This window comes from Malus domestica, chromosome 12 (assembly GCF_042453785.1).
Source record: "Malus domestica chromosome 12, GDT2T_hap1".
Taxonomy (NCBI): domain Eukaryota; kingdom Viridiplantae; phylum Streptophyta; class Magnoliopsida; order Rosales; family Rosaceae; genus Malus; species Malus domestica.
The window spans coordinates 11920452-12064630 of NC_091672.1; the positions used below are offsets into that span (position 1 = coordinate 11920452).

General features: G+C 38.6%; 5 protein-coding genes, 2 long non-coding RNA genes and 1 pseudogene across 7 annotated transcripts; 3 read left to right on the forward strand and 5 right to left on the reverse strand.

Moving 5' to 3' along the window:
- Positions 1-19244: 19244 nt before the first annotated feature.
- On the forward strand, positions 19245-20715 carry LOC139189814 (UPF0481 protein At3g47200-like). The gene is made up of 2 exons (XM_070809045.1): positions 19245-19604; positions 19690-20715. The coding sequence occupies exons 1-2, from the start codon at positions 19245-19247 to the stop codon at positions 20713-20715; spliced, it is 1386 nt and encodes a 461-aa protein (XP_070665146.1).
- An 8358-nt stretch (positions 20716-29073) lies between these two features.
- LOC103423298 (lycopene beta cyclase, chloroplastic-like) lies at positions 29074-38115 on the reverse strand (annotated as a pseudogene).
- Positions 38116-62489: 24374 nt separating this feature from the next.
- On the reverse strand, positions 62490-63015 carry LOC114823704 (uncharacterized). Its single transcript, XM_070809046.1, has 2 exons — positions 62964-63015; positions 62490-62857 (listed from the first exon to the last, which is right to left on the reverse strand). Exons 1-2 carry the CDS (start codon positions 63013-63015, stop codon positions 62490-62492), a joined length of 420 nt encoding a protein of 139 aa, XP_070665147.1.
- A 154-nt stretch (positions 63016-63169) lies between these two features.
- Positions 63170-66177, forward strand: LOC103449869 (uncharacterized). Its single transcript, XM_008389191.4, has 3 exons — positions 63170-63626; positions 65000-65264; positions 65789-66177. The coding sequence occupies exons 1-3, from the start codon at positions 63185-63187 to the stop codon at positions 66021-66023; spliced, it is 942 nt and encodes a 313-aa protein (XP_008387413.3). The 5' UTR covers positions 63170-63184; the 3' UTR covers positions 66024-66177.
- Positions 66178-67060: 883 nt separating this feature from the next.
- On the reverse strand, positions 67061-68574 carry LOC114823703 (uncharacterized). Its single transcript, XR_003771695.2, has 3 exons — positions 68282-68574; positions 67620-67679; positions 67061-67350 (listed from the first exon to the last, which is right to left on the reverse strand). It is a non-coding gene; the product is annotated as an uncharacterized lncRNA (long non-coding RNA).
- A 21604-nt stretch (positions 68575-90178) lies between these two features.
- LOC103423291 (L-galactono-1,4-lactone dehydrogenase, mitochondrial-like) lies at positions 90179-96225 on the forward strand. Its single transcript, NM_001328856.1, is given in 6 exon segments — positions 90179-90842; positions 91248-91498; positions 91978-92163; positions 94020-94422; positions 95607-95747; positions 96063-96225. Coding segments are annotated over 6 exon segments (1800 nt in total). The 5' UTR covers positions 90179-90182; the 3' UTR covers positions 96222-96225.
- Positions 96226-96625: 400 nt separating this feature from the next.
- LOC139189943 (uncharacterized) lies at positions 96626-97559 on the reverse strand. The gene is made up of 3 exons (XR_011573720.1): positions 97200-97559; positions 97012-97102; positions 96626-96817 (listed from the first exon to the last, which is right to left on the reverse strand). It is a non-coding gene; the product is annotated as an uncharacterized lncRNA (long non-coding RNA).
- Positions 97560-119341: 21782 nt separating this feature from the next.
- On the reverse strand, positions 119342-119554 carry LOC103419331 (mitochondrial import receptor subunit TOM6 homolog). Its single transcript, XM_008357451.4, has one exon. The coding sequence runs from the start codon at positions 119501-119503 to the stop codon at positions 119342-119344; it is 162 nt and encodes a 53-aa protein (XP_008355673.1). The 5' UTR covers positions 119504-119554.
- Between the last annotated feature and the right edge of the window lie 24625 nt (positions 119555-144179).

A 144179-nucleotide genomic window follows, 5' to 3' on the forward strand; every position in this document is an offset into this window, starting at 1 on the left:
TTGAATCTTGAAGGAGAAAACTCACAAGTTTTCCCGCTCTTGTTCCAGACACCGAGATAAAAACAAATCAGCGTTTATGCTTAGTTTTGTTGAATGAATTCAACTATCTCCCATGGTCTAGAGTAGTGTCTCTTGCTCTCAGTGGAAGAGGAAAGCTAGGGTTTATCAATGGAGGAGTTGAAGCACCTGAGCCTTTCACTTAAGCACATGAAGCATGGTTATGCAAGGACCAACTAGTCATGTCTTTGTTACTTAACAACATGGAGAAGCATGTGGCTGAGATCTTTAGCTACGCTGAATCCTTACAAGATCTATGAAAGTCTATGAATGATATGTATGAGAACCAAAATAATTATGGTCGTGTGTTCCAGTTGAGAAAGATATTGCATGTATTCAACAAGAAGAAAGACTTTTGTTCAACATCTTGGTGTCATTAAAACCATGTGGAATGAGCTGGATGTGTATCTTCCTTATATCACTAATCCATCTATTCTTCTCAAACGTGCTAAGGAAGATAAGATATATCAGTCGCTAGGAAGCTTAAGCTCCGAGTATGAAGATCTCAGAAGTCACATTTTAATAAGCATGAAGCTGCCATGTTTTCAAAATGTTTGTGCTACTGTGCAATGTGAAGAAGCAAGAAGAAAGGTGATGAACCAAGAGTCAAGCCACAAACTACCTGAGGCTTGAGGGCATGCTGTAAACTACAGGTAAACTAACAACAAAGTGTACAAATAGAGGAATCCACACTTAAAGTGCAAATACTGCAATGATATAGGACATGTAGAAGAAAGGTGCTAGGAATTACATCCAGAGTTGAAACCTAAGTTCAATAAGAATATTAGGTCAATCACTCCCAGAGCATCACAGATAACCTCCTACAAAGCACAACATGTTGCAAATCATGCCTCGAGCTTGCTCAACCATGGCTCAGTTGACTTCATTGCCAACCCCTTATCTCTTATCAACAAGTTCGCATCATATCTTCAAAGCAAAGGGCATGGAGAGGTTGTACCAACTCCTAAGGTAGACCGTGACAACCACATTGCACTTCTTGGCCAGTTTGCTGGGTTCCTTGCTGACCATGACCATGTTCATCTTGATAAAGCTTCAGGTATCTTCAATGCTTTCTCCACTGCACTTCAAACTAGTGTTGAACTTGATTGTTTGATAATCGACTCAAGTGCCACTGATCACATGACAAATAAAGTTTCAAACTTGCATGACTTTCATCCTTTTTCAAAACCTTCTCAAGTGTCCATTGCAAATGGAAAAGAATGTTTGGGTTATGGGTAGAGGAAAATTAAATTTGATGTAAAAAAACATCGAGTCTAGTGCTCTATATGTTGCATCGTTTCCCTTTAAATTACTCTCCATTGGGCAACTCACCTCTACTTTAAAATGCACTGTCGCTTTCTCACCAACTAGTGCGATATTTCAAGATTGTATCACCAAGAAAATGATTGGCGAAGGTTTCTTTCTAAATGGCCTGTATTATTTTTGCAAGAAGTCCCATCTTCCTAAAGCTCTTCAAGCAAACTTAAGTAAACGCCAAGATCAACAACTTTGGCATTAAAGACTAGGTCATCCATCCGAAGTTGTTTTGTCAAAACTATTTCCCATGTTTTGTCACCCATGTTTTAGGTGTGATACATGCCAATTTTCCAAATCTGCTAGGCTACCTTTTGGTTCTTCAATGTCCAAGTCTAGTACACCATTTGAAATGGTACACACTGATGCATGAGGTCCTACTTTTGAATCAATAGAGGGTTACAAGTATTTTATTATATTTGTGGATGATTACACTGGAATCACTTTCCTTATCTCATGAAATCTAAAAGTGAAGTTCCAACTATTTTTAAAAATTTTCATAAGTTGGTTGTAACACAATTTCACTTAACTGTTAAAATCAGACAATGACACTGAGTTCTTATTCAATATCATGACTCAATACTTAAGTTCACAAAGAATTATTCACTAGACAAGCTGTGTGGGAACCCCACAACAAAATGGGATAACCGAGAGGAAGAATAGAGATCTATTTGAGAAGACTCAAGCACTCATGTTGCATATGAATGTACCTAAAAGTTTTGGTTATATGCAATCCTTACAGCCACCTATTTGATCAATAGGCTTCCTAGTCATGTTCTAGGTTTTAGATCACCATATGTGTTGATGCACAAAATCAGCGAGGACTTTGGTACAACAGAAAGTGTCAGGTTTGTGACCTTCGCTTGGTTGCTTCGATCACTAGTGAAGATAAGTACGTAAATGAATAGGGACAGGGAAGCAAACACAAGATGTACGTGGTTCACCCAGATCGGCTACGTCCACGGAGTAGAGGAGTTCTCATTAATTGTGAAGGGTTTACACAAATACATAGGTTCAAGCTCTCATTTTGTGAGTTCTAGTGAATAGTTTAGTACAAAATGACATTAGAGATTATTGTGGGAGAATGATCCCTATTTATAGAGGAGAGTTTCTAGTTTTGTTCTAACATCTTGTGATTGGCTTCTGATGTTGACACGTGTCGAGCTGTGATTGGCTTCTGATGTCGACACGTGTCGCATTGTGATTGGCCTCCTGGTTGAAGGGAAGCTCTTCTAGGTCCTTGACGGTATAACGTTGACCGGTGCTCAGTAGTTTCGGGATTGGTCAAGTATGGTACAAACAGTGCTCCCCTAAGTTCCCGAGTGAGGGAAGCTCCTCGGTTGGGAACTTGCAAGATCCAAGCCATTGAGTAATCACGAAACTTCTAAGTACTGAAGTGTGGTATTATTTTCACGTGCCTTATCTGTCTCATATGTAGATGTGGCATCTTCTCTGGAAGTACTTTTCCTCCATCCATGGGTGGTATCTTTAACCGATGAAGATGCACAAGGTAATGTATCAATTTCACTTGAAGCTTACTTGTAGTTTCAGGCTTGGTCAAGTGCGATACAAACCCTATAGTAGGAGTCCCCCAAGTCGCTGAGCTAGGAGATCTGCCGAAAGAGGTGACAGACAAGGTAAGCAGTCAAACTTCCAAGCAAGCAACCCAGGATCGGAGGTTCGACTTCGGCTTCCGGTTGATTGTTCTCCTTCTCCTTGTCTCTCATTCAGCTGCCAGGATAAGGAGAAGCAAATGGAGAAGAGATGATATGAGATACTTTTGCTTTTGAAGAAGTAACTTTCCACAGGCTTATTCTTGAACTGTGCTGGAGGGTTTTCTGGTTCCCTTCAGAGTATAAGGCCGACTCAAGAATTTGAGGGTCAAAACAAGTCCATCAAATCTAGAGTACGTTCGACCTTGATGATATGGGATACTTTTGCTGTTGACGAAATAATGAATGTTGTATGGAAAGGTGTCGTGCTGTAGTGATCTGTTTCAGCTCACCTTTGAACCTTCTGCTTCAATCTTTTGCATGGCAGAAGTGGTGTGCAACCTTTGCATTTAAATGGTCCTTCAGAACATTCCTTCATAGTGACTCATCCACGCTTGGTAGCTTCAGTGTAAAGAGCCAATATCTGATCAACTGTCATGAGGTATTTGCCGGTGGAATTCGTGACCTTGACAGCAGTTGAGGATGAGTACTCGAGAGCAATGCTAAGTAAGTAACCAGGCAAAGGTTCCAGGCAGTCAGTTCCAGATTGGAGGTTTGATTTCAGGTTCCGACTGACTGCTCTCTTTCTCCTTGTCCTGCAGGTGTGGACAAGGACAAAGACAAAGACAGGGAGAAAGCATGATATGGGATACTCTTGCTTTCGACCCTGATGATATGAGATACTCTTGTTCTTGGTGTGGCTTATTTGCTGAGGTATTATCGGGGGGAAATAAAGCTGAGTATTTCGAGAGGTTATGTTGAGGGTGCCTTCTCGAATGCGAGAAAGGGTTGAGCATTTTTGCAGGTTTGCCTGTCCGTTGAGGAGGGAGGTCGATGTATATAGGGATTTCCCAATAACAAGTAGTAATGCTATTCCTTTACCCTTCTTGGTCACAGCAATGTAGTGGGAGCTGCCAGCTTCACGTGTTTTAACTTTGTCAGAGCACTTTGAAAAAGTGGTATGTGGTATCTGGAAAGCTGATGTTACGTGTGAAGATTACAGACAAGCTTTATCTAAGGAAATCTGGCTCTCGAAGTTCTGAGAGTTGTGCCTCTTCGGTTTTCGAACAAGCAATCCCGTCGAGGATCTGACTCTCGAGATTCGGAAAGCGGTGCTACTTCGGTTTTTGAGAAAGTAATTATGTTGGGAGTCTTTTCTTGAATGTGAGTAAAGGTTGGACGTTCTTGCCAACCTGTCTTGCCGTAAAACACGGAGGTCGACACACATAGGGACTTTCCAGTTGTCAAGCAGTGGTGCTGTTGCTTTACCCTTGTGGGTAATAGTAGGGTAGTTGGAACTTCGAAATTCTCGTGCCTAAACTTTGTTAGAGATCTTTGACAAAGTTATATGTGGTACCCGAGGAGTTGATAGTGCATGTGGAGAGCGGTGATTGAACAGTAAGATTCATGTGCTTTCTACTTCACCAGAAATCTTCTACAGATTGCCCGTAATTTCCGCAAAGCTGAGTGTGCATGTGACAGGTGCTGACGAGGCTGAAAAAGCAGGTGCTTCTTCGATTTCTGAGATCGGCCCTCGTGGTCTCTGAGAAGCCCAGCTTTTGAGAAAGCAAACGCCTCTTCGATTTCTGAAGCTCCGTCGAGTGCAGATTTTTATAGAGGCTGGCATTAAGTTCCTCAGCACACTTAAATCTCTACCAGTAGAAGCTCCCTTCTTGCACTTCTAAGATCTTGATTTGTCTGACCTCTTCCCTCTTCAACACATTTGAAAATGTCTGGACCCTCCGACCGTCGTTTTGACTTGAACCTTGGAGAAGAGACAACCACGCCTTCTCCAGACAACATATGGCGCCCATCCTTCATATCCCCTACTGGTCCTCTTACCGTTGGGGATTCTGTGATGAAGAATGATATGACCGCTGCAGTGGTGGCCAGGAACCTTCTCACTCCCAAAGATAACAGACTACTTTCCAAACGGTCTGATGAGTTGGCTGTTAAGGACTCTCTGGCTCTTAGTGTTCAGTGTGCAGGTTCTGTGTCTAATATGGCCCAACGCCTATTTGCTAGAACCCGCCAAGTTGAATCATTGGCTGCTGAAGTGATGAGTCTCAAACAGGAGATTAGAGGGCTCAAGCATGAGAATAAACAGTTGCACCGGCTCGCCCATGACTATGCTACAAACATGAAGAGGAAGCTTGACCAGATGAAGGAATCTGATGGTAAGGTTTTACTTGATCATCAGCGGTTTGTGGGTTTGTTCCAAAGGCATTTATTGCCTTCGTCCTCTGGGGCTGTACCTGGTAATGAAGCTTCAAATGATGAACCTCCAATGCCTCCTCCTTCTGGGGTTTTGTCAAGTACTGAGGCTCCGGATAACCACCCTCCGGTGCTTTCTCTTTCTGGGGCTCTACCGACTGCTGAGACTTCCCCTAAGAAACCTTTGTGAAGGCTCCCTTTTGTTTGTTTATTTTGACTCATGTATATGTACATATTTGTGGCTTATCGAAAATATTAATAAATAAGCTTTGCTTCATTTCAACATATTGTGTTAAATACACCAATGCCTTCTTCAGAAAGTTCTTTGAATTTTTTCTTTTGTTGAAACCTGTATTGTTGAAGCTTTGTGAGTGAAGCGTGTAGTTTGAGGTAGTGTTCCCTTAATTTCCCGAGTGAGGAAAACTTCTCGGTTGGAGACTTGAAAAATCCAAGTCACTGAGTGGTTGTGAGACTGTCGAGTATCAAGGTGCAGTAGCATATGGTGGGAGTCCCCCAAGTCTTCAGGCGAAGAGAGTTGCCGAATGAGGTGTCTCGCTTGTTACTAATTTGTCAAAGTAACGAATCCTTGTTTCGATGTCACACATTCGTATATGCTTTATCTAAAAATATTTCCAACTTTTGTGTGTTTGATGCTGCATGCTATTGACTAGACAAGATCAAGTGCAATTAGTAGCTTTTCTCTCTTTTTCATCTTTTCTTTGGTGGAATTGCTTTTCGTTTCCACTAATCAGCCTGAGTGGATGCAAGATAATACCATTCTCTATAGCTCAGATTGCAAAGTCGTCTTCATGAAAGTTGTTCCTTATCTTGTGAACTACAACATATCCAAATTTGAGATCCATCGGAGTAGTACAACTTCAGAAATTCAAGTATGATGAGTAACTGTTCATCAATTTTCTGTTAACCCGTCAGACTTGTTGTGAGCTTCGAAACTCCATTTTCTCTTGTTCAGATCAACATACTTTCTTCATCGAAGTTGTTCCTCATCATCTCTTCCATAACATATCAAACATTCAGAACAAACTAACGGTTGAATATTTCCAGATCTTTGAAACACCGCAGCAGCTTTGAAGCTTGCAGAAATCTGACCGTCATGTTTGGAGCTTCAACACTCTAACTTCCGTCGCTCAAATAGAAAAATTTCCTTCGTGAAAGTTGTTCATCTGCTCAAGAACTATAAGATGTCCAAAATTCAGCTCCACTGGAATTAGCTTCGCACTATCTTGATCAAGAGTGTGTGAAGCTTTTATGTGTTTTGGTGTTGAAATTTGGTATTGTAGGTGAAGCTTTGGGGTTGAAGCTTGATAGGTGAAGCTTTATAGGTGAAGCTTTGGTGTTGAAGCTTTATAGGTGAAGCTTTGTGTTTGAAGCTTTATAGGTGAAGCTTTGGGGTTGAAGCTTGATAGGTGAAGCTTTGTGTTTGAAGCTTTATAGGTGAAGCTTTGGTGTTGAAGCTTTATAGGTGAAGCTTTGTGTTGAAGCTTTATAGGTGAAGCTTTGGGGTTGAAACTTTATAGGTGAAGCTTTGTGTTGAAGCTTTATAGGTGAAGCTTTGGGGTTGAAGCTTTGGGGTTGAAGCTTTATAGGTGAAGCTTTAGGGTTGAAGCTTTATAGGTGAAGCTTTTGTTGGCACCATAAATTGATTGTGCTTCGCACTATCTTGATGAACATAGTGCGAAGCTTTGGAGATTGATACTTGTCCTCCATTGATGAAGATTTTGTTGGCACCATAAATTGATTGTGCTTCGCACTATCTTGATGAACATAGTGCGAAGCTTTGGAGATTGATACTTGTCCTCCATTGATGAAGCTTTTGTTGGCACCATAAATTGATTGTGCTTCGCACTATCTTGATGAACATAGTGCGAAGCTTTGGAGATTGATACTTGTCCTCCATTGATGAAGCTTTTGTTGGCACCATAAATTGATTGTGCTTCGCACTATCTTGATGAACATAGTGCAAAGCTTTTGAGATTGATATTTGTCCTCTATTGATGAAGTTTTTGTTGGCACCATAAATTGATTTTGCTTCACACTATCTTGATGAAGATAGTGCAAAGCTTTTGAGATTGATATTTGTCCTCCATTGATGAAGCTTTTGTTGGCACCATAAATTGATTTTGCTTCACACTATCTTGATGAAGATAGTGCAAAGCTTTTGAGGATTGTAGTTGTGTTCCATTGATGAAGCTTTGTTGAATTTCCCAATGTCCAATTTCCTCTTTTTTTTTTTTTTTTTTTTTTTTTTTTTTTTTTTTTTTTGGGAAAACTAGAAATTTGAAAATGTGGGAGAGACAACGTATACAAATTTTGCTTCCATACTGTTAAGCGAGAGATTGTGATGCAAGCCACATCTTGTAGTAGTCGAAGGTTTGGATGAACCATATAAATTGAATTTGCTTCGAACAGTCTTGATCAAAAGTGTTTGAAGCTTTCTATGAGTTGTAGTGTTTGCATTGTTACAGAGGAGAAATGTCTGAAGCAGATGCAAGAGGGCTGAAGAGCTTGATCTTCGTATACCATGCATTGAAGCCATTGTTGGCTTGCAATAAGACTTTGTTGGTGACTATAGCTCTTGTTAGGCATAAGTGCTCCCCTAGTTGAGTTGTAAAGCTTGATGGTTTTTGATTATTTGTGAATGCTAGGAGTTCACATGTACAAGTTGTACCACTCGTCTTCTGGTTAATGGAATGAATGGTAGGTTGCTTTCATCACTTGGTTGGTGGTACGAATGTGAATTCCTTAATCACCTTTCATCACATTTCATCACCTGGTTGGTGACATGAAGGAGAGTACGCGTTGTACATTTCATCACCTGGTTGGTGGCATGAAGGAAAGTACGCGTTGTACATTTCATCACCTGGTTGGTGGCATGAAGATGAGTTCCTTCTTCACCTGATTGGTGATAAGGGTGGCAAGTTTCCAAATAATATTAGAGTACGGGTTGTACATTTCATCACCTAGTTGGTGGTACGAAGGTGAGTTCCTTCATCACCTAGTTGGTGAGAATAAGGGCAAGGTGTCGAGGCACATTGTGGCAAATGTCGAATGACACAAAGTGTGTTGAACCCTTTCGAAGCACAGTTGGCTTATGTATGGATGTGTTGGAATGTATGATGTTTATGCATGAATGTGTTGGAATGTATGATGTTTATGTATGAATGTATTGGAATGTATGATGTTTATGTATGAATGTGTTGGAATGTATGATGTTTATGTATGAATGTGTTGGAATGTATGATGTAGATCCTTTGTATAGTCTTGTTGACACATACTTAGATTTTGTTTTGTATTGGAAACATTTGCGTTGAAGCTTCAACACTTGAGTGTTTCATTGCTCAGAATGGAAAAGAGTTTATGGCCGAGTTGGCTAAATCACCTCTTTATTGAATTCATACCAAATGGTCTTTGTTACATAGGATGCCGAACGGCTGTAGCTTAACACTTGTACAATGTGAGTCTATTTGTAATAGTACTTCAAGTGGTCAGCATTCCATGGATGGCCAAGGGTCTTGCCGTCAGAGTTTCTGAGCTTGTAGGAGCCAGGGCGGCTGATGCCGACGACCTCGAACGGTCCGTCCCAGTTAGGACTGAGTGTTCCTTCACTCGGGACTCTATCACAGAGTAATCTTTTCTTCAGTACCCAGTCTCCCACTTTGAAAGAGCGAGGTTTGACCCTTGAGTCGTAGTAGTTGGAGATGCGCTGCTTGTAGGCGACATTCCTCAGGTGAGCCTGATTTCTGTGTTCCTCGACTAGATCCAGGTTGAGGGTGAGTTGCTTGTCGTTCTCACTCTGTATGTAGTTCTGGATTCGGTATGTTGCTTGCTCAAGCTCAACTGGGACAACTGCTTCTGTACCAAAAGCAAGTGAGAATGGAGTTTCTCCTGTGGAAGTCCGATATGAAGTGCGGTATGACCAAAGGACTTGGGGTACGAATTCTGGCCAACAACCTTTAGCTTTGTCCAAGCTAGTTTTCAGAGTGCGCTTGATTATTTTGTTAACGGCCTCGACTTGTCCGTTAGACTGGGGATGGGCTGGAGAGGCAAAACATAAGTTGATGTTGAACTTAGAGCAGAACATCTTGAACTTCTTGTTGTCGAACTGCCGCCCATTGTCCGTGACTATCGCATTGGGAATGCCGAATCTGCAGAGGATGTTCTTCCATACGAAGTCTTCTATTTTTCCCTCAGTAATGGTTGCCAAGGGTTCTACTTCAGCCCACTTTGTGAAGTAGTCAACTGCAACGATTGCATAGCAGACCTTGCCTTTCCCTGCAGGCATTGGGCCGATCAAATCAAGTCCCCATTGGGCGAAGGGCCAAGGGCTGATCATAGGAATGAGCGGCTCGGGAGGGGAGTGAGGGATAGTTGCGTAGCGTTGACACTTATCACATGAGCGAGATATTCTGATGGCATCTTGGTGGAGTGTTGGCCAATAGTATCCTTGGCGAAAAGTCTTGTGTGCTAGGGATCGAGACCCAGCATGATCTCCGCAGACTCCTTCATGTATTTCCCGAAGGACAATTTCCGCCTCCGCAGGTGTAAGGCATCTTAGGTATGGCAGGGTGAAACCGCGCTTGTAGAGTTGGTCATTAATGATCAGGTAGCGGGCAGACTTGTATCGAATCTGCTTAGCTTGGACTTTGTCAATTGGGAGGGTGCCATGAGCAAGGAATTTATAAATTGGGGTGATCCAACTATCTTCTTGTTGTAAATTGCACACCTCCGCGACCATGGTGCTTGGTTCTGCCAACAATTCGACATGAATTTTTCTCCCAATCTTGTCTTCCACTGCCGAGGCGAGGCGAGCCAAAGCGTCTGCATGACTGTTTGCCGCTCGAGGAACTTGGGTGATCTGGTAGTGGAAGTGCTTGAGCAAAAGTCGCGTTTGCGCAAGATATGCTGCCATGGAGCTATCCTTAGCATCAAAGTTGTTTGTGACTTGGTTGACCACTAATTGGGAGTCACTGAAGATATCAATTCGTTTAACCCCAAGGTGTTTGGCCAAACGTAAGCCTGCTAGAAGGGCTTCGTATTCGGCCTCGTTGTTCGATGCCTTGAATTTGAAACGAATAGCGTATTCCATTGCCACTTTGTCGGGGGTAGTGAGGACTAATCCTGCTCCGCAGCCCTGTTGGTTGGATGAGCCATCAACATATAGACTCCATGTTGGGGTCGTTGATTCTACTTTCTGAGCTTCCGATGGTAATGAAGCTACTGCTTCAGGTGTAGAAGCAATGTCAACAGGATATGTGAAGTCGGCGATGAAATCTGCTACTGCTTGACCTTTTTCGGCTGGTTTTGGTTGGTAGGAGATGTCAAACTCACCCAATGCTATCGCCCATTTGATCATTCGTCCAGACGTGTCAGGACTCTGGAGTATCTGTCGAAGAGGGTGATTGGTAAGCACGATGATGGTGTGTGCTTGGAAATAAGGGCGAAGTTTCCGAGCAGACATGACCAATGCTAGAGCTAATTTCTCAATGTTGGAGTATCGTGTCTCCGCATCTTGTAGGGCCTTGCTAGCGTAGTAGACGGGCCGTTCGACACCACTGTCCATTCGAATAAGAACAGAACTGACTGCTGAAGCCGAAACCGATAGATAGATGATGAGAGTGTTACCAACTTCTGGTTTGGAGAGCAGAGGGGCTTTACTCATGTACTCTTTGAGGTTCCTGAATGCCTTGGCACATTCCTCCGTCCATGTAATGTACTTCTTATTTCCCTTGAGTGCTTTGAAGAAAGGAGCACATCTGTCTGTGGCCTTAGAGATGAATCTGGTTAAGGCTGCCACCTTGCCAGTAAGGCTTTGGATGTCTTTTGAAGTTATTGGCTCTTTCATGTCGAGGATTGCTTTGATCTTTTCAGGGTTAGCTTCAATGCCTCGTTGGCTAATCATGAAGCCTAAGAATTTGCCAGAGCCCACGCCGAAGGCACATTTGTTGGGGTTCAACCTCATTCGATACCTCTTTAGAATGGTGAAAGTTTCAGATAGGTTGGTGATGTGTTGGTCAGCATGTTTGCTTTTGACTAGCATATCATCAACGTAAACTTCCATGCTCTTCCCAATTTGTTCGGCGAACATTGAATTGACCAGTCTCTGATAAGTTGCTCCTGCATTCTTTAGGCCGAAAGGCATGACTTTATAGCAATATAGTCCCCTGTCAGTAGTGAAGGCCGTGTGTTCTTGGTCTGAGGGGTTCATGAGGATTTGGTTGTATCCTAAATAAGCGTCCATGAAGCTCAAGAGCTCACACCCTGCCGTAGAGTCTATAAGTCTATCAATGAGAGGAAGGGGGAAACTATCCTTCGGGCATCCTTTGTTTAGGTCGGTGTAGTCGACACACATTCTCCACAAGACCTTTTGAAGCAGGAGACTTTCCTTGGTCGGATTTTTCTTAACAAGGACAACATTTGCTACCCATGTTGGGTAATTGACTTCACGGACGAAGCCTATGTCCTTGAGTTTTTCAACTTCTTCTTTCATCGCCTCGTATCGTTCAACATCATAAGATCTTCGCTTTTGTTTTACTGGTTTGGTCTTGGGATCAATACTCAAGTGGTGACAGATGATATCGGGAGAGATGCCCGGCATATCTTTATATGACCAAGCGAAGACCTCGGCGTTCTCTTGCAAAAAGGAGATCAGCGACAACCGAAGGGGTGGTGACAAAGTGGTGCCAATATTCACCATGCGGTCTGGATGGTCTTTGGAGATAGAGATCTTCTCTAACTCTTCAGCGGGTTGTGCTTGCTGGGTGAATGAGTCATCTCGAGGGTTGTCGGGTTGACTGTTGCCATCCTAAAGACCCGAGTTGGATTCATCTGGACTGGTCTTTACGACTTGGTTATGTATAAAGAGAGTCTTCTTGGGGACAGGCAGGTGTTGTTGTTTGACTGAAGTGTTGTAACATGATCGAGCACTAAGTTGATCTCCCCTGATGTACCTATTGCCGAAAGGGGTTGGAAACTTCATCAACAACATATGTGTGGATACCATGGCCTTGAGATCATTGATGCCTGTGCGCCCAAAGATGACATTGTATGCCGTCGGGCAGTTGACCACTAGGAAGTTAGTGGTAATAGTAGCTGTGTAGGGGCCTGTACCAATGGTGAAGGGTAAGTGTATACTCCCTAAAGGTTGCACGATATCGCCAGAGAAGCTTATCAGAGGAGAAATCGAGCGATCGAGCAAGTGTTCAGCTACATTAAGTGCCTTGAAAGCTTCAGCAAACATGATATTGACTGAAGCACCTGTGTCTATCAGGATTCGTTTCACATCAAAATTTGCTATGTGAGCTTCCACGATCAGCGGGCCATTGTGAGTGTAGATGATACCTCTTTCTTCCTCAGGGTAGAAACATATTGGATCCCAGTTAGGCTTTTGATACTTGCCTCCTCTGATGTCTTCCACGTGAAACACTTGATGGCCAGGTCTCAAAGTTCGTTCACTGCTTTTCATGGCCCTATTGGAAGATTCAGACATGGGTGTGCCGCCACTTATGGAATATATCACATTCACCTGGCGTTGGTTACGGTTATCCCTTGGAGGGTGAAGGAGGAACTGATCAATTTTTCCTTCACGTGCCAAAGCTTCAATATGGTCACGGAGGATAATGCACTTCTCACTATCATGGCCATTATACTCGTGGTAGCAGCAAAACATGCCCGTGTTCTTCGTGGACTTGTAATCTGGCTGTCTTGGCTTTGGCTTTGGTATCAGGTGAGCTATACTGGGGTAGATGGCAGCATATGTAGCATTCAAAGAGGTGTATGTCTCATACCTCGGGGTAGGGCCTGTCTTGACACGTGATTGGCCCACTGCATTGACTGCCTGGGGGCGGGCATTATTGTGACGATATCCTGAGTTATCGCGATAGTGCCCCTTATTCTTTTTATTAAAATGAGATTGGTGAGGATGGAAGTCCTTCCTTTTGCCCTGAGATTGATATGTCTGCTGACTTGGCGAAGCATTAAATGAGGCAGGGGGTGTGCTGCTACCATTTGAAAGGTTGAGGTCTTTTCATTCGGTTAGATCTGGCCTTCACTCCCTACTTGCTGATAAGGGGTGACTGTAGGGGGTTTCCCTTGATATGTCCTCGCCTCGGCGGAGGCATGGTTGTAAGCTTGTGTCATCACCTCAGAGTAAGTCTTCCAAGTGTTGGCATTGATCATGTACTTGAAGAAACAGTCACGTAAGCCTGCAGTGAAAGCCTTGAGGGCGGTCTTGTCATCTGCCTCAGCGCAGCGAGAATACTCATGGCTGAAGCGGCCAGCGTACTTTCGTAATGACTCGTCCGGCTTCTGGTGAATAGTGTACAAGTCATCTGCGGAATGCAAGCGATCGGTCTGGAAGATGTGTTGAGAGACAAACAGCTTTCTCAACTCTTCAAATGAGTCTACTGTCTCAGGTGGAAGACGGCAATACCAGTTTAAAGCTCCGCCAGAGAGGGTGGAGGGGAAGAGAAGGCACCGTTCTTCGTCGGTGTGTCCCCAGTATACCATGGTGGACTCAAAGAGGTTAAGGTGTTCAATCGGGTCTTCCCTTCCAGTATAGAGCTGTAAGTCAAGCTTCTGCTTTGTCTTCGCTTAGAGGGGAGTGTTGAGGATCCTTCTTGTGAGAGGGCCAGGCCTGGGTTGGTTCCAGTCAGGTATCTCGGCTTGACGTTCAGCCTTCAGCTTGTTTACTTCCTCAAGGAGCTGCAGGATAAGGGGGTCTTGAGCGGAGTTGTGCACCACCGAAGTTTTCTTCTTTAAGTCCCCATCGCCTCTTGGAAGTAGGAAAGTTTGATCAAGATAGCGTGATCTTTCTCTGGACTCGCCACACTGACTTCTAGAGTGAGTATGTCGGAATGTTTCCGAGTCCCCAGTACCTTCATATTCTTCTGGGACTTGTTGCCCTTTTTCTAGATTGGCGGCTGGCCTGGTTCGTGGAAGAGGACCGAGTCTTTCAGAAACCCTTGGGTCATTGATCTTCGAGCTTATGTGGATGGGATTCTCTCGACGTTGCTTTAGGAAGTCTCGACAATCGCGATAGACAGCTTTTGATCCTTCCACACCCTCTGTGAGGAGGTGTTTTCCTCTACTTCTCCTGCTTCGGGTTGAAGCAGCTGGGTTGAGAGAAGTCTCATGTTGATTATCACATTGATGTGTAGCTCGATCCCTATCAGGGATGTCCGTGTCGGATATCGGCGACCCTCCGTGTTGGGGGGCATTCAGTTGATTGTTGACCTCGACAGGGGCGACGAGCTTGTGTGTTTGAGCCTGCCTAGCCTCGTGAAGCATCTCGAAAAGTTTTTCATATTGTTCCTGAAGGACTTCATTCTTCATCGCTATCTTGTTGTTCTGAACCTCTAGCTCATCGACTTTAGCTTGAAGAGTAACTCTATTTCCTTCCTGCTTTCGTTGCTTCATACTAGGTCCAGCAGGGGTGTCATTCTGTGTGCTGTGGCTTCTTTCGCTCCCCATATCGGAGAGAGATGCTTGGCCAAAAGAGAGTGTACGAGCGGTGGAAACCAGCTTGACAAAGCTGAAGAGAGTGGGAATAAGTGTCGTTTCCCACAGACGGCGCCAAATGTTGATGCACAAAATCAGCGAGGACTTTGGTAAAACAGAAAGTGTCAGGTTTGTGACCTTCGCTTGGTTGCTTCGATCACTAGTGAAGATAAGTACGTAAATGAATAGGGACAGGGAAGCAAACACAAGATGTACGTGGTTCACCCAGATCGGCTACGTCCACGGAGTAGAGGAGTTCTCATTAATTGTGAAGGGTTTACACAAATACATAGGTTCAAGCTCTCATTTTGTGAGTTCTAGTGAATAGTTTAGTACAAAATGACATTAGAGATTATTGTGGGAGAATGATCCCTATTTATAGAGAAGAGTTTCTAGTTTTGTTCTAACATCGACACGTGTCGTGTTATGATTGGCTTCTGATGTTGACACGTGTCGAGCTGTGATTGGCTTCTGATGTCGACACGTGTCGCATTGTGATTGGCCTCCTGGTTGAAGGGAAGCTCTTCTAGGTCCTTGACGGTATAACGTTGACCGGTGCTCAGTAGTTTCGGGATTGGTCAAGTATGGTACAAACAATATGAAACCCTTAAAGACAGACCAATAAACCTGTCACACTTGAAAGTTTTCGGTTGCACTTGTTTTGTACATGTGCAAACTCAGCATTGTGACAAATTGGATGCTAGGGCAGTCAAATGTGTGTTTATAGGGTACTTCTCCACCAAAAAAGGATATAAATGTTTTAATCTTGTCACTAACAAGTGTGTTGTATCCAGAGATGTTCGCTTTGAGGAAGAGACTCCATTCTTTAAAAAGGGTTCTACTTCATGTAAGGGGGAGCTTTTGTGTGACTTGTTTCCATTGCCTATATACACTAAGTTTTTGTGTCATGATGATTCTTTAAAAGGCAATTGTAGTCAAGAGCAAGAAGTCATGTTGGAAATGACAACTTCAACAGTTTCTCAACCCAACTCACAAGGAAATGGTGATCTTGAGGCTACACCTCAACCCTTCACTCACGAACCTTCTCAAGATGTTAAGAGGAATCCACCTTGGGAAAGGAATGCTCCTGCTAAGTTTGTAGACTACGTTAATTATGCTTCTAGACATCCCATCTCCGAAGCAATAAGTAATCACAGTTTTTTTCAAAATCTCATATGGCATTTCTTACTGCAGTCTCAAATCTTGTAGAGCCTAACACTTTTCAAGAGGCCAATCTCATCCCTTACTGGAGGAAAGCCATGTTTGAAGAACTTCAAGCATTGGAGGAAAATTGTACTTGGAATATCGTTCAATTACCTCCAGGAAAGAAGGCAGTTGGGAATCGTTGGGTTTACAAAACTAAACTCAAGGCTGATGGCTCAATAGAACGACACAAAGCTTGGCTTGTTGCTCGTGGTTTCACCCAAACCTTTGGGATTGATTACAAAGAAACCTTCATTCCAGTGGCAAAAATGAACATAGTGCGTGTGCTACTTTCAGTTGCAATCAATTGTGGTTGGTCATTATACCAGATGGATGTTAAAAATGATTTCCTTCATGGAGAGCTTCAGGAGAAAGTTTACATGCAAGTTCCCCCAGGTTACTCTCCAGCAAAGGATGGCATGGTGTGGAAATTGCACAAGGCTATCTATGGTTTGAAGCAATCACCAAGAGCTTGGTATGCCAAGCTTAGTTTAATGCTGGAAAGGGAAGATTTTCTTAGAAGTAATGTTGATTCTTCCTTGTTTGTACGGAATGGAACCCGTGGGAAGTTGGTGGCCTTTATTTATGTAGATGATCTTATTATCACAGGTGACAATGCATCTGAAATTGGAGCCTTGAAAGCCTCCTTACATCAAACCTTTGCCATCAAGGATCTTGGAAAGTTGAAGTATTTTCTTGGCATTGAGATGGCAACCTCTTAACAAGGTTTGTTTCTCAACCAATGCAAGTATGTCATGGATCTACTCGAGGAAGCTAAGTTCAACGATTGTAAGCCAGTTGTCACCCCAATTGACAGTAAACTTAAGCTTACCACTGATGGTGAGGCACTTAAGAATGTCACCTATTATCAAAGATTGGTTGGAAAGCTTATCTATCAACCGTCTAGACATTACCTTTGTTGTGAGCTTAGTCAGTCAATTCATGCATGCACCCACAGTAGAACATCTAAATATTGTTAAAAGGATTCTATGCTATCTCAAAGGGTCCATCGATAGGGGTATCCGCATGCGTAATAACCATTCCACTGAGATTCATGCATACACTGAAGCTGACTAGGCATGCAATGCAATCGACAGAAAATCCACCATTGGTTATTCCACATTTTTTGGAGGCAACATTGTTACTTAGAAGAGTAAGAAACAACAAGTCATTGCCTGCTCTAATGTTGAAGCTGAGTATCGAGAAATGGCTGCCACTGCATGTGAATTGATTTGGCTTAAAAGTTTCTTGTTTGACCTAGGGTTCTTGAGTACAACTCCTATGTCTCTCATGTGTGATAATCAAGCAGCCATGCACATTGCTGCAAACCCAGTTTTTTCATGAAAGAACCAAGCATATTGAAGTTGACTGTCACCTCATATGGGCTCAAGTTCAATCACAACTCATCCAAACGGTCTTCACTCGCAGTTATGATCAATTGGCAGATTTGTTCACTAAGGCTCTCTCGTCTGCACATTTTCAACGTCTTCTCGGCAAGCTTGGATTGACTATACTCCTCGATCCACCTTGATGGGGAGTATTGATTGATGCTGCATAGGACTGATGCTACAATTCCATAAATCATGGGTGCAGCATGGGCTACACGACACCTTCTATGTTTCCTGACAGTGTAAATCTCTTCTTAGTCTTGTAGTTGGTTTTCTTCAATTAAGGAGTATGGTTGATATCTAGTGTTTGGTGTAATCTCCTTCAATTAAGGAGTATACCTGGTCTCCTAGGGTTTACCCTAAGGACCGTTAGATGTAACTGGTTCTTCTCTTCTTCTCTTTTCTTTTTTATATGTGTATCCTTGTACATTCACATTATAAGAAATACAAGAAAACTTAACCCAAAACTTCAACAGGGGTCACAGCTCACATTGTTAACGGCACCGGAATTGGAGATCGATTTGAGGTTCAACAACTCCTAGAGGAATATAGATCCTTCAGATGCAAGCTTGGATTTAGATGGAACAATCTCTCTTCCAAAACAAAGTTTACATGTGCATAACTCTTTCACCGGCTTTCATGATCGTACACTTTGTAATGACATCTAATACTGACTAGTAGCATCATATCCAATGGTGTAGGCAAACATAATCGACAATATTATACTATAATGGCATAACAAGTTGTTCCATTTGACAGTGGTTTCAAAACCTAGTGGAATTCATACGAACCCAAGTCGGCAAACTAGACCAAGGCTTCAATGAGAAACAGAAATGATGCTTTTTTATTTATTTTTTATTTATTTTTACAAGCAATAGCTTTAGTGGATTAAGTAGTTAGTTATTAAAGGAAAAAAGAACCGGTGGAGATCGAGCTTGCACCATCATGACACGTGATTAGTTTTATGTTTTATATAAAAGTAAAATAGTAAAATTTAATTGTTAAACTTAAAACCTGTCACGTACGATGGTACGAGTGCAAGAAAATATCACCAAATTGTAATACTATGTATCAGCATGTTGGACAGGCTCTTCATGAAACTATACATATGATATTCTTGTCGTTAGGACAATGGTTTTCAGATCATTCTTTTCATTCTTGTCCCGAGACTCCCAACTATCAGCAAGTCAGGAATAATATTTTAGGTCAGTACGGCAATCACGACCAGTAGTACTTTCTTACTTTAACTAGAATGTGTTCCAAACATATGTAAATGCTAAGATATAGTTTCCTAGAAAAGGGTGATATACTGATGCTAGAAAGATTATCTATTTAAATTATATTTTGTACATCACATGATGTGTTGGTTTATGATTGAATTTTTTTAATAATTTAAATGAAAAATCCAACCATTAACTGCTACATAATGTAATTGCAAAATATGGACTGAAAACATATAATCTTAGCATTTTTCCATAAATAAAGTACGTTACACTTCATTTTCCTTGATAGAGACAACAGCTTCTACCACATAAATCGTGTACCACATATATACCAACCTTCCCATGCAGATAAAGTCATGCATATGTACTACTTTTTTTTTTCTTTTTTGAAAGAAAACATCTGCACTGCTGTCCTTTGACAAATTAACATCTCTTCTTCATCATCAAGCTTCAATTTTCTTGGAGCTCAAGTGATGCACTGCTGTGCCATATTATACATATATAATGCATGCAAACTAGAATTATTGTATAGCTTGACACAGATCACTCGGGCCAAAACACTTAAAAAAAACCACATCGAATTCCCTTGTTAATTAGTTTCGACAAGCACTTTAATAATGTCCGAAAAAGATGAAAATGTAGTTTGCATGAAGAAGGAGCTGTCCGTGACGAAAGTTACGAAAAGCGGAGGTGGACAAGCAAGCGGAGGAGACCAAGGCCAACCTGCAGAAATCACCACCACGGAGCAAACTTCAGAGGTGGTGATTACAATCCATGAGGAGGCAATAAGAACGAGGAGGGGGGAGAAACTAAAAAAAATTTGGGAAGTGGCAGAAGCAGCTCAAAAGCAAAATGCCGAACCAAAGATCCAAAGGGTTCCCATCATGCTCCGCGATCACAAAATTTTCGACAAGTGCTTCGAGCCAAGGGTAGTAGCACTCGGTCCTTACCACCATGGTAAAGAAAAGTACGAGCAGGCAGAGAAAGTCAAGCTTCTATTGACAGCAAACTTTCTCAAAGATAGTGAACAGACTACTAAACGCTGAAACTTTGCTCAAGAAGGTTGGGGACAAGATTAATGATCTAAGGGAGTGCTATGATGAAAAAGCAACAAAGGACTACGATGATGAGGCCCTCGCGTGGATGCTGTTCGTTGATGGGTGTTCGACGTTGGAATTCATGTACAAATATGAGAAGTTGGAAGAGTTTAAGATCAAAAGAGACCAAGTGGCATTTGCAGAACAGGACATGCTCTTGCTAGAGAATCAACTCCCCCATCGACTCCTCAAGTGGCTGATCAAGAAGAGCAAAATACATCAGGAACTGAATACCTCAATCGAGGGATTTATCCGGATGCATGGTGGGGCACCACGAGACCCTGCCACCAAAAGAGAGCCAACTCATCTTCTTGACCTTCTTCGGACAAGAATGGTAGGATGTCCACCTAGCCCGAGTACAAAATCAGGACGTCGGAGTACAGAAGGAGGCCATTCATTTCGAAACGTACAAGAGCTTCAGGCAGCCGGGATCCATTTTAGGTATAGTAAGACAAACTCATTGAGGGCCATATCTTTTAAGCTTCGGTTTCAATGCTGTGGATTCCTTTATCTTCCTATAATAAAAGTTGACGACTCGATGAGGCCTAAGTTCATGAACATGATAGCCTACGAAATGTGTTCTGATTTCCAGAACGATTTCGAGGTCACCTCTTACATAGGCTTCCTCGATTCGCTCATTGATCATCCAGACGATGTGAAGCACTTAAGGAAAAAGGGCATAGTTCGAAACTTGCTTGGGAGTGATGAGGAGGTGGCTCAACTCTTCAACGAGATAGCCACTGACTTGGTCCCAAACGATGCGATTTACCGCAATGTTAAAACACAGATAGAGGATCACTACAAAACCAAGTGGAAGACATGGATGGCTCAATTCTTTCATGATCATTTCAATAGTCCCTGGACTTTCCTGGCTTTCATTGGTGTTCTATTAGGACTCGGCTTGAGCGGTATCCAGACGTGGTATGCAGTCTTTTCCGATCCCTCTCCATGTGATGCCGTATGCAAGTACCTGAAAACACACCCCGGCTGAGAGATTCAGGTACATATCAACTCTTCTGCATCTTTCATGTGGTTATATAGTATTCCCGAATTACCGCTACCTCTGCAGTTTTTCACAAGTCACAGTTTCTCAACGGTCCTTTCTACCGTACGCAAGTGTGACGACTAAAATAAGTGAATTATACTATTTTGTTGTTGTTGGAAATAAATGGATTAAAATGTAATTGTGCGCTTTGTTCTTACCGTATTGGCGGAAACTTTTTTCAGATTGTATTTGTAGGTTGTCTTTTATTAAACATTTTTTATTTTTTATTTTTTGTTATGCGCATTAAAACTCTATTTTAATCTCACTTTGTCATCTGAAACTTAAATTTCACCACTCTATCCCCTGGAATTCAATTTTGTATTCCTTTGCCATTTTCTGTCAATTTTGTCAACAATTCTGTTAGTACTCTGACATGACATGCACTACTACAATATAGGCTATCACCAACGGACCAAAAAGAGACAAGAAATCCGATTTCTATCGGAAATTTGACAAAAATCCGACATAAAACAATGTAATGTCGGATTGGAATAGCGACACCATTGCTAGCGTCACTAAAGGGCTTCAGTGTCGATTTGTTTGCTTAATCCACCACTAAGCAACGTCGGTTAAAAGCGACACTGATGTTGACGTCGGTTTAAAACGACGTCAGATAACAATTAAATAAATAAAATATGCAAACTAGTGATGGTCTTAACCGACACCACCTTTGTTAATAATAATAAAAATATTTCAAAATCCGTCTCTGCATTCATTTTCAATGAATTGCCAGGGATTGGATCCTCTTCGAATTCCTTTTGTCCGAATGCTCCAGATCCTCCGCCAACACCTTTCTTCTTCTTTTTCCTATGTGGTTCTGGTGCTACTTCTTCCTCTTCAATTCTTCTTCTTCCTTCTCTGCAATTCTGCTGCTTTTTCAAATTTTTTTTTCTAGCCGATTCTACTGCACCTTTTCTAGGCCGTTGATACGATCTTGGGTCGTCGTCTTCTCCAACATCCGTCCCCATCTCAACCAACCCACTGTCTTGAGGCGAAGGATCCAAGGCCACTGCTGCCAACGCAGCTTCTGTTGCTGTCAGCACACGGGTGATCGTCTTTTGACCGTCTAATTTGCAATTGAAAGGATGAGATTGATGCATCCGGGTGATCGTCTTTTGATCGTTTCCGTCTCTTCCACGACTCCCCTAGTGCTCCCAATGACAGTCCTCTGCTTCAACTCGACGGCCCCTCGCAAATTCTGAAACTCAGGATCGACGACCTCCGTCGTGACGGGCAAGAGCATGGTCTGGGCTCTGTTGAATTTAAAATGGCGATTGCTGCTGCTGCTATTTGTGGCTGCGAAGAATGAACAAAGAAGGAACTGCTTTGTTGAAGGGGTTGTGTTCTCTTCCTTTATATTTAGAATTTTGTGCGGGAGTCTACTGGAGTGGTGTGAAAATTTCAAATTTCAAAATGTTTGAAATTTTGCAAAAGTTTAGTGACCCGCCTTTAAAATTTTTTTTAACTTAAGTATATATGAATTTGGTAGATAACAAAACGACACTGGGTTTTAAAATATTTTAAAATATTATTAGTGTTGACTACAACTGACACTGGGTTTCAAAATATTTAAAAAAACTAAAATCTATGTCACTCAGAATCGACACAGGCTTTAAAATATTTAAAAACAATACTTTGTGATGCTTAAAAGCAACACCCATACTTTATGTCGCTTAAAAACGACACTGTTTTGCTTAAAGCAATGCCAATATTTAAAAATTATTAAAATATATGTCGGTTATGTTTACGTCGGTTTAAAAACATCTGCAAGTTGCTCTTCTGAATTCACAAACGGAATTGATACAATCTTCTTTTCAAGCTTCTCTTTAATGAAATGTTGATCAACCTCCCCATGCTTCGTCCTATCATGCTGCACTGGATTCTCAGCTATCTCTCTTGTTGACTTATTATCACTATACAAATTCATCACCTCCTCCTATTTAAAAGCAAGACCCAAAGCAACTTTTGTAGCCAAAGGATTTCACACACACCATGTGCCATACCCCTATACTCGGCCTCGGTAGAAGATCATGACACCACTTTTTGTTTCTTGCTTCGCTAAGTAACTAAATTACCTCCAACGAATGTAAAATACCCGGACGTTGACCGTCTATCAGTCACATCACCTGCCCAATCAGCATCAGTAAATCCCTCAATCCTCATATGCCTATGGTTCTTATACAAAATCCCCTTTCTCGGGGTAGACTTTAAATATGCCAAAATTCTCATCACTGCCACCATATGATCCACACTCGGTGAGTGCATAAACTGACTAACCACACTTACTGCATAAGCAATATCTGGACAAGTGTGAGACAAATAAAGTAGTCTCCCTACTAGTCTCTGATATCTACCTTTGTCAATCGGTTTTTGATCGGGATAAATTCCCAAATAATGCTTCTCTATAATAGGAGTATCCACAGGTTTACATCTAAGCATGCATGTCTCCTTTAATAAATCTAGAACATATTTCCGTTGAGACAAGAAGATACCTCTCGATGAACTAGCTACTTCTACTCCAAGGAAATACTTTAAATCTCCCAAATTCTTCATTTAAAATTCGGCGGCAAGGCTCTGTTCTAGTTTCATCATCTTTTCTTAATCATCACCTGTTATTATCATGTCATCCACATAAGTAATTACGGCTGTCACTTTACCACTCCTTCATTTTACAAACAACATATGGTCGGAGTGATTTTGGTAATATCCAATCCTCCTCATAACTCGAGTAAATCTACCAAACCATGCACGTGATGATTGTTTCAACCCATAAAGTGACTTTCGCAACCTACATACTCCAGTTTTCACTGCGGCATTATACCCCGGAGGAAAATCCATATATACTTCTTCTTCTAAATGCCCATGAAGAAAAGCATTTTTTACATCAAACTGTTTCAGTGGCCAATTCAAATTTGCAGCTAAAGAAATAAGAACACGTACCATATTCATCTTGGCTACTGGTGAAAAAGTTTCTTGGTAATTAATATCATACGTTTAAGTATAACCTTTTGCTACTAACCTTGCTTTATACATGTCTACTGATCCATCGACCTTGTACTTAATTGTAAAGACCCATCTACACCCAACCGGTTTTTTTCCCTTTGGCAGTTCCATTATCTCCTATGTATCATTTTTATGTAATGCCATCATTTCTTCATCCATTGCAGCAACCCATTTAGGATCCTTCAAGGCCTCCTCAACTCAGGTTGGTACTTGGATTTGCTTCCACATTATTCACCCATGCTTGACGTTCCGACGCAAGATTCTTGCATGACACATAATTTGCTATTGGATACCTCACTTTTCCTTTGGCAGAAAACTTGTCAGGAGGAACACCACAATTTTGCCTTGGCGGCAACTTATATGTACCTATAGCATTATTGAGATTAGTTACATGAGCATCAGTGGTACTTACCTCAGGGATATTCAGAGAAGACACATTGGGTGGCACTATCGAGCTCTAGAGAAAGGGGGTTGCAGGTTTGGCAACAACTAGTGGCTGGACTGTTCCAGATTCATATGCAGATCCTTGCCGATCTGTTGTGCTTGTCTAGACATGTAGAGGCTGAAGCTCTATCACATACTCGGCAATTTCCTGTCGAGACCCATTTATCTCATTTTTAGCAGTTTCTTGCTGGGACCTATTTATCTCATTCTCGGCAGTTTCTTGCCGAGACCCATTGTCTAATATTTCCAACCATCTAAGATCACCCTGATCCCTACTAGTATTCTCCCTCTCCCCTTGGGGATCTGAAGGTGAAGGGAACGAAGAATAAAAATACTCGGATTCGAAAAAGGTAACATCCATAGTCACATACATATGGCGAGTGTCAAGGTGATAACACTTATACCCTTTCTGTTGAGATGCAAATCCAACAAAGACACACTGAAGAGCACATGGATCCAATTTGCTACAATGAATCTTGTGAATATGAACATACGCTACACACCCAAACACATGAGGAGTGAGGGTGTTCGTGGGTACTACAGAAACATGCTCTGTCAATACTTGAAGAGGTGTACGGAAGTCCACAACCTGAGATGGCATGCGGTTAATCACATACACGACATAGGTAACAGCTTCAGGCCAAAAATGTTTAGGCACAGACGCACCAATAAGCAAGGCACAAGCAGTTTCCAAGATATGACGATTCTTTCTCTCAGCAACCTCATTTTGTTGTGGAGTATGCAGACATGTAGTTTGATGAATAATTCCATGATCTTGCAGAAATCGGGATAACTCAGAATTTATGTACTCTCCACCATTGTCAGAACACAAAACTTTAATATCAGAGGAATACTGAATTTTAATCATCTGTTGCAACAAACGAACCACATCACAAACTTCACTTTTATTTTTCAACATATACAACCATGTCATATGAGTGCAATCATCCACAAAAGTAACAAACCACCTAATTCCTGAAGTAGTACTAACGAGGGAAGGTCCCCACACATCATAGTGCATTAGTGCAAATGGAGACGATCTTCTATTCATACTTGGAGGGAATGAAGCACGATGACTTTTAACTAAAATACATACTTCACATTTCAATTCTGAGTCTTCAATACCATTGAACAAATCAGGTATTATATGTTTCAAATAACCAAACAATGCATGCCCCAAACGACGATGTAATAACAATACCTTCTGTAGATTACTATTATGTGACGCACGAACCAAATTAGCTCTTCCAGGTGCCACTTCATCCACATAATATAGCCCCTCTCTCTTAGTGCCACGACCAATGATCTCCTTTGTTTGAATATCCTAAAGCAAGCAAAAAGAAGGATACATTAATACAACACAATCCAATTGTTTAGTGACTTGAGGTACAGTCGTAGTACGATTGGTAGTTGCCACACTTTCTATGAGAATATTTTACGGACTGAAACAAAGTACTATCATACGTCACATGATCTATTGCACCGGAATCCAAAATCCAACCTATATTCGCCATTGTAATAACTCACGAGACAATAATACACATCAATCACGACACCACACTAATTATAGAGCCACACGCTACAAGAAAAACAAACAGCAACAACCCAATACGCGGCCAGAATCTAGCTTGTACTCCCATGGAAAAAATGTAATACACGACACTAACGCGCTGCACCTACATGGTATGCAGACGGCACTAACACAATTACACCTACACGGGACCTACTTTTCAATATAATATTCCTCCAATTACTTAAGCACAGTAACAATTGCCTAAGCAAATCATATTCTACAAGGCCCTGCAATTGCACTCCACAAAGCAGCACGATTCTTGATGCAGCAGTCCACACGGCACAACAAGATCATACACATGGTGCAGCCTGACTTATTATTGCAGAAGTCGCATAAATATGTTAGTCGACAAGCACAACAGCGGAAACAATGGTGTACAGGTTCTAGGGTTACGGCAAACCTGGCTCGGATGCCAAATAGAATTTTAAGGGGTAATTTCCATGTAATCCATAATTCTCAATATAAGCACATACAATCCTTGTTACATAAGGAAAAACAATAAAGGACACAAATAACCTTCCTTAAACATGACTCTCATAATTACACATATTTACATTCCCTTTCTACATACTAACTCACACAATATCTATGTCTATACACATGAACGAAGAAGGCAAAACGTGTGAGCTTTTATAATTCCCAAATTGTCATTTGTTGAGGCTCTTGGCCAGATTGTCATAAAAGCCCCAACTCAAGCCTAAATACATGCAAAACTGTGGAATTGAAAGAGAAAAACATTTTCACAATCATGACACGCTATGATAATTAAATCGGACATTTGTATAATCATGCCATGACTATGCAATTCCATGCATATTCATCACACCAACCTCTATCACGCTAACTACTATTCAAGTCAAAATAAGCCCAAGTCACATGCCAGAGTTTGCCAAGTGAATTGTAGTGTTGATGGTTACGAAAGTTTATTAGCCCTACGCAGACCAAAGATTCAAACCCATAATCGTTGAAGTCCACGTAAGTGGGCTTTGAGAGAGAATAAACCTAGTTTTTCCCTTCTCCGATCAAGAATGCTGGGTCCACCCAAAAAGGTTCCCGGTAATCGAGTTAAAGACTACTCCATACAATCCTTTTGCAACGTACAAGAGCCTAATGCAGCCAGGATCCATTTTACGCCTTGTAACTATAGCTTTTGGGGGACATATCTTTTGTTTCTCATTGCTTTGCAGGATTCCTTAGTCTTCCTCCAATATCTGTAAACGACTCAACAGAGCCTAAGTTGGTGAATTTGATAGCATATAAAATGTGTCCTGATTTCCAGAATGTCTTTGGGGACACCTCTTGCATCGGCTTCCTTGATGCACTCATTGATCATGCAAATGATGTTAAGAAGCCAAGGTCAGCCGGTGTACTTTACAACTTCCTGGGGAGTGATAGGGAGGTGGCTCATCTCTTCAATGAGATTTGGAACTGACTTGGTTCCTAACACTGACATATATTGTGACGTCAAAGCTGATATAGAAAAACACTACAGAAGCAAGTGGAAGACCTGGATGTCTCAATTCTTATCATGATTATTTCAGTAGCCCCTGGACTTTCCTGGCTTTCATAGGTGTTCTTGCAGAACTTTGGTTATGCGGCATCTAAACTTGGTACACGGTCAATTATCCACCTTCTCCCTGTGATGTCGTATGCCACAACTTGAAAATGTGGTTACATCTAAAGTGAGATAGAGGTAATAGAAATACATGTGGTTTCTTTCACGTGTTTTTCGCAAAGCTCTGTTGTATTTTCAGGGTCCGTACAACCCTGGCTTTTCATTTCTCATTTGTTGAAGACTTTGTCACTGTGTAGTTGAACTTTGTGTGTGACAAGCGTATTTGTATGCTCATGTAATGAACAATACGATTTCCCTACTGTTTCCTATTTATCTGTTGCTGCAAAATAACCAGCAGGTTACACATTGGAAGCAACTTTTCATAAGCATTTCCAGAAACATTTTACAAAACTGAGTTACGTGTGCACCATTCTGGGCTGAACTAGAACCAGAACCAGCTCAGCTGGAATCGAACACATTTCTTAAAAACTAATAGCAATAACCATAACAATAATAACATCAATCATAAACTTTAAAAATAAATAAATACAACCCAAATTTCTCCACCCAAACTCGACTCAAATCAAAATTTGGAGTTGCATTTTAAGTTACAGAAGATATCGATTATCCCAATCTCAAGAAAAAGAATGGTTCACGATCCTAACATTTTAAGATTAGTGTGGGAGGATAAAATCCAGTTTCGACTCATGGGTCCATATCAATCATCCAAAGAGATGGTGTTATGTAAGACAAGCCTACGTAGGAAATTTCGCTCCAACAATTACCTATTAGGAAAATGAAGATCTTATATACTTTATGATCGTGCTAAAAACCTCCCAATTGTTCTAGTTTAACTTCTCTGTGTTAACTAATTTCTGCAGCGCTTTGAAATCACAACAAATTTCAGTTAAAATCTCTCTTCAAAACTTGATTAGTAAATGCTAACCGGCCATTCATAGGAGATGTCATTTAATAGATAGTTTACAATTTAACTTCTTTTATCTTAACAGTAAGAGTATTATCTCCCCCTTTGTAACCCCTAAATCCTAAACGAAGAAATCTAACCTTATTAAATTGAACAGTATGAAATCTAACCTTATTACGGAGGAGTATTCTCTTCCCTCCTAATCTCTCTCTCATTCCTTCCTCTCTTACTTGAATGGTTACGATTACGCCACATCAACATCTTTATATTGAATATTTTTATAGAGACAAAAAAAAAATGTGAGAGGAGGGGAGGGAAGGCGATGAGAATAAAAGGGGAGAGAATCCTACTCCCAAGATTATAGTGTCATATATTTAAAAACTAATATACTTAAAGCCATTTATATCTCCAAGAGTTTCTATAAGTGCTAAGGCCTTCCACAATGGTTTAGTCAAGTGTGATACTTATATGTACCAATTTTCTCTATCTAGTTATTTACTGTACATGTATCACACTCATAAGTTCAATATATTGAACTAAAAAAAATAAGAATCACTTGCATAGCACTCAGACTTTTCAGCCTATTATAGGAGTTTGATTCCTATGTTAGCGGTATCACACTTAATTTTACGGTCTACTGTGGAAGAACTAAGGATTACATGTAAGAATAACAGCATTACAGATGGTTTATTTTTTCTGAAGAGTAGCTAATCCTTAATAATTTGTTAACAACTATTAGTAACATTATCTTTATTATGCAAATTCACCAACATAATTTTCATATCACAAATAGTATCAGTCATCCTAACCTCTATCCTGTATCAAGTTGTTGATCATCTTTACCATAGGAGGAGTCCCCTTAGCCATACTTTCTATTCTACTTGCATTATAAGCATGATAAAACAGTGAAAGCCAAAACAATAGAAGATCGGGAATAAGCAGTCGAGATGACCAGAATACATGCCGATAGTGGGGTTCTCGATCAAAAAAAGCATTGAAAAACCTCCGAGTACCTTTCAAATCAAGTTTAAGCAGAAAAGCCATACCGAAACAGAAGAACTCCCTTTGTCTCCTACTTTGTATAGGCCATAAATCTTTCCAAACTTCTGCAGACACTTCATTTCCGAAAAGAGTTCTATCAGAACCAAGGTACTGAACTATTGCATTTGCAACAATAGGAGCTGCTCCCAGAGTCCGCGCAACAGATGCGAAAATTACTTAACACACAAATTAAACCCTCTTGTATCAATTGTAGTAAAGAATGTAAGTAGGGATCGTTCTGGACCGGGGATTAGGAGGGTTTGCTAATAACCTCTAAACTGACTTAAAAACATATAAACAAAGTTAAAAACACTAAACTAGACTCAAAGAATTCAAAACAAACTCAAAGAACTCAAAAAAAGCTAAAAACGCTCAAATCTGCCTAAAAACACAAACTGGGTAGATTTTGACTCTAACACACTTTTGGACGAATTTTGGTTTTAACTTGGTTCGAAATACTTAAAAACACAAACTAAATCAGTTTCTAACTAATATGACTCAACAAGGTAAAGGGGTTTTGGTTTTGATGAATTTGAAAACAAAACAAGTAAATTAAAGAACCAATGAAATCTGCACGAATTTGAGTAAATTGAATGGATGGAAGGCTAGCTAGGAGGTTCTTCTCCACACATGACACTCTTGCAAACAAAACGATTTCCAATTGCTTTTCAATAAACTACGAATTCTCAACGCCCTAGATTAACTGTGAATTACACTAATTAACCCTCAGATTTTCCTAATTTCATTGAATTGGATGATTACATACAACAACCCAAAGCATTCCCCACAAGTTCCCTACATGAATTGCATAATAGAGATATAAGCAAGAATCATTAAGTTCTAAGAAAATCATAAGCATTGACGAAACACTTGTAACTATGAATTGCATGAAACTTATGCCAAGAATTTACTTAACACGGTTGTGACGAGCAACCTTCACTACTTGTAAATATAAGTTCATAACGATTAGGTGAAACTCCTTTATATCCTAGCATCAGATTTATGCATGAAAATTAAGCGTGCACTCTTAAACAACACACATAAATCAGTTTTAATTCAAATGGATAAGTAGATTGAATTCACAACTTATGAATCACAACTGAAAGTAATCAAATTATATTGCAAGCATGAACATGGTTTCGAATTCCCCCTAGCTAAGGGGGGTTTAGTTACTCATAATTGCAACAAAATCAGAAAATAACAAAGTAGACATTGAAAGCAAGAACGAAGTACACCTAAAACGCTCCAAAGTTTCAAGCATTGAAACGCCAAGGACCTTCGTTTTCACCACCTTGAGTTGTTTGAAGGATGCCGTGCACTCCTTATTGAAGTCAAACGCCACATCTTTTTGAAGGAGACGGCAAAGAGGTTGGGAAACCTTTGAGAAATCTTTGATAGAAACCTGCATGTCCAAGAAAAGAACGAACCTCTCTAACCGAAGTAGGAGAGGGTAAGTGACGTACAAGATCGATCTTTGATTTATCAACCTCCATTCCTTTTTCAGAGATGATATGTCCTAAAACTATGCCTTGTTTAACCATGAAATGACATTTTTCCCAATTGAGAACAAGGTTAGTTTCAACAAATCGTTTTAAGATCAAACTGAGATTATGCAAACAACCATCAAATGAATCACCAAAAACGCTGAAATCATCCGTAAAAACTTCAATAATTTTCTCAACATAATCAGAAAATATGCTCATCATGCATCTTTGAAATGTGGCAGGTGCATTACATAAACCAAATGACATGCGACGATAAGCAAATGTACCAAAGGGGCATGTGAAAGTGGTTTTTTCTTGGTCCTCGGGTGTTATGACAATTTGATTATAACCAGAATAACCATCAAGAAAACAATAGAAAGCATAACCCGCTAACCTCTCAAGCATTTGATCAATGAATGGCAAAAGGAAGTGGTCATTCCTAGTGGTGGCGTTGAGCTTCCTATAATTGATACACATCCTCCAACCTGTTTGGATTTGAGTAGGCATAAGCTCATTTTCAGCATTTGTCACCACAGTTACTCCGCATTTCTTTGGAACACATTGAACGGGCAAAACCCAACGACTATCGGAAATAGGATAGATCACTCCACAATCTAAAATCTTGATTATTTCCTTCTTCATAACTTCCATCATCGGAAGGTTGAGTCGGCGTTGAGCCTCTCGAGATGTTTTAGACCCCTCCTCCAAAAGTATGCGATGCATGCAAGTGGTGGGACTGATTCCTTTTATGTCGGTCAATGTCCACCCAATTGCTGTTTTGTACTCCCTTAGCACCCTTACCAACTTGTCTTCCTCTTGTGCTGTGAGTGTGCTTGAGATGATAACGGTCAATGTCTCATCATCGCCCAAGAAAACGTACTTTAAATGGTTTGGCAATGGCTTAAGTTCAAGTGTAGGTGGCTGCACAATTGAGGGAAGTAACTTATTAGCCGAAACTGAAATGGAAATTGGGTCACCAGATTGTAGTGGCAATGATTCGAGGGCAGCCACCATCTCAATCACGTCTTCATTAGGGGGCACGGCAAGGGAAAACTTATTCATGCCGTGGGGATGCATGGTTACTGCTTCATTGTTTTGAATGTCCATTCCTCGTGCAATGACCAATTCAAGTGCATCGTCATTCAATTGTTCAAAATGGTCCTGCACCAAAGAAGCAAATACATCAATAGAAAAACATGAGTGATCCGCATTAGGATACTTGATAGAATTAGAAAGATTGAAATTGATAACTTCCCCATCAAATTCCATCGTCAAAGTTCCATTAAACACATCAATTTTAGTACGAGCAGTTTTCATGAATGGTCGTCCAAGGAGGATGGGTAATGTAGGGGAGTGGTCCGACTCGTCCATTTCAAGCACATAGAAATCCGTCGAAAAGATTAAGTGATTGACCTGCACTAAAACATCTTCCAAAACTCCCTTTGGATAGGCATTAGATCTATCGACCAATTGTATAATCACACCATCATTTTTCAATTCGCCTAAGTGCATAGATGCATAGATTGAATAAGGCATGACATTTATAGATGCACCTAAGTCTAACATGGCAGATTCAAAACGAGTATTCCTAATTACACAAGGAATGGTAAAACTACCCGGATCCTTGCATTTAGTGGGCAGTTTACGTTGTAAAACAGCTGAGACATTTTCACTTACCTTGACAACCTCCTTGCTCGAAATTCTCTTCCTAGTTGTGCAAAGTTCTTTTAAAAACTTGGCATACGTTGGAACTTGCTTAATTGCATCCAAAAGTGGTATATTGACTTGAACTTTTCTAAACGTTTCCAAAATATCCTTTTCAGCCTCCTCTTTCTTTGATTGCATAAACCTACGAGGAAAGGGTACATTTGGAGGAACAACGTTATAATTAATCAAAATTCGAACTTTCTTACCTTTGTTGGCCGAATTGGATGGTTTAGGAGCTTTTGGGGCCTGTGGCAAAGATGTTTCCACCCTTTCCGTGTGGGTGCTTTGCTCTTTCTCTTCAATTATCAACTCTTCAACCTCATTGGAACGTGAATTGGACGGTTGGGGATCAGATCCAACTTGTTTTCCACTTTGCAAACTCATGGCTTTTGCAGATTCGAATCCTCCCTTCGGGTTGACAACGGTTGAACTAGGCAACTTACCTTGCTCTCTGAATTGTCCTACAAACTCTGCAATCTGCCCAATTTGCTTTTCCATTTGGTCCACCCTTTTGTCTTGGTTTTGCAATACTTTGGCTTGATTTTCTTGCCCCTGAGACAAATTGGTGAGTAACTTAAGAAGTGTGTCATTATCTAAAGATGTACCTGAGGTGTTTTGGCAGGTTGTTGTGGGGCTTGTGTTGGTGCGTATTGCTTGGTATAGAAGCCCGGAGGTTGCTACCTAAAGCCTCCTTGTTGTTGGGGTTGTTGGGGCTCCCTTCACTTGAAATTTGGATGGTTTCTCCAACCTGGATTGTACGTATTAGAATATGGATCATTCATTGGCTGGCTGTGGCGTTGAAATTCAATTGCATTGGCGCTTTCCCATCCACCATTTTCAATCAATTAAGTGCACTTTTCAGAGGCATGTCCTTGGATAGAACACATACCACATACACTTGGTTCTTTCATCCTCATTCCTTCGGCCATCTGAGACACAATGGAAGTAAGATTAGCTAATTGCGATTGAATGTCGGATGTGGAACTTACCTCATTCACTTGCTGCCGTGGGGTGTCCCTTTGACCAACGCCTTCATATTGTTAAGCATTCAATTCTCGGTTAGCAATTAAGGTCTTGGCAGCCATGGGTGTTTTATCCACCAAAGTTCCTCCCGCTGAGGCGTCTAGCATTTGGCGTTCAATTGGTAGAAGCCCTTCGTAGAAATATTGAAGAAGAAGCTTCTCCTTTATATCGTGTTGTGGACATGAAGCAACAAGGGTTTTAAAACGCTCATAGTAAGTGGGAAAGGATCCACCTTGGTTTTGCTAAATGCCACTAATCCTTTTGCGTAGTAGAATAAATCGAGAAGTTGGAAAAAACTTCTCCAAAAATGCCTGTTTCATACTCTCCCATGATGTGACAGTTCCGGGGGCTAGCTCATACAACCAATCTTTAGCATTTTCTAAGAGAGAAAAGGGAAAAGCCTTCATTTTCAGAATGCTCCCATCAACATTCACAGGGGTCATGCTCGAACAAACAACCTCAAACTCCTTCAAGTGTTTATTAGGATCTTCCATGGACATCCCGTGGAACTTAGGAATGTGATGCAACAAACTTGATTTCAATTTGAACTCGTCCGTCTTCCCTAGGGCAGCCATGGGGTATTGGATGCATAGGGGGGCGGCATTGTCCAATCCCGAAGCGGAAAGCTCCTTGATTGTTCGATTGTTCGCTGCCATGTTGGGATCTTCCTCTTTTTCTTCAAGTGGATGTTCTTCAAACTCAGGTTCAAGAATAGGTGGGTTACGATCTTGCTGATTCCTATTCCTTCTCAAAGTCCTCTCAAAATCGTTGTCAAAGTCCAAGATATGCTCACGAATCGGATGAGAACTCCGAGTCATAAACTAGTACCTAAAACAAGAAAACAAACAAGGTCAGGAACTAACATAAAAACACACGAAAATAAACAAAAAAGAAATGCTAATCCCTGGCAACGGCGCCAAAAATTTGATGCGAAAATTACTTAACACACAAATTAAACCCTCTTGTATCAATTGTAGTAAAGAATGTAAGTAGGGATCGTTCTGGACCGGGGATTAGGAGGGCTTGCTAATAACCTCTAAACTGACTTAAAAACATATAAACAAAGTTAAAAACACTAAACTAGACTCAAAGAATTCAAAACAAACTCAAAGAACTCAAGAAAAGCTAAAAACGCTCATATATGTCTAAAAACACAAACTGGGCAGATTTGGACTCTAACACACTTTTGGACGAATTTTGGTTTTAACTTGGTTCGAAATACTTAAAAACACAAACTAAATCAGTTTCTAACTAATATGACTCAACAAGGTAAAGGGGGTTTTCGTTTTGACGAATTTGAAAACAAAACAAGTAAATTAAAGAACTAATGAAATCTGCACGAATTTGAGTAAATTGAATGGATGGAAGGCTAGCTAGGAGGTTCTTCTCCACACATGACACTCTTGCAAACAAAACGATTTCCAGTTGCTTTTCAATAAACTACGAATTCTCAACGCCCCAGATTAACTGTGAATTGCACTAATTAACCCTCAGATTTTCCTAATTTCATTGAATTGGATGATTGCATACAACAACCCAAAGCATTCCCCACAAGTTCCCTACATGAATTTCATAATAGAGATATAAGCAAGAATCATTAAGTTATATGAAAATCATAAGTATTGAAGAAACACTTGTAATTAAGAATTGCATGAAACTTATGCCAAGAATTTACTTAACACGGTTGTGACGAGCAACCTTCACTACTTGTGAATATAAGTTCATAACGATTAGGTGAAACTCCTTTATATCCTAGCATCAAATTTATGCATGAAAATTAAGCGTGCACTCTCAACCAACACACATAAATCAGTTTTAATTCAAATGGATAAGTAGATTGAATTCACAACTTATGAATCATAACTGAAAGTAATCAAATGATATTGCAAGAATGAACATGGTTTCGAATTTCCCCCTAGCTAAAGGGGGTTTAGTTACTCATAATTGCAACAAAATCAGAAAATAACAAAGTAGACATTGAAAGCAAGAACGAAGTACACCTACCTAAAACGCTCCAAAGTTTCAAGCATTGAAACACCAAGGACCTTCGTTTTCACCACCTTGTTGCAGCACAAGTGTCTAAGGATGTGTATGGATATATGGAAAGGTTATGAATGTATTTAGGATTGGTGAATGTCTCGGCCAAGGGAAGGGAGTGTATGGAGTTGTGTTTTAAGATATATGGGAAATGAATGGATGAATGGATGAATGGATGATGCTCACGGCCAAGGAATGAAAGTGTAAGTGTATGGAGTTATGAAATGTGAATGTAGTGTCTTTGGATGAATTTTTTTTTTTTGATTTTTTCATCCTTTGTTATGGTGAAGGGTGGATGTATTTATAGGCTAGGGAAAGGACCACCATCTAATTAAGGTGGTAGTGATGAGTGTTGTGGTAATGAGTGGATGTAATGGGTGTGGTGGATGGATGTTTGGTAATGAGTGGATGTAATGGATGTAGTGGATGGATGTTTGGTAATGAGTGGATGTAATGGGTGTAGTGGATGGATGTTTGGTAATGAGTGGATGTAATGGGTGTAGTGGATGGAGCTCACGGTAAGGAATGGAAAGGAATGGATTTGTGAGATGTCATGTTTTGTTGTGGTGTGGTTTATGTATGTTTAAGGAGAAGGGATGGCTGAATGTTAAAGGAGAAAAGACCCCCATTTCCTAGCATGTAGAATTGTCCCCCTTGCATGTGTGTGTATGAATGATGTCTCCACATTTTGCACGTGTCTCTCTGCCCTTCAAGCTGTCCATGCACTTTGCATGTATGTGTATGCCCTCTTTTCTTCCATGTGTCGTGCTTTATGTTGTATATCCACATGTACTAGCTGTTACATTCACACACACACGCTCTTCATCATTTCAGCCACAAATCAGCCCATTCTCTGCCCATGCCGTGCCTTTCTTTCCCATGTGTGTGCTGTCCATGTACTCATCATTTCCACTTCTTCATTCTTTATTTTCTGCTGCCCATGCCATGCCTTTCTTGCTGTTTTCTCTCTTTATTTCCACATGTACCAACTGTTACTCTTGCACACACATGCTTTTCATCATTTCAGCTACCAATTAACACATTTTCTGCCCATGCCGTGTTCCTCTTTGCATGTGTGTGTGTTGTCCATGTTTCTTCCATGTGCCGTGTTCATCTTCATCATTTCAGCTAGCAATCAACACATTTTCTGTCATCACATGGCAGCTATGATGTTTGTAGTTGTAGGTCAACACACTTGCACACACACATGCTGATTTCTAGCCTTCTAATCTTCAAAAATGTCCATCCTCATGTCTCCATGCTTGCACTATCCAATCTTGGCCCAAAAATGCTCCAAATAGCACTTTGTTGCCAACTTTGTTATTTGAACCTACTAACACATGAAAATAGCTTAAAGTACTAAAATAACTAGAATTAAACTAAGTAAATGCCAAGAGACAAGCTAACTAAGTTGCATAAATATGCTCCTATTAGCAACCATATACCCAGTTGAAGGGTGCACCATCCCAGCTGTGCCACAATTCTAACAATCCTCTGAGGGAGCATTGGGAGCTATCCACCCATTGGGATGACACAATGCTCATCCTCTTCAATGCTCTTAACTTTTATGCCTAGATGCTTTAACCTAGCAGCCATCATTTCTTGGATATCTTTCATGGGTAAGCCAGGCTGAGCCACCAGGGAAGTTTCTTCAAGAAATATCATGTTGGATGAAAAAGGTTTTGCATAGAGAAAAGTAGGGATCCTACCATTTCTCTCTTTCAATTCAAAATTATTTTTCAATGCAAATCTCTCGAATCCATAAAAACCATCTTATCACCATTAGATGGATGTTTTTCAACCTCTGCCAATATCCAATAAGCCACTTAGTAACCTAGATTGTAAGGCTTATCACAGTGTACAAGACATTTTGAAAAACCAGTTGCATCGAGAACCATAGAAGCTTGAATTGTGACACCATCATTGCAAGTCAACAGTGATTTTTCGTCCTCATGAATAACCTTAGTAAATTTACCTTGGTGAAACATGAAACTTAGAACTGTTTAATATGCATTTTTGCCGTATTTTTTACTTAAGCTGTTTCCGATTAACCCTTCCATAAGGTCTGTTAAGATCCTTATTCAATTCCTCACCTATGTACACAACCGCACCAGACCAGGTAGTGTCCAGGCAATCAAGCAAATCCATGGTCTCAAATTCATCCACCCAAACACCATAACTATTCGGCCAAATCAACTTGGGAGAAGGGTCAATCGAATAAATAGAAAACCCTGCCTCCGAAACTTGTTGTGCCACGATGAGCCCAACAGGGCCACCATCCACAACTGTAAGGTCCACGACAAGACCCTTTCATGGGTCATACAATGGAGGCTCAAATTCAAGATCTCTTTCTTTCCGGCACAAGCTCAAGAAGAACATTGCTACTAGCCTTAATAACACCACTTCTACTCGACTCACATGAGACATTCTAAGACCATACCTAACCTTCTCATTTGGAAGCTTCAACAAGCTCGAATTACTCGATTTCTCCGAAAACCCATGAATTGGGTGCAAAAAATTCAAGCTTGTTATGCATCTTAAGTAATGTATCCATGAAATTCCAACACCTTTCCCAGATCTCTCTCTAAAATACAAATTGGGTCGCTACAAATTCATTGAAAATACAATCTGGGTGTGAAGAATTCTCGACTGAGAACTCGATTTCTGATATGGGTTTTCTCTAAGAAACTGAATTTTTACATACATATACATGAACAACAACTAGAACAGTAGTATTAACGCAAGAACAATCCTTACAATTTGAAAATACTTTCTACAAATTTAGAAGAACAAATGTATGAAAATCTACATAGAAGGAAGGTCATAAGTGATAAGCACAATCCTCAGGCCCTTCACTCAAGACCTGTAAGTAGCCAAGTAATGGAGCAATGTATGAAAGATGAAGATAGAGAGAGAGATGCAATTGTTTTTCATAAAATGACCGTACTCAAGACCTGCAAGTAACCAAGTCCCTTCGGCTTAGGCTGGCAGCACCTTCTCCTCTCCTCCTCCTAGCCTCCTCTCCACCCTCCTACACATTCGTCAACCATCTTTCTTGTTGTCTTCTTCTTTTTTCTTCCTTTCCTCCAACCTCTTTTGGCTCTTACTGGTCTAAATCGGCTATGTCAGTTTGAGGGTCCTTGGCATGCCTTCTCGGCGGTCATCACCATTCAGATCTTTGAGCCTTTGTCTCAGATCTCCACCTATTTCTCACCCAGAAGCTGCTCTATGCCTCCCCCTTTTCCCCTTACCGTCGCACCTATTTTTTTCGTCCTTCATCTTCCTCCCACTATTTTTTTCCAATCCATAATCACAATTTAGATCTTGGAGTTTTGAGCTCTATTTTTACACAAGACCAAAACCTCATAACCCACTGTTGAACCGGCTTGCTAGAAAATTTAGGGGAAGTGTGGAACGATTCTCTTCGGAACAAGGGTGTTGCACACCCCATTTGCCCTCCCCCTCCTCCTATTACATTTTGTGACCTTCCTTCCAGGTGTGGATGTGGGGGCTTTGCTTTTTTGTGGACGGATTCTGCATAATCCTCTCAGATCTAGTTTATGGTTCAGGCTTTCTTTTTCTTTTGGGGCGATAGATTTTATCGCGGTGGAAGCTGCGGCGGTCTTTTGGATGCTGAAGATTAGGTTTTTTGTTGGTTTTCTGCTTTTGCTGCCTACGAGTCTAATGATGTATGGGCCTCCCTTTGTGTTTTGGGTTAGTGCTCTACTTGGCTTGGGTCTGTTTTACCTTTCATGTTCTGCTTTGTTTTATGTAAGGCTTTGTGTTTTGTTTGAACTTAGGCTTATCTTTCACAAATTGTACTTTCCCTTACATTAATGGAATGTTTCTTGTCCCAAAAAAAAAAAAAAACAAGGCCGTACTCTTCCTAAAGCCATAATTGCCCCTTATATTCTTTTTCCCATACTAGCAGCCAGCTGGCTTTTACACATAAGCTAATAACTAATTATAATAAACTCAATACATATTAGAATTACTTAACACCCCTTAATTTTGATCAAGCTAATCACGATCTTATTCGTACCCTCTCCTTGCAAAACAACCTTGTCCTCAAGGTTACATTTCACAACTTGAACTTTGGAAATCGAGCAGCGAAATTGTCATAGTCTTCCCATATGGCTTCTTCCTCTAAACAGAACTTCCATTTGATAGGTAGTTGAACCCTAGCTACACTGCCTTTCTGGTAGATTCTTCATTTGAGTACCGCTTCTGGTTCTTAAGTGAGTAGGCCATTATATGTCAATAGAGGTAGTATAGGAAAAGGTTCGACTCGAGCACCCAAGTGTTTCTTTAAGTAACTCACATGGAATACAGGGTGTATTTTAGATCATGGAGGAAGTTTAATTTTGTAAGCCATAACCCCTTCTTTCTTCAACACTCAAAGGGTCCATAATACTTGGGATGCAGTTTATGATAAGTGTGCATAGCCAAAGACTGCAACTGATAGGGAATTAACTTCAAGTACACGAAATCCCCAACTTCAAATTCCCTTTCACTCCTATGTTTGTTCGCTTGAACCCTTATTCAGTTCTGTGCAACCAAGAGATTTGTTTTCAACATGGACAGCATTTGATCTCAAGCTATCAAGCATTGTTCAACTGTTTTAGGTTTGGCAGTACCCCTTTTGTATGTCGCAATGTGGGGAGGACGGTACCCATAAGCTATCTCAAAAGAAGTGAATTGTGAAGAAGAGTGAAAATAGGTGTTATAGTTCCATTCAGCCCATGGGAGCCAATGAAGCCATTTCTTGGGCTAGAAGCTTGTGAAACACCTCAAGTAAGTTTCCAGGCAATAGTTAACCACTTCACTTTGCCCGTCCCTCTGTGGATGATACTCTGAGCTCATGCACAATCGAGACCCTTGTAGTTTGAAGAACTCATTCCAGAACATACTCAGAAAGACATAATCTCTGTCACTTACAATGGTGGTGGCATCCTATACTATTAAAAGACATTGTCCACAATGCTTGAGCCACGATGCTAGCTATGCAAAGGTGCCCTAGTGCAATGAAATGGGCATAGTTGGACAGTCGATCAAGCACAACCATGATTACTGATTTACCTTTACAAGCAGGTGGGCCAGTGATAAAGTCCACACTTATGTCACTCCACACCTTTTCAGGAATAAGGGGGTTGTAAAAGTCCCGGAGGCAAGATGGTCTCATATTTATTTTGTTGGCAGATTCAACACTTAGAAACCCAATGCTTTATGTCCTTCTTCATACCAACCCAGTAGAAACTCATTTTCAACCTTTAATAGGTTTTAAGCACCCCTTCATGGCCTGTAATAGGAGTGAAATGGTGCTTCTCAAATAACCTCTTCCTCCAACTCAAATCAGGAGGGATTACCATTCTGGAATTATACTTCAAAAAGCCATTGTCTAGGTGGTATTTAGAGAGAGATTTGTCAATAACACCTGAGGTAGGGCCTTCCATGACTTCCTTGCTTTTCTGTAATATCCACGGATCGTGCTCCAAATGTCTCATGAGATCATCTAACCACCCAAAATAGGGATAAGTTATTGATGTGCATTTAGGTCCTTGCATAGTGTCTTCAAGTAAGAAGTTAGAACCAGGAGCTCTAGACAAGGCATTTGCAACAATATTATTTGTCCCATGCTTTACTGGATTTCATAGTCAAAGCCTAAGACCTTAAAGACCCACGTTTGCTGGAAATGAATGGTTTTTCTATGGTTGAGGAAGTATTTCAAACTTTGGTGGTCCGTTTTAATGATAAAATGATGCCTTTAAAGATACTGCTGCCACTTTTGAGTAGCATGGACGATAGCTATCAGTTCTCTTTCATACGTAAACAAAACTTGGTTTTTAGGCCCCAATGCTTTGCTAGTAAAGGTAATTGGCCTCCCCTTTTGTTGGAGGACAACCCCTATTCGTACACCCGACACATCACATTCTAACATGAAGGGGGCTGAAAAATCAGGCTGTGTGAGCAATTGAGGTGATGTCATGGTTGTTTTAAGCTGCTGGAAGGACAATTCAACATTTTGTGTCCAATGGAACCCATCATTCTTGGTCAACTGATACAAAGGATGGCAAATCTGTCCATAAGCTGGAATAAATTTTTGGTAATACTCTGTCAAGCCTAAGAAACCCCGAAGTTCCTTGACATTGCGAGGAGATGGCCAATCAATAATGGACTGAATCTTTGCTAGATCTGCGGATACCCCTTCACTAGTGACTATATGGCCTAAGTACTCCACTTGGCACTGACTAAAAGAACATTTTTGCCTCTTAAAAAATAGCCGATGTTGTTGCAAAATTTCCAAAGCTTTGGAAAAGTGTAACAGCTGTTCCTCCCATGTTTTACTATATACGAAGATGTCATCGAAGAAGACAAGGATAAACTGCCTCAAATGGGGTCTAAATATTGCATTCACAAGACTCTGAAAAGTTGTCGGAGCATTGGTTAAGCTGAAAGGCATAACCAAAAACTCATAATGGCCTTCATGGGTTTGGAATGCTGTATTTTCAATATCTGCAGTGCTCATTCGAATTTGGTGGTACCCCGAGCACAAATCAAGTTTAGAAAAATATTGGGCACCATACACCTCATCCAATAAGTTGTCAATCAAGGGAATGAGATATTTATCCTTAATGGTGATGTGGTTTAGTTCCTTGTAGTTAATACATAGCCTCCAAGATCCATCATTCTTCTTGACTAACAACAACGGAAAAGAAAAAGGACTATGGTTAGGCCTGATAAAACCACAATCCAAGAGTTCTCACACCGCTTTCTCTATTTCACTTTTCTAGAGGGGCCTATAATGGTAAGGCCCAATGCTAGGAGGTTTTGAACTCAAGATCAAGGGAATTTTATGGTCATGCGCCCTTGAAGATGGAAATGTGGGGGGGGTTATGAAAACTTCTTCAAAAGTACTCAAAACCCCTTACAACTCCTACAACTGTTGTGTGCTCAAATCAGAAGCTTCAAGCTTGCTGCCTTCCAAATAATACAGTTGGACTCCCAAAGTAGAGTTGTATAACTCTTTGTCAAGATTGCACAAACTGATGTCATGCAATTGGGAATAAGGAAATGGGGTTGAAGACTGCGTGAGTTTGAAAGTGGCTTGACCCACCGAAAACTCCGTAGTGAGTTTATGAAAATCCCAGAGCATGGGGCTGATTGACAAGAACCAATGTACCCCTAAGACAACATCGTAACCACCTAATGGTATGGCGAACAAATCTGTGGTACACTTGTACCCACCAATCTTTAGGTGCACATGTGGACAACATCCTTGACTTCGCACTTTCCCCCTATTTGCGATCATCACCTCAAATGGTTTGGTGGGTTGAAGCTGCCAACCAGATTTTTTTCCAGAGCCTGTAATTAACAAAATTATGGGTGCTGCCAAAGTCCAAAAGGATGGTGACCGGCAAGTTGTTGATGATCCCATCCACTTTCATGGTCTTGACTGAGTGGGTAGCTTTGGTGCCATAGAAAGCACAAGCACTTAGAGACATATTGTGTAACTCAAATTCTAGCGATTCCAATTAGTCCTCCTTGATGACCAAATCATCACACACATCTAGCAGCAAGAGCTATTTATGAAAACATTTATGCCCCGTAACCCATTTGTCCTTGTAGAACCAACATTCCCCCTTAGCTTTCTTCTATTGGACATCCTCGGGAATGAGTTTCTTATAGGGTAGGTTGTGAGGGCGAGGGCGAGCCATGGGTGGTAGAGGTAGGGCTAGAGTAGTTTTGGCTAATGGATAAGGTTTGAGAGGATAGGGTTTCAAATCATTCAGTTTAGCATCTAATTGGGCATCAATGGATATGGCGTTATGAACCGAATTAGGGCAAAGTAACTTCACATCATAACGTAATTCTGTTTAAGACCCCCCAGAAAGCAATGTTTCAACAATATAGGGCCTAAATAAAAAAATACAATTGGCAAGGCGACGAAATTCAACAATATAATCTTGGGGATTACCTGTTTATCGGAGTTTGAACAAGGATTTGGTGCAGTCCTCAAAATCCGTAGGGCCAAATTCCTACACAGGGTAGTGGTGAATTCTCCCCAAGTCGGAGTGGAATAGATGCAATCTCGCCATCAAAACCATTGTAAAGGTTCATTCTCGAAGTGGAAGGAAGCTGTCATCACCTTCTGGTGATCAGGAATGTGGTAGTAAGCAAAGTACTACTTTTCCTTATAGATCTAAGTAGGGAAAATCCACGCAATGCTGCCACTGAGGGCGCAGAGTGAAACCACCGTCTTTAAAAGAGTCTCAATGCTGGAAACGTGAAGTGTCAAGATAACAAAAATCGCCACCATCAGTCATGATTTGGGGGAGGAATCGGTGGATCTGGCCCAGGATTAGGGTGAGCGGCTGAAGACCCCAAACCGCCATGAGCTCCAGGGTCATGATGAATATGCTCCAGGAGAAGGGCGAACTTAGTCTCCAAGGATGTGAACCTGGCTCTGATACCAAATGATAAGCACAATCTTCAGGCCCTTCACTTAAGACCTGTAAGTAGCCAAGTAATGGAGCAGTGTATGGAAGATGAAGATAAAGATAGAGCTGCAATTGTTTTTTGTATATATTATTTTTCATAAAATGACCATACTTTTCCTAAAGCCACAACTGGCCCTTATATTCTTTTTCCCACATTAGCAGCCAACTGGCTTTTACACATAAGCTAATAACTAATTAAAAACAACTCAATACATATTAGAATTACTTAATACCCCTTAATTGTGATCAAGCTAATCACGATCCTATCAATCAGTAAATTTAAAGTGCAAAGTAGTGATTGATTACCGAAGACCGAATAGATATCAAAAACTTTCGAGGAGATTTGTAAAGGTGAAGCTTTTGTGGGTCTGGCCGGTCCTTAAGGACGACAAACTCAAGTGGTCTGTGGAGGACGTCCACTGTCCTCCGTGTCATCAAGTGGCCCACTATTTTTCGACCACGTTGAGTCACGCGTCTCTTGATATTCATTTCTCTCTTCGTTTTGAGAACCAATAGTTTTTATAAGCCCAAAAATTGTCACCAATTTTGTTTGGTTGTTCGTTTAGTTGAAACGGATTATTTATATTATTTTAAAAGAAAAGAGAGAGGTAGAAGTTTTTGAAGGAAATTTTGTGAAAAACATGTTCATTTAAGCAACATCTATAGCATGCAATTAACAATTAAAAGGCGGAATCATGCTTGTATGCACTTAAAAACAAAACATTAACCATGAAATTCAAAGCCTAGTAGATTGGTGAACCAAGACACACCTCAAATCAAAGTGAGTTGAGAAATTTATACCTTTGTAGATTCCTCTTTGCATAAGCAAAGGCTAATCACCCAAAGAGAGGGCCTTCATTCCTTGCATCTTAGATCTATGGATTTGGATGGATGAAATGGTTCTCCAAGTTCCCAAAATTGAGAACCTCTAAGTCTCTTCACCAAGGTTAGATTGGAGAAGAAATGAGTGACCTTGGAGTAGTAGGATTGCTAGCTAATCCCTCCAAGGGGGCCGGCCTCTTTAGAGAGAAAGGAGAGTTTTGTGTTCTCTCCAATTTCCTAAAAAAAACCCTAAATGAATTTTGGCTATAAAGTCATAGTTATACCTTAATTCATTGGAGTGGCAAACTTGTAAATAAGTCCAAAACCCACTCCTTTAACTAAATGGCCGGCCATAGGGTTTCATTGGGCTTTTAAGGCCTTTGTGAATTATTTGTCATTAAGTTGTCACACAACTTAAGTCAATGGGCTTGACGTTCGAAGCCCATTGGGCCTTGAGGCCCAAAACTAACCCGTGGTCTTTTAACGAACTTATTCGTTTGATTAATTAACATATTAATTAATCCTTGCCATAAATAATTAAACCATTTAATTATTCTTACTCATCTCCGTTGTTTCTTCAATCTCTACCTTACACGGTGTACGATCCATTAGGTTCCTTTTAGCGAGGCAGTGGGCGATTAAAACCATTTCAAATCGATTGTGAATTGAAACTTACTTTCAATTCTCCCTTTAGTGATTATACACGTTTAGGGCTTCCATAAACCATGAGTGACACCTAGCAGCATATCATGGTTACCCAAGCTAATCAGAAGAGGTGGAGAACCTATTCAGTTTAGGATTACAAATGCAATACGGTCTTTCTCTAATACAATACTCTTGACCACATTGTTTGGTTTGATAGTTTATTCATGTCTACTATCCAATGTGATTCGTGTGCTTATATGATTACCTTGAATGTGATTTGAAACGACTTCCTAAATCTCATTCCTACTCTGGCCAGAGATTCTTAATCATATAATAGAGTATTCTCCTCCAAACGGTTTGAAGGTTAGAGATCCCTTGTTGCACATTCACTTGCCTCCATGGCTAAGTGGCTTAACCCCGACGATGTCGTGGACACCCGCGGATGGGGTGACTTTGACATAATCAAAGATCAAGTACCTAACCACAAGACAACTATGATGCCTCAGGTCAAATGACTACTTTGCATTATCCCAACCATGAGTTCTCATGTGACGTGAATATGAGAACTCTTCGTTGACCGTGTTCAGTGAACTCATTCTCTATTGAGCACCTACGTACTTCTCTTGATGTCACACACACCAATGACTCGAGACTAGTCACTCTCCCTGAGAGAAGACACAGCACGTACTGATCTTAACAGACTGTCAATGCCCAATTGGCAATCCTATAATCAGGAACGTTTAGGATATGTATACGAAAGAATGGTCTCATGAATCTAACTTCTTTAGATTGCATTCTCCCAATCACATATTCCTTGGACTTATCGTTTAAGCATATAACATTTATATGAGACGACTCAAACAATAACCTTTTGCCCTTTATATTCAAACTACATTAGTTTAACTTGTGAAATGTCCGTAAAATATCATCATATGATTGGTTTTAGGGCACATTTCCAACAATCTCCCACTTGCACTAGAGCCAATCAGCTTGGTCATCAGTGATGATACCTCTTCTGTAGTCATTTCATAAATGGCTGAGTAGTAGGCCTAGACAATGGATATCTATATGTTATCCATAGAAGCAACCTTGAGAATAACGACGTCACCATTATACATGATTCTTAATCATGTGGTTCAGTCTCTCATTTGAGTTCGGATCTTGATGAGACCTTGATTCCCTGGCTTGAGCTATCGCCCCATTAGTGTCATAGTGTCGGTACACTAGAGACACTTTCTGGTTGGAACCGAATAGAGAGTTCATAAATGAACTTTCCCATCCAAACAACAATGTTGTAAGCTTCTATATGGCAATATATTTTGCATTCATAATGGAACATACTAAAGTCATTACTTTTAATGTTTCCATCCAAATATCTCTTTAGTCATAATAAAGAGATATCTGATTTTCTCTTCATTCATAATGAAGAAACATCCAATGATGGATTAGATTCATAATCTAATACATTTACGCATCCTTTACGTTACTCTAATTCTTCCTCATTCTTTGAGGAATCTATCCTTTAGTATTTCTTAAATACTTAAGGATTCACTTGACAGTTGTTATGGTTCTGATCCTGGGCTTGCACTGATATCGTCTTGTACCTATCTAGGTACAACTCATATCAATGTTTTCATACAATATGAAATTCATAAATCACCTTTCTGCATATGCATAAAGGATTCTATTTACGCATTATTTCTTTGAGAGTCAAGGGGCACGTTCCCTTTGAGAAGGGCAACTTGCTAGTCTCACTAGAGTCGTCCTTCTAATTGAAGTTTATCATCATATGAGAAACTTCCTAGCATCTATTGTCTATTATTAGGGATTGATATAATCAAATTATATTTTGAAATCTATCATTATAGATTTACTTCCCATGTTTATAGACTATGTCTCCCATATACATTCTATCATTATAGAATGTTTAAAGTCATAACTTTAACGAAGAAGTATTCTTTTCATTTCCAAAATTAATATATCATATATATATATATACAAATTTAGGAATATGATTAACTCCCACTAATCTTTTGTAAACCTAGTAAACAAAAGATTCATTTACATCTTAATGAGAAATCAAACGATTTGATCTTTCTCTCATAAGACGCTTATAGCTCCCACTAGCTTGCTAAGATTCATGATGGATGGATCTCTACAACTTACATGTCTTGTGATTCATAGTTTTAGACATATATTATCAAGACTATCTTAATAATGGTTTTGGAAACCCATATTATGTCCAAACATTGAATCACCATTTAGTTGTAGCTAGCAATCTTCGAATTAATTGAAACTAAGACTACGTCAAAGATGGTTTCTTCAAAGTCAACCATTCTCTTTGATTGTAGTCACCTTAAGCTACCAATTAGCTATGAAGGTTTCATTATTTCGGGTCAAATGGTACTTTACCATTTCCTTGAGTATATGTCGCAAATACACTCAATGTAGTCATAAGGATTTTCATTCTTATTTCTTTCGAATTAAGAGGTGTAACTCTATGACATAGTCATAAAGTTCAAACCATTCAACTGAGACAGTTTATAAATTCTTCTCGACTACCTTGGAGCTTGTGGTATAGGAACTAGGTTGTTATATTTGTTGGTTATCATCTTGTCTCTCAAAGAACCCATTCTTTGAGTTCTATCTCTCGTTCATTTGCTCTATCTTAGGCAAATCCTATGGTAAGATTATAATGAACTATCCAACAAACAACATTTGTTAGTTGGTTTATAGAAGTGATATCCAAATGTTAACTTAAGAATACCCACAAGATAATTTTTCAAACAAATATTGCTTATTAGCACCCAACCCCAAATCTTAATACAATTAAGACTTGTCTTTCTTTCCAACTACATCTTATGGAGTCATGAAAATTTTGGAAGATCTTCTAATTAACAATCATATTGTCTTATAAGCATATATCCTATATATGGGTAATTGATAACATCCAATGAACTAAATCTTATTCAAGTTCGTTCTTCTCTTAATGGAGAAATCCATTATCTCTTGATGCTTCTTTCCTTGATATTATTCAAGGAAACTGTTCTAAAGTGTTATCTTTCCTTGGATCAAATCTAAGGAGGCAAATACTTTAGACGTCTTACTCATCAACTTACATTTCTTGAATTCTTTGAAACCTTTTGCAAAGTATTCAGACTTGTGTTTATTCAAAATAAACTATAGTCCAACCGAGAGTGATCTTCAGTGAATGTCATACAACATGAGTAGTATTATGTTTGTGGACAAGTGCCACTAACATCTAAGTGAATTAACCTCAACAACTTTGTGATTCTTTCTTCTTTCCAAAAGAATAAAGATTCGAACATTTCGCCTCTATGCAATTTTAATAAGAAGGTGTTGGATCCGGATCTAACGATCCAAAGCATCCATCTATGACCAACTCGTATTTTATGTTTTTGAGGTATCACAACTCAGTTGGGATTAGGCACTACCTTGGAACCTTTTGGGTTTTAAGCATCGTTATATTCTAAACAGTTAACACTACCATATCATCTCTACTATAGAGATAATCAATTAGATTACAATAATCTAATCATTCATTAATAAAGAACAATGTTTTGTCAAACAAAACATTCATCCATCTCTTATAGTGACGGAATTAAGTTCCTTAAAATTGGAATGTAAAGACAATCTTTAGTTTTTCCAATTTCTTTGGTAGTTCATATGAGGAAGTAAGTACCATCTGCTTTCGCAGAGATCTACATTTGATTCACTTTCCAAATGTGAAGTACTTTCTCTTCTCTCATTAATCTTCTACTTCTTATTAGCCACACTTTTACAACGATTGTAAAACATAGTTACTAATACGGAATCAAGCATTCAAGTAGAAGAACCAACTGTTTTGAACTACTCAATAACAATTTACAACACCTTCGAAAGGTGTGTTCTTGACACTTGCAAGACATTTCTTGCAAATACCCCTTCCAATGTCCATTCTTTCATAAAGAAAGTTTGTTCCCTTGGAGTTAATTTTATCTTCTTCATTTGACTTCTCCTTTGACTACAATAGTCATGGTCCCTAAACTCCCACTATCTCTCTTGAAACTTATTTCAATTGTGTTATACACATCAAACATTTTGGAGAGCATGTGTTTATTGTTCACTACATAGTTTACAATAAACTTAGTGAACCATTAGGATAGGGACATAAAGGTGAAGTCCTTGCCTAGTTTCCGTTTCTAGAAGTGGTTTAACACTTCAACACTCAATGATTCAAAATCATCATAAGTCCATGTTGATGGACTATTTTTGTCAACCAACCATTATGTTCTAAACATAATTACAAACTTTCAAGAGTTGTTCAAGGCAACTCTCATTTCTTCATACAACAATTTGTAAGTGAAGAATCATGGCACATAAAGTGTCCATGCCCTTGTGCTTTCTTCTCAAGTTCTTTGTTCATTTAACAAAGAAACAAGCACTAGTGTTTGCATTAGCTAAGGGTTGTTCAAAGCAACTCTTATTTCTTCATACAATGATTTGTAAGTGAAGAACTATGACATTAAAAGTGTTGTCCTCTTTATGATAGACTTATCTAACATGTTCTTCCAATGATACATTATCAATAGGAAGATTGTGAGGATTAGACTACTTAGGTACATATACAATCCATTTAAGACAATCTTTGGGATTGTGGTACCAAGTCCGGAAACTAAAGTATTCGGCTTTTCTTAGTCAAGTTTTGGATAGCGTTTGCAAATATATTGGTAAACAAATATATAACGAATATAAATTGATTGATTTTAAGCCATTTGATTTGGGTCTTTAAATCAAATAACACCACCCACTATTTTTGGCAAATTCCATATCCCTCATTGGAATTCGAGAGTTTTGGATGTAACTCTTAGTAGGGTATGGGAGACTCACTATTACCAAGCCCACCTCACAATGATATGATGTTGGCTAGCATTAATAATAATGAGAGAGTACGCTAACTCATTTGCATCTCTTACAAGTACCCATCTTATTTGGCCTCTAGAGAATGTAGCCTCACAATGATATGATGTTGGCTCCATTGCACTTAGTTAAGTCATTCCCACCATGCAAGTTCGGGTAGGGGTTCAAGAACAACCTCACAATGATATGATGTTGGCTATTCTCGTTGCCTACCTTTCACAACATCAAGTATGCATATAGACTCCTCCTGAGTGTAAGCACACACTTTGTACTCCCCCATGATAGGGTGAAGTCGGTGTACGAGTCACAAACAATCGGAGCCTACCATGGTGGAAGGCCAGGAAAGAGTGTTCAAAGCACTCTCACGCTTCTCAACTTAATAATGGTTTGGTTGAGGGTTTTTAGGTCTCATCACATATAAATATTCATTTTAATCTTTATTAAAACAATTTTGGTCCTATTACAACTATTGGTCCATTTGATTGAATTTAGTTGTATATAATACTCCCACTATGCTTATAAAACGGTTTTTAAAGCAAGAGTATATGATACTACTAACATAAACTTTGCATTCATTTGATGGACTATATAGTTGCCTTAGGGCCTTAGGATGACTATGAACCTTTGTTTAGATTCAACACGAGCCTAGTGTTGAATCTCGGTCTAGGGATGGTGATTGATTTTAGTTACGCGTTTAATCATATTAAGGCGTGTTGTCTTATTGGGCGTTGGACCCGCTACTCCAATTTCATGCATATCAAATAAAACAAGAAAATGAGTACTTCAAAGTAAAGAAGAGCTTATGCTCTTTTACAACATTTGAATAATACAAATTACTTTAAAGTAAAGAAGAGCTTGTGCTCTTTTACAACATTTGATCAAATCAAATTACAACCAAAATCTAATCTACACATTCCCATGGTTCAAACAAATTTGAAACGGCCTTTCACATAGCTCAATTATCGTAGGCTTAGGTTCATAATCACCCTTTAATTAATTAACACTTTAACTAATTAAATTGAATGCAACATTTTCATTTGGTTTTTGTATCCATAAAATTGATTTAAATGGAGCTAAATGAAATGAAAATCCAATTCTCATTTAAAGAGACAAAACCATTTTGTTCTCAACCTAATTTGGGCCAAAATGCAATAACCTCAACCTTTGGGCTATGTTGCAAAACTTAAACTTTTGAGCTCATTTTGTAAAAACACAAAAGTCCACTACTTCATGTAATTACAACTAGAACCCAAAAATTTCAACAAATTCAAAAACTTCATTAAAGGAACAAAACAATTTGTCCTTTAATGATTTTGGGCCTTTACGTAAATACGTAAATTTTTGAGCTCATTTTGTAAAAACACAAAAGTCCACTACTTCATGTAATTACAACTAGAACCCAAAAATTTCAACAAATTCAAAAACTTCATTAAAGGAACAAAACAATTTGTCCTTTAATGATTTTGGGCCTTTACGTAAATACGTAAATTTTTGGGTCAAAGTGCAAAAACACAAAAGTATCAAAACTTTATGTAATTGCATAAAAGCCCCAAAATTACCCTATTTTAATAGGGTGGCCGGTTTTAGGAGAAAGGGAGGGAAAAAATTGAAGCCACAAAATTTGGAAATTTTTTTAACTAAGTCATAAAGCCTTGCAAGTGGTTTGTGACATAAAGTCATGCAAGTGATGTGTGTGTAAGAGAAGAACTTCTTACACACCCATCACCATTTCTATCACCTTACACAATTTCAATCACATTAAAACATTTGATAAAGCACAAAACAAAGACTTTATGAAATAAATCAAAACTTTGAATCAAAACACCAAACTTTTTGTTCTTGGCTAAAATGTCAAGAACAATGAAGAACATTCATGAAAAACCCATAAGAGCTCCATGAACATTTTTCATCCAAAGAAATCCCAAAACCACTCAAACTTAAGGGAAATAACATATAACCATACTAGGGTACATAGGGGTTCCAAAAGTCACCTTAAAACACTTTTATCAAGTCAAACAATAACCCAAAAATCCACCCTTTGGATTTGGCCGAATTTCCCCAAAGTCATGGCACCAAATTTTAGCTCCAATATTCATGCTCAAGAGAACTACATCTACAACATTTGAGATGGCAAATTTTCTAGCAAAATTTACATTCAAAGAAGCAAGAATAAAGCTTGTAACAATTACAACATTCAAATCATAAACTATGAAAATACAAAACCCAAAAAGATTCACCAACTACTAGACCTAGGCTCTGATACCACTTGAAGGAAATTTTGTGAAAAACATGTTCATTTAAGCAACATCTATAGCATGCAATTAACAATTAAAAGGCGGAATCATGCTTGTATGCACTTAAAAACAAAACATTAACCATGAAATTCAAAGCCTAGTAGATTGGTGAACCAAGACTCAACTCAAATCAAAGTGAGTTGAGAAATTTATACCTTTGTAGATTCCTCTTTGCATAAGCAAAGGCTAATCACCCAAAGAGAGAGCCTTCATTCCTTGCATCTTAGATCTATGGATTTGGATGGATGAAATGGTTCTCCAAGTTCCCAAAATTGAGAACCTCTAAGTCTCTTCACCAAGGTTAGATTGGAGAAGAAATGAGTGACCTTGGAGTAGTAGGATTGCTAGCTAATCCCTCCAAGGGGGCCGGCCTCTTTAGAGAGAAAGGAGAGCTTTGTGTTCTCTCCAATTTCCTAAAAAAAACCCTAAATGAATTTTGGCTATAAAGTCATATTTATACCTTAATTCATTGGAGTGGCAAACTTGTAAATAAGTCCAAAACCCACTCCTTTAACTAAATGGCCGGCCATAGGGTTTCATTGGGCTTTTAAGGCCTTTGTGAATTATTTGTCATTAAGTTGTCATACAACTTAAGTCAATGGGCTTGACGTTCAAAGCCCATTGGGCCTTGAGGCCCAAAACTAACCCGTGGTCTTTTAACGAACTTATTCGTTTGATTAATTAACATATTAATTAATCTTTGCCATAAATAATTAAACCATTTAATTATTCTTACTCATCTCCGTTGTTTCTTCAATCTCTACCTTACACGGTGTACGATCCATTAGGTTCCTTTTAGCGAGGCAGTGGGCGATTAAAACCATTTCAAATCGATTGTGAGTTGAAACTTACTTTCAATTCTCCCTTTAGTGATTATACACGTTTAGGGCTTCCACAAACCATGAGTGACACCTAGCAGCATATCATGGTTACCCAAGCTAATCAGAAGAGGTGGAGAACCTATTCAGTTTAGGATTACAAATGCAATACGGTCTTTCTCTAATACAATACTCTTGACCACATTGTTTGGTTTGATAGTTTATTCATGTCTACTATCCAATGTGATTTGTGTGCTTATATGATTACCTTGAATGTGATTTGGAACGACTTCCTAAATCTCATTCATACTCTGGCCAGAGATTCTTAATTATATCATAGAGTACTCTCCCTGAGAGAAGACACATCACGTACTGATTTTAACGGACTGTCAATGCCCTAAAAATATAAGTTCATAACGATTAGGTGAAATTCCCTTATATTCTAGCATCAAATCCTTGCATGCAAACTAAGTGTGCACCCTTAATAAACATACAAGAATAAGTTCTCTATAAAGCATATAAGTAAACTGTATTCATGTTTTATGAAACAATAACTAGATGTAATCAATTTATATAAACATATGATCATGGCTTCGAATTCACCTCTAGCTAAAATGAAACTTAGTTACACATGTTCATCATAACTGAAAAGAAATCTAAAGTAAACATTGAAACTTAAAACAAAGAAAGAAAGAACTTTGAAAATTTCAACAACTTCAATGGATGAATGGTAGGCACGGCACCCCCTAAATCATTGCAGAAATATCATATATATAAGGGAACGGCTGAATCCAATGAGGAAAGGGTTTTGGCATTTTAAATTATTTTAGAACTCTAATTATCAAGTTGGAATGTGATTAGGATTCCTCCTTGCAACTGGAGAAAAAATAAGATAATGCTGGATAAGATAGGATAAGATAATGTTCCTCTCCAACTAGGATTCCTCTTTCTTGTGTAATTCCTTGTCTTCCAAGCCTCAACTTTAATTTCTCCAAAGTTTAGCACATGTTTAACACTATTTAAACACCAAAAATGTCCAGCCCAGATGCTATCCACACATGCTATCCAATCCTAGTCCAAAACTGCTCCAAATTGCTCCATTTGACTATTTATTGTCATCTTTACCAATTAGACCTACAATAATACGAAAATAACTTGAATTACCAAAATAAATGGAAATTAACTAAGTAAATGCAAAGAAATAAGATAACAAAGTTGCATAAATATGCTCCTATCATATGGGTTCAAGGACAACCCATAAAGATAGACGGAGAATGGGAAAATCTCAACATTCAAAACTCTAGAAATTTCCGATCCAATTTTTGAAGAAATCTAATGAATTCTTATCAAATGACCTGTCGGCAACAGCTGCAGGCTGTTGGAGGTTGTAGCCTTGGCGGCTGGGCATGGCTGCAGGCCATGTTTCGCAAGGGTCAATGATTACGATGCCATTTAGATAGTGGGTTCTGGGTTCAGGCCATTAGCCGTGGCTCCATGGTTGGGTTTCTCAGCTCGAAGGGCATTGGCGACGTGGCCAGAAGCTGTTGCACATTGGGTTTCCAACGAAACCCTAGATTTTAATAATTTTTTCAATTTCCAGATTCCTGGCCAAAAGTGTGCCGACGAGGACGTCGAGCCCCTAGGGGGTGGATTGTAACATCCCACATCGCCCAGGGGAGTGGATCCTGTAAGCCTTATATGTATATTCTCATCTCTACCTAGCACGAGGCTTTTTTGGAGCTCACTGGCTTCAGGTTCCGTAGGAACTCCGAAGTTAAGCGAGTTCGCGCGAGAGCAATCCCATGATGGGTGACCCACTGGGAAGTTCTCGTGTGAGTTCCCAGAAAGCTTCGTGCTCGGTAGAGATGGGAATATACATATAAGGCTCACAAGATCCACTCCACTAGGCGATATGGGATCTTACAATCCACCCTATTAAGGGGCCCGACGACCTCATCGGCACACCACGACCAAGGTTAGGCTCTGATATACCAATCTATCACATCCCGACCTGGGGTCCTCCACATCCCAGGCCCACTCCACCACCGTAGCACGATATTGTCCGCTTTGGGCTTTGACTACGTCATCATGGCTTTGTTTCTAGGAACTCACACGAGAACTTCCAGTGGGTCACCCATCATGGGATTGCTCTCGCGCGCTACTTGCTTAACTTCGGAGTTCCGATGGAACTCGAAGCTAGTGAGCTCCCAAAAGGCCTCATGCTAGGTAGGGATGGGAATATACATATAAGGATCACTCCCCTAGGCGATGTGGGATCTTACACCTTAACGCAGCGAAAGAGCGTGCTGATAACGTGTTGTGGCCAATTTATCTGACAATGAGAGAGAAGGGGCGCAACTGAGAAAGAGTGGAGAAATATGTGATATTCTGAGGGTGCGTTATTCCCCCTATAAAGTGCCTTTATTTATAGTAATAAGGAGGAGAGGAATCATTGTCCTCCAAGGAAATATACTTGTAATAGGGAGAAAATAACTAATCAAATCTATCTAGGATTTATACAATCACACTCTAATATAATATCTATAACATTTGTAATATAAACTAAAATTTAACTGATTTGTCATATCAACTTTCCGAAATCATTAATTTGGCATCTCATTCTAACAAGCTAACACTAGTAAGTTTTCTAGTTAAAAATAAGTGATATGCCTAGCACATGACTTGTGTTCAGGATTATTTTGGACTTTTGACCTCATTTTCGTATGTTCATTACTTCTGTTTAGTACAAATATGTCACATCCCGGCCCGCGCCCCCACCACATCCCGGGCTCGACTCCGCCATAGCACGATATTGTCCACTTTGGGCCTTGACCACGCCTTCACGGTTTTGTTTCTGGGAACTCACACTAGAACTTCCTAGTGGGTCACCCATCATTGGATTGCTTTCGCGCAAACTCACTTAACTTCGGAGTTCTGATGTAACCCGAAGCCAGTAAGCCCCCAAAAGGCCTCATGCTAGGTAAAGATGAGAATATGCATATAAGGCTTACAGGATCCATTCCCCTGGGCGATGTGGGATGTTACAATCCACCCACTTAGGGGCCCGACGTCCTCGTCGGCACACATCTGGCCAAGGATTGGCTTTGAAACCAAATTATCACATCCCGGCCCGAGCCCTACCACATCCCAAGCTCAACTTCTCCGTAGCACGATATTGTCCACTTTGGGCCCCCACCACGCCCTCACGGTTTTGTTTCTGGGAACTCACACGAGAACTTCCCAGTGGGTCACCCACCATGGGATTGCTCTCACGCGAACTCGCTTAACTTCGAAGTTCCGATGAAACCCGAAGCCAGTGAGCTCCCAAAAGGTCTCGTGCTAGGTAGAGATGAGAATATACATATAAGGCTTACAGGATCCACTCCCCTGGGCAATGTGGGATGTTACAAAATATTTAAATATTTTTTAGTTAAAAAACTTTACGTGCTCATTTGAAAAACTTATGGTGAATTACTAAAAAGTACATTAGACTCACTAATATGGAGTTCTAGCTTATTGCAAACTTTGAGAATTTAATAAGGTCAACCATGTCCATTAAAAAAACGTAGTCCATTTCTTTCATTTTATTGCTACCATAAAAAAATATGGAACTTTAATGAAAAACTTATGGTAGTGTTCACTTTAACGAAAAACCACATTTTTTACACTAAAAAGTCAATCCTGGTACTATTCACTTTACCCTTTATTTTGTCATTATCGTTAAAACTCAAAGTTTTCAAGTCATTTTCATTAGTTTTCCTAAAAAAAATATTAGTTCATTGCCTAATCATGTTCCAAATCAAGGCACTAGGTAAGGAAAAAGTAGGAAAAAGATCCTCGCTGGATCCTTTTCCTGAGGATCTCGTGATCGCAACCGTTCATCGTACATCATGCGGTTAGAAATCATTTGAAATTTAAAATTAAAAATTAAATGTAAATAGTAACTAACGAAAACTGACTGCATGATGTACGATGAATGGCCACGATCATAGGATTTCGGGATCCCCAGGCGCAGGATCCTTTTCCAAAAAAAGTATTATTTCCTCTTCCAAACATTTTTAACTAACTTCCTTCAAATTCTACCGTTTACCAAGAGAACTTAATGACGTTAGGGGATATGACAAATTAATCATAACCTTAACCGAGTAATAAGGTGTTGAAATGCACATTTATCTTCATCAAGGTCTAAAATATCGATCATATCGGAAATATCGGTAGTCCAAAAACATGGAAATTTCGATGGAAATATCGGGATATTATCGATATCGATAAAAATTGAATAAAAACCACGGAAATTGTAAGAAAAACTTGGAAATTTGTATTGAAACTTTGCAGGATGTTTATTTAATCAATTATCTATTAGTTTATCATAAAAAATTGGAAGGAAATGCATTGCATGATGGATTTAACTGATTTAAGTTGATTATATAGAAAGCTGGCAAACATTGTGAGTGTAGAAAATATGTAGTAATTAATGAAAGAAGTTTAAACACACCATAATCATTTATATATAATGAATTAGTACAATATTTTACACTTTATACATTGCATGGTAAGATACATGAGTTACTTAGTACCATATAAAGTTCCTATGAGGTTCAAAATTTTCACTATCTTTATCATCCCTATGTGTAGAGTAAGTGTATTGTGAAGAGTAGTCATCAAATGATAAATCCCCAAAATAGTTTTGCATGTAATTGTTAACATGTCACCCATATGGATCCAAGATTGGTTGACGTTGTCCATAAGCAAAATCATTTAAAGATTGAGTCTCGGATTCTTTCCATGAGTCACTCGATTCCATCCCAACAGGAATGGGATATGAAGGGTAGGGAAATGTTGGTTATGAGTATAACCATGGTTACTACTTCCCACTCCAATATAGCTCAAAGTTATAGATAACGAGTCATCTTCTTGACTTGACAAATTCCCCTTGCCTCTTTCTCTACGAGTATAGTCCTTCCCTATGACACCAATTCCTGGTCCTGCCCTCCTCCTGCCATGGTCCTCATCCTGTGTTGCATGCGTGAAGTTTGCCTCACCAGTGAAGGGGCTCATAAATCCGAGAAGTGGTCCAACATAGTTTCCATATCCACCACTACCTCCAACTCCATTATGTCCTTCATCATTCCCATCTCCGGTGGTAGGTGAGTCTCCTGATCTTGTACTAGAGTTATCATTAGTATCAGCAGGATCTTGTGGTTGTGTAGGATTGGAAGAAAGTGGAATTCCAGTGTTTCTTGGTCTTGGGCGCAAAAGTTTTTCCAAAGAGTCAACGCTGCTAGATCCCACCTCCTCCTCCAATACTTTTTCTACATTTATCCCTTCATTACGTGCTTCTTCAGCAACTCTTAGAGCTGGGTTGCCTTCATCATCATCATCTAAATGAAGAGGTCTAATCCATTGATAAAGTTGGTTACCCTCTGTATCATCATCTTCAGCAACAATATCAAACACATCTAGTGGGTCACCACGGTCGACATGATCTATTTCTGCTTCCTTATCTTGAATTTGAAGCTTCATGTTGTAGTAGCAATAAACTAATTTTTCCAACCTACTATGAGCCAACCTATTTCTTTGCTTTGTGTGTATGAGTGTAAATGTACTCCAATTTCTTTCACAAGCAGATGAGGAAGTTGTTTGTGATAATACTTTGATTGCTAACTTTTTCACAGTTGGTGCATCAGTCCCATACATGATCCACCATTAAGCTATAATGAAAAACAATGTTAATAAGCCTAATAACTCCAACAAATTCTATTATAAACTGATAGTGAAATATGTTTACACTCACTAGGAGACATTTTTGTTCGATCAGCAACTGATGTTGGTTCTCCAAAAGTTCTTCTTGCATCTTTAAACCATGTTGGCTGAATTCAATAAATCGTGTTAGTTTAATCCAACAATGTAATTATTATAATTTAAGTAATTGTGTACCTCATTTCCAAATTGGCCAAGTGATGGTGATGTAGGGTCTAATTTAAAGTATACATTATGTACAACACGTATAAGGGTACCATCATCTCCAACACCGGGTCTGTATTGGTATTGAGGATTCAAATAATATGATATTCAAAGAAACACATACTCTAATAAGAGAAATAATATTTATGCAACTAAAGAAATGAATTGCAAATTATGACATAATTTATACACGCTGCATGTAAATCATGGTATAATGTTTTATACCATCGGTCATCAATTATCTTTATGACCCACCTTGCACCATGTTTTCTTTCCAAGTCATCCTTCACTACACGCATCAACTCATATATTGCCCCCATAGTAGGATACACTTCTGTGTCAACAATCCGTAAAACTTTGTAAAGAGGTTCAAACACTTGACACACATGTTCTGATTGAGTCCAAAAAGCATGATCAAGCAATATACTTTTCACCATACGACTTGCATTTGAGCAGCTGAAATTGTGGTTGGCCCAATCGTCACTAGTGAATAGTTGCTTCAACCCTGCTTTCTTCTTAAGTAGGTTGTCTAATGCAATATAGTTGGTAGCGAATCGAGTGGTAGCTGGACGAATAATTTTTCCTTTGCAAAATTCACGCATCTTTGCCAACAACCAACCGTGATTGTAAATATAATTTGTGATCGTTCTAGCTCTTTTTACGACAGTAGCAATATTCTCTCTCTCTTCCCCATTGCCTCAAACATGAGATCAATACAATGTGCTGCATATGATGTCCAAAACACATTATGATGCTTCATTAACTTTTTCCAGCTTTGACAAATGCAGAACCGTTGTCGGTCACGACTTGGACAACATTATGTTTTCCCATTTCCATGATTACATCCCTTAATAATTTGTAAATATACTTGTAATTCTTTATATGATCTGAAGCATCAACAGACTTCAAAAAAATTGTCTTTCCCTTGAAGTATACCATGAAGTTTATGATAGACAATTTGGTCGGGCCAGTCCATCCGTCACACATGATTGTGCAACCATTAGTTTCCCACTTGACCTCAACTTGTTAACATACTCGCCAATGTCTTTATACTCCATTTCCAAATATTTGTTTCTTACCTCATAGGAGTGGGAGGTTGTACTCCAACACCGGCCTGTTGACATCCCAATACCATATTTTTGAAATGATGTGATGATGCCTTCTCAGCAGGGACATTTTCATAGATAAAGAACTTGCTAATTAGACGCCCCATTCCCTCCTTCACATTACCTCCAGTGAAATAACTCCAAACACTCTTTTGACGTGCTTTGGATGACTTATATAAACTTAGGGCTATTGGTGGTGTTGGTTGTGATTCTCTAACACATGCTGCCTGTCTCATTTGTGAACCACCACTTGTCCCGGAACCTTGTGCTCTATTAGGAATTTTATGAAGGTGTTCTCTTTCCCATGCTGACTGTTGAGAGGCACATAATGCTTGTTTGAAACTGCATTGTTCTTTAGGTCCCATGTCATCATCACGTTCGTCCTCATCGTCATCATCATCACTGTTAACCGCTTGGCCAATGACTTCTCCTCGTAGCCCAGCTCGAATATTTTCCATTCCATGTGTTTTCTTTTCCTTCTGGTGTTTTTTATTTTTTAATAATGTGCTGATGAATGCCTTCACTTCTGGAGGGACATTATCGCATTGTTGGACATTATTTCCTGGATCTAATCCACTAAGATGGTACTTAAGTCGTGTCACTCCGCCACTCTTCATTACCCGACCACAATATTTGCAAATTGTGCCATGTTTGTTTCCGTCTACTAGGTCTCCATTTTCCCAAGCTGGATCACGTTTAGTAACTCCACTGGACATCTTAAACGTACCTATATTTATTTTTCATGGAAATTAGGCAATTATTTTTTGGCCAAAAAATATAGTAGTGACGGAAACATATTAAATAGGAAGTAAAGAAAATAGGAAATAAAATTATTCTACAGAAGAATTAAATAGGAAGTAAAGAAAATGTTTGTAAGAATTTAAGTAATTATAAAAATAATATGGAATAATAAAACCTAATATTAATGAATAATAATCCAATTTGATAATAAAATAATAAATAACATTAAACATATTAAAATTATTCTAGGGAATAATTATACAACATTACTTAATTACTTCAAAAAATTAACATGCAAGTATTATTTGGTTCTTAGATCACATGCACGGGTCCACACAAATTTTGTTGTTGTTGTATAAATTACAATAATATAAATATAAGTTTGTAAACTTACCTTAAATATGGAACCCTTTGTGTAAAGGCCAAATAGAATCTGCGTGGAGCAACAATAAAATAATAATTACACAAATGTAACAAATATGGAACTTTCGATGTCGTACATAGCAGCAAAGCCTCGACGATCCTCTGCAGCTTGCCGTCTATGAATAAATGAGAGAGAAAGAAGGTATTTAACATTTAATTTGGAGTGGCGCGAGCTGCAGATCCATTTATTCAGTTTGAAGCTCTGAAATGGCTCTGAAATGGCTCTGGAATGGCTCTGAAAGGGCTAAGGGAAGAATAAGAAACGAAAAGGTGTAATAGAGGTTTTTCAATTTTCGAAGGGTAAAAAAATGTGTGATGATCTAATACTCCACCTCTAAGAATGTGAAAAAATATCACGCGTGACACACAGTTTTGAATCTTGATGAAACCACAATTACTTTTTAATTTTTATCTTGTCAAAAGTTGTAAAAGTTGTCAAGAGTCAAAGACACGGTTTTGAATTATTTGGATGTTTTGTTTTTCTCACACGCCATCACACACACACACACACAGTCAGAGACTCACACGCCACCACACACACACACACAGATCGAGATTCGAGAGCCCACACACGCACACAGAGACCTCAGTCTCTCGATCCTTCTCTCTTCTCCCTTCTCCCTTCTCCCACACACACACACACAGATCTCTTGATCCTTCTCTCTTCTCCCTTCTCCTACACACACGCACAGAGACCTCAGTCTCTCGATCTTTCTCCCACATGTCCTTCTGCTCCTCCCTTGCCTTCCTCCTTGTCCGCGTCTTCCGCCTCGTCGGCGCCATCTCCATCTCCTGTGACCTCTACCTCAAGTTTGTCATCCCCATCAGCGCCCTCTACGCCATTTCCCTCTGCTCCTCCCTCGCCTTCCTCCTCGTCCGCATCTTTCGCCTCGTCGGCACCGTCTGTATCTCCCGTGACCTCTATCTCAAGTCGGTCATCTCCACCGGCGCCCTCTACGTCCTTTCCTTCTGATTCTCCAATTCCGCCTACATCTTCCTCTCCGTCTCCTTCATCCAGATGCTCAAGGCCCTCATGCCTATTGTCGTTTACTCCATCGGCATCGCCTTCAAGAAGGACGCGATAATATCGATATTATCGCGATATTATGGATATTATCTTGATATATTGACGAAAATCAATTGGATAGGTGTAGAAATATCAGACTCTCACAAAAACGATAATATCGACGATATTTCGCCAATATTATCGATATTTTAGACATTGATCTTCATGACTTATTTTAAATGAAAATTAAAATGATAAATTAATAATTTCGAAAAAATTAATATTGACAAATCGTTGAATTTGACGTGCATAAAGGAAATAAAGTTGGTTGGTCGTTATCCTGTGCGCCCAAATCCACATGATCCCGGTTACAGCTTCAACACCGAATGCCACTCCTTCCAGCCAGTATTCACGATCATCCATCTGCTGTAAAAAAATTCTCGAATCACTTTATCACATCACGCCACGTGTCCAATCTCACCGAGGAGGTTCCACACAGAAGCGCAAACAGAAAGAGAAATAAAATGCGAGAAAAGAGAGAGTGCGGGAAAGAGAGAGAGAACCAAGAAGAATCAGATATGGGTAGTTCAGCCGACGGAGAGGATTTCTCAGTGGTCGTTCTGGCGTCCGATCTGGGCGTAGACGCGCGGCCGTTCTTGGCGAACCAAGACAGAGAGATTGAAGAGCAAGAGAATTGGTACGACTGCCCTCAGAACCTTATCTCCGACGAGGACTTCTCTGATCTCGAGCTTTTGCAGTTCTTTAGTGTCGAGGGCCAGGACAAGTCTGGAAATCGTATTTTCCGCATCGTCGGAAAATATTTTCCCGGTAAACAAACAGATCCTTACACTCCTTAATTGCTATTAATAGTATGTGAATTGTTAATGTTTGGTTAAATTTGTTGATTAAATGAGAACTGATTCCTTAGCTGAAATGCAAAATTTTAGCTCTCCGTATCTGATTAAACTGCTAATTGGCATATCCTAGTTTATTTGGCATCTGGGTTTCGTTTTCGAAAATTTTCTGGGTTTGTTTGGGTAAATTGTAATTGGTAATTTTGGTTTGTTCTTTCAAGTTCAACCTTTGGCCTTTAGGATTGGATCGGAATGGATAATCTGCCTTATTAAAGATACGTTGAAGGAATAAATGAAAAATAGTGCCCAACTTGGAGGTTGGGGGTGGATTAATTCTTAAGGGAACTTATCCTTCCAATCCACCCAAAATGGTGGGATTAGAAGGGATAAGCTTCCTTTATGTGCAATCCCCTTCTAATCGCCCTCCAAATAAAAAGTCATTTACCGCTTCCATCCTTCAATATACCATAATATAGTGGGTTTTGATTCCAATCCAATCCTAGAGACCAAATGAGACCTTTACTTTTATATATCTTGTTCAGTCTACTAGTTTAGTTTCATTGTTGTCCTTTTTTTCTCTTTGTATTTCTTCTGTTTGTTTGTAAGGGGCATCCTGTAAGAAATGGTTTAGTATTGAATTGTTTTGTGTATGCCAAGAGGAAGGTAACTATGAACATTAAGCTTGGGTAAAGAATAATGCGGGTTAAAATGACTGTATGTTCTTGAATATGTAAAATCTAAACACGAAATGGTTATCAAATGGGGCCTTCAGCTTACTAAAATTGTGCGGTGTTGAATAGTGAAATTCTTATGTTTCTAATAGCATGTATAGCATAAACCACCATTCCCCATAATCCAAGCAGAACAAAGTGGGTTTGAGTTTTTACGTTAGTGGGAAATTGAAAAGAGACGACTAGATTGATTTCTGAAGACCATGTCTCCCATCTTGTACTCTTCCTATAAGTGCTTACTTTTGGGATTTTTGCAAACAGTTAATTCAAGGTGTGGGGTAAGCTAAGCTAAGCTAAGTGGCTGGTATCGGACACGTACACTGTTGTTAGTTGAGTAACTCAAGCTTTAGATTCTGAGAGTATTTCAAGATCAGGTCTGGGAGGAGCAAATTGAGTTAAATTATCCTACATCCTGCACATATATTGCAATTGCATCCCTTTGTTGACGTTGTAGCACCTTGTGTTTTCTTCCGACGTGGCTTTTTTCAGATCAATTGCTTTTGAATTTTGTATTGGCAGGAAAATAATTAATTCACGATCCTTTGTTTTATTTGCCTTATTCTAGTTTTGGTGCCGCACATGACAATTGTTTAATTATCCAATTATCTTTCTGTAGCTCCAGTTGTTAGTGCAGACCGGCTGAAGAGGTATATATTCCACAAATTATGCAGTGAGGTCCCAGAAGGGCCATACTCCGTTGTTTACATGCATAGTACTGTGCAAAAGGAAGATAACTCCCCTGGCATAACTATCTTGCGGTGGCTTTATGAAGACCTTCCATCATACTTGAAGGACAGGCTTCAAGTTGTGTACTTCGTTCACCCTGGGCTCCGATCAAGACTTGTCTTTGCCACTCTTGGCCGATTTTTCTTAACTGGAGGGTGAGTATTTCATATATTTTGGATATAATTTAACAATAATAATGTCTTACTAATATATGAATAGATTAACTAAATGAATGAAAATGAGAGTTAGTGGATTAGACTGATTAGTATTTTCTGAGGATTGACAGGTCTCCTGACTTTGCTAATTAGTAAATACTGTCTTGAAACCTGGTGACTATTTAGTTCAGTGAACCGAAAATTTAGACATTTCTGCCTTTGATACGAGTAAGAATCATTTTGGCGTCTGATGTTAAACTTATTTGAATGACTGCTGTTATTTTGGTTTTCTTAGTGGGAAAAGGCTTTGTTGTTGGTGTCGGTTCACAAGACCTTGAGGCTTAAAGCAACACTCTAGTTTGTAGTCATGTAGATTAAGCCCAAGTATTCCTCAAAGGTTTTACTTCCTAAGTTTATAATTTCTCAAGTGAATTTATGTCAATAAGTGAGTTTATCTTTGGAAATTGAGAGGCATGATGCTGAACTTGATACACTGTTCTTCTAAAAAATTTATTTATGTGCAGCCTATATTGGAAAATCAAGTATGTAAGCCGGCTGCAGTACCTATGGGATGATATAAAGAAAGGAGAGGTTGAGATTCCTGAATTTGTCAAAAATCATGACGATGTTCTTGAGCATAGACCACTAACAGATTATGGCATTGAACCGGACCCTCTTCACATGCTTGAGGCTCCATCAACAGCCTACTCATTTGGAAGGTATGAGGAGAGATGGACGTCAAGAGAGTATACATCGTAATTTGGTACTTTGTAAACTGCCCTTGCCTAGTAATTTGGGTTTAGGCATCAATAAGCTTGGTTTGGGAAGTAGCTATCATATATATGCATATGCTTTGTACAGAAGAATAGTCTGATGTTGTGTTGAGTTAACTTATATTTGCTTGTTGCTTCTAGGCCTTGTTTCGTGTTTTCCTTTCTCTCTCCTAGATAGCTTATCCTTGTTTTGTTTTGTTTTATTATGTGTTCGGTAGGTTCTTTTATATTGTGTTCTTTTTCTTGATATCAAGTACGATATTCATTCATAAGAGATTTGAATGCGTACAGACATGGAGGATAGAGTACACACTAATGGGTTTCGGTAAAAACCTTGCTGAGGATTTCAACCTCGTCGAAGGAAAAAAGAGTGTTCCATACCAAAATTACAAAGATAAACTTTCCAACATAATGAAGTTAGGATAACTTATTTCTTAAAGTGACTTTAAAAAAAAAAAAAAGTTATGTAGACTTATAATTTAATTTTATGAACATTTTAACTTAAAAATATTTAGATTTCAAAAATATTGAAAAATCATTAATCGACACCATGAAACTCATGGACCAGTATGAAAGAATATTGACACACTCCGACCTGGAATGTCTACCTGGACTCCGAATCGAAATGTGTTGGTCGACACAAAGAAAGTGACGAAGCCATAAAATGTAGTAATGTTGAAATGTGAGTAATTTTGAACCAAAAAGTGCATAATTGTAAGAGTGCGCTTGTAAGCGGGAATGAAACCATTTCACTCGTGATGTTAGAGTATAGGTAAAGTAAAGTAGAATGAGAATTGTACCATCGAAGAGAATCTCCAATACCAAGATTTGTCAAGAATTCTCGTTGACACAAAAGCTCAACAACTAAAACCTAGAGTGGCGAAAAACAAAGGTGAGTGGGCTTAAAAATAAAGCTTTGTAAAAACCTTTTCAAAAACATAATAACTTCTCGTCGTAAAATGAGTATAGTTTTCAAAATATACATACTATGTATAGTATGAAAATAGTTACTATAACCTGCAATATCTCAAGAATTCAATATGTCACAATATTTCTTAGATAAACATCTAATGTTTGGTAATGTTCAACACATGCTAACACACGAGTTCATGTAGAGGTATAGGATTGGGTGTAATAATAATTTATGCTCTAATACTACAATCACATGAAGACTAGTGCTATGTGCGTCACATACAAATCCTAATGGCCTATAGCAATCTAGGACAACACTGGCACCTACAATGGATCCAAAGTGAGCATACGATGCGATGTGAACATATACGTGAAAGACTGGCCCTGGTCCCGGGTGAGACCTAACACCAATGTAGCACACGATGAGCAGATAACGTAAGTATAATCATGTAACGGTAAATCGATAATTCTAATTAATGCAATACTATTCATGGTTGTAAATCTAATTAAAGCATCATGTAGGATTTATAATGATTTCCTAATTCTCATCGTTACGTCATTTCTTATAAACGTTAATTTAATTATGGCATCACATATAAAATTCATTATTAGGTGTATATATGGAAACTAAACAAATATATATACTATATAAAATAAAAGACCCACTCACAAATCATGTCGTCGAGTCGAACCCGCCTTGTGGGCATAAAATCCTTGCGATGCGTTTCACCTAGAAACAAAACCATTTACGTAAATATATAACGTACTAACGTATATACGTGTTTTCGTACAAAGTACAGCTAATAAAGAAACTATTTTAAAACAGTTGAATTTCGAAAAATGGAGGGCGGATTTGGGTTCAACTAATCGAGAAACCTAAGGAGGGACTTCGGGTTCCTCCACGTGCCACCATAAGGTGGTTGCACAGGCAGCCATGCACCGCATACGCCAACCACCTTCTTGCATTCACGCGCTTATGAGTACGATTGTACTCGACTTCCTCGTGAGTTCCTGTAGTTTTGCAGGTTTTTGGTCTGATTTCCAGAGCTCCGTTCGAGCTCATTTCTCAGTCAAACTCAGTGATTCAAAAGCCAAATCAAAGTTAGAAATGTGGAGAACAAAATCGTACCAAAATGAGATCGAGTTGTGGTTGGTTCAGGTCGGAAAAATGGTTTGAAAATAGCCTAATAGTCACGGTCCAACTTTTCCAGAATTTTGGAAAATGCTTCCTCGAGTACTATCTATCCCAAAAGCCTAGCAAAACATGCCTAAAACCTTAAGGTTCTTCATAGAAAATGAAAAAGTAAAAGAGAAGGAGTTCTAGAGGTTTACCTTGGTTGCGTTGTGGAGTTTTTCCAAGAAAAATGGATGTGGCAAGGATGTGTTTTCTCTACACTTGCAGAGATAGGGAGCGATGAGAGAGGGAGGTAAAGAAAGGAGAGAGTTGGGTAGTTAGTGATGGTGTGGACTTCGCCTGAGTGGCGGTGGTGATGATCATACATGGTTGGTGATGTCTCGGTTGGCGTAGAGGAAGAAAGAGTGGGATGTGAGGGAGAAGAGAAGAAAAAAAGAGTGGGATGTGAGGGAGAAGAGAAGAAAAAGAAAAAAAAAAAAAGTGATCCCAGAGATTTCGAAGGTACGTGAGAGGAGGAAAGATTAGGGTGTGGGCCCCACTAGCTCACATTCCAATGCCATAAAAGACACAAAATTAAAAAACAAATCCCCACGACGGGTAATTACCGAAATGCCCTTTACATTCATAGTTTCGTAAGTTTTTAACCGTAACTTTGAATTTGATTCCGCTTGCGTCTACACGTTCGTGATTTCGGTACTACCAGAATACGCTAAAAGAATGAATCGTACATGTCGTTATACAATGACCAACGAAAGCCAACCCACTCGCCACAAGGGACGGGTTGTTACAATATGAAACACAAAAGAATTTTTTGTTTAATTACTTTAGTCATTTGATTTAAATTTGGACCGTTAGATCTTTTTTTTACCATTGAATTTGATCATATTAAATCTTAGCTGTTGGATCAATGAATTTATAATATAAAGCTTAAAAAATACACATATCAGGTGGGCCAGCCCCACTAACCCAGGGGGAAATTGACATACCCTAACCCGAAATGTTCACCTAAATTCCAAATTGAGTTGTGTTGTCTGACACCCAGAAGGTGACAAAGCCATAAAGTGTGGTGATGTGGAAAATATGAATTATTTAAACCTAAAAGTGACTAAATGCAAGAGTGCGCATGTGAGCAGGATTGAACCCATTGCACATGTGATGTCAGAGCATAAGTAAAGTACAATAAAAGTAGGATAAGAATTATACCATCGAAGGTACTCTTTTATACCAACATTTGCCAAGAATTCTCATCATCACAAAGGCTCTGCTATTAAAAACTGGAGGGGCGAAAATCAAGGGTGAGTAGGCCTGAAAATAAAATTTTGTAAAACCCTTTCGAAAATGTAATAACCCCTTGCCGTAAAACAAGTACAGTTTCCAAAAATAGCATACTACGTATAGTATGAAAATAGTTACCATAAACAGTAATATCTCAAGAGTGCAATACTTCACAATATTCGATAAATAAACACATAATATCTCGTAATCACAGCATAAAAGAGCATATCATATCGAGTGCTCATCGACATATGCTGACACACGAGTTAACACAGAGATATTCTAACATGAACATGACTGGGTGTAATAACGATTTACGCTCTAGTACTAGAATCACGTGAAGAGTGGTGCTATGTGCATCAGAAACGAGTCCTAATTGCCTATAGCAATCTAGGACAGTACTAGCACCTACAATGGATCCAAAGTGAGCGTATGATGCAATGTGAACATACACGTAAAGACTGGTCCTGACCCAAGCAAATACTAACACCAGTGTAGCACACGATGAGCAAATAACGTAAATATGATCATGTAACGGTAAATCGATAATATACGTTGACATAATACTATTCATGACCATAACTATCATTGAGGCATCTCATAGGATTTATAATGATCTCCTAATTCTTATTATTACAACATTTCTTAAAAACGTTAATTTAGTTATGGCATCACATAGAAAATTTATTATTTGAGATATATATATATATATATATATATATATATATATATATAGATATATATATATATCTATATATATATATATATATATATATAAACTAAACATATATATATATATTGTATAAAAGAAAAGACCCACTCACAAATACTTGTGAGGTTGCAACCGTTCGAACTAGGAAAGCCGAAGTTTCCAATAGTAATTGCACCTAGACATAATGTTAGGACCCGTTAGTATAACTCAACTAAAAAGTCACCCGGGCAAATTTTGTAAAAAGTCACCAGGAAAGTCAACGGTCAACCAAAAAGTCAACCGAGCAGCCTAGGCAGTCAACTATGTTAAAACTTTGATATTTCACTAAATGGATGCCAAAACGGACTCAGGGCATCAAAATTAACCTAGGAGGGTTTTCGAGAAAAATTCAAAAAAGTCAACTAACGGTCAACAGTTAAAGTTAACAGAATATTCCATCGTCAAACGAAATATTCTGTTAAAACTAATGGCAAGTTAATCGAATATACTTGGGGGAATATTCCCTACAAATTCTGAAATGAACCCGGGTTGGATTTGGTAAACTCGAGTTGGATCTAGGTTTGAGTCAGTTTGCAGATCCAGGTTTGGATCTGAATTTTGGTTATCAGGTCAGGTCGACCTGGTCCAAGTTGCGGGTCCAATCATTGGTTCTTGGGGATTTTGGCTGGGAAATTTCTCGAGCTCCGATTTGGGTTCAAATCTTAACCATTTTCTACATACTATATATGGATTTGAAGATATGGAAGTGTAAATTAGGAATATAGCAATATGGGGTCGAGTTGTGGCCGGAAACTAGACCTGGCATTCGTGTCGTGTTTTCTGTGTTCGTGTCATTTTCGGGTCATACCCGATATCTTAACGGGTTGTGTCGTGTAACACCTGTTAAAATAAATGGGTAAAATGACCCGACCCGATAATATTAATAGGTAATATGACCCGACCCGTTACCCGTTAAGGAAAATATATTTTAAACCAATAAGTAATCAAATGAAAAACATAATACTAAATAAGTATATACATACCATATTGTCACATCCAAAACATAAACACACATTTTTCTTTTAAGTATATTTTCACTTATCTAAAGTCTTTAATAGTTTTTTAATTAATGTAGAAGTGTAAAAAAATATAGAAAAAATATATAAACGCTCGTAATGACAAACTTTACAACTTTCATGAAGAGCTTAACTTCGAAATTCGCCACTGTAATCATATAAATCATAGATCAAAATTTAACCGTTGATTGTTATTTACATTTACGCTTCATTGTTATCATCAAATTTTGTTTTTTTTTTCAGATTTTCTTTTTTGAAAACTTGATTTATTAGAGGATGCAGGAAGATGAACTGTTTGGATCGTTGATATTATATTCAGAGTTTTACGGTTAGTGAAAATATTGCTTGATGTTTATAAAGTTTGTACAAACTATATGACATCGACTCATATTTCAGTTAACCGTAAATATCAAAACGTAATATCAAAGATTTGAATCGTTCATCTTCTTACATCCGCCATATGATCATGTTTCGAAAAAGAAATTTTAAAAAATGAAATTTAGTAAAACGAATAAAGCGTAAATGGCAATCGACGGTTAAATATAAATTTAAGGTTTATGAATTATAGTGTTGGATTTCGAAGTTGACCCCTTCATGAAAGTTGTAAAGTTTGTTACTATGAGTGATTGTATATTTTTTTTTTACATTTTTTACACTTCTACAATAATTTTTATTAATTTAATTAATTTTTCCCTCAAATAAAAAACATTATTCATGAAGGTTTGGAGGATTTTAAAAATCTAAACGATAATGTAAGTGTAACCATTATCTACTCATGGAGGAATAATGATGAATCACGAGTGTTTATATATTCTTTCACATTTTTCATACTTGTATGTATGTCTTCTTAGTTCTTGCCTATACAAATACTATATTAGTTTATTTTAATTTTGGACAACAACATGTTAAGTAAAATTTATCCTAGTAATGATAATAAGGAACTCTCATAATTAAAATAAATAATGACTAAAACTTTTTTTTTTAAACTTATATAGAATAATAATACAAAATATATATTTAATATAGAATATATTGTATATATTAATATGGCTATTGTATTTTATAATAAATATTTTAGTAATTAAACTTTAAAATTATCAAAATAAATTTTTTCTTAACGGGTCGAAACGGGTTACCCACGTGTTACCCGCGTGTATATAATGACCCAATAAGTTATCGTGCTGACCCAAAACCCGTTATTTTCGTGTCGTTTTCATGTTGTATCAGAGATTACCGAGTCTACCGGAAACTGCTGAAAAATGGCATGCAACCCTACAAACTTTCGCCGAAATCTGGGAAATAGTTTCCCCAAGTTAATTTCATACTAATCCTTCACCAAAACAAGTATTTATCATCTGAAATCTAGACCACAAGGAATGAAAACTAAGGAAGTCTAGTGGCTTACCTTCACCGGAGTTGTCAGGAATTCACTGTGAGTCGTCGGAAGAAACGTGAACAGTGGCCTCTGCCACTGTTGGGTTCTAAAGTCTTGGCTTGGTTCGACATGGGTAAGAAAATGACGATGATGGTGTTGGCCTTAGTTGGGGTGGTGCAGCTCACCGAAGTTGGCAAGGCAAGGTGGTGGTGTCGGTATTGTTGTAGATAAGAAGGACGCAAGAGAGTTAGAGTGAGAGAAAGAAAGAGTCCTGAGAGATGGGAGTAAAGAGACACGCGACAAAATAAGAGATGAGAGTTTGAGTGTGGGTCACAAGGGCCACAAAAAATCCCATGAGAAATTATTAAATTAATTAAGGACCAAAACTCTAAAATGCAAAAATACTAAAGTAGCCTCACGTTTGTAATTCCGTAAAATTTTAATTGTAACTTCAATTTTGATTCTGCTTGAGCCCACACATTCATAGCAACGAGTACTACGGAAATACAGTAAAATAGTAACTCATACGCGTCATGAAATGACGGTCAACAAAAGTCAACAATCTTGCCTCTCGAGGCATTTTGTTCAATTCACTCTTTTAGAAATAAAATATTGTAAAATCAGGGATAGGTCCTAACATATATCCTAACATATATCCTTGCCTAAGTTTGCCCTAGAAACGAGTTTTGAGTTAAAACTCATATTTACCCCAAGGGTTGGAGCAAGTTGGGGTAAGTTTAGAACCTAAACTTTGAGTTTTACTCTAAGGGTTTAAGTAGATCTTAAGCTTATTGTATTTTGTCAGAACTTGGGGGGGGGGGAGGGAGGGAATCAAGTATGCCACCAACACCTTATTATGGTGGTCATTAGAACTGACACTCAATCATTGTTGCCACCTTAACCATTATTGTCATACCATTATTGCCACAACCACTACTTCCCACCACTATCACCATCACCACGACCATGAATATAATATTATAAAGTAATATAAAAATGAAGACTATGACAATATTTTATGTTAAACAAGATCAAATCTGACTTATCTAAATTATGAACTATCAAATTAAATATCTCAATTCATATTTTATTAATTACATTGAATTGGAATTGAAATAAATGAAAATGAAATAGGCAAGAATTAAAAGTTAGGAAAACTAATGAAAAAAGCTTGAAAACTTTGAGTTTTAACGAAAATGACAAAAAGATGTTGTAAATGAATAGTACCAGGATTGATTTTTTAGAGTAAAAATGTGGTTTTTCGTTAAAGTAAACAATACTGGAAGTATTTCGTTAAAGTTCCCTTAAAAGTTATGGACATGGGTGTATAACTAGAAATTTTGGTCTAATAAAAGATCCAAATCCAAAAGCAAAAACCCAGATCTCATTGGCCTACCGCATTCACTCGTAAGAGGAAATTGTAGCAATAGTCTCTTGATTTTAATTCAATTCGAGTAATGGTCTTGTTGATGCACAAAATCAGTGAGGACTTTGGTACAACAGAAAGTGTTAAGTTTGTAACCTTCGCTAGATTGCTCCGGTTACTAGTGTGGATAAGTATGCAAATGGATAAATACATGGAAGCAGACACAAGATGTACGTGGTTCACCCAGATTGGCTACATCCATGGAGTAGAGGAGTTCTCATTAATTGTGAAGGGCTTACACGAGTACATAGGTTCAAGCTCTCCTTTAGTGAGTACTAGTGAATGATTTAGTACAAGTGACATTAGGAAATATTGTGGGAGAATGATCTCCTTTTATAGAAGAGTTTCTAGCTTTGTTCTGACATTGACATATGTCGTGTTGTAATTGGCTTCTGATGTTGACACGTGTCACGCTGTGATTGGCTTCTGATGACGACACGTGTCGCACTGTGATTGGCCTCCTGGTTGGAGGGAAACTCTTCTGGGTCCTTAACGGTATAACGTTAACTAGTGCTTAGTAGTTTCGGGATTGGTCAAGTATGGTACAAACAGTGCTCCCTTAAGTTCCCGAGTGGGGGAAGCTCTTCGATTGGGGACTTGCAAGATCCAAGCCACTGAGTAATCATGAAACTTCTAAGTACTGAAGTGTGGTATCATTTTCACTTGCCTTATCTGTCTTATAGGTAGATGTGGCATCTTCTCTGAAAGTACTTTTCCTCCATTCAGGGGTGGTATCCTTAACCGGTAGAGATGCACAAGGTAATGTATCAATTTCACTTGAAGCTTACTTGCAGTTTCAGGCTTGGTCAAGCGTGATACAAACCATGTAGTAGGGGTCCCCTAAGTCGCCGAGCTAGGAGACCTGCCGAAAAAGGTGACAGACAAGGTAAGCAATCAGAGCTCCCAGCAATCAGTCCCAGATCAAAAGTTTGATTTCGAGTTCCGGCTGATTGTTCCCATTCTCCCTATCTTACAAGCAGCAGGAAGGATAAAGAGAAGAAAAAGGAGAATAGATGATATGGGTACTTTTGCTTTTGAAGAAGTAACTTTCCACAGGCTTATTCTTAAACTGGGCTGGAAGGTTTTTTGGTTTCCTCCAAAGTATAAGGTCGACTCAAGAATTTGAGGGTCAAAACAAGTCCATCAAATCAAGAGTGCGTTCGACCTTGATGATATGGGATACTTTTGCTGTAGACAAAGTAATAGATGAATCGGCATGTGTTCTATTGCGCTTGTCTCCACATGCTTCCTTGTATCCTTCTCACTTGCCCTATATCTTCCTCAGGCAGATATGGTATCTTTTTTGGAAGCATAAGATGTTGAAGATGAGTACTCGAGAGCAATGCCAGGTAAGTAATCAGGCAAGGAGTTCCAGGTAGTCAGTTCCTGATTGGAAGCTTGATTCCAAGTGCTGACTAATTGCTCTCTTTCTCCTTGTCTTGCAGGTAAGAACAAGGTCAAAGGAAAAGATAGGGAAAAAGCATGACATGAGATACTATTGCTTTTAACGCTGATGATATGAGATATTCTGGCTCTGGTGTGGCTTGTTTGCAAAGGTATTATCGGGGGCAAAATAAGCTGAGTATTTCAAGAGACTTTGCTGAGAGTGCCCTCTCGGATGTGAAGAAAAGTTGAGCATTTTTTTTATTTGCAGGTTTGCCTGGCTGTGGAGAATGAAGGTCGACATATATAGGAATTGTCCCAACAATGAGTAGTAACGTTGTTCCTTTACCCTTCTTGGTCATAGCAATGTAGTAGGAACTGCAAGATTCACATGTTTTAACTTTGTCAGAGCACTTTGAAAAAGTGGTCTGTGGTATCTGGAAAGCTAATGTTGCGTGTGAAGATTGCAGATAAGCTTTATCCAAGGAAATTTGGCTCTTGAAGTTCAGAGAGAGATGCCTCTTCGATTTTCGAACAAGCAATCCTGTCGAGGACCTGGCTCGAGATTCGGAGAACGGTACCTCTTCGATTTTTGAGAAAGCAATCTTATTGGGAGTCTGGCTTTTGAGATTCGGAGAGCGGCGCCTCTTCAATTTTTGAGAAACCAATCTTGTTTGAGTCTAGCTCTCGAGAGTCGGATAGCGGTGCCTCTTCAATTTTTAACAAAGCAATCCTGGTGGAAGTTTGGCTCTTGAGATTCGGGGAGTGGTGCCTCTTCGATTTTTAAGCAAGTAATCATGTTGGGAGTGTTTTCTCGATGTGAGTAAAGGTTGGGCATTTTGCCAGTCTGCCTTGCCACGGAGCACGTAGGTTGACACACATAGGGACTTTCTAGTTATCAAGCAGTGGTGCTGTTCCTTTACCCTTATGGGTAATGGTAGGGTAGTTGGACCTTCAAAATTTATGTGTCTAAACTTTGTGAGAGATCTTTGGCAAAGTTATTTGTGGTACCCGAGGAGCTAATGTTGCGTGTGAGGATTGTCGACATATTTTACTCAGGAAAATCTACTTCTCGATATCCGGAGAGTGGTGCCTCTTCGATTTTTGACCCAATGGCCCTGTTGCCCTTTCTTTTATAGGGGCACCAATTGTGTGCAAGAAGTACGTGCAGAGAGTTATTGCTTGTAGGAATTTTCCCTTTATTTTTGTACTTCAGAGATTTATTGCACCTTATTTCTCCTTCATCATTTTTGAGAATGTCTGGTCCATCCGACTGTCGTTTTGACTTGAACTTTGGTGAAGAGGCATCCATGCCTTCTCAAGACAACATATGGCGCTCATCCTTCTTATCCCCTACTGGTCTTCTTACCGTTATGGACTCTGTGATGAAGAATAATATGACCGCTGCGGTGGTGGCCAGGAACCTTCTCACTCCTAAAGATAACAAACTACTTTCCAAATGGTCTGATGAGTTAGCTGTTAAGGATTCTCTGACTCTCAGTGTTCAGTGTGCAGGTTCTATGTCTAATATGGCCTAATGCCTATTTGCTCGAACCCGCCAAGTTGAATCATTAGCGGCCGAAGTGATAAGTCTCAAACAGGAGATCAGAGGGCTCAAGTATGAGAATAAACAGTTGCACAGGCTCGCACATGACTATGCTACTGATGCGAAATAGATAAGCACACAAATTAAACCCTCTTTTTGTCAAATTGTAGTAAAGATGTAAGTAGGGATCGTTCTAGACCGGGGATTAGGAGGGATTGCTAAACACTTGAAAACTGACTTAAAAACAGAAAACAAAGTTTAAAACACTAAACTAGACTCAAAGAATGCAAAACTAAAGGTTAAAACACTTAAACAAACCTAAAACTCAAAACAGCAACTAGAAGGCTCAAAACTGCCTAAAAACCACTTTCTGGGCAGTTTTGAGCACCTACACTAATTTGGACGAAATTTGATGAAAACTTGAATCAAAATACTTAGCAACACAAATCAAAACACTTTCTAACTAATCTAAGACTTCAAATTAAAGGGGGATTTGTTTTGGACGAAAATTTAACACAAAACAGAAACTTTAACTAGCACAGATTGTAAAAACGATTTTGGTGAACTAGATGGATAAAAGGCTAGTTAGGAGGTTCTTCTCCACACATGTCACACTTGCAAACAAAACGATTTTCAGTTGTTATTCCAATAAATTATAAAGACTCAATGCCCCGAATTAACCGTGAATTGCACTAATTAACCCTCAGTTTTTCCAGAATTTATCAAGTTGGATGATTGCATACGACAACCCAAAACATTTCCTACAAGTTCCCTACATGAATTGCATAATAGAGATACAAGCACGAATCATTAAGTTCTATGAAAAACATAAGCATTGACGAAGCATTCGTTACTATGAATTGCATGAAACTTATGCTAAGAATTCATTCAACGCGATCGTTTTCAAGCGATCTTCACTACTTGTGATTATAAGATTGTAACTATTAGGTGAAACTCCCTCATAATCTAGCATCATATTCATGCATGAAAACTAAGCGTGCACTCTCAATCAACATACACAAATAAGTTATCAATCAAATAGATGAACGAATTGAATCCACAACTTATGAAATAACAACTGAATGTAATCGAATCAAATTGCAAGCATGTACATGGTTTCGAATTACCCCCCAACCAAGGGGGTTTAGTTCCTCATACTCACAACATAAAGTTTATTGAATTGAAACATCGAAGACATAAGAAAGATTACACCTAAAACGCCCAAGAATTCCACTTTGAATTTCTGCACGTCAAGCTCCTCTTCTCTTCTCCTTGCTGCGGCAGAGATGGTTTTGGGGGTTATTGGATGTGGTTTTGGTTTAAGAATGGAGTTAGGATGATATGGTGGTGCGGCAAGGTGTGTGGATGGTGTAGGGAAGTGTAGAATGGTGTATGGAGGTGGATGGTGGATGCGGCAAGGTTGGGAAGTGGCTGGAGTGGATGAAGGCTGCGGCAAGGAGGTGTATGGGTGATGGTGGCTGTGGCAAGGTGGGGGAATAGGGTTTAGATGATTTCTGATTTGTGGAGAGGGATGTCATGTGCGGCAAAGGGGGTAAAACACCTATATATAGGCACCTAAAACCCTAATTAAATCAGATTGAAACAATGGGCTAGGGTTTAGGTGCGGCACTTAAGTGGACTAGGGTTAAGGTTTGTGAAATAGGGCTTCTAGGATGGACATGTGCGGCATGGGCTTAGGAGAAATGGATTAGGGTTTAACATGGCAGAAATTGAATGATTAGGCCCTAGGATGCGGCATGGACTTAGGGTTCACAAGGAATTAGGGTTTAAGTCATCTAAAAGCCCAAAGCCGAGAATAGAAACTCACGAAAATGGAAACCTCCAAGAATAGAAACTTCCAACTTTAGAAACTTTGGTTGCCAATTCCGATTTAGGAAAGATCAACCCAAAATGGAAACTTTTAGGCTTAGCTTTCCTACTTCAAGTAGGAAACCTCAAATCTCAAACTCTTCAATTTCATCCCAACCTTGTGTTCCAAGCATGTCCTTTTCATTCCAAGCTCACTTTTTGCTCCAAAAGCTCCAAATTGCATCATTTCATGTAATATGTCCTTTAAACCTGAAAACACATGAAAAGTAGCTTAAAAGACTACTTTAACGAAGAAAACATAACAAAGATGCATAAGAACTAGCTAACTAAGGCGCATAAATATGCTCCTATCAGCTACAAACATGAAGAGGAAGCTCGACCAGTTACAGGAATCTGATGGTCAGATTTTACTTGATTATCAGAGGTTTGTGGGTTTGTTCTAAAGGCATTTATTGCCTTCGTTTTCTGGGGCTATACCGCGTAATGAAGCTCTAAATGATCAACCTTCAATGTCTCCTCCTTCTGGGGTTCTGCCTAGTACCGAGGCTCTGAATAATCACCCTCCGGTGCCTTCTTTTTCTAGGGCTCTGCCGACTGCTGAGACTTCTCCTGAGCATCCTTTGTGAATGCTCCCTCTTGTTTGTTTATTTTGATTCATGTATATGTGCATATTTGTAACTTATCGAAGATATCAATAAACAAGTTTTGCTTCATTTCAACGTATTGTGTTAAATACACCAATGCCTTCTTCACTAAGTTCTTTGAATTTTTTCTTTTGTTGAAGCTTATATGTTGAAGCTTTGTGAGTGAAGCATTTATGTTGAGGTAGTGCTCCCTTAATTTCCCGAGTGAGGAAAACTTCTCGATTGGAGACTTGAAAAATCCAAGTCACTGAGTGGTCGTGAGACTTCCGAGTATCAAGGTGCAGTAGCATATGGTAGGAGTCCCCCAAGTCTCCGGTCAAGGGAGTTGACGAATAAGGCATTTCCTTTCTAAGTGGTAGCCCAAAACTCCTCCTTCATATATATTTGTTATGAAAGTTGTTATGCCCAAAGAAGATGAGGCCTAGGCAATTTTTTTTTTCTTCGAATTTTCAAATTTTCAAATTTTTGAATTTTCGAATTTCTGAAAATATATATATATATATATATATATATTTAAGCTTTGTAGGTGAAACTTTGATGTTGAAGCTTTGTAGGTGAAGCTTTGAGGTTAAAGCTTTGTTAGGTACCATCAATTGATTATGCTTCACACTATCTTGATCAAGATAGTGTGAAGCTTTTGTAGGTGAAGCTTTTGTGTTGAAGCTTTGCAGGTGAAGCTTTTGTAGGTGAAGTTTTTGTGGTGGGTGAAGCTTTTGTTGGGTGAAGCTTTTTGTTGGTGAAGCTTTTGTGGGTGAAGCTTTTGTAGAAGCTTTTGTGGTGGGTGAAGCTTTTGTAGGTGAAGCTTTTGTGGTGGGTGAAGCTTTTGTAGGTGAAGCTTTTGTGGTGGGTGAAGCTTTTATGGGTGAAGCTTTTGTTGGTGAAGTTTTTATGGGTGAAGCTTTTGTGGGTGAAGCTTTTGTGGTGGGTGAAGCTTTTGTGGTGGGTGAAGCTTTTGTAGGTGAAGTTATTGTGGGTGAAGCTTTTGTGGGTGAAGCTTTGTAGGTGAAGCTTTGGAGTTGAAGCTTTGTAGGTGAAGCTTTTGTTGTGAAGCTTTTGTAGGTGAAGCTTTGGAGTTGAAGCTTTGTAGGTGAAGCTTTGGAGTTGAAGCTTTTGTTGGGTAACATGAATTGATTTTGCTTCACACTATCTTGATCAACATAGTTTGAAGCTTTTGAGAATTTATAGTTGTCCTCCATTGATGAAGTTTTGTTGAATTTCCCAATTTTTTTTTTTTGTTTGGGAAACTAGAAATTTGAAAATGTGGGAGAGACAACATATACAAATTTTGCTTCCACACTATTGAGCAAGAAATTGTGATGCAAGCCCCACCATGTAGTAGTCGAAGATTTGAATGAACCATATAAATTGAATTTGCTTCGAACAGTCTTGATCAAGAGTGTGTGAAGCTTTCTATGAGTTGCAGTTGCCCTTAATTGATAAAGCTTTTGTTGGCACCATAAATTAGTTTTGCTTTACACTGTCTTGATCAAGAGTGTGTGAAGCTTTTTAAGAATTGTGGTTGAACTCCTTTGATAAAGCTCTTGTTGGCACCATAAATTGGTTTTGCTTCACACTGTCTTGATCAAGAGTGTGTGAAGCTTTTAAGAATTGTGGTTGCCCTCTATTGATGAAGCTTTTGTTGGCACCATAAATTGGTTTTGCTTCACACTATCTTGATCAAGAGTGTGTGAAGCTTTTGAGAATTGTGGTTGAACTCCTTTGATGAAGCTCTTGTTGGCACCATAAATTGATTTTGCTTCACACTGTCTTGATCAAGAGTGTGTGAAACTTTTGAGAAGTTGCCCTCCATTGATAAAGCTCTTGTTGGCACCATAAATTGGTTTTGCTTCACGTTGTCTTGATCAAGAGTGTGTGAAGCTTTTGAGAATTGTGGTTGCCCTCCATTGATGAAGCTCTTGTTGGCACCATAAATTGGTTTTGCTTCATACTGTCTTAAGACACTGTCTTGATCAAAAGTGTGTGAAGCTTTTGAGAATTGTGGTTGCCCTCCATTGATGCAGCTCTTGTTAGCACCATAAATTGGTTTTTCTTCACACTATCTTGATCAAGAGTGTGTGAAACTTTTGAGAATTGTGGTTAAACTCATTTGATGAAACTCTTGTTGGCACCATAAATTGGTTTTGCTTCACACTGTCTTGATCAAGAATGTGTGAAGCTTTTGAGAATTGTGGTTGAACTCCTTTGATGAAGCTCTTGTTGGCACCATAAATTGGTTTTGCTTCACATTGTCTTGATCAAGAGTGTGTGAAGCTTTCTACGAGTTGTAGTGTTTGCATTGTTACAGATGAGAAATGTCTGAAGAAGATGCAAGAGGGCTGAATAGTTTGATCTTCGTATGCCATGCACTGAAGTTCTTGTTGGCTTGCAATAAAACTTTGTTGGTGACTATAACTCTTGTTGGGCATAAGTGCTCCCCTAGTTGAGTTGTCAAGCTTGAGGGTTTTTAATTATTTGTGAATGTTAGGAGTTCACATGTATAAGTTGTACCACTCGTCTTCTGGTAGGTGGAATGAATGGTGAGTTGCTTTCATCACTTGGTTGGTGGTATGAAGATGAGTTCCTTCATCACCTTTATCACATTTCATCACCTGGTTAGTGGCACGAAAATGAGTTGCTTCTTCACCTGGTTAGTGGCATGAATGGCAAGTTGCCAAGTGATATTAGAGTACAGGTTATACATATCATCACCTGGTTGATGGCATGAAGGAGAGTACGGGTTGTACATTTCAACACCCGGTTGGTGGCATGAAGATGAGTTCCTTCTTCACCTGGTTGGTGGCATGAGTGGCAAGTTGCCAAATGGTATTAGAGTACGGGTTGTACATTTCATCACCTGGTTAGTAGCATGAAGGAGAGTACGGGTTGTACATTTCATCACCTAGTTGGTGGCATGAAGATGAGTTCCTTCTTCACATTTCATCACCTAGTTGGTGAGAATAAGGGCAAGGTGTCGAGGCACATTGTAGCAAGTGTTAAGTGACACAAAGTATTTTGAACCCTTTCGAAGCACAGTTGGCTTATGTATGAATGTGTTGGAATGTATAATTGAACGAATATACGGTGAAACTGTTCGTTTATTTGTATAGTCTTGTTGACATATACTTAGACTTTGTTTCATGTTGGAAACATTCATGTTGAAGCTTTGAACCCGAGTGTTTCATTGCTAGGAATGTAAGAGGATTATGACTGAGTTGTCTAAATCACCTCTTTATTGAATTCATGCCAAATAGTCTTCATTACATAGGATGCCGAACGGCTGAAGCTTAACACTTGTACAATGTGAGTTGACTTGTAATAGTACTTCAAGTGATCAGCGTTCCATGGATGGCCAAAAGTCTTGCCATCGGAACTTCTAAGCTTGTAGGAGCTAGGGCGACTGATGCCAACAACTTCAAACGGTCTATCCCAGTTTGGACTAAGTGTTCTGTCACTCGGGACTCTGTCACAGAGTAATCTTTTCTTCAATACCCAGTCCCCCACTTTGAAAGAACGAGGTTTGACCCTTGAGTCACAGTAGTTGAAGATGCGCTGCTTATAGGTGACATTCCTCAAGTGAGCCTGGTTTCTGTGTTCCTCCACTAGATCTAAGTTGAGGGTAAGTTGTTTGTCATTTTCGCTTTGCACGTAGTTCTAGACTCGGAACGTTGCTTGTTCAAGCTTATCTGGGACAACTGCCTCTATACCAAAGGCAAGTGAGAATGGGGTTTCTCATGTTGATGTCCGATATGAAGTGCGGTATGACCAAAGAACTTGGGGTACAAATTCTAGCCAACAACCTTTAGCCTTGTCCAAGCTGGTTTTCAAAGTTCGCTTGATTATTTTGTTGATGGCTTCGACTTGTCCATTAGACTAAGGATGAGCTGGGGAGACAAAACATAAGTTGATGTTGAACTTAGAGCAAAACATCCTGAACTTATTGTTGTCGAACTGTCACCCGTTGTCAGTGACTATTGCATTGGGAATACCGAATCTACAAAAGATGTTCTTCCATACAAAGTCTTTTATTTTTGCCTTAGTAATGGTTACCAAGGGTTCTACTTTAACCCACTTTGTGAAGTAGTCAACTGCAATGATTGCATAGTGGACCTTACCCTTCCCTGCAGGCATTGGGCCGATCAAATCAAGTCCCCATTGGACGAAGGGTCATGGGCTGATCATAGGAGTGAGCGGCTCGGAAGGGAAGTGAGGAATAGTTGCGTAGCGTTGACACTTATCACATGAGCGAGATATTCTGATGGCATCTTGGTGGAGTGTTGGCCAGTAATATCCTTGGTGAAAAGCCTTGTGTGCTAGGGATCAAGATCCAGCATGATCTCCGCAGACTCCTTCATGTATTTCCCGAAGGACAATTTCTACCTCTGCGGGTGTAAGGCATGTTAGGTATGGTAGGTTAAAACCCCGCTTGTAGAGTTTGTCATTAATGATCAAGTAACGGGTAGCCTTGTATCGAATCTGCTTAGCTTGGACTTTGTCATTTGGAAGCATGCCATGAGCAAAGAATCTATAAATTGGGGTAATCCAACTATCCCCCTATTGTAAGTTGCACACTTCCGCAGCCATGGTGCTTGGTGCTGCCAACAATTCGACCTGAATTTTTCTTCCAATCTTGTATTCTACTGCTAAGGCGAGGCGAGCCAAAGCATCTGCATGACTGTTTGCCCTCGGGGAATTTGGGTGATCTGGTAGTGGAAGTGCTTGAGCAACAATTGTGTTTGTGCCAGATATGTTGCCATGGAGCTATCCTTAGCATTAAAGTTGTTAGTGACCTAGTTAACCACCAATTGGGAGTCACTGAAGATATCAATTCGTTTAACCCCAATGTGTTTGGCCAAACGTAAGCCTACTAAGAAGGCTTCATATTCGGCCTCATTGTTCGACGCCTTGAATTTGGAACGAAGAGCATACTCCATCGCCAATTTGTCAGGGGTCGTAAGGACTAGTCCTGCTTCACAACCCTATTGGTTGGACGAGCCATCAACATATAGACTCCATGCTAGGGCTGTTGGTTCTATTTTCTGAGCTTCCGAGGGTAATGAAACCACTTCTTTAGGCGTAGAAACAATGTCAACAGGATATGTGATCGACGATGAAGTCTGCCACTGCTTGGCCCTTCTCAGCTAGCTTTCGTTGGTAGGAGATGTCAAACTCACCCAATGCTATCACCCATTTTATCATTCACCCTGAAGTGTCAGGACTTTAGAGTATCTATCGATGATGATGATTGGTAAGCACGATTATAAAGTGTGCTTGGAAGTAAGGGCGAAGTTTTCGAGCAGACATAACCAATGCTAGAGCCAATTTCTCAACGTTGGAGTATCGTGTCTCTGCATTTTGTAAGGCCTTGCTAGCGTAGTAGACAGGCCAATCGACATTACCATCCTTTCGAATGAGAACCGAACTTACTGCTGAAGCCAATACCGACAGATAGATAATGAAAGTGTCACCAACCTCAGGTTTGGAGAGCAGATGGGCTTTACTTATGTAGTCTTTGAGGTTCTTGAATGCCTCGACACATTCATCAGTCTATGTAATGTACTTCTTACTTCCCTTAAGTGCTTTAAATAAATGAGCACATCTGTCTGTGGCCTTAAAGATGAACCTAGTTAAGGCTGCCACCTTGCTAGTAAGGCTCTGGATGTCTTTTGAAGTTACCAGTTCCTTCATGTCGATGATTGCTTTGATCTTCTCGGGATTAGCCTCAATGCCTCGTTGGCTTATTTATCATAAAGCCTAAGAATTTGCCAGAGCCTACGCCGAAAGCACATTTGTTGGGGTTCAACCTCATTCGATACCTCTTCAGAATGGTGAAAGTTTCAGATAGGTTAGCAATGTGTTGGTCAGCATGTTTGCTCTTGACTAGCATATCATCAACTTAAACTTCCATGCTCTTCCCAATCTGTTTGGTGAACATTGAATGGACTAGTCTCTGATAAGTCACTCCTGAATTCTTTAGGCTGAAGGGCATGACTTGATAGCAATATAGTCTCATGTCAGTAGTGAAGGTCATGTGTTCTTGGTACAGAGGGTTCATGAGGATTTGGTAGTATCTTGAGTAAGCATCTATAAAGCTCAGAAGTTCACACCCTGCCGTAGAGTCTATAAGTTTGTCAATAAGAGGAAGAGGAAAGCTATCCTTCAGGCATCCTTTATTTAGGTCGGTGTAGTCGACACATATTCTCCACAAGACCTTTTAGAGCAAAAGACTTTCTTTGGTCGAATTTTTCTTAAGAATGATCACATTTGCTACCCATGTTGGGTAATTGACTTCGTGGACGAAGCCTATGCCTTTAATTTTTTCAACTTCTGCCTTCATTGCTTTGTATCTTTCAGCATCATAAGATCTTCACTTCTGTCTCATCGGCTTAGTCTTAGGGTCAATACTCAAGCGATGACATATGATATCAGGAGAGATGTCTGACATGTCCTCGTATAACCAGGCGAAGACCTCATTGTTCTCTTGCAAAAAAGAGATCAATGCTAACCTAATGGGTGGTGACAAGGTGGTGCCAATTTTCACCATGCGATCTGGATAATCTTTTGATATAGAAACCTTCTCTAGCTCTTCAGCGGGTTGTGCTTGCTAGGTGAAAGAGTCATCTTGAGGATTGTTGGGTTGATTGTTGCCACCGTGAAGATCCAAGTTAGCTTCGTTCGGGCTGGTCTTTATGACTTGGTCATGTATAAAAAATGTTTCCTTGGGCACAAGTAGGTGTTATTGCTTAACCGAAGTGTTGTAATATGACCGTGCACTAAGTTGATCTCCTCTGATGTAACCATTGCCATAGGGGTTGGAAATTTCATCAACAACATATGTGTGGATACCATGACCTTGAGATCATTGATGCATGTGCGTCCAAAGATGACATTGTATGTCGTTGGGCAATCAACTTCCAGGAAGTTAATGGTAATGGTAACTGTGTAAGCGCCTATACCAATGGTAAAAGGTAAATGTATGCTCCCTATAGGTTGCACGATATCACCGGAGAAGCTTATCAAAGGAGAAATCGAGCGATCGAGCAAGTGTTCAGCAAACATGATATTAACCGAAGTCCCCGTGTCTACTAGGATTCGTCTTACTTCAAAGTTGGCTATGTGAGCCTCCACGATCAGTGGGTCGTTGTGAGGGTAGATGATGCCTCTTTCTTTCTCAGGGTAGAAACATATTGGATCCTAGTTAGGCTTTTATTACTTGCCTCCTTTAATGTCTTCCACGTGAAACACTTGGTGGCCAGGCCTTAAAGCTCGTTCGCTATTTTTCATGGCCCTATTGGAAGATTCAGATATGGGTGTGCCGCCGCTTATGGAATATATCACATTCACTTGGCGTTGGTTACGGTTATCCCTTGAAGGGTGAAGGAGGAATCGATCAATTTTTCCTTTACGCGCCAAAGTTTCAATATGATCACGAAGGGTGATACACTTCTCACCGTCATGGCCATTATGTTCGTGGTAGCATCAAAACGTGCCCGTGTTCTTCGTGGGCTTGTAACCCGACTGCCTCGACATTGGCTTCAGTATCAGGTGTGCTATGCTGAGGTAAATGGCCACGCATGTGGCATTCAAAGGCGTGTATGTCTCATACCTCGGGGTAAGGCCTGTCCTGACATGTGCTTGGCCCACTGTGTTGACTGCCTGGGGGCGGGCATTATCGTGGTGATACCCTTGGTTATCGCGATAGTGTCCCTTACTCATTTTACTAAAATGGGACTAGTGAGGATGGAAATCTTTCCTTTTGCCCTGAGATTGATATGTCTGTTGACTTGGTGAAGTATTAAGTAAGGCAGGAGAAGGCACCGCTGCTGTTTAGAAAGTCGAGGTCTTCTCATTTGGTTGGATCTAGCTTGCACTCCCTACTTGCTGATAAGGGGTGGCTGTGGGGGGTTTCCCTTGATATGTCCTTACCTCAGCGGAGGTATGGTTGTAAGCATGTGCCATCACCTCAGAGTAAGTCTCCAAGTGTTGGCATTGATCATGTACTTGAAGAAACAATCACATAGGCCTGCCGTGAAGGCTTTGAGGGCAATCTTGTCGTCTGCCTAGACACAACAAGAATACTCATGGCTAAAGTGACCAGTATACATACGTAATGACTTGTCTGGCTTCTGGCGAATAATGTAAAAGTCATTCGCAGAGTGCAAGCGATCGGTCTGGAAAATGTGTTGAGAAACAAACATTTTCCTCAATTCCTCAAATGAGTCTACTGTCTCAGGTGGAAGACGACAATACCAGTTTAGAGCTCCGTCAAAGAGGGTGGAGGGGAAGAGAAGACATCGCTCTTCGTTGGTGTGCATCCGGTATGCCATGGTGGACTCAAAGAGGTTAAGGTGTTCAATCTGGTCCTTTTTTCCAGTATAGAGTTGCAAGCCAAGCTTCTGCTTTGTCTTTGCTGGGAGGGGGTGTCGAGGATCTTCCTTGTAAGAGGGCCAGGCCTAGGTTGGTTCCAATCAGGTATCTCAGCTTGTCGTTCGGCCTTCAACTTGTTTACTTCCTAAATGAGCTGTAGGACAAGAGGGTCCTGAGTGGAGTCATGTACCACTAGAGCTTTCTTTCGTAAATCTTCATCTCCTCTTGGAAGTAGGAAAGTTTGATCAAGAACATGTGATTTTTTCCTGGACTCGCCGTACTGACTTCCAAGGTATGTCTGTCGGAACATCTCTGAGTCCCCTATACCTTCATGTTTCTCTAGGACTTGTTGCCCATTCCTCAGATTGGTAGCCGGTCTGGGACATGGGAGGGGACTGAGTCTTTTAGAGACCCTTGGGTCATTGATCTTCGAGCTTACATGGATGAAATTATCTCGACGTTGCTTTAGGAAGTCTCGACAGTCGCGAAAGACAACTTTCGATCCTTCCACTCCTTTTGTAAGGAGGTGCCTTCCTCCACTCCTTCTGCTTCGGGTCGAAGCAGTTGGGTTGAGAAAAATCTTATGTTGGTCGCCATTTCGATGAGTAGCTCGCTCCTCAACAGGTATACCCATGTCGAGGGCAAATGACCCTTCGTGTTAGGGGGCACCCAGTTAATGGTTGACTTCCACAAGGGTGATGAGCTCGTGTGTTTTAATATATCTAACCTCGTGGAGCATCTCGAAGACCTTCTCATACTACTCTTGGATGATCTCATTCTTCATCACTATCTTGTTGTTCTGAGCCTCCAGCTCATCGACTTTAGCCTAAAGAGCAAACTTATTGCTTTGCACGAGGTGCAAGAGGGGTGTCATTCTGTGTGTTGTGGCTTCCTTCGCTCCCCATGTTGGAAAGGGATGTCTGGTAAAAAAAAAGTGTACGAATGGTGGAAACCAGCTTAACAAAGCTGAAAAGAGTGGGAATAAGTGTCGTTCCCACAAACGGCGCAAATGTTGATGTACAAAATCAGTAAGGACTTTGGTACAACAGAAAGTGTTAAGTTTATGACATTCGCTAGATTGCTCCGATCACTAGTGTGGATAAGTATGCATATGGATAAAGACATGCAAGCAGACACAAGATGTATGTGGTTCACCAGATTGGCTACGTCCACAGAGTAGAGGAGTTTTCATTAATTGTGAAGAGCTTATACAAGTACATAAGTTCAAGCTCTCTTTTAGTGAGTACTAGTGAATGATTTAGTACAAATGACATTAGGAAATATTGTGGAAGAATGATCTCTATTTATAGAAGAGAGTTTCTAGTTTCATTCTGACATTGACACGTATCGTGTTGTGATTGGTTTCTGATGTTGACACGTGTCGCGTTGTGATTGGCTTCTGACACATGTCACGTTGTGATTGGCCTCCTGGTTGGAGGGAAATTCTTCTGGTCCTTAATGGTATAATGTTGACTAGTGCTCAGTAGTTTCGGGATTGGTCAAGTATGGTACAAACAGGTTTCTTTACTAAAAATTCATGAGCATTGGTTCCTTAACTCATAAAACGTGCATATATAGTCATTTTCCTCAACTCTGTTAGAACTTTCGTCAAAATGAGTTACGTGCCGCGCACATAAGGCTTACACAAGTACATAGGTTCAAGCTCTCTTTTAGTGAGTACTGGTGAATGATTTAGTACAAATGACATTAGGAAATATTGTGGGAGAATGATCTCCTTTTATAGAAGAGTTTCTAGCTTTGTTCTGATATTGACACGTGTTGTGTTGTAATTGGCTTCTGATGTTGACACGTGGCGCGCTGTGATTGGCTTCTGATGTCAACACGTGTCGCACTATGATTGGCCTCCTGGTTAGAGGGAAACTCTTCTGGGTCCTTGACGGTATAACGTTGACCAGTGCTCAGTAGTTTCGAGATTGGTCAAGTATGGTATAAACATGTCTTTTTACTAAAAATTCATGAGTATTGGTTCCTTAACTCATAAAACGTGCATATATAGTCATTTTCCTCAACTCTATTAGAACTTTCTTCAAAATGAGTTACGTGCCGCGCACGTAAGGCTAAATCAAGGGGCAAGTATGGAAAACCAAATGAAAAAAAATTGTAACAATTGTCCCTTAGCTTTAACCTAATTGATGAAATGATCCCTCAATGTCAATCCATTTAGAGCAATGTTCCTCAACTTTAACTTAATTATAACAATGATCATTCAATTTTAATACAATTGCAGCAATGGTCATTTCAACATGATTCATTTTGATAGAATTCTAACGGAATTGACAAAAATGACCATAGCTACAAATTTTGATCAGTTAAGGAATCAAAAATCATGAATTTTTAATTAAAAAATTATTGCTCTAATTAAATTAAAATTAACAAACTATTGCTACAATGACGTACCCCAAAAATTGTTTGAAAAAACGAAAATAAAGAAAGAAACACAGAAGAAGCAAAAAACGAAACGAAAAAAATGCTGAGAGCTCTCACTCTCAGACGCTCCGTCGAGTCCCTCCACCACCACAACCACCTGAGAGCCATAACTCCCACCACCGTCCCGCAAAACCCACTGACCCAAGTAAGCTCCACACGCGCATTATCCACTCTCTCATCGCCGTCATCTCCGGCACCATCTTCCTCATCGTCCGAGCTCCGCAAGTACTTGGGCTACACCGCCCTCGTCCTGTTCAGCGCCGCCGCCACCTACTACTCCTTCCCTTTTCCCGAAAACGCCAAACACAAAAAAGCCCAGATTTTCCGGTATGCTCCGCTGCCGGAGGATCTCCACACCGTCTCCAACTGGAGCGGGACCCACGAGGTCCAGACCCGGGTTTTCCACCAGCCCGAAACGCTTGAGGAGCTGGAAAAGGTTGTGAAGGATGCCCACGAGAAGAAATCCCGGATTCGGCCGGTTGGGTCGGGATTGTCGCCGAATGGGATTGGATTGTCCAGGGCTGGTATGGTCAATCTGGCGCTGATGGATAAGGTTTTGGAGGTGGATAAGGAGAAGAAGAGGGTGAGAGTGCAGGCTGGGATAAGAGTGCAGCAGTTGGTGGATGGGATTAAGGAACATGGGATTACTCTGCAGAACTTTGCCTCCATTAGGGAGCAGCAGATTGGTGGCATTTTGCAGGTGGGTTTTGCTTTCATATTGGGATTTATCTGTACTTTTTTTTTTTGGAGATGAAACGATAGCAGTTTTATCTGTAGTTTGCTCAGTAAAGTTAGATGGATATGAACTTAGGTCTGTTTCAACTTTGTATTTTGATGATTTATATCCAATGATTGATATACACATATATGTGAATGTAGTTCAGTTCATTTTTAAGGTACTGCTCTATTGGGGTTTCTAATTTTTATAATCTGAAAACTGTAAAAGGATACTGACGTGTTGATACTTTTCGGATGTTTTTGTATTTATCAAAGTGAAGGGAAAAAAAAAGAGAGGATCAGTTATCTAGTTAAGATACAGAGAGGTATTAGGGGATTTTGAATCTTTCTGAACAGTTATGAGTCAATGTTGCTCATATGTTTGTAGGTTGGTGCACATGGCACTGGTGCAAGATTGCCTCCGATGGATGAGCAGGTGATCAGCATGAAACTGGTCACACCTGCTAAGGGAACAATAGAAGTTTCTAAAGAGAAAGATCCGGAGCTGTTTTATTTAGCCCGCTGTGGCCTTGGTGGCCTTGGAGTGGTTGCTGAAGTCACCATCCAATGTGTTGATAGACAGGAGCTTGTGGAGCACACTACTGTTTCAACCATGGCAGAGATCAAGAAAAATCATAAGTAACTCTTTATTGCTTTCATTGGTAGAATTATCAATTTGTATTCCACTCAGAAAAATAACTACATAAATATCTCCTGAGTAACACTTATAAATTGCAACTAGTTGATGGGAAGCTGAAAAGTATTGAGTGAGCCAACAATCTAATAAAATTTGATAGTAGGGTTTTACACATTTTTTATGGATGGCGAAAACACTTGGGATTAAGTGCTGGAAGATAATTGAATTATTTTCTCAAAGTTGTTTGATTGTAGTGGCTGGTAATGTGATACCTTGACTGGATTTCATCTTTTAAACTCGAGCAATACGATGTGGTGAAAACTAGAAACTGTTGATCACTGCACACACCAAAATTGCTTGTGGCTCTTAAATCTCAGAAGTCATTGATAAGTGAGGCTTAGCTGCAATACTCTCTCTCTCTCTCTCTCTTGATTGGTACAGGATCTGTTTGTTTACGGAATCTTTTTCTTTCCATCCTCAGGAAATTGCTATCCGAGAATAGACATGTGAAGTACCTTTACATTCCATATACCGACACTGTTGTGGTTGTGAAATGTAACCCTGTATCAAAATGGAAAGGTCCCCCGAAGTTCACACCCAAATATAGCAGTGATGAAGCCATACAGCACGTTCGAGATCTCTACAGGGAATGCCTCCAGAAATACAGGTAAATTGTTCTCTGTTCTTGATCGATCATCTAATCTAGAAAGATATTCTCTTGTGGAGCTGAAGGACAATAAAGTGACGATACTAGTTCTGTTCAACCCTTTATAAGCATACCTGCCAAATGTCTATCCTTCCTTTTATCAATTTTGTCTTTCCTTAGTCCTCGTATTCTATTTGGCTTGGAATATATTGCAAGTGCGATCAAATAAAGACATCAAAGTACTACTAGAGCTACATGGCATAATAGGGAACAAATTTTTTTTCATCATGTTCTTAAATGACTGCTCACTTTTGCTTTCTTTCTCTGTTTCAATTTCATTGACTTTGCAATTCTGTTTTCTTATTACTGGGTTTTGAGAGTCTGCTTATAAACTAGTAAGAACATTCTCATAGTAACTAATATAGACACATAAACGTGTACCCCAGTAAGCATGGTTAAACTTGGTTGGGATTTGTTTAACCAAGATCAACCGAGGTCATGAAATCCCATCTAATGGAACATTGTATGCTGGTTGGTGGGAACTTTTAACTTAAGGTTCATTAGTAAAATGAAGAACTATGAATATTAGAGCTCAAGTATTTGATTCAATGAGAGCGTCTGTTTACAGGATGCGCACATATTATAGTAGGCAACTGTATCATTCTAAACCACAACTGACCCTCCAGTTGGCTAATGAAAAACTTCTAACAATCCTTGTGTACTAGTTCAACACTAGCATTCAACTTGTCATTCTAATTGGTAACTGACCCTCAATTGGCTAATACATAATTAATGAAACCCCCTCCACCATACATAGACATATAAATGAACCCTCCCTCCTATATTTAGAGAAAAGAACTCAACTATACTTTTTCCAAAACCTACACCAATTTACTTGGGGATCATTTTTGTGACGAAACCTTAGAAGTGATAGTTTTTAGGTCTCAGAGATTGAGAGGATGATAGGAGATTGGATGGTTGGAAGAATGGATTTTGTTTTATTTTACTTTTCATAAGAAAGGAGGAGGCTAATTTAGTAGAATCATTTCTGGAAAGAATTTCCATTTATTATTCGTCTTTGTTTTGAATCCCAAGGAAAGTGGTGGATTAGTTATGAGAGATTTTATTGGGAAGAGTAGTAGGCTCACTTGGTTAGTTGGAACTCTGTTTCTCAACCTCAATCAAAACGGGTTTGACCTTTGAGAATATTTGATGTGAGGAATATTTCTTTCTGGTCGGTTGGTTTTTGGGATTTCTTTCATAGCAGAACTCTTTGTGGCAAAATCGGACAAAAAGGTTATATGAATTGCATGAAAACGGTTAGGCTTATTCAGGGCCTGATGTGGTGACTTCTAAGTGTCCTTGGGAGGCTATTTCCTGAGAACATCATGACTGCATCTTTCATTAAAATTTGATTTTGGGGAAACGGTAGCAGAATTTGCTCCTTCATGCTTCTGTTTCCTATACTGTACCCTTTATCGATGCTAATGGTTGTAATCTGTGATTTTCTAGTGTCTTCTTCCGCCAATGCTATTGATTGTTTTACTTTCTCCCATATTTTCTGAAACCATCGTAATAGATGGTGGATTCCCTTTGATTCAATCCTTAATCTTGTTTTCTTACCTTGGAAAAAATAAAAGATCTTGGTTCCTGAATTCTTTGGGTTTTCTGGTAAAAGCACTTCTTTGAGAATTTGATTGATGGCTCATTTTGTTTCCTATCAGGGAAACAATATAGAATTTTATTGACGGGTTCATTATTTCATTATCAGATTTTAGGGTTTATGGTTCATTGTTTCACATAAAAAAAAAGCCCCTCTGTGCTGTTATGTTGATTCATTTGTGCATTGCAGTTAACTATTTACACGTTACTTGCAGGGTAGTTCCAGATAAGAGTGAAGTAGACATGAATGAGCTCTCATTTACTGAGTTAAGAGATAAACTACTCGCCCTAGATCCTCTCGACAAAGATCACGTTGCAAAGGTTAACCAAGCTGAGGCTGAGTTCTGGAAGAAGTCGGAGGGGTACAGAGTGGGATGGAGTGATGAAATTTTGGGCTTCGATTGTGGTGGTCAACAGTGGGTCTCAGAGACTTGTTTTCCAGCAGGAACCCTAGCCAAACCAAGCATGAAAGACCTTGAATACATAGAAGGTGTAAAGCAGCTCATCGAGAAGAATGAGATACCTGCACCTGCTCCAATAGAGCAGCGCTGGACCGCCTGCACTAAGAGCCCCATGAGTCCAGCTTCAAGCACAAGAGAGGATGATATATTTTCATGGGTAATTTCATGAACCAATTTTTCCCATATATCTCTTGAGTTAATTCTTCCACTTAGTGGAAAAAGGCTTTGCTGTTGTTGTTGTTGTTGTTGTATCTCTTGAGTTAAATCTTATCCATCTTTGAATCGGAAAGCTGTAAGATAGTATTAAAAGATGAATCAGTTATCGAGCCTGCATACAAGAATTTTTTAAGTGATACCTGAGGCTTTGGATTTTTTTTTTTATATTTTTTTACATGATTAAGCAAAGCTTGATATATTAATTGGTGGGAAAAATCTTGCGGGGTTTAGCATTAGGATATCCCCTTTAGGTTTAACTGAGAGTTAGTGACGATGTTCTTGCTGATTACTGGTGTTTGTGTCATGGTCCTAAGAGGAACTTGACATGTTTATTGAATAGGTAACACAACACGACTTGTGTATCCTGTTAATAAAGGGATTATAACCAGAACTCATTTACCCGTATAATAAGCCGATATCATCATCTCATTGATGACATGACGTGATGCAACCCACCATATAGGTCACCATAACATGTTTACATGAATTCAACCTACTTGACTTGTATATCGTGTTTGTATAAGAAACCAAAGTTTATCAGTAAATATAAAACTAAAAGAAAATACAAGTAAGGTGAACAAGATGCTTAACTAATTTGATAACCTCAAAGAGAAACGCAGAATACACTCAATACAACACTCCTCCACCCCTCCCCAATCAAGAAAATTGTTGTTAAATATTAAACATCAAACAAGAACATGACTCAATATGTGTACCAAGCCCTGTTACACTGAGGTTCTGACACTTTTGCCTCAGATATTTAGTACTGCTTAATGATTTTTTGTTGTTGTCAAGTACTGGTATAAATTATAATGATTTGACGTTCATATTTTAGATCTCAATCTGGTTTGGGCAACAAATAATTTGTAAAACTTTTGAGGACCATGATTCAGTATTGAGGTTGCTTGACCAAAATTGAAACCCGCATCAAGTTTCAATCACATTCAGTTGCCTATGGGTTCCTTCTTTCAGCACTTTCTAATCTGCTTTAGATGCAGCCCTTGGATAGAGTTTTGTTGTGGGCTTAATGGTATACATGTTCGGAGAATTATTTACCTTGCTTATCAAAATGCTTTTACCAACTGCAATGCTCATATGTCAAAGCTGTTTTTAATTTTGCAACAGGTTGGTATAATCATGTACCTTCCTACAACAGATCCCCGTCAAAGAAAGGAAATTACAGAAGAGTTTTTTCACTACAGGCGACTGACCCAAACACAATTGTGGGATAAGTATTCCGCGTATGAACACTGGGCTAAGATTGAGGTACTAAATTCATTACGTTATTATCTTCTTAATCTCTTTATAAAAAGATTTTGCCACCGTGATACTACCTAGTCCCAAAGACTTTTTTTATTTTCTGCTTTTCTTTACCCACAAAGTCAATACATTTGAAAAGGGTCATTCAAATGCACCCTGAACAATCAATCTTTCTATGGGAACAACTAGAGTAGCATATGTGTGTTAAAATTGTTTGCTGACTATCAACCTCCTCTAAGGAATTCCACCCATTTATCTCTGTAAACTGGCTCAATACAAGATGTTATATTTATCAAGCATTTACACGTTTGTCATGTGCAGGTTCCGAAGGACAAGGATGAACTTGCTGCTCTCCAGGACAGACTAAGAAAGCGATTTCCAGTTGATGCATACAACAAAGCTCGAAGGGAGTTGGACCCTAACAGGATCCTTTCAAATAGCAAGCTGGAAAAGCTTTTCCCATTATCAGATACCATCTGACAGCCATCCTTCATTGGTTGGTTATTCATTAGTACTTTCTTCTACTAAAATTTGAATGCATTTTATCTCCAAACTTTTTGCCAAACCTGCCTTGAGCATCTATAGACTCAAGAATATGACTATAATTTAAATGTAACAGGGATCTTGAGATATGGTGTGGTGTGTTATTAAGATTATAGATTATGGTACAAAGATCTGGAGATATGGTGTGGTGTGTTATTAAGATTATAGATGTGAAGAATAAGTTTAATCATTCAAAAAGGGCCTATCTCAAATGTTGTAGCTTTGCTTATATGTGGTGCATGTTTGAGAACCTCTCCTAACTAATAAGGAGAATAGATGAACTGATAGTCCTTTTCGCACTATCTAATCGCAAACAACTGAGAAAAAGTTGATGAACCTAATTTCTTAGGGAACAAAAATATGATGGCATATTATGAGAGTAATGTGAATATGCAGGTACAAATAGCAAAGAGTTGGGTAAACCGCCCGAAGATAAAAAGAGATGCTAAACGAGTAAGCTATTATGGTACGCATGTCCATAAGGACTTCAGAAGCATTCCTCACATAGCCAGCAGCAGCATAAGGCGAAGAGGCTGCACCAAAAGAAAACATAAAAGAAACAAAGTGTTAGCTTGAAATTGCCGTAAGTTTTTGTACTAGTTCACCGTATGATATAGTTTTGAGTGTTGGCTTTTGAGGTAGGTGGTGACAGAAGAGGCCCTAAGATCATGAAACTTTCTACAAAGGTGATTGAAAGTAGAAATCGATGGACAAGATGTAAACTTACCATCCCTCAATGAAGCCTCTGTCTCCTTTCTTTTTTGTCCATGGTCTAAACTTCTTCCCAGTTGGGGGATTCTCAGTTTCAGTTGGGTATCCTTCAGAAAACAAAGCAGCGTAGAGGGTGAGCCATAGTATATCCTTCGGTAAAGGAGATTTTATCACAGAGAAAGACAGGATGTGTTATGGGGGGACCTGATGGAGGTTGGGTTTCTTGTGTCTCTGTCTTGGCCATCTTGAAGAAGAAACAGGCAACGCTATCGGCTAACTTGTCTTGGTGACTAGTATTAATCTGTATGTGGAAGTAATGGTGTTTGATCTGTAAATGCGGGTATATAGAGAGGCCCTTTATATACTGGAGTAGAGATTATGGTACAAGGGTCGGCTACTAGTAGTGTAAATGCCTAAAGGGGCTTTTTCTAAAGGTGGTGAACTGGTTTTAGTTGGTCCATGTGTTTGAAGAGCATATTGTGATTCATATAGTTTGGTTTTGAACCTGCTCAGCTGACATGTGGATCTAATTCTTGAGAAAGGGTTTCGAGAAGTGATAGGGTCAATTGTTCATGCTTAGGCGACTCTCTATATAGCATATCCTTTAAGCACTCCAGATATATTTGTCACCTTTTAGCTACTATCTTTCTTTGTAAACGTTGAGAGTATGAATCTTACATAGGAGAAAGGAGGGACTTTGTGTTATCCACATGTGCTCCACGTGCTCCAAAGCTTGGTTGTCTAACGTGTTAAGTCTAACGGTCACACGTGTTCCACGTCACTCCTTTTGTGTTATCCACATGCTAGGCTAGGGGGTGTGTTGAAAGTATGAATCCCACATCGAAAGAAGAAGGGATCTCGTATGTGCTTATAAATAATTGAGTTATTCCCAATATTGCTATTTGATTTTGTGGTGTAATTTTAATTTTTTTTTTAAATACCTTTCGGTGGAAGCCAGATTGGTGACCCAAAAAATTGCATTAGAAAAACTGCAAAAGATATGCGGGGGTTGCTTTAGATTTGGATTCTTTACTTGTTGAAGAGGAGAATCAAAAGTAGTGTGAAACATTAAAAAGGTGGAAAATGGTATTAAAACATGACATTTCCACACTAATGTATCTAGTCAGTGAAGGTTCTACATAATTTTTGTACTTAGTTTTACAAAGAATATATGCTTCCAGTATTGTCAAAAAGAAACGTGTTAAGAACACGGTTTCGACAATGTTGTGGGTGTTACAACATGGGGTTGGGCTAAATCACACTTGATGCCACTAAAAATCTCTAACTGAAAGAAAATATCAGTAAACCGTAATACTAGTGACATTATTGAACATGGCATCAAGCTTAGCCGAGCTAGTGGGCCTCAAAGGCTTAGCACAGCCCAAAGTGGTTCCTTAGACCTAGTAAGGCATGATAGGCACACAACTAATTGACTTGATGATGCAAGGTAACAAGTCTTGAATCCTCCAATCACAATGCTGCCATGTGTACCCTAATGAGTTGCTTTTGTGCTCATCTAACCAATATATAAGGACATGACCTTCAACCGTGAGAGGTAATTGTTTAGTTACCAAGAAACCTTAAGCACTTTAATTTCATTTACCTTTTAAATCTAACTTATGCATTAGAGAACCCTTGGTTCACACTACACTAGAATACAAGGTTTAACTTGTTTTTTCATTTCTGGTTACAGTGATTCAAAAATGAAACACTTGGCATTATAATTAATAGTAAAGATAAATTGCAAATACCCTTTCAAATTTATATTAATAACTGTAAGACTTTTTTGTTTGAGCCTCTGTGATGAGTCGATTTTATACTATATATTATTCCTTATTCTTGGTATATTTTGATTATTATTTTAGTGAGATTTAGGTGCTTTTAATGTAGGACATGCGAACTTATTTTGAGCATAAAGTAACCAAACCGTGGAATTTTTTAGTGATTCCAATTGAAGCGGGTTCATGAATTTGTCAAGAAGTTTGTATTAAAATTTCAAAATTTTATCCTTAAGCATCTGATTGTGGTGAAGTAATTTATGCCCATCGTGCAGTGTTGGCAGATTGGGCTGAAGAGCTTATTTGTGACTTTTGGGCTGGAAGATGATGGGTTTTGAACTTGGGCTCTACTTGGAACTTGAAGAAGAGGTCCTAATCTTTAATTCAAGTCATTTTGGGCCTGTTTTGGAGCCCTAAAGGTCCAGAAACGTGGCTATTCCTTTGATGGGCAGATTTCCTGGTTAGAATAGGAATGTAATTCCTAGTTATCTTTTTATTATTTTATTTCCTAATTTTTAGAAAACCTTTTCTAGGAGGGTTTTAATTTGGAGTAGTATAAATAAGGCTTTTTAACCACTAGGATTTGGGGGAACGCGACATTGATAGAACTTAGCAAAGCTTTGGAGAATTTCAGTCTTTTTATCTAGAAGGTGTTTCCATCCTTTTTATAGCTAATGATATTTTATTTGATTTTTATTATGAGTATGCGTAACTAATTCCTTTTAATAGGGTTAGGCCATGAGCCTTACCATGCATATGTGATTTTATTAATTTGCTTATGAATGGATGCATGCGTGCTTTGAATTATTAATCACCATGATTTAAACTATCTATATATTTTAATGATTGGTCACCATTAGGATATTTAGACAAGTAATTTGATGCAATTTTTGTTGGAACATCACCCTGAAATTGAGGAGGGCTTCTTGTGATTAGTAATTGTAAGTTCACTTAAGACGAACATCACGCTCTTAAGGGTTGCATGGTTTTTCAAAGTGTTTTCACAAAGCTTAATGAGTCTTGCATGTTTATATTTGATTTGAACATCACAGATAGATTGCATGTTAGATATATGTTTTCGCTTGAACATCACGAGGAAAATATGCATTAGGAAAACCTAACCTTCAAAGTAGGTATGTGAAAATTCATAAGTAATTGATAAAATTGTATGGGATTGTTAACGGTGACGGCTAAACCCTAGTATTTCCCTTAATTGATTTTAATTTAAAAATGTTTTTCTTCTTTGTTGTTATTATTTTCAAAATTTCAAATTTCTTTTAGTGTTAATTTAATCTTTTTAAATTCAAAAATCGCAAATCTTTAATAAAAATCTATTTTAATAATTAATTAAGAGTTAATTTAATTATAAATTAGTCAAATAATCTTTAGGGACAACGACCTTGCATAAGCAATTATACTACAATTACCTTGTATTCTTGCAAGTATTTTCAATGATTTTAACCCTATTTTCGTAGGTACTAAAAATCATATCACTCTGCTGCCCTTCATTATCTCTTCCATCTAAAATGCTTTTGTGGCAGGGTGGCAAATTCAGGATAACATCCTCATTACACATGAGGTTCCATTTTTTGAAGTTGAGAAAAACAAAGGGTAAATTCGAGCTAGCCATGAAGATAAACAATGTTTATGATCGGGTGGAATGAGATTTTCTAGAGGCCGTTATGGTAAAAATGGGGTTCGATGCAATCTGGATCAAGTGGGTTGTGGGTTGTGGGTTGTGTAACCATTATTGATTTCTTAGTCTTTATCAACGGACAACCATGAAAGAAATTTTTACCATCAATGGGCTTGAGGGAGGGGACCCAATCTTGCCTTATCTTTTCCTCATTATTAGTGAGGTTCTCTCTCGGTTTATTCAGTGTGCATGTGATTCTAGCTTCCTTGAGGGTATATAACTTAGTTTGAATGGTCCGATGTTCTCTCATCTCCTCTTCGTGGACGATACCTTTAATTTCTTAAAAGCCCCATCCATAAATTGTCAGAACATCGTTCAAATCCTTGACTCCTATTGTCAAGCTTCTGGGCAAGATTTGTGTCACATCCCGACCCGGTCCCCCACCACATCCCAAGCTCGACTCCACTGTAGCACGATATTGTCTGCTTTGGGCCCCAACCATGCCCTCATGGTTTTGTTTCTGGGAATTCACATGAGAACTTCCCAGGAGGTCACCCATCATGGGATTGCTTTCGCATGAACTCGCTTAACTTCGGAGTTCCGATGAAACCTGAAGAAAGTGAGCTCTCAAAAGGCCTCGTGCTAGGTAAAGATGGGAATATACATATAAGGCTTACAGGATCCACACTCTTGGGCGATGTGGGATGTTACAATCCATCCCCCTTAGGGGCCCGACGTCCTCGTCGGCACACTTCCGACCAAGGATTGGCTCTGATACCAAGCTGACACACCCCGACCTGGAAAGGTCGAAGCATGCTAGCCATCATTGTGAGGTGACGTAACCATAAGGGTAAGCGATGCAAAAAGTGAATAAAATTAAAACTAATTATACTAAATGATGAAAGGGAAAGAATGCGCATTCGTGGGACGAACCCACTACAATTACTCAGAACGTAATAGACAGTGAGACTACAGAAGAGTAGTCAAAGTAACTAAAGTACACTTATTACACTACAGTGATAAGTTTGTACGTCTAATCATAAGAGAATGTCAGAACTGCCGAGACTCCTCGAGTGACACAAAGAGTACAGCTATCTAGGTCCTGGAGGGGCGAAAAACAAAGTTGAGTGGGTCAACAAAACAATGCTTATAAGAAAACCTTTATCTTTGAATATACTAACCCCTCGCAGTAAAACAAGTACAATTTCCTTAAAACATACTACATAGGTATGTAAACGATAAATCAACAATACTATAACAGAGGTATAACCAAATATATGCCAAGATATGATGTATCAAATGCCACAATAATATAATCATGTAATAATGAAGTATAGCTAAGTGCTCATCCATCTAAGATGACACACACAAGTTCGAACAGATAGTTTCTGACACGAATAGAACTGGGTGTAATCAATATGCTCTAGTACTACGATCACATGAAGGCTGGTGCAGAAGCACGGTCACATACAAGTCAGATTGCCTAATGCAATTTACTCAACAGGACTGGCACCTAACTTGGATCCAAGGCGAGCGAACGGTGCAATGTGAACATACACGTGAAGGACTGGTCCTAGCCCTGGGGCGAGTACTAACCCCGGGGTGCAGCAAGATGAGCATGTACAATTATGTATAAATGCAATGACAGTAATATCTCAACCATATAGCAGCATTTATCACAATTATATCGCAGTTGTCAATTATTTGGCAATATATATGCAAAGTGATGCATTTATGAAATTTTGGAAACTATAAATACGTATACATATAAAAATAAACTGCCCACTCACAAGTACGTCACTGGGTCGTAACCCCCCGAGCCTAGCTTGGCCTCGAACGTCCTCGGGATACGTTTCCCCTATATGTGAAATAACTAAAATAAAATTAATTAAAGCACATAACGGAAACCTAAATAAAACACCCATAGTTTGCTCAAACCTAGGGTTTAAATATACCATCGTGACCTACTCGATGTCACGAACATCCTTAAATTTTCAGAAAAAATTTTGGACGACTTACGTGCCCCCACGCGCAGGCCAGTGCCTGACGTCCGTCAGGAATATTCTGTCACCTTCTCCTATTGCCATTGCCGTCGTCGCCGTCTACAACTCGATTTTTCGTCGGATTTCTGGAAAATTTTCAAATTCACTATTCTTCTTCATTTCTCAACCATTTTCGACATACTGTATATGGATTTAAAGCTAGTGAAGTGAAGAATCGCGTTATACCTGTTTGGAGTCCAAAAGTGGACGGAGGTCGTTGAAAAAAGCCTCGAAAGTTTCGGCCAAACGTGAACTCTTCGAAACTCAGTCATTTCACGTCAACCTTCTTCCAAAACAAGCCTAGGACCTTCAAAAAGTTGTGTAGAAGTCTTTTCAAGCTTCAAATCATCCTAACTCATTCAAAAATACGTCGAACTCAGTGTGCCCGAGTTCGGACCTCACGAGTTAACGAGTCAAAACTTGTCTAAACTAGGTTTCAAGAACATGGTTGTGTTCATGAAGAAGAGGGGAGTACAATGGTGTGGGTTTTGTGTTCGATCCACGAGCTTTGAAGCTTGTTTGAAGGTTTTGCAGAGAAGAGGGCATACAGGAAAGAGAGAGAAGGAAGAGAGAAAAAGAAAGTTCATTTTTCTCTTTTCTGATTGGGGGACAGAAATGAGGGGAGATGGGATTGGTGAGATAGTGGAATGATGGAAGAGGTACACAGGATGGGCTAGGGAAAAGCTAGGGATAGGGTTTTAGATTTTCTACTGAAAAGAGTATCGAAAATCTATTCGGGATAGTGTTTTCACACTGATAAAAATTTACATACACCCGTAACAATGTGTACAATTTAAATGCGATAGCGAGAAAAAAATGAAAGCGATAAGAATACGTCCACGTCACTTGCCATTAAGGGCATAACCGTCAAAATATATACTCGGAGATAATTTACATAGGAAAATTAGGGACACGTGGATACGTATCTCGCATACGCTCTTCTGTCTCCCAAGTAGCTTCCTCGACCGAGTGGTTCCTCCATAAGACTTTCACCATCCTCATTGTTTTGTTCCTAAGAACCTTATCCTTCCAATCAAGGATAGTCACTGGAACCTCATCATATGTCAAATCTGGATTGATCTCCAATGGCTGAGGAGGAATCACGTGTGACGGATTAGAGACGTACCTTCGTAGCATCGATACATAAAACACATTGTGCACTCTCACCAACTCTGGCGGCAAAGCAAGTCGATAAACGACTTCACTGACTCGTTCAACGATCTGGTACGGTCCAATGTACCTAGGGCTGAGTTTCCCTTTCTTGCCGAATCGCACAACACCTTTCCACGGTGATAATTTCAAGAATACCCAATCACCAACCTCATAAACTCTGTCGGTAGAATGTCTGTCTGTGATACTCTTCTGCCGATCCTATGCCGCTTTCAGGTTAGCCTTTATCACTTGAATGTTCTGTGTCGTCTCATCCACGATCTCAAGGCCCACTAAAACTCGCTCACCGACCTTGGACCAATAAAGTGGAGTACGACACGGTTTCCTATACAACGCTTCAAATGGTGCCATACCAATACTAGAATGGAAGCTGTTGTTGTACGTGAACTTTATCAACAGTAAGCACTTGTGCCAAGCTTCTCCAAACTGTAAAACTGACGATCTCAACATATCTTCCAAAGTCTGAATAGTTCTCTCTGACTGCCTATTAGACTACTTAGGTACATATACAATCCATTTAAGACAATCTTTGGGATTGTGGTACCAAGTCCGGAAACTAAAGCATTCGGTTTTTCTTTGTCAAGTTTTGGATAGCGTTTGCAAATATATTGGTAAACAAATACATAATGAATATAAATTGATTGATTTTAAGCCATTTGATTCGGGTCTTTAAATCAAATAGCACCACCCACTATTTTTGGCAAATTCCATATCCCTCATCAGAATTCAAGAGTTTTTGAGGAAACTCTTAGTAGGGTATGGGAGACTCATCATTACCAAGCCCACCTCACAATGATATGATGTTGGCTAGCATCAATAATAATGAGAGAGTACACTTACTCATTTGCATCTCTTGTAAGTACCCATCTTATTTGGCCTCTAGAGAATGAAGCCTTACAATGATATGATGTTGGCTCCATTGCACTTAGTTAAGTCATTCCCACCATGCAAGTTCGAGTAGGGGTTCAAGAACAACCTCACAATGATATGATGTTGGCTATTCTCGTTGCCTACCTTCACAACATAATGTATGCATATAGAACTCCTCCTGAGTGTAAGCACGCACTTTGTACTCCCCCATGATAGGGTGAAGTCAGTGTATGAGTCACAAACGATCGGAGCCTACCATGGTGGAAGGCCACGAAAGAGTGTTCAAAGCACTCTCACGCTTATCAACTTAATAATGGTTTGGTTGAGGGTTTTAGGTCTCATCACATATAAACATACATTTTAATCTTATTAAAACAATTTGGTCCTATTACAACTATTGGTCCATGTGATTGATTTAGTAGTATATAATACTCCCACTAAGCTTGTAAAATAGTTTTTAAAGCAAGAGTATATGGTACTATTAACATAAGGTTTGCATTCATTGATGGACTATATAGTTGCCTTAGGGCCTTAGGATGACTATGAACCTTTGATTAGATCCAACACGAGCCTAGTGTTGAATCTTGGTCTAGGGATGGTGATTGATTTTAGTTATGCGTTTAATCATATTAAGGCGTGTTTTTCCTATTGGGCGTTGGACCCAACTACTCCAATTTCATGCATATCAAATAAAACAAGAAAAGGAGTACTTCAAAGTAAAGAAGAGCTTATGCTCTTTTACAACATTTGATCAAAACAAATTACTTTAAAGTAAAGAATAGCTTATGCTCTTTTACAACATTTGATCATATCAAATTACATCCAAAATCTAATCTACACATTCCCATGGTTCAAACAGATTTGAGACGGCCTTTCACATAGCTCAATTATCATAGGCTTAGGTTCATTCACCCTTTAATTAATTAACGCTTTAACTAATTAAACTTGAATGCAACATTGTCATTTGGTTTTTGTATCCATAGAATTGATTTAAATGGAGCTAGATGAAATGAAAATCCAATTCTCATTTAAAGAGACAAAACCATTTTTTTCTCAACCTAATTTGGGCCAAAATGCAATAACCTCAACCTTTGGGCTATATTGCAAAACATAAACTTTTGAGGTCACTTTGTAAAAACACAAAAGTCCACTACTTCATGTAATTACAACTAGAACCCAAAAATTTCATTAAAGGAACAAAACAATTTGTCCTTTAGTGATTTTGGGCCTTTACGTAAGAAACGTAAACTTTTGGGTCAAACTACAAATACACAAAAGTATCAAAACTTTATGTAATTGCATAAAAGCCCCAAAAGTACCCTACTTGTAGGGTGGCTGGTTTTGGTGAGAGTGAAGCCATAAAATTTTGAAATTTTTTTCAACAAAGTCATAAAGCCTTGCAAGTGGAAATTGGTTGGTTGGAAACATGTGTGTAAGAAAAAAAATCAATTATGTACATAAATTCAAACACTCTATCAACATTTCAATCACCTTTTAATTAATTAAATGTTTTGTTGATAGAAAAGTCACACCAACCAATACAAAACATGGACTTTATGAAATCAACCAAAACTTTGAATCAAAACACCAAACTTTTTGTTCTTGGTAAGAACATCAAGAACAATAAGGAACATCCATGAAAACCCATAAGAGTTCCATGAACATTTTCACTCAATAAAACTCAAATTTTCACTACTCAAAATGGGGTTAACATCCTAGGGTACTTAGGGGTTCCAAAAGTCACCTTAAAACACTTTTAACAAGACAACAAGAACCCAAAAATCCACCCTTTGGATTTGGCCGAATTTCCCCAAAAACATGGCACCAAATTTTAGCTCCAAAATTCATGCTCATATGAACTACATCTACAACATTTGAGATGGCAAATTTTCTAACAAAATTTACATTCAAAGAAGCAAGAATAAAGCTTGTAACAATTACAACATTCAAATCAAAGACTATGAACTACAAAACCCAAAAGGATTCACCAACTACTAGACCTAGGCCCTGATACCACTTGAAGGAAATTTTGTGAAAAACATGTTCATTTGAGCAACATCTATATAGCATGCAATTAACAATAAAAGGCGGAAACATGCTTGTATGCACTCAAAACAAAATATTACCCATGAAATTCAAAGCCTAGTAGTTAGGTGAACCAAGACTCAACTCAAAACAAGGTGAGTTGAGAAATTTATACCTTTGTTGATTCCTCTTTGCATAAGCAAAGGATAATCACCCAAGAGATAGGGCCTTCATTCCTTGCTTCTTAGCTCCATGGATTTGGATTGAAGAATTGGTTTCTCCAAGTTCTCAAAGTTGAGAACCTCTAAGTCTCCACACCAAGGAAGAATTGATGAAGAAATGAGTGACCTAGAGGAAGTAAGATTGCTAGCTATGTTCCTCTAGGGTGGCCGGCCTCTTAGAGAGCAAAGAGAGCTTTTGTTCTCATCTTTTCTCCCAAAAGAAACCCTAATGAAGAAAAGGCTATAAAGTCATATTTATACCTACCTTCATTGGAGTGGCAAATTTGTAATAAGTCCAAAACCCACTCCATTATTAATATGGCTGGCCATAGGGTGTTATTGGGTTGTTTGGGCCTTTGTGAATATTTAGTCATTAAGTTGTCATACAACTTAAGTCAATGGTCTTGACGTTCGAAGCCCATTGGGCCTTAAGGCCCAAAACTAACCCTAGGTCTTTTAACGAACTTTATTCGTTTGATTAATTAACATATTAATTAATCCTTGCCATAAATAATTAAACCATTTAATTATTCTTACTCATCTCCGTTGTTTCTTTAATTTTTACCTTACACGGTGTATGATCCATTAGGTTCCTTTTAGCGAGGCAGTGGGCGATTAGAACTCTTTCAAATCGATTGTGAATTGAAACTTACTTTCAATTCTCCCTTTAGTGATTATACACGTTTAGGGCTTCCACAAACCATGAGTGACACCTAGCAGTATGTCATGGTTACCCAAGCTAATTAGAAGAGGTGGAGAACCTATTCAGTTTAGGATTACAATGCAATACGGTCTTTCTCTAATACAATACTCTTGACCACATTGTTTGGATTGATAGTTTATTCATGTCTACTATCCAATGTGATTCATTTACTTATATGATTACATTGAATGTGATTTGGAATGACTTCCTAAATCTCATTCATACTCTGGCCAGATATTCTTAATCATATCATAGAGTATTCTCCTTCAAACGGTTTGAAGGTTAGAGATCCCTTGTTGCGCATTCACTTGCCTCCATGGCTAAGTGGCTTAACCCCAACTATGTCGTGGACACCCTCTGATGGAGTGACTTTGACATAGTCAAAGATCAAGGACTTAACCACAAGACAACTATGATGCCTCAGGTCAAAGGACTACTTTGCATTATCCCAACCATGAGTTCTCATGTGACATGAGTATGATAACTCGTTGATCGTGTTCAGTGGACTCATTCGCTATTGAGCACCTACATGCTTGTCTTGGTGTCAATCACACCAATGACTCGAGACCAGTCACTCTCCATGAGAGAAGACACAGCACGTACTGATCTTAACGGACTGTTAATGTCCAATTGGCAATCCTATGATCAGGAACGTTTAGGATATGTATACGAAAGAGAATGGTCTCATAAATCTAACTTGTTTAAATTACATTCTCCTAATTACATATTCCTTGGACTTATCGTTTAAGCATATAACATTTATATGAGACGGCTTAAAACAATAATCTTTGCCCTTGATATTAAACTAGATTAGTTTAACATGTGAAATGTCCGTAAAGTATCATCATATGATTGGTTTTAGGGCACATTTCCAACAAAAGTGACTCCCTTCATCGCTGATGATTGCTTTAGGTTTTCCAAATCTTGCAAAGATGTTAAAAAAAAGGTCGTACCCAGTGCACAAGGCTCCCGCTTTACGCAGGGTCTGGGAGAGGTGAATGTCGGCTAGCCTTACCCCCATTTATGGAGAGGCTGCTCCCAAGTCTCGAACCCGAGACCTACCGCTCATGGGCGAAGGCACTTGTCATCGCACCAAGTGCCCTCCAAATCTTGCAAAGATGTTACTCTTAATAAAATCTGAAACAACTTTTGAATCATTAGTTTTGGTGGCTTTTGCTTCCACCCATTTAGAAACATAATCCACAGTCAATAAAATGTAAAGAAAACCTTTAGAAGATGGAAAAGGTCCCATGAAATTAGTGCCCCACACATCAAAGATCTTAACAATCAAAATAGGGGTTTGTGGCATTTGATTTCTTGGGCCCAAGTTACCTGTTCGTTGACAATGATCACATGTTGTACAAACGTCGTATGCATCCTTAAACAAACTAGGCCAATAAAAATCACTCTCTAACACCTTAAGAGATGTCCTCTTTGCTCCAAAATGGCCGCCACATGCATAAGGATGACAAAAGGTTAGAATAGATTTAAACTCAGATTCGGGGACACACCTTCTAATCAATTGATCAAGGCAATATTTCCACAAATAAGGATCATCCCAATCGTAGTATTTGGCAATTTTGACAAGCTTATCTTTTTGAGCACGTGTAAAATCATCCGAAATCTTTTTGGTGACCATGTAATTGATAATATCTACATACCAAGGGTCAGTAGCCTTTAATGAAAACAATTGCTCATCTGGAAAACTCTCACGTAAAGGGATGAAATCTTCCTCTGTGTTTGAATGCACAAGTCTGCTAAGATGATCTGCTACAACATTCTCACTCCCTTTCTTATCCTTGATCTCCAAGTCAAACTCTTGAAGTAAAAGTATCCATCAAATGAGTCGCGGTTTTGCATCTTTTTTTTTTATGAGTAGATACTTCAAAGCTGCATGGTCAGAAAACACAATAACTTTAGTCCCAATCAGATAATATCTAAATTTTTCTAAAGCAAATACAACAGCTAAAAGCTCATTCTCTGTTGTTGAATAATTTAATTATGCATCATTGAGTGTTCGAGACGCATAATAGATGACATGTGGCACTTTATTTACACACTGCCCTAGAACTGCACCGACGACATAGTTTGAAGCATCGCACATCAACTCAAAAGGTAAACTCCAATCTGGTGGCATGATCACATGAGCCGTGGATAACAACTCTTTAAGCTTGTTGAATGCTAAAACACACTCTTCATTCATATCAAATGTTACATCTTTTTGAAGCGAACGGCACAAGGGTCTATAAATCATTGAGAAGTCCTTCATAAACCTATGGTAGAAACCTGCATGTCCAAGAAAATAACGAACCTCCCTGACAGTAGTAGGGAGGGGTAAAGAACTAACAAGTTCTACTTTAGATTTATCAACTTCAATTCCATTTTCAGATATGATATGCCATAGAACTAATCCATGTGAAACCATGAAATGACATTTTTCCCAATTTAAGACCAGATTAGTTTCTTGACAACGTTTTAAAACTAGGGACAATTTATGTAAACATGTATCAAAAGAATCACCATAAACTGAAAAATCATCCATGAACACTTTTCTCAATCATATCAAAAAAGATACTTATCATACACCTTTGAAATGTGGCGGGGGCGTTGCAAAGTCCAAACGGCATCCTCCGGTATGCAAATGTGCCAAATGGACATGTGAAAGTCGTCTTTTCTTGATCCTTTGGAGCAACTGCAATCTGATTATATCTAGAATAGCCATCAAGAAAGCAATAATGAGAATGACCAGTTAACCTTTCTAACATTTGATCAATGAATGGGACTAGAAAGTGATCCTTGTGTGTGGTGTTATTTATCTTCCGATAGTCTGTACAGACTCTCCAACTATTTTGCACACATGTAGGCACTAGCTCATTAGCTTCATTCTTAACAACTATGACTTCGGATCACTTCGGAACTACTTAAACAAGGCTCACCCACTTGCTGTCCGAGATAGGATATATGATGCCAACATCAAGAAGTTTGATAACCTCTTTCTTGACGACCTTCATCATGAGTGGGTTCAAATGGAGTTAAGCTTCCTTTGTTGGTTTTGCACCTTTCTCCAACAGAATCCTATGCACACATGTAGCTGGATTTATACATTTGATATCTGTAATACTCCAATCTATGGCAGTTTTATAATCCTTCAGTACCCAGATCAGTTTCTCCCTCTCTTTTGCTGTGAGTTGTGATGATACGATAACCGGTAATGTTTCATCCTCTCCCAAAAATGCATACTTCAGATGTTCAGGAATCGGTTTAAGCTTCAATTTGGGTGCCTAAATCATAGAAGGAAGAGTTTTTTTCGTTAGAAGTAGGAAGAGAAATAAAATAGGAAGAAGACTTACCATGAATTGGTGAAAAAGACTCAAGAGCGACCACTGTTTGGATTAATTTTTCTTCAATGTGCTTAGAATAATTAAGCTTTCCATGTTTAATGCTATGCACTAATGCCTTCTCTAAATTATCTTGTCCCACACCTTCATTAAAACAATCATGCACAAAATAGTCAAACACATCAATAGACAAACAAGATTCAAAATCACTAGGGTACCTCATAGCATTGAAGATTCTGAACTTGACGCTTTCCCCATCAATTTCCATGGTTAAGGTACCATCATAGACATCAATCTTCGTACGTGTTGGTCTAAGAGGAATGGTCTTCCTAATATAAGAGGAAGTTCAATAGGCATAAGGTCATGTTCCATCTCAAGAACAAAAAAATCAACGGGAAAAATGAGCTCATTCACTTGCATAAGTACATCCTCCAATAAGCCTTTGGGATATCTATTTGAACGATCTACCAACTGGATTACTATATTTGTTTCCTTCAAGTCTCCACGGTTCAATGATTCATAAACTGAATAAGGCATCAGATTGATGGATGCCCCTAAATAACACAATGCTCTCCTAAACTCTTACCCTCCGATTACGCATGGAATGGTAAAGCTACCGACATCTTTCAACTTCGATGGCAGCTTCCTCTGCAAAACAGCTAATACTTCCTCGCTTAATGCCACAGTTTCATGATCATTGAATCTCCTCTTGTTCGTACAAAGCTCTTTAAGGAACTTTGCATACTTGGGCACTTGTTTTATGGCATCTAAAAGAGGTAAGTTCACTTGGACTTTCCCATAAGTATCCAAGATTTCCTTATCAGTTTGCTCTTTCTTAGACTTCATAAACCTATGAGGAAAAGGAACAAGGACACATGAGTAAAATGAATTTTGAACTTCTTTACTTACCTTATCAGAATCTTTTGTGTTCAATTTTGTAGCTTCAAAACAGACCCTAACTACTAAAAATTTAGTTACACATTATTATCAAATAAAACCAAAAGAAAGACATGAGTTTGAGAAGATAAAACCGAGAGAAGAGAATGCCAAGATTTCCTCCTTCCTTTCCTTCCCCAACGATGCTGCCTTGCATTTTCTTTCTATTCTATTTTTTTCTCCCCTCCCTTTTGCAGCTGCAACCTGCACCTTTTTGTTCTTGCTTGATACCCCAGTTTTTTCTCCATAACTCACCCCATTAATAGTCATTTAGTGATGACCATAAGTGAGAGGAAATGATGACCATAAGTGAGAGGAAATGGTAAAACAATTGTAACTCTTTGGGTAGCCTTTATGCCAATTACTCCCACTTAATACTCATCTTTATTTCCATTTCCTCTGATATTTGAATAGGTGTCAGCTGGCTTGTTATTGGTTCCATCAGTTTTGGCCGCTAGATTTATTGGATTTATTGCTTTCATTGCAGTTACAAACTGCTCAGTCTCTTGTGAACTTTTCAGTATTAAAACAGCCATAACTTCTTCTACAAAAATGATATTAACAATCCGTGAAATGCTCCAGAAAATAGACATCCATAGCTTTCCAAACATATAAGGTTCATTCTCTAATTCATTTTGAGCTGTTCACAACTTGCTTCCAAAGTCAGTTGATCTGCACAGGCAGTTTTGACGAATTTGTTACTAAAAATCCTACTTGTGCTATTTTTCTTTTCTTTGGTTGACAAATCCCACAAAACACAAAAACAACGTAAATAGCTCAAAAATATAAGGAACTAACTAAGAAAAGACAAGTGAATTTGATGTAAAATATATATAAATATGAGCTTATCACATTGCCTAAGTTTAGCTTGAAAATTCTCCACATGTAAGAGGGTGTGAGGATGTGAAGATAAAAAGAGTCTCACATCAGTGAAATGAGAAGCCTAGCAAGGGCTTATAAGGAGTTGAGATACCCTCCATATTGTCAATTGATTTTATGATGGAACCCCAACATTCTTTATAGTATCAAAGCAGTCGCCATACATGAGACGGCATGTGAGAATGTAAAGGTAAAAAGAGTCACATATCAGTGAAAAGAGAAATTAATCAAGCAATGACTTATAAAGAGTTTAACTACTCTCTCTATTGTCAATTGATTTTCTAGTGGAATCCCAATTTTTTTCAGTTCTTCATCTAATGAGGAGAAATAGAGTGTGTCTCGATAGGCTTATGAAGAGGAAGACGGTGTTGGTAGGGAGTAATGGAAATAAGGCCCTTGGATGAAGATGATTTTGTTCCAGTTATTCTACACCTCTTGTACCATTCTTTCTCTACTCTTCTACTTTCCAAATTTTTCTTATGTATATTTATTCAATTTTAACAAAAAAATAAAAATTAAAAACTAAAATCGCAACTGTTATCAATTACAACCCTTTGTGAGGTGAATAAACTCCAGAATAGACTTATGGAGGATTTTGCATAGAAAAATGCTAGCAACCTTCTCACTTACCTTCTTATTTGAATTTTCTCATTTTTCCTCATGTCACATGTATTTTATTCACACGTAAAATTAAAATTATAATTCTAAACACGAAAATTCTGTAACGAATGAAACGAACACGTGTACAAAGTAGATTTGTATTTATTTGAATTTGTAGGCTACAATTTCTGTTTACAACTTTTCCTCTAATTCAGTCTTCAAATTTGATGTAGATGGTTGATTGTTGATCCAAGGGTCGTGATGAATTGATCTTGGATGAACGATTGAATGATTGCTTCAAGTTTTGGGCCTGAAACAACACGGGGATGGTCTTCACCTCAGGGTTGTAGCAAAGAGATGTTGATGTAGAGATTTTGTTGATTCAAGGGTCTTGGCGACTTGATCTTGAATCCAACGTTGCTACAAGTTTATATTCTTGCAACAAAGTCCTGAAGGAATTGGCACGAGGGCTTGTTGATTCTTTAAGGGAACGCTTTAGCTTTGGTTGAATGTTCTTCGAAGAGAGTGTTGGTAGCGTACTAGTCTTCAAAGGTTTGACAAAGGTTCTTCTGTGTAGAGATTTTGCTACCCTATGCTTGTGGGAGGATCTTGTATTTATAGGCTCCTCAAGGCTTGCCTTTGGGTGGATTTGGCCTAGATTTGTGTCTTAATTCGTCCATAGGAGAATTTAGGGATGTTTTTGTGTCTTAACTTCAGCCACTTTACTCCTTTGGCCGAAATTATGAGGCTTTGTGGCCTATTTTGTGAACAATCTTCAATTTTTGCTTGTTTTATGAAGTTACCTTAACTTTCTTTCCAGTTTTAGGACCAATCTAGACCCTTTTGTTGTATTTAAGGGAGATTTCTCCCCTTTTCCGAATTTTGGGAATGTTTTATACTTCCCTTGCTTGATTTATGCCACATGTCATTGATGACTTGTCCATTTGTGATGAGTCATATGCCACGTGAAGCTTTGTGATGCATTGTTTGTATGCAACGAAATTTACATGTCTACAAATGCCCCCACTTCAAGGCACGTTGTAGGCATGTGCTTGTCACATGTAGGAAGCGTGTTTTGAAGTGCTGCAATGTGAATTTTCTAACTCAAGAGTCATCGAGACTTGATCATGAATTAGTTTGATTCTTCAAGGGCTGTAGAGGCGTATTTCTTGAATTGACATGATGAATTTCGCTAAGCGCCGTTGAGGCGTATTTCTTGAATGAAACATTTCTTCAAGGGCTATTGAGGCCTGGTCTTAAATTGAAGTGATGAATTTCATCAAGGGCCATAGAGGTAGAGGTTTGATCTTGAATGAAAAGATGAAAGTTTTCTTCAAGGGTCGTAGAGGCTTGATCTTGAAAGAATTGAAATTTGTTTCTTCAAGGGCCGTAAAGGCTTTATCTTGAAAGAAATTTTGAAAATGGATAAATCGGCACATATTTCTTGTGCGTGTTGATTTTCCATAATTGTGACAAAATACATTTGGCGTATTTTGAATTTTTCCCTGTGGTTGTAGGAAAAAATGTTTCCCTTCCTTTGATATGAATCCCCTTCAATTTTGGTAACGAAGGTGACTTCCTTCAAAGTGTTGGAAAGCTTTTGTGATTTCCTTCAAGGTTTTGGAAATATGTAATGCTTATCCTTGGGTGAGTAGGATGTGCATTTTTCACTTTCCCCTTTTTCTTTTCTTCCCTTGGCAAGGAGGACAATTTTTTTCTTCCTTTCCCTTTTGATTCCCACGGCAAGGGAAGGAATGATTTTTTTTTTTTTCTTATTTTGATTTCCATGGCAAGAAAGGCTTTTTTTCCTTTCCCTTTTTGATTTCTTACAGCAAAGAGGAGTATTTTTCTTGCCCTTTTTGATTCCACACAGCAAAGAGGTATTCTTCCTTTCCTTTTTTTTTTTTTTTTTGGGAAACATGTCATTTGACTTGCATGCCAAGTTTGAGGTTGGTTTCTCTTCTGGAAAATTCTGTAAAATTTTGAAAACGTAGCTTTATCCCTTATCTTTCCAGTCATATATCGCATGCCACTAGGAAAAATTGGGAAGGCCTTCAACTTTGCATTTTCCTACAACTGTGCAATCTAGACAGGAAAGCAACTTCTGCGGGAATGATTTTGAAAACTGCAACATTTGGCTTTAGGGAAAATTATGAAATTTGGACACAATGATCCTCAGCCACTTATTTTCCTTCTCCAATTAGCCTTACATCAAAATCTTCGGGAAAGTTAAATTACTACCAAAAAACGTCATGCATGCGCAGATTGGCTAAAACTTGCCATTTTTTGCTTAGAATTTGCATCCTTCTTTTGGTGGGAATGTTCTTCATTGTTTTGGCTTTCCTTTTTCTATTTGGGTATGTATTTCCCTCATAGCATTAGGAAGCAATTGACCCCTATTTATAGGACAATTGGGTGTGCATTTTTTTCACACACACAATTGCTTGCCGTGGACTACCTTAAAGCTTTAGCAATGGGTTTGCTACTGGCTACCATGCCCTATAGCTGCTGCTGCTTCCGTGCCCTTCTTGCCGCTTGGAGCTTGTTACAGTAATTCACGTTTACCGTGTGGGGTTGTGCAAAAGACTACAGCGAGTTTATGTTGTGTAGTGCCTTTTAGTCACAACTTTTCCTCAGTGGTGACGGTGTCGTGCCTCTTGCCACTGCTTAGAGCTTGTTGCAGTGCGTCACTTTTACCGTGTGGGGTTGTGCAAAAGATTGAAGTGTTTTTAACACTGTGTAGTGCCTTTTGGTCATAGCTTTCCTCAATGGTGACGTTGTCGTGCAGTGCAAGAAACTGCTTGTGTACTTGCTGCGGGATTGCGTAGTGCAATTGCGTAGCATTTCAGTTTTCTTTGCTACTGTGGTGCACTTCGAAGGACCATCATGTCACTGCCCTCTTCGTCGTGCAATACAAGGAACTACTTACGTCATAGTGCGATTGCGTAGCATTTTGGTTTTCTTTGCTACAGTAGCCCGCTTCGAAAGACCATCTTGTAGCTTCCCTCTTTACCGTGCAGTGCAAAAAACTACTTGCATAATCACTGCGGGCTTGCGTAGTGCGATTACGTGGCATTTTAGTTTTCTTTGCTACTATAGCGTGCCGTGAAGGAATGCCTTGCAGCTGCCGTCTTTGCCGTGCTTAATCAAGCTTGTGGATGATTTTATTTTGTCATCGTGACTTCGTCATCTTCATCCTTCAATGTTCATGAGGTTTGTCTTGCATGTCTTTTGTTTTGGCGAAGCAAAAAAACTTTTTCTTGTCATGCCCTTATGCTTATGTTGCCTTGTTTGTTTTTGTTGCAGCCATGATATTTTTCAAGTGCTTTAAGAACAATACCATCACCATTCTTGCAAAGGAAGGCGATCCGCAGGATAGGGGAGCGACGTTGAAGCTTTGCGTGCTATTGACTGGCTTGTTGGAAATGTGCCCTAAAACCAATCATATGATGATACTTTATGAACATTTCCCATGTTAAACTAATCTAGTTTAATATAAAGGCTAAAGATTATTGTTTAAAGCCATCTCATGTAAATGTTATATGCTTAAATGATAAGTCCAAGGAATGTAATTGGGAGAATGTGATCTAAAGAAGTTAGATTCATGAGACCATTGTCTTTCATATACATATCCTAAACGTTCCTGATCATAGGATTGCCAATTGGGCATTGACAGTCCGTTAAGATCAGTACCTGTTATATCTTCTCTTAGAGAGAGTGACTGGTCTCGAGTCATTGGTGTGACTGACACCAAGACAAGCATGTAAGTGCTCAATAGAGAATGAGCCCACTGAACGCAATCACGAAGGAGTTCTCATACTCATGTCACATGAAAACTCATGGTTGGGATAATAAAAAGTAGTCCTTTGACTTGAGGCATCATAGTTGTCTTATGGTTAGATCCTTCATCTTTGACTATGTCAAAGTCACTTCGTCAAATGGTGTCCACGACATAGTTGAGGTTAAGCCACTTAGCCATAGGGGCAAGTGAATGCACAACAAGGGATCTTTAACCTTCAAACCGTTTGAGGGATGTTGATGCACAAAACCGAAGGGGTCTTGGAACAACGTAAATCCAACCGTCAATCTGCAAGAAAGTAAATAACACAAGATGTATCGTGGTTCACCCTCAATGTTTGGGCTACGTCCATACTAATATTGCATTTCTCTTAGAGAATGAGAGGGTGAGAGCTTCTGAAGGTGAGAGAGCTATTCCCATGGCCTAAGAATTTGCATCCCTTAATAAGGAGAGTGATGGGTCCTTTTATAGAGTAAGGGCTCCTCACTTATTACATATTTGCCCCTTAATTTATTACATAATTACATTTGAGTCTCCCGAGTATTTATACGAGATCTAAATACGAAGACCGTAAGTATGGTATAAACAGTAGTCCCCCAAGTCTTCAGTCAAGAGAGTCTTTTGGCTAGAGACTTGAAAATTCAGTCCATGTGTGGGCCGAAGTAACTAGATGTCGTCTAGAACTAATATTCGATATGAGATGGTGCCCAATCTAAAATGATGCTCAACCAGAAGTAGCACATGTTGCGAGGCTGCTCTGCTTGTGGCTTATGTTGCCTTGGTTGGCTTGGCTTGTGGTATTGAAGGTGAGGGAGTCCCTTTTATAGAATAAAGGCTCGCTCCTCAATACATAAATGGTGGGCTAGAGTTGATGCTCGTGGCGAAGCGGTTGCTCAGCAGGCAACGATGCTCTCTAATGATGGTGAGGGAGTCCCTTTTATAGAATAAGGGCTCGTTCCTCATTACATAAATGATGGGCTAGAGTTGATGTTCGCGGTGAGGCAATTGCTCAGCAGATGGTGATGCTCTATACTGATGGTGAGGGAGTCCCTTTTATAGAATAAAGGCTCGCTCATTAATACATAAATGATGGGCTATAGTTGATAATCGCAGCGAGGCGGTTGCTTAGCAGGCAGCGATGCTCTTTAATGAAAGTGAGAAAATCCCTTTAATAGAATAAAGGTTCACTCCTCAGTAGATAAATAATAGGCTAGAGTCCCCCAAGTATTTTTCATGAGGCCCAGTTGAGGCTCAATATATGGTACATAATGTAGTCCCCCAAGTCTTCAGTCAATAGGGTATGTTGGCTAGACTTCAAATTGAATCCATGTATGGGCCGAAGTGGCGGTTGTTCGGATGCGGTATTTGTATACCCTACACTAAAACTTTGTAGGTGAAGCTTTGCAAGTTCAAGCTTTGAAGCTAGAGCTCTGTAAATGAAGCTTTCGAAGCTGGAGCTTTTGTAAATGAAGTTTTTGAAGCTAGAGCTCTGTAAATGAAGCTTTTGAAGCTGATTGACATGAGTGATGCTCATAGATGTTGACATGAGTGATGCTCATGAATGTTGACATGAGTGATGCTCATGAATGTTAACATGAATGATGGTCATGAATGTTTATGTATGATTGACATGGGTGATACTCATGAAATGTTTAAGTATGAATGACATGAGTGATGCTCATGTATAATTTTGGAGTACTGGACGTACTTTTAATCACCTGGTTGGTGGTAATAGCGGCAGGCTGCCGAATAATTTTTTGTAGTACTGGATGTACTTTTGATCACCTGGCTCTTTTGGGCATATGGGCATTTACCCTCCACATAACATTCCAGCCCATTATTTTGGGCTTGTCTTTTTTTTTTTTTTATTACTCTCTGATGGGGTTTATACAGATGTCTCCAAAAGATAAGAAAAATAAATCACATCAGTCAAAAATAAATCCGACCTTCTGCTCAATGGGTCACGCCCATAATTCCCTTTTCTGCATGCCATCACCACCACAATTATGTCTGCTTCTTTTTATTTTCTTTTGCTTTCTACTTTTACTTTCTCTTTTCCCTTTTGCAGATGGCAGACAAAGAATGATAATAGAATTAATAATAAGAAAAGAATATTATCTCCGCTTTTGCTTTTCCCGTGGTATTCGTAGGAGATGGGATCTGGGTCGGCGACTGCCCCGACCGTGAGGACCTTCGTATCATCAAGTGTCTTTGCTTTCTTATTCTCTCTCATCTTCTTTCTTTCTCGCTCATCATTTTTTGAGCTCCCAGCATCACTCACTTCTTTGAGCTCCCAACCTTTTGCACCTTAGACCTGAAAAACCTGTCGCTCATAGAACGAGATGGTCGTTAAAATTCAAGCTTGAGCTCGTCTTTTTCCCCAGAGAGGAGGTGAAGAACATATAGGGCGGCTCGGATCGCAATGACCCAAGCCCCAAACATGGCGACATGGCTCCGCAGCTGCTTCAGAGCCTCAGCCTTGTCTGGCTTCTGCATAAACATGGGAAACATTTTTCTTTATCTGGTATGGCTTTTCTTTCCTGCAAAGTGATATGACAAACGCAGCCTAACGCTTAAAGCCCTAAAACCCCAGTTGGTGCTCTACGAGATCGGTCATTTTCGAAAGCAGCGTCGGGGATTGGAGAACCGACAGCGGAGATCGATCCTCGGCTGTACAAGTGGATATGCGATGAGTAGGGGAGGATGCGCCTGGACCTAGGGTTTCTGAGAGCGACCGCAGCCATTGGAATGAAGGAAGAAACAGAAAGACAGAGACCGCAGCCATCGTTTTTACAATGGCTGGACCCTTACCCATTTTTACCTGATCCAAGCTTTTGCTTTCTGTTGCTGCTGCTGCTCAGTCGAATAAGCCACCTTTTTGGACGTAGCAGGCGTCCCAACGGAGCCATGTCGCCATAATTGTAGGTGTTGCAGCTCGACTCATCCCTCAACATCTCCTTTTGCTGCTGCTGCTGCTTTGATGATTTCAATGGATTTGACTAGACTTCAGTTGGTGAACAGTCGACGAAAGGAAATGAAAGTACAAGATAGAGAGAGAGAGAGGTTATTGGGTTTTTGAATTTTTGTGATTTTGCAGATTCACGGTGGAGGTGAAAAAATGAAAGAGAACCGACATAGCTTTTCGTGTCGGTTCCCACAGACGGCGCCAAATGTTGATGCACAAAACCGGAGGTCTTGGAACAACGTAAATCCGACCGTGAATCTGCAAGAAAGTAAATAACACAAGATGTATCATGGTTCACCCCAATGTTTGGGCTACTTCCATACTGATATTGTATTTCTCTGAGAAGATTGAGGATGAGAGGGTGAGAGAGCTCTTCCCATGGCCTAAGAATTGGCCTCCCTTAGACCCTCTCCAATGGTGGCTTATAACCTAAATTTTCCCCATTTCCCCCCCCCCCCCCCCGAAATCCACTCCAACTCAAAACCTAAACCAAACCTAAAACCTAAAACTTAAAATGAAGGTAAATATAGGTCACAAATTTAGCCCACAAAAGTTGCTGGGACCCACGGATGAGAGTGAAAAGTGGGCATTGTCCTGTAGCCAACATCTACTTTTCTTCATTGGGTGGTGGTGGTAATTGGACCGTTGGTTAATCCAACAGTCCACATTCAATTTTTTTTTGTTTTATATTTATATATTTATTGAATTCAACGGCTTAAATCAAATATAATTAAATCTAACGGTCCAAATTTAAATCCAATGGCTAGAATAATCTTAAAATTTATCGGAATTTAAATATTTTTTTCCAACTGCTAGAATAATTTTTTTTTTTAAGTTTATGTGGTTTATCATGATTTTCATGTATTGATTTAGTGATTTTTCAAAATTTATCGGAATTTAAATATTTTTAGGTTAAAATATTCATAAAATTAATTTAGGATAGTCTACATAATATTTTTTTTTTAAAGTTAATTTAAAAAAATTAGCCTTAATTCATTTTTTGATAATCTTGGGCTAAAATTTTAGGCCTAAAGGGTTGGAGTAGAAAAGCTATTTCTGGGCTAAAACCTAAATTTTCTGGGCTAAATATTTTTAGGTTTTAGGTCAGGATTGGAGATGGTCTTAATGAGGAGAGTGATGGGCCTTTTTATAGAGTAAGGGCTCCTCACTTATTACATGTTTTCCCCTTCATTTATTACATAATTACATTTGAGTTCCCCGAGTATTTATACGAGATCTAAATACGAAGGCCCTAAGTATGGTATAAACAAGGGAGAATACTTTATGATATGATTAAGAATCTTTGGCCAGAGTATGAATGAGATTTAGGAATTTGTTCCAAATCACATTCAAGGTAATCATATAAATAAGAGAATCACATTGGATAGTAGACATGAATAAACTATCAAACCAAACAATGTGGTCAAGAGTATTGTATTAGAGAAAGACCGTATTGCGTTGTAATCCCAAACTAAATAGGTTCTCCACATCTTCTGATTAACTTGGGTAGCCATGACATACTGCTAGGTGTCACTCATGGTTTGTGGAAGCCCTAAAGGTATATAATCACTAAAGGGAGAATTGAAAAGTAAGTTTTAATTCACAATCGATTTCAAGAGTTCTAATCACTCACTGCCTCACTAAAAGGAACCTAATGGCATGAAAGCCCAATGAACCTAATGGCATGAAAACACAAAGGGCATGAAAGCCCAATGAACCCACATGGCCGGCCATAGAGAGTGTAAGGGAAAATTGGTTTTAATTTCAATTATGCCACTCAATGTAAATGGCTATAGAAAGGAAATTATAACTCATTCCCTCGAAAGGGTTTTCTAGAGAGAAAAGAGAAAACCTCAAAAAGCTCTATCTTTTCTTAAGAAGCTGACCACCCTAGGAAGAATGGAATAGCATCCATCTCTTCCTAGGTCACTCATTGTTGGAAATGTGCCCTAAAACCAATCATGTGATGATACTTTACGGACATTTCACATGTTAAACTAATCTAGTTTAATATCAAGGGCAAATATTATTGTTTTAAGCCATCTCATATAAATGTTATATGCTTAAACGATAAGTCCAAGGAATATGTAATTAGGAGAATGTAATTTAAAGAAGTTAGATTCATGAGACAATTCTCTTTCGTATACATATCCTAAACGTTCTTGATCATAGGATTGCCAATTGGGCATTGACAGTCCGTTAAGATCAGTATGTGCTATGTCTTTTCTTAGTGAGAGTGACTGGTCTCGAGTCATTGGTGTGACTAACACCAAGACAAGTACGTAGGTGCTCAATAAGGAATGAGTTCACTGAACACGATCAACGAAGAGTTCTCATACTCATGTCACATGAGAACTCATGGTTGGGATAATGCAAAATAGTCTTTTGACCTAAGGCATCATAGTTGTCTTGTGGTTAGGTCCTTGATTTTTGATTATGTCAAAGTCACTCCACTCGCGGGTGTCCACGGCATAGTTGGGGTTAAGCCACTTAGCCATGGAGGCAAGTGAATGCGCAACAAGGGATCTCTAACCTTCAAACCGTTTGAGGGAGAATACTCTATGATACGATTAAGAATCTATGGCCAGAGTATGAATGAGATTTAGGAAGTCGTTCCAAATCACATTCAAGGTAATCATATAAGTAAATGAATCACATTGGATAGTAGACATGAATAAACTATCAAACCAAACAATGTGGTCAAGAGTATTGTATTTGAGAAAGATCGTATTGCATTGTAATCCTAAACTGAATAGGTTCTCCACCTCTTCTGATTAGCTTGGGTAACCATGACATACTGCTAGGTGTCACTCATGGTTTGTGGAAGCCCTAAACGTGTATAATCACTAAAGGGAGAATTGAAAGTAAGTTTCAATTCACAATCGATTTGAAAGAGTTCTAATCGCCCACTGCCTCGCTAAAAGGAACCTAATGGATCGTACACCGTGTAAGGCAAAGATTGAAGAAACAACGGAGATGAGTAAGAATAATTAAATGGTTTAATTATTTATGGCAAGGATTAATTAATATGTTAATTAATCAAACGAATAAAGTTCGTTAAAGACCTCGGGTTAGTTTTGGGCCTCAAGGCCCAATGGGGTTTGAATGTCAAGCCCATTAAATGAAGTTGTATGACAACTTGAATAAACAAAGGGCTTGAAAGCCCAATAAACCCTTAAGGCCGGCCATTTAGAGGAGGGTAGTGAACTTGCTTTAATTACAAGTTTGCCACTCCAATGAAGGAAGGTATAACTATGACTTTATAGCCAAAATTCATTTAGGGTTTTCTTTTGGGGAAAGGATGAGAACACAAGCTCTCTTTTCTCTCTAAGAGGCCGGCCACCCTAGAGGAACATAGCTAGCAATCTTACTTCCTCTAGGTCACTCATTTCTTCATCAATCTTTCCTTGGTGTGGAGACTTAGAGTTTCTCAACTTTGAGAACTTGGAGAAACCTATTCTTCCATCCAAATCCATGGATCTAAAAAGCAAGGAATGAAGGCCCTATCTCTTGGGTGATTATCCTTTGCTTTTGCAAAGAGGAATCTACAAAGGTATAAATTTCTCAACTCACTTTGTTTTGAGTTGAGTCTTGGTTCACCTAACTACTAGGCTTTGAATTTAATGGGTAATGTTTTGTTTTGAGTGCATGCAAGCATGATTCCGCCTTTAATTTGTTAATTGCATGCTATAGATGTTGCTCAAATGAACATGTTTTTCACAAAATTTCCTTCACTCATCTCTTCCTCAATGCTCTCCTTGGTGTGGAAACTTAGAGGTTCCCTTTCTTAGGAACTTGGAGAATCCATTCCTTCATCCATATCCAAGAAGTCATGGAGTCAAGAAGCAATGCTCCTCCATCCACATCCATGGAGCCAAATAGCAAGGAGATTAAGGAAAGAATGCCCTCACATGGGTGAATATCCTTTGCTAAGCAAAGAGGTGCTTCAAAGGTATAAAAATTTCTCAACTCTTTTCTTTAAGATTTGAGTTGAGTCTTGGTTCACCACAACTACTAGGCCTTGAATTTCATGGGTAAAGTTTTGTTTTTGAGTGCATACAAGCATGATTCTGCATTTAATTGTTAATTTCATGCATAGATGTTGCTAAAATTAACTTGTTTTCACAAATTAATCCTTCATATCCTTAAGGCACTTGTTCTTCCGACCAAAGACAACTTGATGCACATCAAGTCGTGATCTTTTTAAATGTCTTGGGAGGTGACAGATTTTTATCGACCAATTACGAAGAAGAAGGCTTGTACATCGAGGATTCTTATTTTGAATCCTTCACACCATGCACATTGTCATATCCCAGCCCGGGCCCCCACCACATCCCGGGCTCGACTCCGTCGTAGCACGATATTGTCCGCTTTATGCCCCGACCACGCCCTCACTGTTTTATTTCTGGGAACGCACACGAGAACTTCCCAGTGGGTCACCCATCATGGGATTGACCTCGTATGAACTCGCTTAACTTCAAAGTTCTGATGGAACCCGAAGCTAGTGAGCTCCCAAAAGGCCTCATGCTAGGTAGAGATATGAATATACATATTAGACATAGAGGATCCACTCCCCTGGACGATGTAGGATCTAACAATCCACCCCCCCGGGACATCGAGCTGCACAGTGTCCCCAGAGTTAGCAGAGACCTCAGCAGTCTACTATGCCACCCCCAGCACCGATTCAGCAGAATTATGGATCAGGCAGCTATGGTCAGACGGGTCGAGGTGGTGCTTACCACTATCAGGGTGATGCTGCTCCTTATGCCTTCGGACAGAATCAGTATTCGCAGGATCCTTATTTCCAGAGTGTGTATTCTCAAGATCCTAGAGGTTATTCTTCGTATTCTTCTATGCCAGCTAGTGGATCCCAGTGGCATCAAGGAAATCAGCCCCATCAGGGAGAGGTTACTGCTAGCGGCGCAGGACCGTCTAGGCAGGCTAGCCAGTCAGGTCAGGGACGTACTTCCCAGGGACGAGGTAGTCAGAGTAATAGAGGTCGTGGTGGACGACAGCAGGCTCAGGGACGTGTTAATCACATTTCACTGCAGGATGCTCAGAACCACCCAGACTTGATTATGGGTACGTTAAACATCCTTGGTCACTTTGCTAGAGTTTTGATTGATTGTGGTGCTACCTATTCTGTGATTTCTCATACGTTTGCTCAAATGACACAACCTCACCCTACACCTCTAGGATTTGATTTAGAGTTTGCTATGCCTAGAGGAGACAAATGTTATGTTGATAGTGTTTATCCAGGGTGTCCAGTGATGGTAGATGGCGTAGTTATGCCAGCTGACCTTATCCCGTTAGATATTGTGGATTTTGATGTGATTTTAGGGGCAGATTGGTTGCATTATAATCGTGCCCATATTGATTGTTACGGGAAATCAGTTACTTTCCTTCGTCCTGGACTACCAGAGGTTACTTTTATGGGTGAAAGAAGTGGGGTGAGACATGGTGTTATTTCTGCCATGAGAGCAAAGAAGCTATTATCGAAAGGTTGTCAAGGATACTTAGCACATGTAGTGTTAAATGATGTTGCTCCTAGCAATATTGAGGAAGTGGGAGTAGTCAGGCACTATCCTGATGTATTTCCAGATGATTTGCCTGGATTGCCGCCAGACAGAGATGTGGAGTTTTCGATTGATTTACTTCCAGGTACGGATCCTATATCTTTGACTCCTTATAGAATGGCTCTAGCTGAATTGAGAGAGTTGAAAATTCAGTTACAGGAATTAACTGATAAAGGTTTCATCCGACCTAGTACTTCACCTTGGGGAGCTCCGGTATTGTTTGTAAGGAAGAAAGATGGAACTTTGAAGTTATGTATTGATTACAGGCAATTGAATCGGGTAACGATTAAAAACCGTTATCCATTGCCTCATATTGATGATTTGTTTGATCAACTTAAAGGTGCATGTGTGTTCTCCAAGATTGACTTGAGATCTGGATATTATCAGCTGAAGATTAAGGATGAGGATGTACCTAAAACGGCTTTCAAAACCCGTTATGGACATTATGAGTTTTTGGTAATGCCATTCGGATTGACTAATGCACCTGCAGCTTTCATGAGGTTGATAAATGAAGTATTCCAGCAATATCTTGATAGGTTTTGTTGGAAATATGCCCTGAAAGTCAATCTTTGGAAGAAATCTTTCAGGACAAATGAATCGATGTATGGATGATTCTTATACATCAAATGGCAAATATACTAATTAGGACTATCTCAATAAACGATATATGTCCTGAATAGTGAATCCATGGACAATGGATCGATTGAAGAAGTAATCTAATGATGTTAGACTACAGAGACCTTCTTCACATAACCATTATGTCCAAAAGGTTCCTGGTCATTGGATTGTCGGAGGGATATTGACAATGCTTAGACCAGTACATGTTGTGTCTGCTTCAATTGGAAGGATGGAAAGTCTCAACCCATTCGTGTTGTGACACTAAGACAAGTATGTAGGTGCTCATTAAGGGAATGAGTTCACTGAATACAATCGAATCAGAGTACTTGCATGGAGGTCTACTCACATGTCAAGCAAGTAACTCAAATGGTTGGAATAATGTAAGTAATCCTTTGACCTGAGGCATCGTCGTTGTCTTGTGGTTAAGTACTTAATCTTTGATTATGTCAAAGTGAAGGATTTATTTTGAAAAACATGTTCATTTGAGCAACATCATATAGCATGCAATTAACAATTAAAGGCGGAATCATGCTTGCATGCACTCAAAAACAAAACATTACCATGAAATTCAAAGCCTAGTAGATTGGTGAACCATTAATCAACTCAAAACAAAGTGAGTTGAAATTATTACCTTTGTAGATTCCTCTTTGCATAAGCAAAGGCTAATCACCCAAAGAGATAGGGCCTTCATTCCTTGCTTCTTAGATCCATGGATTTGGATGGAAAAATAGGTTTCTCCAAGTTCCCAAAATAGGGAACCTCTAAGTCTCTTCACCAAGGTTTGATTGTAGAAGAAATGAGTGACCTTGGAGTAGTAGGATTGCTAGATGTACCCTTCAAGGTGTTGGCCTCTTTAGAGAGAAAATGGAGAGACAATTCTCACCAATTTTCCCCCAAAATAAACCCTTTTAATCCTTAATGAATATTTGGCTATAAAGTCATTTATATAGTCACTTCTTTAAGTGACCTAAATAACCAAAACCCTAATTCATCACAATATGGCCGGCCATTTAGGGAGTTTTGGGCTTTTGGGCTTTAATGAATCTTTATTCATTAAATTGTCATACAACTTAAGTTAATGGGCTTGACGTTCAAAGCCCATTAGGCCTTAAGGTCCAAAACTATCCCGAAGTCATTTAACGAACTTATTCGTTTGATTAATTAACATATTAATTAATCCTTGCCATAAATAAATGATTAAACCATTTAATCATTCTTACTCATTTCCGTTTAATCTTCAATCTCTACCTTTTATGGTGTGCAATCCATTAGGTTCCTTTTAGCGAGGTAGTGGGCGATTAAAACCATTTTACATCGATTGTGAATTGAAACTATTTTCAATTCTCCCTTTAGTGATTACACACGTTTAGGGCTTTCACAAACCATGGGTGACACCTAGCAGCATATCATGGTTACCCAAGCTAATCAGAAGAGGATAGAGAACCTATTCAGTTCGGGATTACAAATGCAATATGGTCTTTCTCTAATCTAATACTCTTGACCACATTGTTTGGTATGATAGTTTATTTACTCATGTCTACTATCCAATGTAAATCGTTTGCTTATATGATTTCCTTGAATGTGATTTGGAACGCATTCCCTAATCTCATTCATACTCTGGCCAGAGATTCCAAATCATATCATAGAGTATTCTCCCTCAACTGTTTGAAGGTTAGAGATCCCTTGTTGCGCATTCACTTGTCTCCATAGCTAAGTGGCTTAACCCCAACGATGCCGTGGACACCCCGAGGGGGTGACTTTGACATAATCAAAGATCAAGGACTTAACCACAAGACAACTGTGATGCCTCAGGTCAAAGGACTACTTTGCATTATCCCAACCATGAGTTCTTATGTGACATGGAATATGAGAACTCTTCGTTGATCACGTTCAGTGTACTCATTCTCTATTGAGCACCTACGTACTTGTCTTGATGTCACACACACCAATGACTCGAGACTAATCACTCTCCCTGAGAGAAGACATAGTACGTACCGATCTTTACGGACTGTCAATGCCCAATTGACAATCCTATGATCAGGAACATTTAGGATGTGTCTACGAAAGAATGGTCTCATGAATCTAACTTCATTAGATTACATTCTCCCAATCACATGTTCCTTGGACTTTATCGTTTAAGCATATAACATTTATATGAGACGGCTCAAACAATAATGTATGCCCTTTATATGTAAAACTAGACTAGTTTAACATGTGAAATGTCTATAAAGTATCATCACATGATTGGCTTTAGGGCACATTTCCAACAATCTCCCACTTGCACTAGAGCCAATCAGCTTGGTCATCTTGATGATACCTCTTCTGTAGTCATTTCATAAATGGCTGAATAGTAGGCCTAGGCAGTGGATATCTATATGTGTGTTATCCACAGAAGCAACCTTGAGAATAACGACGTCACCATTATACATGATTCTCAATCATGTGGTTCAGTCTCTCATTTGTGTTCGGATCTTGATGAGACCTTGATTCCCAGGCTTGAGCTATCGCCCCATTAGTGTCATACACTTTCTGGTTGGAATCGAATAGAGAGTTCATAAATGAACTTTCCCATCCAAACAACATTGTTGTAAACTTCTATATGGCAATATATCTTGCATTCATAATGGAACACACTAAAGTCATTACTTTAATGTTTCCATCCAAATATCTCTTTAGTCATAATAAAGAGATATTTGTTTATCTCTTCATTCATAATGAAGAAACATCCAATGATGGATTAGATTCATAATCTAATACATTTACGCTTCCATTACGTTACTTTGATTCTTCCTCGATCTTTGAGGAATTTATCCTTTAGTATTTCTTAAATACTTAAGGACTCACTTGACAGTTGCCATGGTTCTGATCCTGGGCTTGCATTGATATCGTCTTGTACCGTTCTAGGTACAACTCATATCAATGTTTTTCATACAATATGAAATACATAAATCAACTTTCTGCGTATGCATAAAGGATTCTATTTACGCATTATTTCAATGGGAGTCAAAGGGTACGTTCCCTTTGAGAAGGGCAACTTGCTAGTCTCACTAGAATCGTCCTTCTTATTGAAGTTTATCATCATATGAGAAACTTCCTAGCATCCATTGTCTATTATTAGGGATTGATATAATCCAATTATATCATGAAATATATCATTATAGATTTCCATCCCATGTATATAGACTATATCTCCCATATACATTCTATCTTCATATAATGTATTAAAGTCATAACTTTAACGAAGAAGTATTCTTTTCATTTCCAAAATTAATATATCATATATATTTAAATTTTTTAGGAACATGATTAACTCCCACTAATCTTTTGTAAAACTAGTAAACAAAAGATTCATTTACATCTTTATGAGAAATCAAACGATTTGATCCTTTTTCTCATAAAATGCAAATAGCTCCCACTAACTTGCTAAGATCCATGATGGATGGATCTCTACAACTTACATGTCTTGTGATTTATAGTTTTAGACATATATTATCAAGACTATCTTAATAATGGTTTCGGAAACCCATATTATGTCCAAACATTGAATCACCATTTAGTTGTAGCTAGCAATCTTCGAATTAATTGAAACTAAGACTACGTCAAAAATGGTTCCTTTAAAGTCAACCATTCTCTTTGATTGTAGTCACCTTAAGCTACCAATTAGCTATGAAGGTTTCATTATTTCGAGTCAAATGGTACTTTACCATTTTCTTGAGTATATATCATATATGCACTCATTGTAGTCATAAAGTTCAAAACCATTCAACTGAGACGGTTTATAAATCCTTATCGACTACCTTGGAGCTTGTGGTATAGGAACTAGGTTGTTATATTTGTTGATTACTATCTTGTCTCTCAAAGAACCCATTCTTTGAGTTCTATCTCTCGTTCATTTGCTTTTAGGCAAATCACATTGTAGAATTACAATGAACTACCCAACAAAACAACATTTGTTAGTTGGTTTATAGAAGCGATATCCAAAAGTTATTTTAAGGATATCCTACAAGATTGTTATCAAACAAATATTGCTTATTAGCACACAACCCCAAATCTTTAACATGCTTAAGATTTGTCTTTCTTTTCCAACTACATCTTATGGAGTCATGAAAATATTGGAAGATCTTCTCATTGACAATCATATTGTTTTAGAAGTATATATCCTATATATGGGTAATAGATAACATTTAACGAACTAAATCTTATTCAAGTTCGTTCTTCTCCTAATGGAGAAATACATTATCTTATGATGCTATTTTCCTTGATATCTTTCAAGGAAACTTATCTAAAGTGTTACCTTTCCTTGGATCAAATCTAAGGAGGTAAATACTTTAGATGTCTTACTCATCAACTTACATTACTTGAATTCTTTGAAACATTTTGCAAAGTATTCGGACTTGTGTTTATTCAAAATAAACTATAGTCCAACCGAGAGTGATCTTCGGTGAATGTTATTCAACATGAGTAATATTATGTTTGTGGACAAGTGCCACTAACATTTAAGTGAATTGACCTCAACAACTTTGTGATTCTTTCTTCTTTCCAAAAGAATAAAGATTCGAACATTTCGCCTCTATACAATTTTAACAAGAAGGTATTGGATCCGGATCTAACGATCCAAAGCGTCCATCTATGACCAACTCGTAATTTATGTTTTAAAGGTATCACAACTTTAGTTGGGATTAGTCACTACCTTGCAACCTTTTGGGTTTTAAGCATCATTATTTTCTAAACAGTTAACACTACCGTATTATCTCTACTATAGAGATAATTAATTAGATTACCATAATCCAATCATTGATTAATAAAGAACATTGTTTTGTCAAACAAAACATTTATCCATTTCACATAGTGACGGAATTTAGTTCCTTAAAATTGGAATATAAAGACAATCTATGTTTTTCCAATTTCTTTGGTAGTTTATATGAGGAAGTAAGTACCATCTGCTTTCGCAGAGATCTATATTTGATTCACGTTTCCGAATGTGAAGCACCTTTTCTTCACTCATATATCTTCTACTTCTTATTAGTCACACTTTTACAACGATTTGTAAAACAAAGTTACTAATACGGAATCAAGCATTCAAGTAGAAGAACCAACTGTTTTGAACTATTCAAGAACAATTTACAATACCTTCGAAAGGTGTGTTCTTGACACTTGCAAGACATTTCTTGCAAATACCCATTCCAATGTCCATCCTTTCATAAAGAAAGTTTGTTCCCTTGGAGTTATTATCTTCTTCATTTGACTTCTCCTTTGACTACAATAGTCATGGTCCATAAACTCCCACTATCTCTCTTGAAACCTTTTTCAATTGTGTTATACACATCAAACAATTTGGAGAGCATGTGATTATTGTTCACTACATAGTTTACCATAAACTTAGTGAACCATTAGGATAGGGAAACAAAGGTGAAGTCCTTGCCTAGTTTCCGTCTCGTTAAGTGATTTAATCACTTCAACACTCAATGATTCAAAATCATCATAAGTCCATGTTAATGGACTATTTTTGTCAACCAACCATTATGTTCTAAACATAATTACAAACTTTCAAGAGTTGTACAAGGCAACTCTCAATTCTTCATACAACATTTGTAAGTGAAGAATCATGGCACTTTAAGTGTCCATGTCTTTGTGCTTTCTTCTCAAGTTCCTTGTTCATGTAACAAAGAAACAAGCACTAAGTGTTTGCATTGACTAAGGGTTGTTCAAAGCAACTCTTATTTCTTCATACAACAATTTGTAATTGAAGAATTATGACATTAAAAGTGTTGTCCTCTTTATGATAGACCTATTCTAACATATTCTTCTAATGATACATTATCAATAGGAAGATTGTGAGGATGAGACTACTTAGGTACATTTACAAGCCATTAAAGACAATCTATGGTTTTGTAGTACCAAGTCCGTAAACTAAACGTTTGGCTTTTATTTGTCAAGTGTTGGATAGCGTTTGCAAATATATTGGTAAACAAATACATAACGAATATAAATTGATTGATTTTAAGCCATTTGATTCGGGTCTTTAAATCAAATAGCACCACCCACTATTTTTGGCAAATTCCATATCCCTCATTGGAATTCGAGAGTTTTGGATGAAACTCTTAGTAGGTTATGGGAGACTCACTACTACCAAGCCCACCTCAGAAGAACTCCATATTGGCTAGCAACAATAATAATGAGAGAGTACACTTACTCATTTGCAACAACCTCTTGCAAGTACCCATCTCGTTTGGCCTCTAGAGAATGATGCCTCAGAAGAACTCCATATTGGCACCATTGCACTTAGTTAAGTCATTCCCACCATGCTAGTTCAAGTAGGGGTTCAAGAATGACCTCAGAAGAACTCCATATTGGCCACACTCGTTGCCTACCTTTCACTTCATCATATGTGTATAGGCTTCTCCTGAATGTAAGCACATACTTTGCAACCCCAGAACTGGACGAATACATTGTATGAGTCACAAACGATTGAAGCCCACCACGGTGGAAGGCCACGAAAAAGTGTTCTAAGCACTCTCACGCTTTCAACTTAATATTGGTTTGGTTGAGGGTTTTAGGTCTCATCACATATCAATATACATTTTAATCTCTATTAAAACAATTTTGGTCCTATTACAACTATTGGTCCATATGATTGTTTTAGTTGTACATAATACTCCCACTATGCTTTTAAAACGGTTTTTAAAGCAAGAGTATATGTTACTACTAACATAAACTTTGCATTCATTTTAATGGACTATATAGTTGCCTTAGGGCCTTAGGATGACTATGAACCTTTGTTTAGATTCAACACGAGCCTTGTGTTGAATCTTGGTCTAGGGATGGTGATTGATTTTAGTTACGCGTTTAATCACATTAAGGCGTGTTTTCTTAGGGGCGTTGGACCCAACTACTTCATTTTCATGCATATCGTATAAAGCAAGAAAGAAGTACTTCAAAGTAAAAGAGAGCTTATGCTCTTTACAACATTTGATCAAATCAAATTACAACCAAAATCTAATCTACACATTCCCATGGTTCAAACAAATTTGAAACGCCTTTCACATAGCTCAATTATTTTAGGCTTAGGTTCATAATCATCCTTTAATTAATTAACGCTTTAACTAATTAATTGAATGCAACATTTTCATTTGGTTTTTGTATCCATAAAATTGATTTAAGTGGAGCTAAACAAAATGAAAATCCAATTCTCATTTAAAGAGACAAAACAATTTTGTTCTCATCCTATTTGGGCCATCATGCAATAACCACAACCTTTTGGGCCATATTGCGAAAACATAAACTTTTGGGGTCACTTTGTAAAAACACAAAAGTCACTACTTCATGTAAATACAACTAGAACCCAAAATTTAAATAAATTCAAAACTTCATTAAAGGAGCAAAACAATTTGTCCTTTAGTGTTTTTGGGCCTAAACGTCAAAACGTAAACTTTCGGGTCAAAGTACAAATACACAAAAGTATCAAAACTTTATGTAATTGCATAAAAGCCCCAAAAGTACTCCCTTTGAGGGAGTGGCCGGTTTTGGGGAGTAAAAATAAGTGGTGGGTGTGTTGATTTATTAGTTTTGTCAAAAAACAATCAAGTAGTGCTTTCACCTTTCATAAAAATAATATATGTTTTGATGATTGATTTTTCTTTCATCATTTTTACAAATATTTAACACTTTAAATATATGATAAAACATTTGAAAAAACATATATCATAAACTTTATGAAATAAATCAAAACTTTGAATCAAAACACAAACCTTTGTGTTCTTGGCAAGAACATCAAGAACATATGAAGAACATCCATGAAAACCCATAAGAGCTCCATGAATGTTTTCATGCAATAAAACTCAAATTTTTATCATTCAAAATGAGGCTAACATCCTAGGGTACTTAGGGGTTCCAAAAGTCACCTTAAAACCATTTTAACAAGACAAACATGAACCCAAAAAATCACCCTTTGGATTTGGCCGAAAATTCCCAAAATCATGGCACCAAATTTTAGCTCCAATATTCATGCTCATATGAACTACATCTACAACATTTGAGATGGCAAATTTTCAAACAAAATTTACATTCAAAGAAGCAAGAATAAAGCTTGTAACAATTACAACTTTTAAATCACAAACTTATGAACTACAAAACCCAAAAGGATTCACCAACTACTAGACCTAGGCTCTGATACCACTTGAAGGATTTATTTTGAAAAACATGTTCATTTGAGCAACATCATATAGCATGCAATTAACAATTAAAGGCGGAATCATGCTTGCATGCACTCAAAAACAAAACATTACCATGAAATTCAAAGCCTAGTAGATTGGTGAACCATTAATCAACTCAAAACAAAGTGAGTTGAAATTATTACCTTTGTAGATTCCTCTTTGCATAAGCAAAGGCTAATCACCCAAAGAGATAGGGCCTTCATTCCTTGCTTCTTAGATCCATGGATTTGGATGGAAAAATAGGTTTCTCCAAGTTCCCAAAATAGGGAACCTCTAAGTCTCTTCACCAAGGTTTGATTGTAGAAGAAATGAGTGACCTTGGAGTAGTAGGATTGCTAGATGTACCCTCCAAGGTGTTGGCCTCTTTAGAGAGAAAATGGAGAGACAATTCTCACCAATTTTCCCCCAAAATAAACCCTTTTAATCCTTAATGAATATTTGGCTATAAAGTCATTTATATAGTCACTTCTTTAAGTGACCTAAATAACCAAAACCCTAATTCATCACAATATGGCCGGCCATTTAGGGAGTTTTGGGCTTTAATGAATCTTTATTCATTAAATTGTCATACAACTTAAGTTAATGGGCTTGACGTTCAAAGCCCATTGGGCCTTAAGGTCCAAAACTATCCCGAAGTCATTTAACGAACTTATTCGTTTGATTAATTAACATATTAATTAATCCTTGCCATAAATAAATGATTAAACCATTTAATCATTCTTACTCATTTCCGTTTAATCTTCAATCTCTACCTTTTATGGTGTGCGATCCATTAGGTTCCTTTTAGCGAGGTAGTGGGCGATTAAAACCATTTTACATCGATTGTGAATTGAAACTATTTTCAATTCTCCCTTTAGTGATTACACACGTTTAGGGCTTCCACAAACCATGAGTGACACCTAGCAGCATATCATGGTTACCCAAGCTAATCAGAAGAGGATAGAGAACCTATTCAGTTCGGGATTACAAATGCAATACGGTCTTTCTCTAATCTAATACTCTTGACCACATTGTTTGGTATGATAGTTTATTTACTCATGTCTACTATCCAATGTAAATCGTTTGCTTATATGATTTCCTTGAATGTGATTTGGAACGCATTCCCTAATCTCATTCATACTCTGGCCAGAGATTCCAAATCATATCATAGAGTATTCTCCCTCAACTGTTTGAAGGTTAGAGATCCCTTGTTGCGCATTCACTTGTCTCCATAGCTAAGTGGCTTAACCCCAACGATGCCGTGGACACCCCGAGGGGGTGACTTTGACATAATCAAAGATCAAGGACTTAACCACAAGACAACTGTGATGCCTCAGGTCAAAGGACTACTTTGCATTATCCCAACCATGAGTTCTTATGTGACATGGAATATGAGAACTCTTCGTTGATCACGTTCAGTGTACTCATTCTCTATTGAGAACCTACGTACTTGTCTTGATGTCACACACACCAATGACTCGAGACTAATCACTCTCCCTGAGAGAAGACATAGTACGTACCGATCTTTACGGACTGTCAATGCCCAATTGACAATCCTATGATCAGGAACATTTAGGATGTGTCTACGAAAGAATGGTCTCATGAATCTAACTTCATTAGATTACATTCTCCCAATCACATATTCCTTGGACTTTATCGTTTAAGCATATAACATTTATATGAGACGGCTCAAACAATAATGTATGCCCTTTATATGTAAAACTAGACTAGTTTAACATGTGAAATGTCTATAAAGTATCATCACATGATTGGCTTTAGGGCACATTTCCAACAATCTCCCACTTGCACTAGAGCCAATCAGCTTGGTCATCTTGATGATACCTCTTCTGTAGTCATTTCATAAATGGCTGAATAGTAGGCCTAGGCAGTGGATATCTATATGTGTGTTATCCACAGAAGCAACCTTGAGAATAACGACGTCACCATTATACATGATTCTCAATCATGTGGTTCAGTCTCTCATTTGTGTTCGGATCTTGATGAGACCTTGATTCCCAGGCTTGAGCTATCGCCCCATTAGTGTCATACACTTTCTGGTTGGAATCGAATAGAGAGTTCATAAATGAACTTTCCCATCCAAACAACATTGTTGTAAACTTCTATATGGCAATATATCTTGCATTCATAATGGAACACACTAAAGTCATTACTTTAATGTTTCCATCCAAATATCTCTTTAGTCATAATAAAGAGATATTTGTTTATCTCTTCATTCATAATGAAGAAACATCCAATGATGGATTAGATTCATAATCTAATACATTTACGCTTCCATTACGTTACTTTGATTCTTCCTCGATCTTTGAGGAATTTATCCTTTAGTATTTCTTAAATACTTAAGGACTCACTTGACAGTTGCCATGGTTCTGATCCTGGGCTTGCATTGATATCGTCTTGTACCGTTCTAGGTACAACTCATATCAATGTTTTTCATACAATATGAAATACATAAATCAACTTTCTGCGTATGCATAAAGGATTCTATTTACGCATTATTTCAATGGGAGTCAAAGGGTACGTTCCCTTTGAGAAGGGCAACTTGCTAGTCTCACTAGAATCGTCCTTCTTATTGAAGTTTATCATCATATGAGAAACTTCCTAGCATCCATTGTCTATTATTAGGGATTGATATAATCCAATTATATCATGAAATATATCATTATAGATTTCCATCCCATGTATATAGACTATATCTCCCATATACATTCTATCTTCATATAATGTATTAAAGTCATAACTTTAACGAAGAAGTATTCTTTTCATTTCCAAAATTAATATATCATATATATTTAAATTTTTTAGGAACATGATTAACTCCCACTAATCTTTTGTAAAACTAGTAAACAAAAGATTCATTTACATCTTTATGAGAAATCAAACGATTTGATCCTTTTTCTCATAAAATGCAAATAGCTCCCACTAACTTGCTAAGATCCATGATGGATGGATCTCTACAACTTACATGTCTTGTGATTTATAGTTTTAGACATATATTATCAAGACTATCTTAATAATGGTTTCGGAAACCCATATTATGTCCAAACATTGAATCACCATTTAGTTGTAGCTAGCAATCTTCGAATTAATTGAAACTAAGACTACGTCAAAAATGGTTCCTTTAAAGTCAACCATTCTCTTTGATTGTAGTCACCTTAAGCTACCAATTAGCTATGAAGGTTTCATTATTTCGAGTCAAATGGTACTTTACCATTTTCTTGAGTATATATCATATATGCACTCATTGTAGTCATAAAGTTCAAAACCATTCAACTGAGACGGTTTATAAATCCTTATCGACTACCTTGGAGCTTGTGGTATAGGAACTAGGTTGTTATATTTGTTGATTACTATCTTGTCTCTCAAAGAACCCATTCTTTGAGTTCTATCTCTCGTTCATTTGCTTTTAGGCAAATCACATTGTAGAATTACAATGAACTACCCAACAAAACAACATTTGTTAGTTGGTTTATAGAAGCGATATCCAAAAGTTATTTTAAGGATATCCTACAAGATTGTTATCAAACAAATATTGCTTATTAGCACACAACCCCAAATCTTTAACATGCTTAAGATTTGTCTTTCTTTTCCAACTACATCTTATGGAGTCATGAAAATATTGGAAGATCTTCTCATTGACAATCATATTGTTTTAGAAGTATATATCCTATATATGGGTAATAGATAACATTTAACGAACTAAATCTTATTCAAGTTCGTTCTTCTCCTAATGGAGAAATACATTATCTTATGATGCTATTTTCCTTGATATCTTTCAAGGAAACTTATCTAAAGTGTTACCTTTCCTTGGATCAAATCTAAGGAGGTAAATACTTTAGATGTCTTACTCATCAACTTACATTACTTGAATTCTTTGAAACATTTTGCAAAGTATTCGGACTTGTGTTTATTCAAAATAAACTATAGTCCAACCGAGAGTGATCTTCGGTGAATGTTATTCAACATGAGTAATATTATGTTTGTGGACAAGTGCCACTAACATTTAAGTGAATTGACCTCAACAACTTTGTGATTCTTTCTTCTTTCCAAAAGAATAAAGATTCGAACATTTCGCCTCTATACAATTTTAACAAGAAGGTATTGGATCCGGATCTAACGATCCAAAGCGTCCATCTATGACCAACTCGTAATTTATGTTTTAAAGGTATCACAACTTTAGTTGGGATTAGTCACTACCTTGCAACCTTTTGGGTTTTAAGCATCATTATTTTCTAAACAGTTAACACTACCGTATTATCTCTACTATAGAGATAATTAATTAGATTACCATAATCCAATCATTGATTAATAAAGAACATTGTTTTGTCAAACAAAACATTTATCCATTTCACATAGTGACGGAATTTAGTTCCTTAAAATTGGAATATAAAGACAATCTATGTTTTTCCAATTTCTTTGGTAGTTTATATGAGGAAGTAAGTACCATCTGCTTTCGCAGAGATCTATATTTGATTCACGTTTCCGAATGTGAAGCACCTTTTCTTCACTCATATATCTTCTACTTCTTATTAGTCACACTTTTACAACGATTTGTAAAACAAAGTTACTAATACGGAATCAAGCATTCAAGTAGAAGAACCAACTGTTTTGAACTATTCAAGAACAATATACAATACCTTCGAAAGGTGTGTTCTTGACACTTGCAAGACATTTCTTGCAAATACCCATTCCAATGTCCATCCTTTCATAAAGAAAGTTTGTTCCCTTGGAGTTATTATCTTCTTCATTTGACTTCTCCTTTGACTACAATAGTCATGGTCCCTAAACTCCCACTATCTCTCTTGAAACCTTTTTCAATTGTGTTATACACATCAAACAATTTGGAGAGCATGTGATTATTGTTCACTACATAGTTTACCATAAACTTAGTGAACCATTAGGATAGGGAAACAAAGGTGAAGTCCTTGCCTAGTTTCCGTCTCGTTAAGTGATTTAATCACTTCAACACTCAATGATTCAAAATCATCATAAGTCCATGTTAATGGACTATTTTTGTCAACCAACCATTATGTTCTAAACATAATTACAAACTTTCAAGAGTTGTACAAGGCAACTCTCAATTCTTCATACAACATTTGTAAGTGAAGAATCATGGCACTTTAAGTGTCCATGTCTTTGTGCTTTCTTCTCAAGTTCCTTGTTCATGTAACAAAGAAACAAGCACTAAGTGTTTGCATTGACTAAGGGTTGTTCAAAGCAACTCTTATTTCTTCATACAACAATTTGTAATTGAAGAATTATGACATTAAAAGTGTTGTCCTCTTTATGATAGACCTATTCTAACATATTCTTCTAATGATACATTATCAATAGGAAGATTGTGAGGATGAGACTACTTAGGTACATTTACAAGCCATTAAAGACAATCTATGGTTTTGTAGTACCAAGTCCGTAAACTAAACGTTTGGCTTTTATTTGTCAAGTGTTGGATAGCGTTTGCAAATATATTGGTAAACAAATACATAACGAATATAAATTGATTGATTTTAAGCCATTTGATTCGGGTCTTTAAATCAAATAGCACCACCCACTATTTTTGGCAAATTCCATATCCCTCATTGGAATTCGAGAGTTTTGGATGAAACTCTTAGTAGGTTATGGGAGACTCACTACTACCAAGCCCACCTCAGAAGAACTCCATATTGGCTAGCAACAATAATAATGAGAGAGTACACTTACTCATTTGCAACAACCTCTTGCAAGTACCCATCTCGTTTGGCCTCTAGAGAATGATGCCTCAGAAGAACTCCATATTGGCACCATTGCACTTAGTTAAGTCATTCCCACCATGCTAGTTCAAGTAGGGGTTCAAGAATGACCTCAGAAGAACTCCATATTGGCCACACTCGTTGCCTACCTTTCACTTCATCATATGTGTATAGGCTTCTCCTGAATGTAAGCACATACTTTGCAACCCCAGAACTGGACGAATACATTGTATGAGTCACAAACGATTGAAGCCCACCACGGTGGAAGGCCACGAAAAAGTGTTCTAAGCACTCTCACGCTTTCAACTTAATATTGGTTTGGTTGAGGGTTTTAGGTCTCATCACATATCAATATACATTTTAATCTCTATTAAAACAATTTTGGTCCTATTACAACTATTGGTCCATATGATTGTTTTAGTTGTACATAATACTCCCACTATGCTTTTAAAACGGTTTTTAAAGCAAGAGTATATGTTACTACTAACATAAACTTTGCATTCATTTTAATGGACTATATAGTTGCCTTAGGGCCTTAGGATGACTATGAACCTTTGTTTAGATTCAACACGAGCCTTGTGTTGAATCTTGGTCTAGGGATGGTGATTGATTTTAGTTACGCGTTTAATCACATTAAGGCGTGTTTTCTTAGGGGCGTTGGACCCAACTACTTCATTTTCATGCATATCGTATAAAGCAAGAAAGAAGTACTTCAAAGTAAAAGAGAGCTTATGCTCTTTACAACATTTGATCAAATCAAATTACAACCAAAATCTAATCTACACATTCCCATGGTTCAAACAAATTTGAAACGCCTTTCACATAGCTCAATTATTTTAGGCTTAGGTTCATAATCATCCTTTAATTAATTAACGCTTTAACTAATTAATTGAATGCAACATTTTCATTTGGTTTTTGTATCCATAAAATTGATTTAAGTGGAGCTAAACAAAATGAAAATCCAATTCTCATTTAAAGAGACAAAACAATTTTGTTCTCATCCTATTTGGGCCATCATGCAATAACCACAACCTTTTGGGCCATATTGCGAAAACATAAACTTTTGGGGTCACTTTGTAAAAACACAAAAGTCACTACTTCATGTAAATACAACTAGAACCCAAAATTTAAATAAATTCAAAACTTCATTAAAGGAGCAAAACAATTTGTCCTTTAGTGTTTTTGGGCCTAAACGTCAAAACGTAAACTTTCGGGTCAAAGTACAAATACACAAAAGTATCAAAACTTTATGTAATTGCATAAAAGCCCCAAAAGTACTCCCTTTGAGGGAGTGGCCGGTTTTGGGGAGTAAAAATAAGTGGTGGGTGTGTTGATTTATTAGTTTTGTCAAAAAACAATCAAGTAGTGCTTTCACCTTTCATAAAAATAATATATGTTTTGATGATTGATTTTTCTTTCATCATTTTTACAAATATTTAACACTTTAAATATATGATAAAACATTTGAAAAAACATATATCATAAACTTTATGAAATAAATCAAAACTTTGAATCAAAACACAAACCTTTGTGTTCTTGGCAAGAACATCAAGAACATATGAAGAACATCCATGAAAACCCATAAGAGCTCCATGAATGTTTTCATGCAATAAAACTCAAATTTTTATCATTCAAAATGAGGCTAACATCCTAGGGTACTTAGGGGTTCCAAAAGTCACCTTAAAACCATTTTAACAAGACAAACATGAACCCAAAAAATCACCCTTTGGATTTGGCCGAAAATTCCCAAAATCATGGCACCAAATTTTAGCTCCAATATTCATGCTCATATGAACTACATCTACAACATTTGAGATGGCAAATTTTCAAACAAAATTTACATTCAAAGAAGCAAGAATAAAGCTTGTAACAATTACAACTTTTAAATCACAAACTTATGAACTACAAAACCCAAAAGGATTCACCAACTACTAGACCTAGGCTCTGATACCACTTGAAGGATTTATTTTGAAAAACATGTTCATTTGAGCAACATCATATAGCATGCAATTAACAATTAAAGGCGGAATCATGCTTGCATGCACTCAAAAACAAAACATTACCATGAAATTCAAAGCCTAGTAGATTGGTGAACCATTAATCAACTCAAAACAAAGTGAGTTGAAATTATTACCTTTGTAGATTCCTCTTTGCATAAGCAAAGGCTAATCACCCAAAGAGATAGGGCCTTCATTCCTTGCTTCTTAGATCCATGGATTTGGATGGAAAAATAGGTTTCTCCAAGTTCCCAAAATAGGGAACCTCTAAGTCTCTTCACCAAGGTTTGATTGTAGAAGAAATGAGTGACCTTGGAGTAGTAGGATTGCTAGATGTACCCTCCAAGGTGTTGGCCTCTTTAGAGAGAAAATGGAGAGACAATTCTCACCAATTTTCCCCCAAAATAAACCCTTTTAATCCTTAATGAATATTTGGCTATAAAGTCATTTATATAGTCACTTCTTTAAGTGACCTAAATAACCAAAACCCTAATTCATCACAATATGGCCGGCCATTTAGGGAGTTTTGGGCTTTAATGAATCTTTATTCATTAAATTGTCATACAACTTAAGTTAATGGGCTTGACGTTCAAAGCCCATTGGGCCTTAAGGTCCAAAACTATCCCGAAGTCATTTAACGAACTTATTCGTTTGATTAATTAACATATTAATTAATCCTTGCCATAAATAAATGATTAAACCATTTAATCATTCTTACTCATTTCCGTTTAATCTTCAATCTCTACCTTTTATGGTGTGCGATCCATTAGGTTCCTTTTAGCGAGGTAGTGGGCGATTAAAACCATTTTACATCGATTGTGAATTGAAACTATTTTCAATTCTCCCTTTAGTGATTACACACGTTTAGGGCTTCCACAAACCATGAGTGACACCTAGCAGCATATCATGGTTACCCAAGCTAATCAGAAGAGGATAGAGAACCTATTCAGTTCGGGATTACAAATGCAATACGGTCTTTCTCTAATCTAATACTCTTGACCACATTGTTTGGTATGATAGTTTATTTACTCATGTCTACTATCCAATGTAAATCGTTTGCTTATATGATTTCCTTGAATGTGATTTGGAACGCATTCCCTAATCTCATTCATACTCTGGCCAGAGATTCCAAATCATATCATAGAGTATTCTCCCTCAACTGTTTGAAGGTTAGAGATCCCTTGTTGCGCATTCACTTGTCTCCATAGCTAAGTGGCTTAACCCCAACGATGCCGTGGACACCCCGAGGGGGTGACTTTGACATAATCAAAGATCAAGGACTTAACCACAAGACAACTGTGATGCCTCAGGTCAAAGGACTACTTTGCATTATCCCAACCATGAGTTCTTATGTGACATGGAATATGAGAACTCTTCGTTGATCACGTTCAGTGTACTCATTCTCTATTGAGAACCTACGTACTTGTCTTGATGTCACACACACCAATGACTCGAGACTAATCACTCTCCCTGAGAGAAGACATAGTACGTACCGATCTTTACGGACTGTCAATGCCCAATTGACAATCCTATGATCAGGAACATTTAGGATGTGTCTACGAAAGAATGGTCTCATGAATCTAACTTCATTAGATTACATTCTCCCAATCACATATTCCTTGGACTTTATCGTTTAAGCATATAACATTTATATGAGACGGCTCAAACAATAATGTATGCCCTTTATATGTAAAACTAGACTAGTTTAACATGTGAAATGTCTATAAAGTATCATCACATGATTGGCTTTAGGGCACATTTCCAACAATCTCCCACTTGCACTAGAGCCAATCAGCTTGGTCATCTTGATGATACCTCTTCTGTAGTCATTTCATAAATGGCTGAATAGTAGGCCTAGGCAGTGGATATCTATATGTGTGTTATCCACAGAAGCAACCTTGAGAATAACGACGTCACCATTATACATGATTCTCAATCATGTGGTTCAGTCTCTCATTTGTGTTCGGATCTTGATGAGACCTTGATTCCCAGGCTTGAGCTATCGCCCCATTAGTGTCATACACTTTCTGGTTGGAATCGAATAGAGAGTTCATAAATGAACTTTCCCATCCAAACAACATTGTTGTAAACT

Bases quoted from the DNA above. Each gene is read 5' to 3' on its own strand.
- LOC114823704 (XM_070809046.1), bottom strand. From the start codon at position 63,015: ATGTCTAAAATATCGATAATATTGGCGAAATATCGTCGATATTATCGT. The intron at 62,858-62,963 runs GTGAGAGTCTGA...TCCTTCTTGAAG, and splicing joins TCGTCGATATTATCGTTTTT to GCGATGCCGATGGAGTAAAC.
- LOC139189814 (XM_070809045.1), top strand. From the start codon at position 19,245: ATGTCCGAAAAAGATGAAAATGTAGTTTGCATGAAGAAGGAGCTGTCC. The intron at 19,605-19,689 runs GCAGAGAAAGTC...TTGCTCAAGAAG, and splicing joins GTAAAGAAAAGTACGAGCAG to GTTGGGGACAAGATTAATGA.
- LOC103419331 (XM_008357451.4), bottom strand. From the start codon at position 119,503: ATGTTTCCCATGTTTATGCAGAAGCCAGACAAGGCTGAGGCTCTGAAG.
- LOC103449869 (XM_008389191.4), top strand. From the start codon at position 63,185: ATGCCACTCCTTCCAGCCAGTATTCACGATCATCCATCTGCTGTAAAA. The intron at 63,627-64,999 runs GTAAACAAACAG...ATCTTTCTGTAG, and splicing joins CGTCGGAAAATATTTTCCCG to CTCCAGTTGTTAGTGCAGAC. The intron at 65,265-65,788 runs GTGAGTATTTCA...ATTTATGTGCAG, and splicing joins CGATTTTTCTTAACTGGAGG to CCTATATTGGAAAATCAAGT.